The following is a 144,179-nucleotide window of genomic DNA, read 5'->3' on the forward strand; positions in this document are numbered from 1 at the left end:
GTGATTTCAAACCCAAATATTCCTTGCACTTTAATGTTAAAGTCTGTGATAAGCTTGGTAAATCAAACACACTTTCCACAGTGTTTCTCTGAACTATATAAATAGTTATTGTGCTATTCCTTTCCATCAAAAATAGCTACTTTTGATCTTGTGATGTAATTTTTTTTAAAGGGCACTAAAATCTAAAGTGTTGTAAGCAAAAATAGAAAGTTCTCTGCCTTTTATTTAATGCAACTCATACTTTTTAAAGTCAAAAGAAAAAGTCTCTAAAGTTGATACAGTGCTTATATTTCCTCAGATGAAAAAGTCTTAAAATTGAAAAGCTTCTAAAGGACTTCTATAACTGTGGCTGGTTAAGATTTTGTATGCTTTTCCTGAGTCATTAAAATATGGAAAAAAATTATTTCCCCTATATACTGCCTCTGAGCAGACTACAAGTAATAGGATTAGATTATTAATTCAATTTCTATGTAATACATTTGTACTTTTTGTAATGTTTTAAACTTTTTAGCCTAAGAGATAATATTTAATGAAATACACTAAGTAAAATTAGGGAATATTTTTCTTGATATGTTCTTGTGACATTTACTGGCTTCCTATTTTGAGTACAGGACTGGAAGGTAGGAGAGCTGAAGTGATATCCTAACCCTGCTTAAGTCAATCAAAATTTTATGATTAACTTCAGTAGAATCAGAAACTCAAGCTTAGATCTGCTTCACATGTCTGCCCACTGATCTGGGAAAGCCTATTTCCCTGTGGGTTTTTCTGACCCTGCTTGGTGCCAGTGTCTTCTGTGTGCACTGTAATTTCTAAGGCGGGCTTTCCTATGGGAATTTAAATATCTAGGACTCTGATCATCTGTGACTGGAATATCAAATCCTAGTTTGGAAAGAAATAAAACAGAAAAAACCAACCAACCAAACAAAAAAGGGATATTATTGCATTTTAGAGAATGACTTGCCCTGAAGAGACTACTGCTTAAAGATCTTATTTGGAATGTAGTAGATAGGGGTTTCGTTCTGTCTTAAGCACTAGGCAATGGTGTAAGCATCTTCCTCTCACTTATACTGTAAAACTGTAATTGAAAGCTGTCATTAAAAATGAACTGGATCATAGCAACGCAGGCTGAGGGTACAGCTTCACAAACAAGTTGCCACAGATAGATATACTGTAAACTTACAGCATCTGTTGGTTGATATACAGTAAGTTTACACACATGCTTTTTTCTGCAGCAAACATGAGATCATGTTTAGGTAGTTTAGCTGTCAACAAAAAGGGCTTGCTTGTTCATCTGCCCATACAAGGTCTATACGCTGCTGCTGAAGACAAGCAAAAACCTCCTTTGATAGGGTTTTGAGTCCAAATCCTTTGTATGGCAGGTGAGTGCAGAACAGACTAAATTACTGGTAGGTCTGAACTCTCCCACTGACCAAAAATTTAGTTTTGGACAAGGAAAAGATTTCCTTTTGTTGAAACTAATAAAGATGCCATAGAAGACTAGTTGAATTACAGTTTTCCAACTAGAAGAAGAAAAAGAAAAAAATTGTAATCTTGATCTCAGCAAATGCCTCACAGTGTTACTGTCAAAGAGTAAGAAAATATAGTTGAAAGAATATAGGAAGCTCTTTTGTGTGATTTTGACACAAATCAATAAAAGTCAGACAATTTTGTAGTATCTATCTATATACAGTTTAACCACCATTAAATTAAGCAAAATTAAAAATAGCATTAATAAAAATAGGAATTAGTTCCCAAAGAGTGAATGGCTCCCGTTGTGGTTTGAATTCAGATAAAAAGCTTCTTTCCCCACGTCCAAATCTATATAGCCTAGGTGGGTATCCTTCTGGGAGCTATTAGTAGAATGATGGTTCTCACTGGGAGGCTATTCACAGTTATTAAAATACAGTAGAACCTCACAAATCCACCATATAGCTTTTCAGAAAATCTCGTTCTAGTTCTCAAACATAGAAAATTCATGCAGTAATCTCTCATATTTTCACTACAATGTGTTTAGTAAATATATTACTATGCATGCAGTAATGAGTTATGAAGTGCTATAAATAAACGAAACTAAACCATAGCCTTTCAAATAAAGGAAAAAGTCATTTAATGTTCTATCTCCCTTGCTTTTATAACCATGATTACTCACTTGGAAAAAAAACAATTAACATACAAGCTCTACATTAATAGATTAAAGTAAGTATTATAATGTCTTTCAGATACTTTCTTAAACTTAATTTCTGCAGTAACAACTGAAGAGTAATCTGGTAGCTGGTGTGCTGACAACATGTCTTAACTACAATTAATCATGCTTTTCCCTGTCTTGTGTTTGCCTACTGCCTCTTAGTAGTATGCAGGACTTAAAATTTCAGGCAGACCAAGACAACATTGCTTCTGAATAAGTACCTTGGTGCTGTATTTTGTGCATGGGTCTGGGCTATGTGGAAACCTAAATTCAGCTTGCTGTGATTCCAGGTCTTTCAGCTCTAGAAGCTTGCCTAAAGCATAGAAGGACAAAACAGAAAGATTGATCTTGTTCTAAACTAACCTGGACTTTTTATGTCATGTTGAGTGAGTATGCAAGAACAGAGATGATCTGCCTGAGGCTGATCATACTTCCTATCTTGGGGAGGCCTAACAGAAACACCATAGGACCAATATAGGGCAGACAGTTTGGGGTCTTCCTGATGTCCCATGTAATAAGGGGCTCTGCTGAGATCACTGATCTGAGGCTATCTAAAAGCAGAACAGACTCAATGTAGCTGAGTTAAACCTAACAAACCTAACCCTAATCATAACCCCTAATCCCAACCCTAGCCCTAACATTAACCTGTAACCCCTACCTCTTAACACCTAACCCTAACACCCTAACCCTAAACTCTAATGACCATAACTCTAATCCTAATGCTCCTAACCCCTAACTTTAATCCTAAACCCTAACCCCAAACCTGACCTCTCACCCCAAACCTAAGCCACTTTGGACCAAGATTTCACTTCAGTCATGAGCAAGCACAAAAAATCAGAACTAACCCAATGCTAACATGTAGCCAAGATCTTTCTTCACCTCCCATTCTGCAATAGGGACAGCTCAATTAACATCATAAGAATGTGTTCATAGTCCTTTTAAACTCTTAGCAATTTCCCATGACTAAGAAGGAAAGTCTTGGCAGGGCTGGACAGTATCAAAGGTTTTCTTGATTAGCTCCCAGCAGTTTTACCTGGTAATACCACTAGGCCTAGGTTCAGAGTCTGAAGGAAAAGATGCCTTGTTGCCCTTATGAAGAGACAAGTTGTAGGTTTGGTGTAATCAGAAAGAGGAGTGTTTTCTGGAGTTGTAATTGTTTGTCTAGTTATGTTTTAATTGTGTTTGTAATTTACAGATTATTAAACTACAGGGATAGAAATACTCCCAGAAATTTTCTTGACTTTCTTTCATTTGACAAAAAATAAACTTTTAAGTAAATGCAGTCTCCTAGCTGAACCATGCTTTACATTCCAGAAAGATAAATTCTTCATTCAGACTCCAAAATAGAATGGTATGTGAACAGTGAAGAGAATTTAGGGCTTCAACACAAGCTCAGGCACATTTAAGCAAGGGAGAAAATGGTTTTGTTCTCACAGGAAGGACAAATCCAGAGCAAGGCAGCCACAACTGTACACATTTCTTACCTCAGCTTCTTCAGTAGTGTGGCAGGTGCATCCGCCCAATGAAAGCAGAGCTTCTTGGCTGCTGAAGTGCATCAGCTCCTGACTGCCTTTGTTCTCAGGGCTTTGCGGTAATTGGGGCCTTTGGCCAATGGGAGCCGCTATTGACTACAGGTCAGATTCGGCCTGGGTATACATGGAGGACCCTGGGGAGCCATTTTGAGCTTGTCTCCTGGAGCAGAAGCTGCGGTCGAGGACTCTCCCCTTAGGTCAGGATGCTGCCCAAGGAAACTTCTTGAGGGGCCCTGGGTCGGGACGCTGCCCTGAGCAGGTCCTCGAGGTTGAAAGCCCTCACTTGTCAGGTGAGTGATAAAGCGTTTTGGGTTCCCGTTAAACCCTAGGGAGTGGGGCTTTGTTCTGCATTTTGGGTTGCTGTTAAACCCCATAGAGTTATTTGTTATGCGTTTTGGGTTGCCGTTAAACCCTATAAAGTTGTTCTGTTCTCCTCTCACAGACATTTGAACCTGTAATTTATGGAGAGCTAGATAACTGTGTTAAGAATTAATTTTTTATTTTTGGTGGTTGGTTGCTCATTTGGGAGCCTCTGTAACAAGTAGGCCTGAGTTACTCATGCTACTCCATTCAAGGAGTTTCTTGTACCTTCTCTGAACTCTCAACTTTTTCTCCCATCTCTTTTATTGGACCAGATACAGCTGTTTCCCTCTCTGCTTGTTCCCAACCCCTTAATCCCCTCATCCCTATCCTTCTGTATCTGTGTCCTCTTCTCTATTTCTCTTCTGTTAAGTTTCCCAGTGTTGCCTAATCTTTATTTCTGTTTCCTCATTTTTTTCTGTTTATCCCAATTATAGAAAATAGAGGATGATTATTTTCCCTAAGGGCAGACTGTCTTGAGCCTCATTGAAAAAATATTGGAAGTAGTGCAGCTCATCATTATCAGATTTCACACATACAGCTTCCAGGAATGTGACAGCCATTTTGATTTAAAGCAGTGAGGTTTTAGCCTTCCTGAAAGGCGTATCAGCTGACTGCCATTTTGAATTAGCAGAAAATGTGCATACTTATAACCAATGTCAATGGAACATTGTAATATCCTGTGTCACAAAACTAAGGAGGAGATGATGACAACCAACAATGTCTTTTTTTAGGTGGCCAAGGAGCACTGTCCTTGAAATGTTAATATGGTTTATATTTTACTACTATATAAGTGTGCCTGGATCAAAGAAGTCTGCAACACAATAACCACAACAGTGTGTGCCCCTAAATTAAATGTCCTTCCTTGCTGTTACACTGCAACTTCATCTGGGGACCTCTGCTCTAGACAAACACACTACTGCACAAAAGAACGTAAAACAGAGAATATGACTTCATTGGGACTTAGTTCCAGTGCTTTCTAAGGAATTGTGGTAGCATTTCTTCTAGAAAAAAAGATGTTTTCTTCCTATCACACACACAAAGAAATGGCTGAGACATTCAGGTAAGCTTACTGCAACTGTTTCCACATTATTGATCATGTGGTTCCGCAAGGCAATTGCAAACACTAAGTCATCATTGCATGTTGGTCACAAAAACAAAAGGGGAGGGGAATCTGAATATGGATTCTGACCTGCTTTTTGTGTCTCCAAACATTAATAGAAATGTAAGCACCACCAACCCAAATCTTGAGTCCTGTACAGTGGAGTAACTATACAAAAATGCAGTTCACTGCATCATCTTGAATTCTGCCTATAGAAAAGCTGTTGCGTTATATAGCTGACATGTTTGAAATACTGCTATTTGCAATGCCAGTAATGCTAAAAATGTAACACAGGACTTCTACTACAATAGCAAGTAGATTATATTTAAAAAAGAAAGATATATTAATGAAAGTATGTATGGATGATGAGAAAGAGAAGCATAGACCATATTCAAATTTTGGTTGTAACAGTACTTCTCATGCAAAGTATTAGTGTTCTGTGCACATTAACATTAAGCAAACAATGGGGATGTCTGGTGTCTTTGCTTGAATGACTAATGAAAATATTGAAGGATATTGATGTCTGCATGAAAACAGATCTAAATATCAGCAGTACTTAAAAATTTCTCAAAGAATCATTAATTTTTTTAAGCTGATGTTTCTTTTTTACAACAAAATTTGAATAGTTAATACTATTAAACACATTGTATAGGTCTAAATCAGAGTTAAAAGTGTTAAGCAAATGCAAGAATGAAGCATCAGCCATGCCTATTCCTGAAACAGAAGCATCTACAAACACATGACCTTTCCACAATGTAGGAGTCTGGGCCACGCTGAGGGAAAGTTAGTGCAGGCAAAAGAATGCAAGGACGAAGACAAGGCCAGCAAAATAAGGCTGGCAAAAACACACAAGATAGCAGATAAGTGAGAAACACCTGTGGTCAGCAAAAGCACACAAGTCTGAGCAAAACGGTATGAGACAGGGGAGTTTTTGGCAAGTTTTGGGCTTTACGTGCTAATTGCAATTAACCAATGCAAATGCTTGTAGAGGCACATGAACAGCGCGTGTAGATGACCTGTAGCCTATTAGAAGATAGATGAGTGCGTGTACGGAACTTAGTAGGATATAAATGTAACTAGGACTGGAAAAAAAAAAAGATGGACGATCTGATCGTCACATTGGTGTTGTGTCGTTCCTGTTCCCGCACAGAGAAATAAGGACCCCGGCTAATGGTAACCCCGACACCACAATATTAAGTATTCTGTTAAAAGTTATTATACACGAATCTGAAGCTCTACTTGCTGTAAATTGAGCAGATTTACATTAAAATACTTAGAAGGGATTAAAATACTTAAAAGTTACCTCATCCATCCTTCTACCTTCAGTTAAGAATCCAGAGATTTGTGTAACTTGTTCCTAAAGACATCCAGTGATGCAAAATGGACTTTATATGGTAGTATGATTTAACAAATGTTAATGTTTCAAATTTCTAGATATTTTCTTCAGTATGAAATGCAGCTTTTCAAGAGCTCTTTGCCATAGGAACTAATTAGCACTCTGAAATCTGAAATGCTCAAATGCATGATTATTTGTATTATTCACATTTTTGTTCCTCCAGTAGTCCCCATGAACAAAATTGTTCTGTCATCACCAGCTGTCATGAAATAGGATTTGCTGAACATATTTCTGGGTTCACAGAGCTAAACCATCCCTTTAATTCATATAAACCAAACCATACTATTTGATATAAATTCTATTAATGATTTAAATATCATTAGATTGTGTGAGAAAGGAAATCATTTGAAGGCATAATTTCAATAGCTGGTTAGAATTATGAACTGTTATTGATACGTTAAAGAAAGGTAATTAAAGAAATTGGTGAATACTAGATATGAATGTTTAAATTCAAATACTCAGTACAGTAAACTCATTTTGTGTTATAATGAACTTTGTCATTGCAATTTAAATGTACCACCTGGCTCAATTACGTTATATATGCTATATACCTATATACTATATGCATCTGCCTATTACTTGAGTACATCAGAGAGCTAGGGAATAAGACTAATATTAAGAGGGAAACCTGGTTAGAACAGCTATGAGAGGGGTCTTCCTCGCTGTAGTGACAGCTATAAGGCTGTTTCTGAAATAGAGCTCAGGATTGATTTGGGAGAGCACTGAGCAAGTTGGGAACTTGCCCTGGACCAACCTTTAAGCAAGTCCTGTGATTCTGGGACCCTGTTACATAGATAACATCAGAGCTTAGAATAGCATGCACAGAAGGTGAAGACAGTGAATCACTGCAGGATCAGATCGATGTGAGACAGTTGGTGGTGGAGTTGCCACCTCAGAAGTCTTCAAGAACAGTTTAGATGATATAGGTCAGGTACATGAGTGATATCGCCCCTTGTGACAGGGCATGCACTGGTTACATCTCAGGATCCCATAGTCCTCTTCTGACCCAGAAGTATGTTTTCATGGTAGTAGAATGACAGGCATGGGAACAGCCTTAATTTTCAGCAAAATGGTCACAGATTATTAATGTGTGCTTTTGGACAAGTGTTTTTCTCCATATTTTACTCAAGTGTAAACTGACAGTTTAACATTTTAATAACTGAATATATGTTTTGGAGTCTTGATGGGATAAAGCTTGTTAGTTATAATATTAGATAGCTTCCTCGAGAATGCTGGGAACATCATAGAGCACATGCCGGTACTGCTGATGGTATTCAAAACCACACAGATGTAAAACCCCCTGAAGTGTCCACTTGCCTGAATGAGGCACCTGTGGCTACCTGTGCATAGAGTCAGTTTGGAGTCAACTTTTTTGACCTCTCCAGGTGGTAGAGGTCAGTTTCAGTCAGACTAGTTGCAACCAGCCTGAGCACACAGAAAAGTGGACAAGGCACCTCATGACACCCATCATGGTCAGTCCTCAAGTTTTTTGGATGCAAGCAGGGATTCCTTGTGTGGGGTGAGTATTAGTCCATATGAAGTAGCAGGGGTGCTGGGTTTTAAGCTTCAGAGGGAAGGAAGTGCAGCAGAAGGTGGGGAAGAAGAAGATGAAAGTTCACTACTTTCTTAATGTGCACATGACCTGGCATGAAACCAAGAGCTGCTGTGGCTAACTGGTATTGTATACTGCCATCAGTAGTTGTGGGTGAAACAAGTAAAACCACCACTGAAGGCGGGTGAATTTGGGATCCTCTGAATACATTTCCAGTATCTGTTGCTGATGAGACCATCTAACTATAAAAATAATCTAATATACAAAAATAATATAATGTATAAAAAAAGAGTATTACAAATGCTCAACAGGACTGACAAGACTGATGGAATCCTAACTTCTAAACTGAACAAGTGATGCCATTTTTACAATGGGATTAAGTAGGGTTTTACACTGAATTATCTTTTTTTCTAGAAGAAACTGACATGAATTATTCCAAGTGAAATTTGAAGTTCACGTTCACAGATAGAATGGGTTTTTCTCCTTTTGTTTCTGAGACCAGGTTATCAGAGTCACAGCAGAGAAAACACCGAAAACACAGCTTGATCTGGCTTGTGTGGAAGGAAATTGCAAAGTTTCCATTCCACTGAGGCTGAATTAAACCCTTCCTTTTAAACAACACTGATTTTTTAGAACATAACAACTATTAGCAACCCTGACATTCCCAAGGATTTCTATAACCTTTCTTCACTTTTAATACATGTGAAGGAATACTCTCTTGGGAAGGAAAAATCTGTGCTTATCTCTGAATTTGCTTGCATCTTGTTGTGAAATGTCTATTACCAAACAGTTCTGGAGACAGCATAACAGACCAAATAGACCCAGGGAAGGGTTCTGTCATCGCATGAGCTTCTGCTCTTAACCTAAGTTAAGAGGAGACGACTCATGCTAAATTTGTCACAAACCCTTCCTGGATCCCCGTTGGAGAAGAGTGATGTCGGTATTGAAGCCTGTTCCATAAATACAAATTCAAGGGCTGTGGGCAGACTCCTGTCACACAGAATAAGGACAGTCCAGGACAGCCCAGTCACTTTGAAGAGGGCAGAATAATACTAAGAAAAGTGGATATAGTTCATGATTTCTTTTTCATGTTGTGTTATGCATTTTAAAGGGGGTTTTTTGTTCTGTTTTGGGGTTCGAGGGCTTGGTGTTTTGGTGGGGTTTTTTTGTGCATTTCAGAGAAATCGTCCTTAGCAGAAGTACGAAACTAACGGCCATGTTGAGACAGTGTAGATGAAACAGGATGTGGGGGAGCGGGGGTTGGGCGGTGAATTTGGCCAGGCTCCGAGGCTAACCTCCCACCGGCTGTGTGCAGGAACCCTGCAGTTTCCTTTCCTCCGCCCCCGCCCCCCCCCCCCCGCCCCGCTCCTCAACCCTCCCCCTCCGGCTTCTCCCGCTGGTGTTGGGGCTGGGTTTGCTGCCGAGACGGTGCTTCGAGGCTCGGAAAAACCTCCAATGTTTCAATGTTTCAAGCTCCAACTGTCCATCGGGAGAAAAAGGGAAAAAAAAAAAATAGCAAAACCTTTATCCTTCTCAGAAAAGGAAGAGTGTCTTTCCTTTTTAGTGGCACTGCGCTGGAAGTCCTTTATTGAAACTTTCTGACACCCAACAGGCGACAAGGTACAACGTGCTTCAGCATAGAAAAGCACTCCCTCCCCACAGAAGGGATACAAAAGGGGAGCCTCCACCCTCAGCACAGCGGGTGCCGCAGCGTGAGCTCCCGCCCCGCGGCGTACACCTCCCGCTACCGTGGGCCCTCGCATCCCCCAGCCGGGAGTGCCCACTCCTAGCTGCCGCTACCCGCGGCCCGGCGCCGGGTGCCCGCCCCCGTGCGGCGCCCATTGGCCGTGCTCCGCCCGCCACCGCCCCGCCTTGGGGAGGGAGGTGCCAGCGCCGTCTCCGGCCCGTGGTCGCCGTGATCGGAACGGGGCTGCTGAGGAGCCGGAGCTAGAGCGGAGCAGCGACGGGAGGAGAGCGCCTTGGCCCGGTGGGCGCGCAGTGGCGGCACCACGGATTTGTCCCCCCAGCCGAGGAGAGCGAGCTGCTGCCTTCGAGCCTGGCTTCTGGGTAGGGGAGGACAGGGTGAAAGAAAGACAAACTAAACGCCAAACAACCCCCAGCGTCAGCGCCCGCCTGATTTTAATTTTTTTATTTAATTATTTTTAAAAAAGAAATCACTGTGGTTTTGGTAATTTGTGCCGCGTGTGGAGTTGTTTTCCGCACACCCCTGACAAACAAAGGAAAAGGGGGAGGGGGACCACGTTTCGCAGAAGACATGCGTTCAGTCAGGAAGAGGTGGACTGTGTGCACGATAAGTCTCCTCCTCATCTTTTATAAGACGAAAGAAATAGCGCGGACGGAAGAGCGCCGGGAGGCACCTCTCGCTGGGTAATTGTGGGGCGCCGCGCCGGGAGGGCTCCCTGAGAGGGCGGCGGGGCGATATCGCTGCCTGAGGTCCTCTCCGCGGCCCCACCGGGGTCACCCGGCCACCCCGGGCCGTGACCCGCTCACCCAGCGCAGCTTGGCGCTCTTGCTGCGGGGGGTGCCGGAGAGGGGGGCGGGGCGGGCGTACCGCTGCGGGACGGGTAACGAGCGGAGCTCAGCGGCTGGGGGCGAGGGGGATGGGGTCGATGCGTGGTGCTGGGGTTGCGGCTGATGCTGTTCCCCCCGCAGCCCCAGTGGTAGGGCGCGCCGGGGAAGTACACCTGGCCGCGACTGCTCCCCGAGGGTCGGGGTGGGTGGAGATGCTGGTGGCGGCCGCCGGAGCGCGTTGTGCCTCGTTTCCTGCTTTGGGAGCCCTTAAGAGGCGAGCGTGCCGAGGTGCGCGGCCGCGGGTAGCTCCAGGCGGTCTTTGCCTCCGTCCTTGAAGTTTGCCTGGGAGCTGTGCTTAACTCGGTGCTCCTTGGGGAATCTTACTCTGAGAGTCTGCGGGACATCCCCCTTAGCTCCTGAGGCTCCTCCTCTGGAAACTCCGGTCCCTTCGCTGAGACACTCTGTTGTGTATTTTCCTTCTCCTGCTTGTCTTCGGTTGAAAATAAAAGGCGAAATGTCGCTTGCCATTTTTCTGCTTGCACCTCAGCTTTCTCTTTGTCGTGCCTTGTGTTTTGTGTACATGCATGCCTATATTCCTCATTTTTCTCCCAACTTGGAGCTATCCTGTGAAGATGTTGGGTTTTCAGCCAAATCTGTTTCTTCTTGGAGGGGTATAATTTTTTCTTTTCATAGAGGGGATGCATAAATTCCGTGGTGACTGAGTGAAATCAGCAAAGGAGGGAAAGGGGCTCACACTTTCTGTTTGCTTGTGCAGATCGACTGGGGGAGAGATGCATTCACAGCAGATTTTCATTCTTTGGTGTAAACCCTTGCCTTGATTTGAGAAGGAGACATAAGGAGGTTGTGAGTGCCCATAGGGGCCTGGAGGAAGCTGGGGCAATTACAACCTTAGTCCCCCCTTCGCCCCTGCGGACCCCAGTGTTAAAGGCGGAAAGTGCATCCCTCTTCCCAGACCCTTGCCCAGGCACACTGGTGGGGAAGCAAGGCACAGGTACAGTAGGAAGGCAGTAGCCCCGGTACCTCCAGGGAGCAGGGGGTGGCCTCACCTCTGTGTGTGCCTGATTAATGATGTGATGTTTACTTCACTTGGTATTAGAGATTTTCAGAACTTGCTGGTAACTTTCAATCTTGTTCAGCTTGGGTGTAAGCCCAGTTTCTGTCACCATGCTATGGTATCTGCATACTTACGAGATACACAGAAGTTTAACATTTTTGGGTTTTAGGTGTGCACAAATACTTGTGAAAATGAATGTGTGAGGGAGAATCAGCATTAATGATACCCACATTTCTTAAATATATACTCCTTCCTTTCAGACTAGAGGTAGCTGCTAAAATGATTCAGAAATTAGTCACTAGGTAGAATCCATATGTGATTTCAAAAAAAGCCCCCTCCAGTTTATGATATGTTGTTTGACACTTTGGCTAAGTGTATTGGAATATAGTTTCTTTTTCCAGCCTGTCATCCCATCCATTACTATATGAAGCAGGAAAAAAAAAACCCCTAGGTGTCCTACTAGTACCTGCTGCTACTATTGATGTTACAGTTGTCTTTTTTTCTGAAGGAAGGACTTACGCTGTTTGGTTATTTTTGACTGGCCACATGGGCAAGCAAAGTCTTCCATTGGATGTTTTACTTCCAGAAGTAATGCAGAACTGTGAAAGCATGAGATGGCCCATTTTATGGTTATGTGACACTGCAGGTAAATCCCAGATGTTCCAAAATGGACTATGTGCAATTCCAAAGTATGTGATAAACCTTAAATCAGCTGTGTTCTCATAGCAGTTTGTTAGGACCATAATTGCAAAAGCATGCCCTTCTAAAGAAGGCATGTCCCTTTAAAGGTTAAGAAAGTAATGAAACATGCATAATATGTGGAATGCAGTGTTTCTTAAACAGTGTGGTCTTCTGCTGATATGGAAAATGTTTTCAGGAAGTTATTTACATTTCATGAACTGTCTTCGGGAGAAGAGATAGTTGTCTTCTATTGGTCTGATTGGTCACCAAGGCAAAGTAATTCAGAGTGAAGTTTGATACTGTCAGCCACAAAGTTGCTGTCACACTTTGGCAGCTGTTTCATTTACATCAGAGAGGATTTGCAGTGATTCTAGAACATAAAGTAGCCCAAATTTATTTCAGTTATTTACACAATGAAGAATTTTCTGGAGTAAATTTAGTTTTTTATGTGTTTGTTTATTTAATATTAGTGAAATTTAGTTTAATTTTGTGAAAATTAAACAAAGCAGTACTAATAGAAGGGAGAGGAGCTTTTAAGTGAACACCTTTGTGTTCATAGTAGAAGTTAACAGTGTCGAGGTCCTTTTAGCTCAGTGGAACATAATTTAACATTGTTTTACTGTACAATCTGTATAGCTCACTGCACATGTAAGCTGTGAATATGGAAGGCAACCACATTTCAAGTGCTACAGTGGTTTAGGTGTTGGCAACATACTTTGTTGCTGACTTTTCTCAACTGTGTCACTGTTAAAGTGTCTGCTGGATAATGTTTAACCCAGCATAAACTGGAGACATGCTTTTAGACTGAGTACCTGGATCTATTTTGGTAATTTTCCTTTAGATGCATACACTTTATGCATCTAGAAAATATATGAAGGAAAATATACCTAATAAATACATTTACAACCATTATGGAAAACTTTGGGGGAATAAAACATTTAAAAATAGCAAAAAGTATGAATTATATTCTAGTTATTGAGTTTAGGGACTTCTGCAGCGTCCTCCCATGCCCTCAAGTTAGAGTGATTTGGGTAATTTGCATACAGATCTTGTACCTACACGATTGCTTAAAGTTGTAGGTTTTTCAGTAGGTGGCAGTCTTACCTGTGAGTCAGTGCAGTATGAGTACTGCAGTGTGTTGGCATAGAGAGATGAGGGTGGGAGAGCATTGCTAATATTCTGGATTGTTTTTCATGAAGTGTATAATACTGGCTTATTAGTTACAGGGGCTTTTGCAATCACAGCACTTCTTGCAAATGACTGCACGTTACCAGTTTTGTTAATTTAGCTTAATTAATGTCCTGTTGCAGGTTAGTGTAATTTGCTATATAATTTACCAAATTTTAATGCTTTATATACTGCAGTAATGTTGCTGTAGCTCTTACTAAGTGCCAGGATCCAATCGTTTTAAGGACTCAAAGCTGTAGGAAAACAAGAGACAGCAATTCCCTAGAAAGCTTAGTCTCACATCTTTTCCATTTTGTTGGTTGAATGGTTGGTGGTCAAAAGTTCTGTTTGCAAGCTAAGTGAAGTTATGGTTATTGGCAGTATTTCAGAGCATGCTTAAACAGATAAAGAGATTTCTGTATATTACTGTTATATATACTCCTGAGATACAAGATATTTTACATGGTAGAATGTTATATCCAACAACCTTGATATATTTATGATTAACAGCTATGTTTGAACTCAGCTGAATGTTGCTCTGACACCTAAATGGAAACAGTATGGAAGATAATGGAAACATACGAAGATAAAAACAGATTTTAGGTGTAAGATGTTAAGTTGTGCTTGCAGTGTTTTAGCTTTTCTGTCACATATGTGTGACCCTTATGGCTAAATAATTGCAACTGGTAACATTATTGGACACTTTTAAGATTCAGCTGGACAGGATTCTGGGCCATCTTGTCTAGACCAGGTCCCTTCCAACCTGGTATACTATGATTATGATACCTCATCAGATGTTCAGAGGTCATCACCCACAGCTTTATTTTTTTATTTTTTAAGGTTTCTTTATCAGAGTTTATGAATATTATAAGATTGATAAAGAGAATAAGACAGCTGGGGTTGTTTGGATGTGTGCATACAAAAGTTTCAGGAAGTCTTGAGGAAATTTTGTGTTTTGTGTGCCATTAAACTCCAGAATTCAATGCATGAAAGTCTGTTGGTATCAATAGTCTATTAGGCCATTATTGTAGAACATGAGCAGTTGTTGGGCAAAGGCTTGAAAGTTAACACTTAATTCTTAGTTTAGTACTGAAAATTTGGAACATAGAAGTGCAGAATCTGCCTTACAAACATACTGAATTTTGGTCCAGGTTCACAGTTTTGAACTTATTGTAATTTTTGTTATTTCTATTTCATTACAATTATAAACATATTTAAGCTCTTAAGTTGCATATTCAAGTATTAGATATAGGTGTTTCACAGGTACAGTTTATTTGCTTTGGCAAGCAGAGAGATAATTGCTTCCTTTTGTTGTGAATGAGAGGTAGTATGTGATGTAAATTACTTAAAACTAGAGTTAGCCTTGATGTAATTGTGTCTTTTCTGTATTGCATTGCAGAGATGGCGAACTGAGTTTTAGTAGATCAATGATCAATAGCTCTGATAAGGTGATTCGAAAGGGTGGCTCCTCAATCTTTCAGCATGCCGTAGAAGGTTGGAAAATCAATAATTCTTTGGTACTGGAAATAAGGTGAGTGTCTTAAATAAAAAGCAGTGCATTTCATATTACCTATAATTCTTTTCATTTCATATTGCCTATAATTCTTCTGGAAAACAGTCTTTTGATTTACGGTTGTAGGTGGGTGTTTTATAACTGTACGTATGTAGTGTTCAGTGTTAAATGCAGCTAAATTACATTAGACTCCAAAGTCAAGTCATCCTTCACAAGAGTAAATAAAATGTTTTAATCTGTCTGTGTCAATCAGACCTGTGCAGTCAGTATCTACATTATACTTGTCCACATTTGAGCTGGTTGTCTAGAACTGTCTTGTCATCAGTGGTGAGAAACTGGCACTTCTAGGACTTGATTTCCTCTCATGCTAAAGGTCTGAAATAGAACAGATGGAAGTACCACTGAACATACCAATTTTTCTCCCTTAACTACAAAGGGAGCTTAGGCAGACAACTTAAATGTAGGAGTCAAGAGCTAGGACGTCAGGTGTCTGTGGCTGGACCATGTCACAAGGTCAGATGTTGACAGTACCCATATCTTATGCAGGTTTCTTTTTTTAAGTCAGAGGGGCCAAAAAGAGCCTTAGACTCATGCTGAGGAGGAAGGCACCATAGCAGAGTTAATAGTGAGTGATAGTTCTGATGTGTCTGCAGTAGTTACAGTGGGTCTACTCACCCTGGAGCCTTAGAGAAGAGAAGGCAGAAGCCTCTCCATATGTTGCACTGTCATTGTATCTTTCCTGTCTTAGTGAGGAAGGTGGCCAGTGAGAGAAGTGTATGGAGTATGGGTTGGGAGTGTGGAGAGGTAGGAGTGTCACATTCTTTGAAAAAAATATAGAAAATAACTGTTTTAAGCAGCAATCACATAGCAGAGTAGACTTGATTTTGTGAATATTAAGATTTTTGAATGGGAATTTGATCTAAATAAAATGTTGTTTCTATGTAATTTCCCTTTCTACCATTTTTTTTTTTTTTGAATTAAAGGACAGCTTACAAAACCTTTAAACTGGCAGTGTTCTCACATATGAAAGCATGGCTTGTCTGAATGAGGAACTTGTGGATTTTTTTTGATGACTGATGTTTTATGTCCCTACTTCTAAAACATGCGGAATATATGAGTAGCTCAGAAATGTATGAAGCTGTAGAAAAGGACTTATGTTCTAGAAGTCTTGAGCTATGATTGACATAGCACAGCTCTGCTGTGAAAGCCAAGGAACAGCATCAGGGATGGAAAGAGCGGCGGGATTTGGGTAGGCAGCAGATTAATACTCTGGAGCCTGTGACTGTGTCACAGCTGCCTGGCAGGGGCTCTGTGGAGCTCTGTGGAGTCCCCACTCCCAGACTGCCTAGACTAAGAGACCCTCAGACACTTGGCTGCTCTTAGGTATCTGAATTTCCTGGTGAGGACGTGGTGATTGCCCTAAAATGCAGCTGAGGTGCAGCTCAGGAATGGAGTTTCTTCCAGGGCTGTCCAGATGCAGCCTGTTTGACCAATGTATAGTTGTTCCATGAAGGCTAAGTTATGCTTCAAGGTAGTCTAGGAAAGATAAGCAGATATTCTATATCAATATTTAAAATTTATATGCATATAACTGACAATTTAAGTTGAAAAAATACTGAGAAACTTCAGAAGAATACTATTGGAATTTCAAATCATAGGTTATGGTTCTGGCAATTAGGAGAAAATAGCATGCTGTTTTACTTGTGAAGTAAACTGGTTTGGAAGCCATTGAGTGACTATAAGTAGAGGCAGATAACTATTTACAGTCATTTTGTTAAAAAATTCAGTGTCATGTTTCTGAACCATTTAAAACCAGTACACGTTGCTGCTCAAGCCAAACAACGGACAAGTAAAATTATTACAATAACTTCTTGATTAAAGTTAAGAGAGAAAGTGAAGCATAGGTTATACTCATTTTTTACCTGTTTCAAAAGCAAAATACATCATTCAGACAAAGAGGTAAAACAGTAGAGAATGCTTTATAGGGTTTTTTTAAGCCTGTTGCTACATGTGTATGATCTCAATCTACTAAAATCATGAGTTTTAAAATCAGTTTTTTCCTTACGGTTGACCGGCAGGGCAAAGTTCTCTCATTTTATAAATTACTGATGTGCTCTTAAAAAGCATCATGATGTGATTATGTAGTGATTTTTAAAAATTGTACAGTGAAAGATCTTTTTTGTCTCAGTAGTACTGTGAAGAAAAACATTTATCTTGTACACTGGTTTAAGCAGTAAAGGTTCCACTTTATCAGCCTAAAGGTTTTCTGTACAGTAGAGAGCATTAAGCTGAGGTTATTTAGATGTCTGCATTGCTAGTCTTGTTTTTCAATTAAATAGAACATTGAACATGAACAATGAACATGAACATGCCCAATCATGAACACTGGGGCAGAGAACAGGTGTTTTCACTGAACCAGTAAAAGATTTTATGTCAAATTTTGGCCCTAAGTCACATTAATGTAAACTATATGAAAGTGCTACCAGCCAGTCATATTCTTTCCAGAAATCCTCTTGCTAATGTGCATAACATATTCAATTATGGTACTCAGTGGTGAGGGAGGGAAAGTTCCCTGAGGAAGCCACATGCGGCCCCTTGTGATATGTATTGCACTCTGATGCTGACTAAACAATGTGCTTTATTCTTTCACTTTTACAGGAGGTTTGCTATACACCTTTCTTTTCTGTCACAGCAGTAAGAAGCATCTTAGTTGTAAATATTTTTACACTTACGGACTTATCAGGACTAATGTCAAATGTGTCTAGCAGTCTCCTAGAGTGTTCTCATGGTTAAAGTAACTGTTCAGCCCTCCAAAGTACATTACATGTGTTGTGTAGACTGTGAAGATGATTCATGCTCTAATACTGCAACTGTTAATGTGAACAGTGGTGGTCTTGTGTGAGGTTGACCGTAGCAAGTAACAGGAAGAGAGAAACAAAAAAAGTTAGCGCCTGTTGAATAATGTATAAAAAGTTGTCAGTTCTTACCAGTGGAGAAATGATTTGTGAAATCATTAATGTGCAGCATAAAAGACATTTCATAAAACTTGTAATCACCCACAAACAGCAGCTACTTTTGTGTCTTATGTCAGCTTGACACCCACATTAGCAATTTTAAAATGTAGAAGATATTCAGTAGTGAATTTTGCTTTGTGTGAGGACTGTTCAATGGTATGTCTGCAACTAGTTGGCTGGTAGCTGGAATATTATGCTTTGCTATTTGCTTTGCTGACCATGGGCACCTTCTCTGGCCATCTTATTTTTGCTCAGGTTAGTAACTAGTTGTCCTGGTTTAGCTAGGATAGGGTTAAGTTTCCCCAGCAGTGGGGGGAAGCTCTAGCCAGGTTATTCAATACCATGCTGACGTCACCTCCTGTCACCTCCTGGCACCCAAGCGCCGAGCGGGGGAGAATTGAGCGGGGGAGAATCGGAACGCGTGTTTCATGCAATCGGTCTCCACACTGCTGTATCGGTATATATCTTGCTCTGTTCATTGTTATTACTGTTATTGTTGTTGTTTGTTGTGTTGCTGTTGCACTGTTGTATTAAACCTCTGCTTATCTCAGCCCTGGGGCTTTGTATTTCACTGCCTTTGTGGGGGAGGGGCAGCAGCTGCATAGTCTCAGACCCTGGCAGGGACTAAACCACCACAAATTTTGGCGCCCAACGTGGGTCTCGAGAGGACTGAAATAAGGACAAAAGGAGAAGGTGTTTTAAGTGCAATTTTTCTGTTTTTATTTGTATTGTTTGATAAGGAACGTTTGCAATGCTGGCCAATTTGCTTGCGTGGTGGGGCTGGATTAATCCTCATATCTGCTGCGTGCTCCTAGTGCTGATGTTTGTTCTCGGTGGAAAATGTACCAAGGGTCTTGTTTTGCTGTACTAGCTACTGACTGCTTATAATGTGCTTGCATCACTGCATGTGGGGGTGAACCGGTACCTGTTTGCTGCCTGGGTTTTTGTTAAGGGTCTCACCCCCTCTATGGGTGAGCCAGGGGAAGAGATCCTCTCAGTTTTTGAGAGTTTCAGCTATCCCTGGAGCACCCAGGCCAGTGTGCTTGCGGCTCTGTGCTTTCTAAATGTCTGCCAAATCTTGTTTTGGGCCATGAGGTACTTCTCCAATAATGGCACCACCTGGAAACCTACCCCAAGGGCAGACAGTTATAAATGGCAAGGTGTGTGGGAGAAGATGGGCAAGTGCCTGAGTCAGTGGTCACCCCCAATGCTTTGGGATCTCACTGTCGAACAAGTGCAGAGTCCTGATAAACTGGTGGAGTGTTTGGAAAAGGTGTGTTGCCAATCTGACAAACCCCGGGAGACACAACTTGTTGCGATGTGCTGGGGGCTTGCCCATGCCTACCATGTCATCTTTAACACTGTTCACTGCCCTCAAGGGGGAGAAAGGGCTGGAGGATCTGAAAGTGAACTTACTGGTACAGCAGCTGGGCCAGGGGGACAGGCAGTGCCAGTATCAGTCGCCCCGATACGGAAAACCAAATATACCAAAAAATCCCCTCACAGTGTACAGGGTGATGATGAACCAGGCCCATCACGAGAACAGGAGGAAGAGCCGGAGGTAACCATCCGATCTCTATCCCTGAGTGAGTTGCGAGATATGTGGAAGGATTTCAGCCGCCTTCCAGGCGAGCAAATTTGCACCTGACTGCTCTGATGCTGGGATAGTGGAGCTGCTGGTTTGGAATTGGAGGGGAGAGAGGCGAAGCAGCTGGGATCTTTATCCAAGCAGGCTGGTATTGACAAGGCAATAGGGAAACAGGCTTAAACCCTCAGCCTCTGGAGGCGACTCCTGCTCGGTGTGAGGGAGAGGTACCCCTACAAGGATGATGCTCTATGTATGTCGGTTAGGCAAGTGGACCGACATGGAGAAAGGCATTCAAATCATCAGGGAATTGGCTGTGTTTGACATGGTCTATGGTGATCTGAATGATGAGTGGTCACCAATGGGTCCAGATCAGGCCCCTTGAACACAGTTGATGTGGCGGAAGTTCCTGCGAAGTGAACCAGAGGCACATTCCAAAGCATTAGCAGTAGCGTCCTGGTGGCGAGACACCCAGACTCAAACAGTGGATGAAGTGATTATCCAGCTCCGGCAATATGAGGGAAATCTCCCTTCCTCCCAACATGCTTTGGTTTCAGCTATAGAGGAACTGTCTCAGAGGCTCCAGAAAATGGAAGAGGACATGTCCTACATTCCACCTGCACGGGCAGATGTCTCAGCTATAAGAAGCAGGCGCTTCCCCACCCAAGAGAAGGGCAGTGGAAGGCACACACCACGGGGCACCCTGTGGTTCTTCCTCCGCGACCATGGGGAAAACATGAGGAGGTGGCATGGACAGCCCATTTCCGCCCTAGCTGCATGAGTACAGCAGGTGAAAGGGAAGACCACCATGAAAGGGGAATCTTCCAAGAGAGACGCAGCTCCACTGTCCAGTCGGAAATTCCCCAGACAGAATAGAATGGCCAACACTATGCTTGACCCTCTTGAGGGGACCAGGAAGTCATTCTTGCGGGAGTCACTCTTAGATCAAGTGAGTGATGCTGAGCAGGATTAGAGGGGCCCTGCCTCCAGCCAGGTGGAGGAAAAGGATAATCGGATTTACTGGAAGGTGTGGATCCGATGGCCTGGCACATCAGACCCACAAGAATATAAGGCCTTGGTAGATACTGGATACTGGCGCACAGTGCACCCTGATGCCATCAAGCCACAGTGGGGTTGAATCCATCTGCATCTCTGGAGTGACAGGGGGATCCCAACAGTTGACCCTATTAGAACTTGAAGTAAGCTTAACTGGGAAGGACTGGGATAAGCACCCCATTGTGACTGGCCCAGATGCCCCGTGCATCCTAGGTATAGATTACCTCAGGAGAGGGTACTTTAAAGACCCAAAAGGGTACCAGTGGGCCTTTGGTATAGCTGCCCTGGAGGAGGTTGAGCAATTGTCCACCTTACCCGGCCTCTCAGAGGATCCCTCGGTGGTGGGCTTGCTTAAGGTTGAAGAGCAGCGAGTGCCAATTGCCACCAAGACGGTGCACCGGCAGCAGTACCGCACTAACCAAGTTTCCCTGGTCCCCATCCATCAGCTGATCCGTCGACTAGAAAGCCAGAAGGTGATCAGCAAGACTCAGTCACCTTTCAACAGCCCTATATGGCCAGTGAAAAAGCCTAATGGCGAATGTAGACTAACCGTGGACTAACGTGGCCTGAATGAAGTTACGCCAGCGATGAGTGCTGCAGTGCCGGACATGCTAGAGCTCCAGTATGAGCTGGAGTTGAAGGCAGCCAAGTGGTACGCCACGATTGACATCGCTAACGCATTCTTCTCCATCCCAATAGCACCAGAGTGCAGGCCACAGTTTGCGTTCACTTGGAGGGGTATCCAGTACACCTGGAATCGATTGCCCCAGGGGTGGAAACACAGCTCCACCATTTGCCATAGACTGGTCCATATTGCACTGGAGAAAGGTGGGGCTCCGGAACACCTGCAGTTCATGGCCGATATCATTGTATGGGGGAACACAGCTGAGGAAGTCTTTGAGAAATGAAAGAAGATAATTGAAATCCTCCTGAAGGTTGGTTTTGCCATCAAGTGACAGAAAGTTAAGGGGCGGGAAGGGAGATTCAGTTCCTAGGAATAAAATGGCAAGATGGGCGTCACCACATCCCAATGGAGGTGATAAACAAGATAACAGCCATTGCCCCACCAACCACTAAAAAGGAGACTCAGTCTTTCCTGGGCACTATGGGGTTCTGGAGGATGCACATCCCAAACTACAGCCTGATTGTGAGCCCTCTCTACCACGTAACCCACAAGAAGAATGATTTTAAATGGGGCCCTGAGCAACAACAAGCCTTTGAACAAATTAAGCGGGAGATTACTCAGGCTGTGGCCCTTGGGCCAGTCCGGGCAGGGCAGGAGATTAAGAACGTGCTCTACACCGCAGGTGGGGAGAATGGCCCTACCTGCAGCCTCTGGCAGAGAGCAGATGGGGAATCCCGAGGCTGACCACTAGGTTTTTGGAGCCGGGGATACAAAGGCTCTGAAGCTAACTATACTCTGACTGAGAAGGAGATACTGGCAGCGTACGAAGGAGTTCGAGCTGCCTCAGAAGTGGTCGGCACTGAGACACAGCTCCTCCTGGCACCCCGACTGCCGGTGCTGGGATGGATGTTGAAAGGAAAGGCTCCCTCCACGCATCATGCAACAGATGCCACGTGGAGTAAATGGGTTGCGTTGATAACACAACGGGCTCGAATAGGGAACCTCCACCCCCCCAGGATTGGTGGAAGTTATCATAAACTGGCCAGAGAGCAAAGATTCTGGGATGTCACCAGAACAGGAGGTGAAACTTGCTGAGGAGGTCCCACCATATAACGAGCTGCCAGAGGAGGAGAAGCAATATGCCCTGTTCACTGATGGGTCTTGTTGCATTGTGGGAAAACATTAACAATGGAAGGCTGCGGTGTGGCATCCCACATGACGAACCTCTGAAACTGTTGAGGGACAAGGTGAATCGAGCCAGTTCGCAGAGGTGAAAGCCATCCAATTGGCTTTGGAGATTGCTGAGTGAGAAAAGTGGCCGAGGCTCTATCTCTACACTGACTCATGGGTGGTGGCAAGTGCCCTGTGGAAGCAATTGCAGCAATGGAAATAGAACAACTGGCAACGCAAGGGCAGACCCATCTGGGCCACTGAAGTATGGCAGGATATTGCAGCCCGGGTGGAGAACCTCATTGTGAAGGTGCGCCATGTGGACGCCCATATACCCAAGAGTCGGGCCACTGATGAACATCAACACAACCAGCAGGCGGACCAGGCTGCTAAGATCGAGGTGGCTCAGGTGGACTTGGACTGGCAGCGTAAAGGTGAACTGTTCATAGCCCGGTGGGCCCATGAGACCTCGGGCCACCAAGGCAGAGATGCAACATACAGGTGGGCTCGAGATCGAGGGGTGGACCTCACCATTGACACCATCCCAGAGATCATCCATGGATGTGAAACGTGTGCTGCAATCACACAAGCCAAACGGGTGAAGCCCCAGCGGAATGAAGATCAATGGATGAAATATAAATATGGAGAGGCCTGGCAGATTGACTATATCACACTGCCACAGACCCACCAAGGCAAGCGCCACGTGCTCACAGTGGTGGAAGCAACCACTGAATGGCTCGAAACTTATCCAGTGTCCCACGCCACCGCCTGGAACACCATCCTGGGCCTTGAAGAGCGAGTCCTGTGGCGACACGGCACCCCAGAGAGGATTGAGTCGGACAATGGGACTCACTTCTGAAATAACCTCATAGATGCCTGGGTAGAAGAACACGGCATTGAGTAGGTCTACCACATCCCCTACCACGCACCAGCCTGGGAAGATCGGGCGCTACAATGGACTGTTAAAAACTACATTGAGAGCAATGGGGGGTGGAACCTTCAAACATTGGGACACACATCTGACAAAGGCCACTTGGTTAGTCAACACAAGGGGATCTGCCAGTCGGGCTGTCCTGACTCAGTCAAAACTTCCACGTGTTGTAGATGGGGATAAAGTCCCTGTGGTGCGCGTGAGGGATGTGCTGGGAAAAATGGTCTGGGTTAGTCCTGCGCCGGGCAAAGACAAACCCATCCATGGTATTGTTTTTGCTCAAGGACCTGGGTGCACCTGGTGGGTGATGCAGGAGTATGGAGAGGTCCAATGCGTACCACAAGGGGACTTGATTTTGGGTGAAAACACACTGTGAATTATACTGTGCTTTTGTTAATTTTTCTTTGTTATTGCTAATTGCTAAATGGCAGCTGACGTGACGCACATGGTATAGAATGAAGGGGTGGATTATGTCCTGGTTTAGCCAGGACTGGGTTAAGTTTCCCCAGCAGTGGGGGGAAGCTCTAGCCAGGTTATTCATATATCATGCTGATGTCACATGCTGGTGCCCAAGCACAGGAGAGGGGGAGAATCGGAACACGTGTTTCCTACGATCGGTCTCCACACTGCTGTATCGGTATATATCTTGCTCTGTTCATTGTTATTACTGTTATTGTTATTGTTGTTGTTTGTTGTTTTGCCGTTGCACTGTTGTATTAAACCTCTCCTTATCTCAGCCCTGGGGCTTTGTATTTCACTCCCTTTGTGGGGGAGGGGCAGCAGCTGCATGGTCTCAGACCCCAGCAGGGAGTAAACCACCACACCAGTCTATCAACCTCAAAGGTCCCATGAATTCTTGTCAAGACCAGTCTCATATAGGAGTCAATGAGTGAAAAAGCTCCTTTATCAGGACCACATTGGAGGATGGAAAGCTTCAACTGGGTTACTGTGTCACAAGGTGCTCTCTGGGACTTTGCAGCCAGAAGAGACAATCTAGGGAGTGTAGCAGGACTTTTGGGAAGGCAGCAGCCCTTTGGAAATGTGAAGCAGGCATTGCAAGAAGGAGCTAGACTTTCTGTTACTGAGGTGGAAAGCATGGGTATTACTTACTTGAGACTGTAGCAGATTTGCAGCCTTGCCAATCACGACTGATCTAGTGGAAGAGGGATTTTTCCAGCTCATGTTACTTTCTGATTGCTGACAACTTCTTTGATGAATAATTGGTTATTCCTGTGCCAAAGGGAAGAAGACTTCTGTGTCCTTCTATGACAAAATGACCCAACTATTGGATGAGGGAAAAGCTGTGGATATTGTCTACCTGGATTTTCGAAAAGCATTCAATATAGTTCCCCATAGAATTCTCATAGAAAAACTGGCTGCCCATGACCTGGATGAGTGTACGGTCTGCTGGGTTAAGCACTGGCTGGATGGACGGTCCCAGAGAGTGGTGGTCAATGGACCTAAATCCACCTGGCGACCGGTCACAAGTGGTGTTCCTCAGGGTTCGGTGTTGGGACCATTTCTGTTCAACATCTTTATTGATGATCTTGATAAGGACATAGAGTGTATCATCAGTAAGATCGCAGATAACACCAAGTTAAGCGGGAGTGTCGATCTGCATGAGGATAGGGAGACTCTACAGAGAGACTTGGATAGATTGGATCGGTGGGCCAACGTTAACGGGATGAGCTTCAACAAGGCCAAGTGCCAGGTCCTGCACTTGGGCCACAACAACCCCATGCATCGCTACAGGCTTGGGGAGGTGTGGCTGGAGAGCTGTCTGGAAGAGAAGGATCTGGGGGATCTCATTGACAAGCAGCTGAACATGAGCCAGCCGTGTGCCCAGGTGGCCAAGAAAGCCAATGGCATCCTGGCTTGTATTAGAAATACAAGCAGAAGTAGGGAGGTGATAGTCCCCCTGTACTCTGCACTGGTGTGGCCACACTTCAAGTATTGTGTCCAGTTTTGGGCACCTCAATACAAGAGAGATATCGAGGTGCTGGTGTGAGTGCAGAGGAGGGCAACGAAGCTGGTGAAGGGCCTGGAGAACAAATCCTATGAGGATCAATTGAAGGAGCTGGGACTGTTTAGTTTGAGGAGGAGAAGACTAAGGGGAGACCTCATCACTCTCTACAACTACCTGAAAGGACATTGTAGAGAGGTTGGTGCTGGTCTCTTCTCACAGGTGATTAGTGACAGAACACGAGGGAATGGCTTTAAACTGCAATAGGGGAGGTTTAGACTGAACATTAGGAAAAAATTTTTCACAGAAAGAGTGGTCAGATGGTGGAATAGGCTGCCCAGGGAGGTGGTGGAGTCACCATCCCTGGATGTGTTTAAGGGTCGTTTAGATGAGATGTTGGGGGATATGGTGTAGGGGAGAACTTGTAGAGTAGGACTGATGGCTGGACTCAATGATCCCAAGGGTCTTTTCCAACCTGAATGATTCTGTGATTCTAAGACGGCTTGCTTGGCTCCCCTTCTGCCTGAATGATTTCAGTCATGACGAAGAGAGAGAATCCACCATCTTCAAACTCCTGTGTCTTAAGTCCTTTCTACTCTCTGTAGCAACGTGAAGGTTTTCCAGTTAAGGAAATTAGGAAATTTCAGTTGTATTGAAGATGATACTTTCAGAAAGGAGAGATGTGGATGAGATGGTACAAACCTATCCAGGGAAGCCTTCCACACAGGACTGATGCCAGCACATCTGTGACCTGTGTGAAATGAACTACAGTCTGACATCTCAATGTGTGACTTTCTTCTTCCACTTATTTTTGATTAAATGTGGGATTTTATGTTGGAAGGAGCAGATGAAGTTTTGCATTGCAGGAAGCCAAAGTGAAAAGAAGTGTGTCAAGAATGTATTTATCTCTTTACAATGTGTCAGAGAACTTGAGCAGAAATTTCCTGTCAGAAAAGTGTGAGAACTTGTAAGATGTTAACAACATCATAAAAAAAAAAAAATTACAACTTCCTCTTTAGAAAGGTTCAGATTATTATCATTGTTTATTTTTCAAGTTAATATGAAACAGCCATGATAAGTCCCTGAAGTGCAAGCGGTAAATTCTGAACTGTCGGTGGAGCAGTACGATTGTTCTGAAGGCTTTTGGAGCAACATTTTGGGGCCAGTTGCACTGTTTTCAGATCTTCTGTGTCTCCCAGACATGCAAACTGGGGCTCTCTAGTCTAATCTAGTGATAATAAACCTTAAGGGGGTTTTTGCCTCCTTAGACCCTTGCCTCCACTGAAAAGTCTGTTCACTGTCAATTGGGGAGATTAACTCCTTTGAATCCTTTCTTTTGACTAACTTGCTTAACTTCATGAAAGGCTGACATATGCTGGCCTTCATATGGTTAAGTAGTAGCTGAGTCATGCTCTATTTCATTTTGTATGCCTGCTGAAGATCTGTGCCCTATTAGTAGGTACTTCAGCTACTGAAGTGACCTTTCTGGTCAAGGGAGAGTGAGGTGTCCTGAAGGGCACAAAGTGGGACAGAGCCACACAGCAACTTCCCATAATATGACACTTATGTTTGTGTGGTCCTTCATGGGCTGGGGAATGCCAGGAACCTTTACATGGTTAGTTGCAGTTAGGCATGTTTTTAAAAAAATCCAAATTGGGGTTGGACTAGATGACGTTTAAAGTCCCCTTCCAACCCAAACTATTATATGATTCTAAATGCTGCTTTCCTTGAAGAGGTTTTCTTAAAGCTCCCTTTCAGTTAGACTAAAGCCAAACCCAGCTGCACCTGTGTTGGGGTCACAGTCCCCACTGCCTCAGGAAGCCAACAGGAGCTGTAGTTGTAGCCATGTACAAGGGCAGGCTGTGACTTTGTGTTACCACACAGTTGGTTCTTCTTTTGTTTCTTAATTAAACTAATTTAGCTGGCAAAAAGTATGCTTTACCTAGGTCAGAGTTCTTGGTGATTTCAAAGGCTGGGAGCCACCTTCTGCCTTCCAGCTGGGGAGTGCAAAGCAGCATCAGCACTGGCTAGGGTTAGAAAATCAAGTTGTTTAAAGACCTGTGTGAATCAGAGAAAGTCTGCAGGAGGGCAGCAAGAGGGATCAGAGACAACACATGACCTGTCCAATTAAAAAATAAAAGTTAAAAGTTGGATGGCTTCATAGCCTCAGGTAAATGCAGGCGCAGGCTATTGCCAAGAGTAAGGAATAGTCTGTCCTCCACAGTCAAGGTATAAGGAACGAGAAAAGGCTTCAGTTGCTGGGGGAAAGATCTGAGGTAGCATGAGGAATATTTTGCTGTTGGTGAGGCTACGAAAGCACTGACACAGATTGTGTGAGGAGTTTGCTGAGTCCCTACCACAGGAGGTGGTTAGGAATATATTAGATAAACATGGGCTGGGAGTGATGTAGATAAAGACACATCTTCAGTGGGGGCAGAGTGTGGACTAAGTAACCACTTAGTCCATCTCTGTTTCTATAATATGGTTGCTGGTGAGCTAGCCCAGATTCCTGGGTACTGATGATGCAGTTCAGGGGCCTCCCCTCACAGCTAGGGTCCAGACAAGTGCATATGTCCCAGCAGCGAGGATTTCTGGCACTGCCTTGCTCAAAAGGAATAATTTTTCCAGGAAAAGTGTTGGGGGTCATATTTCAGTGTTCTTGACAATATCTAAAAATATAAATTTATTTGTTATCTTTAAAGTCAGATGTTTAAGTGATTTATTTTCGTTCCTTAATCCAGACAATTTTGAGGCAGATGAGGAAGAGTTTGCCATTATATAATAGTTGTGTAATACAGAATCACAGAATTGTCTAGATTGGAAAAGACCTTGAAGATCATCCAGTCCAACCATCAACCCAACCTTAACAGTTCCCAACTACACAATATCCCTAAGCGCTATGTCAACCCTATTCTTAAACACCTCCAGGGATGGGGACTCTACCACCTCCCTGGGCAGCCCATTCCAGTGCCTAACAACCTGTTCTGGAAAGAAATGCTTCCTAATATCTAGTCTAAACCTTCCCTGGAGCAACTTGAGGCCATTACCTCTTGTTCTATTGCTTATTAGTTGGTTAAAGAGACTGATCCCCAGCTCTCTGCAACCTCCTTTCAGGTAGTTGTAGAGGGCGATGAGGTCTCCCCTCAGCCTCCTCTTCTCCAGACTAAACAACCCCAGTTCCCTCAGCCATTCCTCGTACGACATGTTCTCCAGACCCTTCACCAGCTTCGTTGCCCTTCTCTGGACATGCTCGAGTAATTCAATTGTTTTTGTAGTGAGGGGCCCAAAACTGAACACAGTAATCGAGGTGCGGTAGAGAATAAAACCAAAAAAATGTCACTATGTTGCCCCAGAGCAATACATATTTCTGTCATTTGGAAAGCTGTTCAGAGACAATGCTGCCTGTTACATATACTTTATCAGATAACCAGGAGTTGTCGTTAGTATTTAAACACTATGAACATCTGTTTCTGGTTATCAAAGGAAAAATGGAGGTCAACCACTGATGGTGACAACATATTTCTGTGAGTCATGTAAACATGTTGCAAACAGCTGCTTGGCTTCAGATAAGAATGAGTCACATCTGCCTCACCTGCCCACAAAGGTCTTAGGCCACACCCCAGATAGAATTTCATTCCTCAAAACAAAACTTGAAGACTTGCAATAAAAGTTTCTTTATACATTTTAGCTTAGGGTTGCAGAACACCTTTGCTTTCATGCTAGTTTTTTCCTTCATCTAATTGAGCTTACTTTGGAATTTTATATGCAGCTGGATGTGGTTTAGCACTTACTTTAAATTATTTTGTCATGTGTGTTTAATCAACATAACCTTGTTGTGCTATTTTCAGTGCTCTTTGTGGGACAGAACAGAGGTTTAAACAAGTTCTTATTATTAACCAGCATCAGGACTGACTGAGACACTCGTGTATGTGCTTTCAGTTTTTGTCATATGTCCCAGTAAATTTTTTTTCTCTCAGCACTTACGTGAAAATAGGAAGTACTACTATCCCCATGGTACAGATGAGTCAGTAGCACAGAGGAACTTAAAACAATAGCATGGACTTTTGCATTCTTAATCATTTTTTTCAGTATTAAAAGATATCTGGATACAGTCAGATGAATCCATTAAAATATTTTAATGTTGGCATTATTACACACCTTTTATATGGGGATTCTTATGTGTGCTGTAATACCTGTGCATACGTTGCATATGCTACTTACAACTTCAGATAAGAAAGTGTTTTTAAATATGTGAGAAGATAGTAAGATTCAGTGACTTTTGCCTATCTCAAAATTATATTGAAAAATAAATTCCTTAGACATTTTGGAAATTTAAAGCTGTGTTAAATAAGTGGTTGATTATCTAAATCTAATTCAGGTCCACTTGAAACCCTCTGGGGGACTTGTATGAGCACATATATATAGATATAGAAGCACATACATAGATAAATATGCTTTGACTGTACGTAACCAGATTAATAATGGAAGCCAAGGCAGTTTATTTTTTTGTCACTGTTTGGATAACTTCACTGCCTTCGTCTTATGTTTTAAAATAATACATGTTACTCTATTCTTGCACAAATGTTGCTACTTGTTTGCTAACAGAAACAGTATTAAGCCTGTTCACTCTAGGCATTGGGGATGGGTGCTCTAAATTTCTAAAGTGAATCTTTTGGTAATCATGTGTGACTTTTTTCAGTCAAAACCCTAGGTTTTGTACATTTCTTCTGCTTTTTGAGACTCATTTATGGTCCCCCCCTTCTCACATCAGAGCTTGTGTGAAGTTAGTCTCTGGATAGCTATTGGCTGATGCTATTGATAACTTTTGATGCATTCATCTTTTCCATTACAGTCACAGTTCTGGTAGCTCTGTTCTTAGGTAATGAAGAATTTCAGTCATTTTTAATACTGCTAGATTGGGCAATTCCTTCTTCCTTGCTCTTTTTAATTTCGTAGCAATTTATATTTCTGTTGCGTGGTACCCACAAAATGAAGCTTATCAAATCCATGGAGATTTTAAGTTCACTCAATTTACAGGCTGAACTGGAGTTTTCATCTTCATTTTACAGACATAACTGTCTGGCTTTACCAAAAGCTTTAGACACTCAGGATTTTAACATTGTCCTGCTCTGTTATTCAGAGTCCCTCATATGCCTCAGCACAAGCTGTCTTTGCTCTGATGCTACTTCATTCATACATGACAACTGTAACAGACGGCCCAAGACATTCTTGACATTACTTACTTTTTTTTTGTCCTAGTTTAAGAAATGAGAGGAAACACTTGAAAAATGTTTTAATCATGTTTCACTTCCCCTATGGCTTTTCAAGTCAGCTCCAGGGTGAGTATTTTGTGTCACTGGTTGGAAGTTTCAGACATATTCTTCCCTATTGAGGCAGTGACACAAGAGCTGGCTGGTTAGCATGGAGTTCCTACAGTTCATCCCTTTTCACTTGTGGGGGATTATTTCCCCTTTATGTCTCTGAGTGGGTGTTGCAACTGCTAGAGTGGCATCTCTAATGATCTTTTCCTGTTTTGATCTGCTGTAAGGAACTTCTGCTCTAAAAAGTTATTACATAAAATAGCATTTTCTTACTCAATGAAATGTCTATTCTGTTTTAAATTCCACATTACCTGCTGTCAGCAATGGAAAATATAAAGTTACTGATTTTCTTCTTGTCCTGTTAAAGTTGCAGAGGCAAAAGTTTGTATTGAAATTAACACGTAGTGAACACCCTGCTCCAGCTCAGCACTCCTGCTCTGTTCCCCAAGTGTATTGTACTTAAGTATTTGCTGAAGTTCAGATGTGATCCTTTTATGCCTCTTCACAACGTACATGCTTTGCAGAGCAGGAATGGACACAAGCTTGTAAGTCTTTGCTCATTTGCAGTCCTGAGCTACCAGTGGCTCCTGCAGCTCTAGCCTGGAGTACTTTGCAGCTTTTTATACCAAGGATAAGTGAGTATTGAAAACTGCTTGACACTGCCAGTGCAGGTATTTGTTGTTAGTAGCTGCAGTCATTAAAAGTGTCTTTTTTGAACTTAGGTACTGAAAGTGTGTCAGTTTTTTAGGCCCCTGCCCCCAACCTCGTAAGCAGGTACAATTACCATGGCTTAATTTCTTCAGCTGACATTTAAGCAGACATTCTTCACCTGTTACTTGCTGTGGACTGGGAGTATACAGCTGTTTAATTACCATAATTTACTTGACCTGTAGTAACTTGATAAACCCTCATATCTTGGTCATGTGTGTCTGAATCCAGCTAATAGTTTAGACAACTGCAGAGAAGCAAGGTAAAGGATTGGATTAACCTGATTTAAAGCGATGATAGGGTTCATAAGTGTTTCTGTGAGTTCAGCTGACAGCTTGACTAGACCCTGAGCTGCAGTAGCTTAATTTGCAGTACGTTTTTAAGCTGATTTCATTTAAGTTGATACAAAACACTGTGGGTGTTCTTATTTCAAGTTAATTAGGATAACTTTGGGTCAACTTCAGTTAATTAGGAGCAAGTTCATGATAAACTGAGTATGTTATTCTTATGATGAAATAGGAATCTATAAGAAAACATGGCCATTCCTGAACCAAGCTGATTTGCGAGATGAGATTGTAGTGAAGTGTTTATTTCCTAAATCATAAATACCTCATATATTTAACTATGGTTCTATGAAAACAAACATATGCATTTATTTCAAAGTTTGGTAAAATACTCAAAAATAGTATGCCTTCTAATTTCCAAAGTTAATGTTCCCTTGGTCTCTCAGTTCCTTTGTAGGAAGTGATTAAGCTCTATCACTGTAGTATTTACATGTTACATTGTAACCAGAATTTGAACCCTGTGCTGACAGCCTTGCTCTAACTCCATCCTGGAGCATGGGAAATGACCTCAGTCTGTCTGACATTATCTACCCTCTGCTTTACATTGTATGCTCTGTACTGTCTGTATTACTATTAAATGTGCTCCATGCGAGACATGAGTGTTGGGATTTATTTGTTCATTTTTCTGTCAACGCAGAAAGAACATTCTTCGATTCTTGGATGCTGAAAGAGATGTCTCAGTGGTCAAAAGCAGCTTCAAGCCAGGAGATGTAATCCATTATGTACTGGACAGACGTCGCACCCTAAACATTTCTCAGGATTTGCACAGACTTCTGCCTGAAGTTTCCCCGATGAAGAATCGCCGATTTAAAACCTGTGCAGTTGTTGGGAATTCTGGCATCCTTCTGGACAGTGGATGTGGAAAAGAGATTGATAGCCATGACTTTGTAATAAGGTGAGTTTTCATCTGCTGTTGAAGATACAGCCTCCTATGTTTCTTGGAGAAAAGCTGGGAGAAATGTTTTAATTTAAAATACAGATTTCTGACATTATCTGAAATTAATCTGAAACAGTATACTGTGTGATTCTCTGAATTTAAATCCATGCCCATACTGTTGACAAGAACATTATTTTTACAGTGAAAATAAAAGAAGGAGCAAAGGAGGGAGTTTTGTGCTACTTATTTTTGCTGTTTGTTTTTTTTATTCTAGACAGAATGAATATTCTATGGACACCTGGGTAGAATAAATACAAAATGTTTTCTCTTTCAAAAATATTCTTTCTTAGCTCTTGGCCAATAAAGATGGCCTGCTGTAAATTACTACATTACTTATGTGCAGCACAGGGTGAAATTTCAGTATGATGTATTGATGTTGAATCAGATGGCTGCCATTAAGATAAAGAGAAGTCACACATCTAAATCCCTTCACATTGCTCTAAAAATGTATCCCTGCAGTTTAGGCAATGATGTTGATATGCTTCACTTTTTATTCATTCTTTAAACAATAGAATACCTTTGGACTTCACATATCAATAGGAAACAAAGAGGAATAGCTGGCTTCATTTGGCAGCCTGGTGTTATATGGATATAGAGAAGGTTGGGCAAGAGATAGGTCCTTTTGCTTTTGAGGCAGAAGTTTCAATTGATTTGGTGTGAGAAGGGTGAAGGGGCAGAAGACAGAAGGGCAGTGGCAGAAAACAATATAGAAATAGTTGTCATTGCAAGTTACTTGTTTTTTCTTTTCTCACCTGGTGAGAAATATGGTGGCAAAAAAAATATCGAAAGGATATGAAAAGAAAAACTACAGTTTTTCTGTACATAAATGAAAACAGGATATAGACATGAAAGTTGTATTTTATTTGAAAGGTGTACTAGCAATACACACAACCATTTCATTTAGCTTATTTGTTTTGTTTGTACCACTAGTCTTTCAAATTAGCATCCTCGTTGCAGAAGGAATCGAAAAATAAATACCACATTTCTAAACCAGATTTAGCTTACGGCATGCTTGTTCACTCTCCCAGAGATGAAATGCGATTCAGGTCTACAGAAAAATTTAGATACTAGATTTTCTAGATGAAAATTTTCTGTCAGAAGGCAAGGTATATACTTAAATCATGTGCTGAATTTCTTTTAAGTCATCTCCATGCTCTTCCCCATGTTTTAACTACCGTGAAACTAGGCGATGATACCTGACTTTAACTAATTCAAACCATATGGAGTAAAGATAATATTCTTAAAGATCTGTGCATGAATAAATGAAGAATGGTGAAGCATCAGGAAGTTACTGTTGCTAATCAGTTATTTAGACTAGAGAAACATCTCTTGTAAGGGGTATGACTAGTAAAGCGATCAGTATAACAACTAGTTTGATGATATTGTGGATAGTAATCTTTATAAGGTTCTGGAAACACTTTGAAGTAAATAGCAATGAATTCATTTGTATTTTGAGTTAAAGAAAAATGCAAAGCATACTTCAGACTTAAAGTTTCCCACATTCCTCTTCTTCCATTTAAAAAAAGTTGCACTCAACATGATATGTAATCATGTGATGTAATGGTACTGGCATACTTGGTAACCACTCACCTCTATTGCTATTAGGATTCTGGTATTAATATGTACCATGACACTGTTACTCTCTTTGCTTTCAGCTGATTTCTCTGGAAGTAAAATGAACTCATTCTACTCACCACCTGATGGTGTTCTGAAAAGGTGTTACTGTATGTACATGTACTGTATGCAGCTAGGTGTATAGGCTGATGAACAACATTTTTGTAGAATCTCCCAATGCTGAGTGCAGTATACTTATCTGTTGGGACAAGTATGTCGTGCTATTCTGGTTAAATATATTATCCATTTGATTTTGATAGTACTGTATGTTCTTTTTGAGACCTGAAACAAAAGTGTGTGTTTTTGAGAGAGTTTTTTCTTAGAACAGCAGTTGTAATGTTAGATCTGACACCAACAATACCCTTAATTTAATGATAAAACTGATAGTGGTGATCTGTGAAAGTGAAGGGGACACAACAAACATCCAGCAGTATTTGCATTACAGAACTTAATATCCTGAATTTTAATGCTCCAGTAAAAGTGATATGAAGATGTTGGTAATAACTGTTAAAAACACTGAATATACGCTTTATTAAGGGTAAAGAAGAGTGTCAGTACCTAGCACATTAAGTAATTTGTTAGTATCTGTCAGTGTCTTTAAAAGTCATCCAAAGTTGCTAATAACTGTCTATCTTGTTTTGAGATATTCCAGCATATTCAGTGCCTTCTATATAACAGTGCCTCTCAAAGAACATTGATCCAACAGAGACACCAGTAATTAGAATACTTCTATTACGAAAAAAGTTTAGAAATAGACATCTAAACTGGAGTCAAATAATAGACATGCCTGCAAGCCAACATATAATTCTGTCAGCAAATTTTACAAGTAAACCAGTACAATTCTTCCTCTTCAGACATCTCTGAATGTGCATAAATAAGGGTAATTCTTGCAAGCAATGTAATATTTTGTCAGCATAAGTAGATTTATTATATTTACCAAACATTTTAAAGTGGCTTGGTTTTAATTAATCATACAAAGCCTTATTTTCTTCTCAGGGCATCAGAAATCAAAAGTCAAGGGACATATCTTCTGCTAGGATAAAATTGATTAGTTCCACAAGTTCAGTGAAATCATGCCTATATTGACAGTAGAAAATATGACCCATCTAGTTAAAATGGGAAGCAAGGAGACTCTTTGCTATTAAAAAAAAGTGTGCTGACTATTAACTATTTCCCATTTCCCATATGCCTTTCCTTTTTACCTCCTATTACTTTACACCCTCTTAAGTCAATATCGATCCTTGCACCTCTACTATTGGTGAGCTAAAGCATGCTGCATTTTGATACTATACCCAGAAAGGGTCTGAAGCATTCCAAAATCTCTGATTCCATAAAATAAATCAGAATGAGAATACGAGATAATGTACCAGATTGCATTTAAAATGTATAAATGGCACCGTGCTGTTGCAGGAGCTGTTTTTTTGCATGGTACTGTTGTCAGCTGTTTGTCTAACTGTTGGGTGAGATATATGGTGCGCACTCCCTGTGAGATTTAAATGCAATACATATTATTCCCCCATTGTCTACACTTTCTGATGCTGACATTCTCATGCCAGGGCTGTGTTAGCTGTTACATCTTAACAAACAGATGAACTTGTTAGACTAGGTGGTACATTTTGAAATGCAGTAGGTACATAGGACTTCCTAAAAAAGACAACTGTATTTTGGGTAAATGTAAAATAACAATACTAAACATTGCCAAGTAATAACTTTCAGATTCTTGGAATTACTTTTGGCAGCCAGGAAGTACCAAAAAGAATTCAGGTCAGCTTTGGGTTCAGAATTTGAACAATGCCGAAGCTTGGAAGAAATTTTTTTGTTTTGTTTTTAATTGATGGAATTCAGCATTCATGATGGGAACTATTGACAAGCAGAGGCCAGGTAGAGTTTTGGAGTTACTTGGTTAAAAAACAAACAAAAACCTCCAAACCTAATAGATAATCTTGTGGTTTTTCTTGTAGTGACACTTCTGGTAAAGTCCTTTTCATTTCAGTTGGACTATACAGAGAACAGGCCTCTTGAGTGAAGCTATTTGACTAGCTTAGGGCTGCTCTAAGAAGGAACAGCCATGAGAGTGTATTAATTGCTTCTTTCTTTGGACTGAAGTGCCTAGTTTATATGTTACAACTCTTCTTTCTCTCATTGGAGTGTTTTCCTGCTAAATCTGTCAGCATCTAGGAATCAAGCTGAGTATTTTTGCCATCATGGGTGCTAAAATTTTGCTGAGCAAATGCAGCTCTTATTTTTCCAGTGTGCTTTGTCCTTCATGTTTTAAGTTGGCAATTCTTGTGGTTAGAGAAGTTGCCATGGAAAAAACTGGTAGTCCTTTAATAAATTTGTTGTCTTATCCTATACAAAGAGGAGGATAATATGTTTGACTTCCTCCCTGATATCTTGGTTTTGTGGGCAAGCAATTGTGATGTGAGCAGAAGACAGCGTATCTATTCAGGAAGAAGAAAAGGACAGACCTTCTAACCATACCATGGAGGTGTGTTTTCTTATTTCAGGAGAACAATTTAAATTTCTCTGCTAATATTAATATGTAAGCAGAGAGTGGTAGTAGCTTCTTCTGTGTTGTTCCTTCAGCTAATAGGAAAAATGCAATCATAAATTTGTCAGAATTACGATATTAATGTACTTATATTCTGGGACTTCTTTTTTGTTTTCTAACTTGTATCAGCTTTTATGTCCAAATATTTATTTAACATACCTTGCTTGGAGCATAACCATTGTGCCTGTAGAGCTGGATGCTCAGAACCAGCAGATCTGTTGAAAGTGAAGTTGCCAATTTAACAGACTTATTGAAAAACATGATTCTTCCCTTAAAAATAACATCTGAATACATCATGACTAGCTCATTAGACGTTTTTCAGCTTTCGAATGTGGCAGCTCTATTTTTGCCCTCTGTCTCTTCCTACAAATTGTGACATACATTGAAACATTAAATGAAAGCAGAAGAAAGCCAGAAACCATAATGTTCAGATGTTCTTGCTCAGTGATTTGGGTGCCTGAGAAAGGGGGAGCACAAGTGTAGCTGTTCAGTGTTTTCAGTCAAGTTAGACATGACCTCCACCTCAGTAGAACCTTGGAGAAGGCCTGGCTTCTTCTGGCCACATTTTCCCTTTTTGACTTCACCTCACGATTTCTTCAGCTGCTGGAAGGGTTCTTGCATGTTTGCTACACCAGGCAGCCCATCATGAAGTGAGAGCTGGTACAGAAATGTCTTCTTATGAATCTGAATCTCTTCGTCAGTACGTAGCACCTGGTGCTGCCTATCCTTGGGGCCACAGTAGTGTATACCCTCCATAAGCATTTATAATTCCGACTTTGGTGCAACTTCCTATTTTAAAAAAAAAAACAAAGCTAATTCTTAAGTAGGTGATATGGGAGGACATATAAGGACGTAAGTTTAGAAGGCTAAGGAAACATCAGTAAGAAGTGACTTCTGTAAACCCATATACAAATGATCAAAGATTTGAAAGTAGTCACTTAAATTAATAGGTGTCCCATAAGCATCCAAATGTAGAGCACATGGGGTTAGCCTGACTCCTCCTATAATTATCCTGAGATAAAAGGATAAAATTCTTTTAAATTTGCTTACTCCTATTGTTGGTAATACAGAACTTTTAATTAGTAGTTTTCTGAATGGTGTTAAATGGAGGGAAGCTTCACGAATACATTTGTTCATTGACTGTTTTGATTAAGAGGTGTGACAATGCTCAGAACAGTCTTAGTCTAAACATTGCTGCTTTTTTTTTGCTGTTCTCCATTTTTGAGTGTTCAAACTATTCCTTTTTAATACATTCCAAACTCAGAACCCCAAAGTGCTTCTCCAAACAATGAAAATTATCATTTTGCCTGAATTTATTGCAAGGATAATAAAATTTTTTTAACCCCTTCTGTCCTCACATGAGTGCAGAACTGTTCCGAAGTTTTCTGCAGTAACACTTCTGTAGCCCTATAGAATATGCCCTTTATGGACAGTAATGTGTAAAGGTAAATAAAAAGGCAAAGATACAGGTATTCAGGAAACTACTAAGTTCCATTTCTCAGGTTTTCTTACATTAAAATATCATTCTCAGTATTTCACTACTGTAGTTTTTTTTCCATATGCGACAAACTTTCAGTGATTCCTTTATTTTGGTGTCAAAGTAATGGTATTGGAAAGAACAATAAAACTCTAATTCATGGGTATTGCTGCAACAGGGACTCACAATAAAGAGGTAAATAGTGTGTTTTGCCACTTTCTAAAACACCACTTAGACCTTTTCTTCACATCTGTGCTGTGTCAGTTGAGGATAACTTGCATTTCAATCACTGGTGTTAAGGAAGATGCTAAGAAGAAAGAACTTAATGATTATCAGTACAGGTTCTAGGCAATAAGAACCAATGAAGTTTATTAGCAGGTGATGTCACAAAAATGCATCTTCTAATGTGAAATCAGTTATAAATTCAGGATTCTTGTGGACTTGTGTTATAAAAGGGGTGTTGGGTCAACAATGGTATATTTTACATGGCGCATCTCAGAAGGCAGTTGTGATTCCTGTGTGAATAGAATTCATAATTATGCTGTATCTGAGCCTCTACACAGCTTGCAGCATCATGAGACATTCTCTATTGTGCCATGCAGAGGGTAAGGACTGGATGAAGTAGGTATGTTGGGGGATTCGCTGCTAATCCAGATCCATACAGTTAATTCGATGCAATTTTAGTTTTGACAGGTGCCAAACAAGTACACACAACATGTGAGAATCCATACATTTTACTTTGGCAGCAGGAGATGGGAGGTTTGTGTACATTTTTTTTTTTAAATCTCCCCTTTTTGGGTATATGTGTGTATGTGAAGGTGATTACAGTGCTGCTGCACACCTTTGAAGAACCAAATGAAATGGCTGCTACATACACACATGTGTTAGTGACATGCTTCCTGCAGGTAGACTGGGTAGAGAGTAATGTTAGGCTGTCTGCTGCCTTGAACTTAACTCTTTTATTTTCCTCCCATGTGCTTGAGCCTTGCATTTTACTTCCACATCCAAGTGTTTCTTAAAATGTCAAGAATCTTTGAATTCAAGATTGCAGTTTTCATTCTTACGGGAATCTGGGTATGAACCTGAATATAAAAGCCTGCAGTCTATTCAGGAAAGAGTCTATGTTATAGATATTATTTAGGTAATGCCTCATGTTTCAGAGAGGTTTAATATTATGTCTTCCAGCAACAATCTAATTTTCATTTTTTGGCTTCTCAGTGTATATGGTCAGTATTTTGTTATGGATATTTTTGGCTTTGCTCTACAAGGAGAAGATATTAATGAAACAAAGCATTTTTTTATAGCACTTTTGTGCAGCTTGGGCTTTAGAGTGGTTTCTAAATACTTCAACCTGTAAACCTCAAGTGCACGTTGTTAAAAGATTAACAAGTGTATAGATTCATGGCCAATTCTTGCATTATTACTGTATGAAGAATATTCTTGTAGTTCTCAATGTCAGATAAAATGGAAATAGTAATCACTTCTACTCAAGCAAATTTATATGGCTTTTATTTAAAATCAACTTGAAAACACCAATATATGGCCTATTAATATTATGTATTGGACATTTGTGTGTATATACATGAGCTGTATGTTTATTAGTGACCAAGCAAGTTCATCTGAATCTCTGTGGAATAACTGACTTCTCACTTCAGTGTATTTTTGTGAATACATTTTCATAATTTTCTTTGTTAAGCTCTGCTCTCTAAAAGAGTTAAGTATGTTACGGATGTGTTTGGGCCATAAAGGTGTCACAGCAAATGCAGGGTTAATTACTTACATCTAAGTGTGATAAAGCAGCACTTACTCCATTCTTCAGTCTTTTTTCATGGCATACAACTCCAGACATAGGCCATTTGGCTCTTTTTCACCACTCTTTTTTGTAATATATCCTACTGTAGCTAATATATTTAACAGACAGTTGTAGAAGAAACATGTTTTCAATCACTGAGACTTTTCTGTCTGTGTTTTTAGGACCTCAGTTATTGTACAGATACCCAAATAGCATGTGATACTTCAGACATGAACAAATTTTTTCTTTTTACCACAGTTCTCTTTCTAGTGATAGCATTGTAGTGCATGTTCCTGGTGAAAATCTGCTATCACACTGAAAGCTCGTGTTTGGGAACCCCTGCATTTTTATTATGAATATTTTCTATACATATATTTGCCTTTCAGTAGCATGATTATACATGGATGCTATGTAAATTAAGTGACCCTGTAAACTTACTGATTACTTAAATCATATAATTGATTCCTGATAGTATGTTTAGACTAACTACCCTGTTGAAATGGCTGTGCTGAGGTTTTGGATGTGGTCCAGACTGTTGTCATGGGAAGAACAGGGACTGCATCATTAATTAGAGGTATCTTGCATATTATGATACTACCAATCACAGATTATGAACATTTCCCACTTAGGTTTTACCTTCTCTCCCAAATGTTCCAATCTTTGTCTCATTAGACCAGTTTCTGAACACTTCTGCCATAGTTAGTTCTTAGAAATAAAGGAGCAGATAATGACTGAATATTTGCTAGTTCAGTGCAAGGGGAAAAAGAAGGACCTAGAGCTCCTGATTAAACAAAATTATATAGAAAAAAATAGCCATAAGCTTGTTAAAGAATGCACTTACAGTGAATTTTTTATGCCAAAACAAACCGAAAGAACTCCTGAAAACCATTGTTTTGCAAAATTGTTTTTGCTGGGACAAGCTGCTGAAGATAGTCGATATCTTCAGCTCAGGAGAAGAAGGTTTACAAACCTTTATATAACATGATATATATTCTCAGTGCTCATGTTTGCAGCTGTGTTCAAGTCAATGCTTCAGTGCTATGTGTGACTTCTAATTACAACCTGTTCTTGTATTCTCAGTGTTACAAACCTTGTACCAAGTTCGTCCTGCTCAGCTTTGACCTGCAGCCCACAGGTTGATTAACATGAAGGCAATACTGAAGTTTTTTTAGAATGAATGGAAGATGGTGGTATGCTGCATAAAATTGTGTTTTAGAGTCAAATTTTAATCAATCATATATTTGCAAGGTATCAATAATGCAGCATGTGAGAATAGGACACAGTATATTACAGTTTTCTATTTATTCTTCCTGCTGGATTTGATATGGAAATGACAACTTTAAAAAAAAAAAAAAAGTAGTAAGGTTTCATTTGTTGTGTACAAACTCCTAGGCACGTAATGGTGAAGCTTGAGGTGCAGAGTCCCCCTCACCTCCTCATCATTGTTGTTGATATATCCAACATTCTATGTCTTAAAATGAGCTAGAATTAAAGAATGTAACACAGCAAAGGTATTGCATTGCCTATTTCAGTTAATAGGCTACTTAGTTTCACTTAAAAGAAAATAAGAATATGTTTATATGTGTCTCTGAGTATGAAGTTTTCTTGAAAGAGTCCTGAGAATTTATGACACTGACATCCGCTAACAAAATAAGCTTAAAAATTCCTACAACTGTATGAAGTTGTGGCATATCATAAAGATGCATTAGAGGTTAAGAGAAAAGCTCTGAAATGGGTAGTAAAAGCTGTTTACATATACTCAGGTGTATATGCAAAAATGCAATAAGTAGTTTTATTAGCCCTGAAACATACAAGAAAGATGGGGACAAACTTTTTAGCAGGGACTGTTACAATAGGACAAGGGGTAATGGTTTTAAACTAAAAGAGAGTAGATTTAGACTAAATATAAAGAAGAAATTTTTTACAATGAGAATGGTGAAACATTGGAACAGGTTGCCCAGACAGGTGGTAGATGCCCAATCCCTGGAAACATTCAAGGTCAGGTTGGATGGGACTTTGAGCAACCTAATCTAGTTGAAGATGTCCCTGCTCATTGCAAATGGTTGAACTAGATGACCTTCAAAGTCCCTTCCAACCCAACTATTCTGTGATTCTATGATACCTTTCTATAAAATTGTCTTGAACTCATCTGGAATTATAAATTATCTAGTACTAGCAGTTTAGTGTAAGTGTTACAATTCATCACTAGCACATAAACTCATGAACTTGTATGGAAACACTTCTGATGTAACTGCTCCATTTAATCCCTGATGAAGAATGTGCTGATTTTAACTGATGTATTTTAGCAGGTGTTTTATATTTTCCACCTTTGTGGATAAACAAAAAATAAATACTGATTATTGACACTTCTAATTTAATTAGTATTATAATCCTCCTTTGAAGGAAGTAGCCTCTAAGAAAATGAGAAGTGACTTAATGAGGGTAATACTTCTATAACTTGATCAACTACAATTAATTTAGTAATGTTTATTTCCTTAGCAGAGACAGAAATTTGTGTAGAGCTTGTCTTACATTCATGTTCTAAAACAGCAATCTTAGCAGTGTACTGCTAACAGCATCTAGTTACTACTTTGGAAACAGAGCCTTTCAAAGTGCAGATGTACTTACCACATTATTTGAAACTTCACTGCTGCTAATCCGTATTTATATAACTGAATTTTTAAAAGATCAAAGGTTAAGAGATGCTCAGCACTTGGAAAGCAAAATGCCTTACCTTCCTCTAATACTGCAATCAGGTGTCTAATGTGAGACACTAAAAGTTGAAAAATATGACTAATATTCCATATAACTATTCATAAGTAATACCATTGTTACTGAGTGCATTTGGATTGCTCATTTCTTTCTGAAGTTATACATGAAAAATCTGAAAATGCAATATGTTAAGAATTTATACTGCTAATGCTGTATACCTTTCTAAAATACAGTATTTGATCTTAAGTATTCTGGTGAAACATTAATGACATGCAAGGTAAGTAGACCTTATATTTGTTATGCCTATGACAATTTTTTTTCAGGATTTAGGTGAGATTACATTTATATGCTGGTTTGAAACTACATATTCTTTTAAGATTTAGGCACTGATACCGTTGGCAGATCAGAAAGGAGCTGTCAAAAGACATGGAATCATGTTAGAACTATAAGGCCTATGTTACATGTGCACACTTTGCATATGGCGTAGAGCTTTTAAACAAGGTGGTGTTGCTATATAGGTGCTTCTCAGAGTTGGACACAGAGAGCAGGATTTGCAATGCCAGATTCTGTCTTATGTTTGTAATAGATGTCATCATGTGCATATAGGTATGACTACTGAAAAAAACCCTGCTGTACAAGAATCCTTCATTATGTTGTGCAGTCTGCCTTTAAAATAGGTATTTTCAAGAGCAGCAGTTATTCAGTGAATTTGATTGGTTTATCTTAAGTCTTTGGCTTGATTCTTTTTTTTTTTTTTTTTTTTTAATTTTGCAACACCAGACTTTTGACAATTCCAGACTACAGGTCTGGAATATTAAGATTTTTAGAAACAATTTTCAAAGCCAGTATTGAAATCAGTGTAAGTTTTTCTTGTGCCCTATCTACCAGTTTCTAAAAGATACTAGTCTTAACAGCCTGTATTATATGAAGATGGTTTGTGGAATAGATGTATAAAGATACTGAAGAATGTAAGTCTGTTTCCTAAGAAAGCTTACATCTGCCCACATGTCATCAGAAGCTTGGACAGCTTTATCTCCTGAGAATATATAGGCTAATTTATGGTCTTTAGAACATTTATTTCTAAAGAATATAGGACTACTTCTTTAGCTGATAATTACAGAATGAAAATTTATGTTCTGAGCAATTATCAGTCAGGACTAGGTCATCAGTTGGTGTTAATTGGTATTGCCTTGCTGACTTCAGTTATTGTTATATGACATTGGAGATGCAGACATTAGAAGATGCTGGGGGATAAGCTTATGTAAAAAGTTTACTGTACCAGAAAAGAATTGCAGAACTAATAGAATGCTATTTATGTTAGCAATATAATAACATGCAAATGTTTTGAAGGACCTAGTTCTGACATTGCTTCTTAGCATCCGTCATCTCAACAGAGCAGTTTAAGTTGTGAAAATGTTGTGTCAGGACACTTATTTGGGGCATACCAGCTACAGGCTAATTCACTGAGGATGTTGTGGAGGTGATTTGTTTCAGTTGAATCATACTGGTCACTGAAATCACAATTTCTGAATTGCATTTTGTCACCTGCATCCAGTGCTGCCCATGGAGAATGCTGCCTCTGTGTGGTTACATATATATGTATTTATATAACTGAGGGAAAAAAACACTGAACACAAAGGCCTGATGAGACCTTTCTCAAGCCTAGGAAAAAAAGCTACTGCAAAATTAAACAAGATTTGAAAATGAGACATCAAGGGAAAGAGTAATTAATACTTTTTTCCAAAAATTTCATTTCTAAATGAAATTAAAATACTAAATTTCAAAACTTCTGATCAGCTGCAGTAAGAATACCAAAAACCAAAATACCAAAAACTCATTTAACATGTGGTAAAGTTAATTTGTAAATCATACTTAAATACAGTATTTTAAAAAACCTACAATGACTAACCTGTGTAAATTATACTTAATTGGCTGACATGGCTTCCTTTAAGAGTGTGGACTGTTGATAACATGATGACAAATGAACACAAATGGAAGGTAATAGGTGTAGAAAGTATACTGTTTTGAATAAGTGGTACTCTAGTCATTGATGCATTTTAAAGCATGATGACATGGTTTTCAAATGTCCAAGGAACTTTTTTTTCTCACAGCATTATGTACATTTAGTATTTTTAAAAAATTTGTGAAATGAGTGTCCAAGCTGAGTAAAATGCTACATGTTATCAGACCTATTATCACTGGTACTTTTTTCTCACATTAAATTGAAATGGGCTGGCATATTCATTTTCAGCTTTCCCTTCATGCACACATCTTTCTGAGTTAATGTTTCATATATATTTTCATTTTTCCATGAATTTCTTCCTCTTCAGGTGCAATCTAGCTCCTGTGGTGGAGTTTGCTGCCGATGTGGGAACTAAATCTGATTTTATTACCATGAACCCATCAGTTGTACAAAGAGCATTTGGAGGCTTTCGGAATGAGAGTGACAGAGAAAAATTTGTGCGTAGACTATCCATGCTGAATGACAGTGTTCTTTGGATCCCTGCTTTCATGGTCAAAGGTGGAGAGAAGCATGTGGAGTGGGTTAATGCATTAATCCTTAAGAATAAATTGAAAGTGCGAACCGCCTATCCATCACTGAGACTTATTCATGCTGTCAGAGGGTAAGTGTCTGGAAAACACTGGTCTGTCTTTGGCATAATGAAGCTCATAACTAGAATTCCTAGCAGGCAGAAAAAAGCTCAAGTAAAATGTTAAAAGGAGTATGATATTTCCATTATTGTTATAATGGATTGCATTTATGATAAAATAAGTTTGGTAATAAATGTCGTTCACTCATTTAGCCTACTCTAATGGAAACAACTGAAATGCATTAGCACAACGACTTTTCACTTTCAATTTTATGTACAAAAATTATTTATAATCATTATTGTGATAAATTGATGAAAAAATAGTCTGAATTCAAATGATACCTGTGAGTCATCAGATAAGAGGACAATGAAAGTGCTACATGTCTTCTTTTGGGCAAGACTATGGAGATAAAAAATAGAAGTTAAATAGCATAGGGGTTGAGGTAACAACCATGTAAATAATGAAGTCTGGAAGATCTGAAAATAATGAGCTCCTTCCTAAAACATCTAGGACTTTGTAGCAATGTTTCCCATTTTGAATTTGGCCAGATGCTTGGGGAATTCAAAAACACTGATCAGAATCACTGTAAACATTAATGTAACCAGTCATTAAAAAAAAAATGCACCCATGCTTTGTGCAGAGACTTTTTTTTTTAACACCATGATTAAACAGGACTGTCAGATGAAGGCTTGAATGTCATTGTCACTACAAGTAAGAGTATATAGGGCTATGCATGAAAACTGTTCAGAAGAAGGTAGTGCAACATCTATTTGTGCACTGAATTATGACAGTATGATAATATTGAGTTGTTTGAACTGTGCTGTCTGTGGGGTTTTGGAAGATGCCTTAAAGTATTGGTATTGTCTTTTACACCAGTTACCAGTTATTTATCTGCCTACAAAGTTGTTACTGTTACAGCAGCAGGGATAAGATCAGAGGGGGTGTTTGAATTGTTACCCCAATTTAGTATGACAGTATGAGAATAAAGCTTAGAAATGTGTTGTTCTTCACAGTATTAGAACTTTTGAATATGCTTTTCTCCTTCTGCCGTGTGTCAAATAGATTAATTGCTATATTCTTCATGTCACTTCTGGCACTGGAAAAAAAAATTCAATCCCTTTGGAATTTGGAAAACCTTTGGAAATACTTTTTTTTACTGAGTTGCTCAGTTTCCATAGTTGTTTCATTATACAGTAACACTTTAGCTATTTATGGGCCTTGATTGTGTTGAATTTTCAAGTATTCAAAATGCCTTTAACACATGGATAGGTGTAGTGGGTTTTGTGTGTGTATATAAATTAAATAAGATTACTTCCAGTTTACAAACAGCTGTTCTCATTTCCATCTGCTAAATCTGAGCAAAACTAACAAATGTGAATGGTAATTCAGACTGTGCAGCCTTTTCAGTTGACCAGCTTGAGGGGACTGTGTCTTAAAAAAATAATTAGCACCTACACTGTCTCTGAAAGAAAGGCAAAAAAAGCTCTGCCATCAGAATTGGTGTTGAAAATTCAGACTATACTGTATTTCAGATTATACCTTGCAGTATCGTCTGATATGACTGCACAGATTTGTCAGGTTGTTGCATCTGTGTGCTAAACCTTAAGTCCTCCACTTCAAACGTTTAATCATCTCACTTTCCCTTTTTTGTTCTTGTGGGAAGTAATCAAATATCATCATGTGTTCTTTACTGTTCTTTTTTGTAATCTGAATTAGAACAAAACACAAAGTCAAATTTATCTTTGGTCTAAGTCTTGAGTTTATGAAGTGAGGTGCATGAGGTGAATATGTCTTAGTAACTCAAGTTTGGAAGTGATACTGTTAGCAGTAATACATGTGGAACAAGCATTCTTTAGATTTCTCAGACAGCTGTCTTAAAACACCAGCCCATAATAATAAGGTTTGTATTACAGCAAAGTTAAATCTAAGGAAAGAGTATCATCTTTTTAGAGGTTGAATTACATCTCTATGTTCTGTTAGGTTCACATGTCAAATGGTAGTATGAGAAATTAATAAGCAAAAACTGTTCTTAAATTAAAATGTGCCTGAGCTAAAAATTATTATTTTATAGAAATAAATAAAGTAACTTGAAAAATAAAGTAAAATTTAAAGCTCCATAACCTGATTATCAAATCAGTCACAGAATCACAGAATTGTCTAGGTTGGAAAAGACCATTTTGAGCAGTAAGACTTGTGAAAGTTAAGCAAGTTAGAACTCCTAACTTGAGTTTGAAACTGATGGACAGCTAAGTCTGCTGCCATTTGAAACAATGTGTGCAACTTATGTACTCACTTTTAAGGAAAATCTTCATAATACTGTATTCTATCTATTGTGTTTATGTTTATTTCAAATTCAACGTAAACTGATGATTTATGAGCCTCTGAAGAGACACTACCTAAAAGGAAGTCCTATAAAACACTCCTTGTTTTATGAATCTGAACTATTTTTTGTGTATTTATTTTGACATATTTGATGGTTTTGCAAGCTCTCTGCTTGCAAGTTTTAAGTCTTTGTGACCACGTTAATAGAGATGTACCCTAGTGGAGGCCTGTGGCGCTCTAAAACAGAAAGGATAAAATATGTGAAGATTGCTGTTAGATGTGGAGCAAAACCAGGAGATCTTCCCGTAAAACCTCCATGTTAAAACACACGGTAAGACCTGTGCAGAGCATCTAATCCCCTTCATAGGGTGCCTAAGCAGATGTGCAAGGCTGATGAAATGCAAGGCTTATGCTATGTCTTTTAGCCTCTTAAGCCGTAAGAGGGAGATGAAGTTCGATTTATTGATGAAAGTATGATGAGGGAAGCTGAACTGCAAGAAACAGTTTTTGTAGACTCTTAGGTTATGCAAGGAAATTACTTGCATCTGCAACCTTTCTTTCGTAGACTTTGAGCATTCTCAGATATTTGTAACATTGTGCTTGAATGTAGCTTGCTGATTTTCATTAAAGGCAACAAAAGTTCAGAGCAGACACATGGGAATGTAGCATTTGCAATCACTGTCCCATATCAATATTTTTAACATCCCCAAACTCCCCTTAACATCCATACAATAAGCATTCACTTCTTCTGTTTCCAGTTTCTTGTCTTGATAATTCCAAAGCGTTCTGGCTTTACATTTTATTTGAGTATGCACATTTTTAATTAAATAATAGCGTGAAGGTAGGTAGAGCTGTTTTAAATTAGACTTTAAGAGAATCAGTCAAGAATTCTCTTATTCTTAGGTTGTTTTTTCTATCTTGAAACCCTCCCACATTCATAACAACTTAAACACAGTGAGATTTTTGTTATACTATTCCAAAGACATGATACCAGGAGGGTATACTGAAGAACTGTCCTCAACTTGAAAGCATATTCTTATAGAGATGAATAAAAGGTGCAATTTTATGTTTTAATAAGCTAAAAGCTTATTAAACAGCTTATTCCATTAAGCTGTTTTGGAAGACTTAAGCATCCATGCTGTTTTTTCTGTACCACAGATACAGCTGTAGATGTGGTATATCACAGGGCTATACCATATCCATATCATTCAGCTGGTTGAAATGAGGCTTTTATTTGAAACTTTTATGTATTATATTGCAACTACATATCTTCATAATCTAAAAATATAAAACACTCTGCCACAGGCGTGAAAACTGCCTAAAAAGAGAAGATGTCTATCCTAAAAAGTTAGAATTATGAAGTCTCTTTTTTTTTTTTGAAGAACAAATAAATTCCCAGGTAAACTTAAATTGATATCAGGAGTTCTTTGATTTAATATGCCTAAAATCTTATTAAAAATATGTAAATGTAATGTATTATGGGCTAAATAATTTGGTAACTAAATCATGAATAAAATTCATAGTTCCAACCTGACATATTAAGTACTAATAGAGATGTTTAATGCTCAAAGGTGCAGGCTGATGGTTTGGAAAGTATTGTCTCTATTCTTCTTTTGTGTGTATGACACTGCCAAATTGTTCAGGCAAATTAGGTTTTTCCTTCATCAGTCTTTAAAGCATAAGGCATAGGCAGTTTATAAAGACAGAACATTAACTTTCTTAGACTTCTGTTCTAATGAAGCCAAATTCTGCATTCCTGTGTACTGTTTTACATAATAACAGGGCAGTTTTGCTGCAGTCACATACAGCACTGAAATTCTCTCCCCTATTTTTCCTTCTCTTTTAATAGAAGAAACTTTTTGAGCAGCACATGGTATTTGGGAGTTGCTCTTGATCAGATAGTAGAATAATGACTGCATTCTGAGATCATTGTGAAAAACTTTTATTTTTTTCCTGTCCATTTTGGTCATTAAAAAGGTAATGTGGTGTTGGAAAAAGAAATTACTTTTTTGCAGATTTGAAGCCTTATTAAACTTCTGTGAGTGATAGCCACTCCTCTAAAATATCAGAGAAATTCAAAGTTTTTAAAACAGATTATGTAAATACTAAGTCCAACGTGATAACTATTTTTTTAATCAGTAGCATATCTTAAATGGCTGTTGGATTCAGATTTTTTACTTCAGTAGATCTAGATCAAGTGGCTTCATGTGACCATTTATTTTCTTTATTTTGCTTTTGTACTTCTTGATCAACAAGTTTGTACTTCAAGTTAGAATATTGGATTTGGAAAGTGATTTGGGGGCAGTTGCATGATTTTTTCACAAAGTGTTTCTAAATGCTGTTTTATGGAACTTTAAAATGTAATTGTGCACGTATTATTGACAAAATGATTGAGGTAATCATTATGTAACAGTTCAAGATGGAACTAGAATCTATAAATCAAGAGCTTAACTAATTAAAAGGATTTATTTGCTCTCTAATGCCACTACCAGGAAGGTTAATTATTAAATACTTATAGTGAACAAATGACCAAACTTTTTTTTTTTAAATTGAATGTAACAACAAATTTCAAAAACTTTGATTTATTAATAGGCCTGAGATTGAATGATGAGCTCTTTAATTAAAATTACTTTTAATAATATTTTCCAAGTGAGGTGATACTCTTTGAAGTGTGGACAGTGTGTGTATGGGGTCTGTACTCAGTAGCAGAGCTCTAATGGAATATACATTCAACAGTATGCAAACAGGAACTGAGCCTGCTGGGATTAGAGTCCAGATTTTTTACTTCTGATGGTCCATTGTGGCAGTCAACCAAACATGAAAGTAGGATTAGCAGATGCTTTCTTCAATGGATACTGCCTTGCAGTTCCCCGGAGGGAGTAGAGAGGGCTCCTGAGACTAAGCATGTCATTGGCACATTAGGAGGCCAGAGTTAACTCCCAGAGCCTTGCACAGCTGTTCTGCTTCTGTTGGTGAATATCTGAAGGTGTCTGCTGAAGAGAGAGAGTACCACCCCCACACACACCCTGCCAAGCAATACAATCTTTTACAATACGGAAGTTTTCTGAGAAGCTTTTTCTTGTGTTTCCTTTCTCAACTCCATAAACAAAGTTCTCATGCTCATCTTCATGTGTGAGAATGTTTTCTTGGCTTTTCTTTCCTATTGGAGCCATTCCATAAACTATTAGTCACTCAGCAGCAATAGCGCTGAAATTGCTTCACATAAGATTCCTTCCCATCTTTTGGGTATGGAACAATCGTGTGGACATTCTGTGGGATTTGCCTGTGCTCAGCTTCTTTCTTCTTGATACTGCATGTGAAAGAGCAGTATTAGAGTTGATCCTGCATTAAACATGGGAGAATTGCCACTGAAATCTCTGGTTTGTGTGTGTAAAGACTATGCTGTGCCTGTTTATGGTCACTTTTCAGTGCAGAGTCTTTTTTCCTTTATAAGTGAAAGCAAACAGCTGTTGTTTGAATGTAGTGACCTTTTACACAACTTCACCATGGCTCCAGAGTCCTTTGCTGTGGGACTTACAGAGAAAATGAGAAACTCAGACATGCAGAAATCAAGTAGTTCTCCAGCATCCCTGTACTAATAAAGAAAAAATTGCTGGGAGTAATCTGTATTGTAAACACATCAGTTTCTTTTCTTACTGAAAACAGACTTTACTTTTTTCTTTACCACTAAAATATATTTCTTAAGAAGAGACATTTTTAAGTACGTGGATGAATAAATAAGAATTGCAAGAAAACAAGATTTAAAAAATGGCCATTAAGCTAAAAATACAATACTGTACTTAATATAAAATCACCATGTCTTTTGCATCATGTCATGTAAATATTCAAAATATTAGGAAAAAAATTCACACATTTCCCTACTTTTCAGTGGAGTACAACTGCGTTTCTCATATATGTGGATGTTAAAATAGGAGTTCTATATTACAGTACCCTTGCACCCTTGTGTAACATATCAGTAAAGCTGGCTTTGTTTTACATGTTATACAAACAAGTGGGATGCCAGTTAGTTTGGATTTTCAGAACTTAATCTATTGTGTGAAATCATTCTTTGGATCCCGGGATCCTGTCCTAATAGGAGAGCAGGAAGTGATGCTTCCATTCCTGGAGTGGAGACACTCTGGGGTTGGTCTTTCAGCCTAGCAGCTAATTACCAGGGTTGCAGGGCCCATGTACCTCATGAGGGTTTCTTCTCATCTGGTTCAAAGTTTCTCAGGATAAGCTTTTGTTTCCTTTGCACAGGATCTCGTATTTTATTGTGAAGGAAGATTTATCAAGATCTGTCAAGAGAAATGTCACTTTTTGAGAAAAAGGAGAACTTTTTCAATGGGGCAAAGAGTTGAAGTAGTGGAGAAGACAATGGGAAAACTGTGAATGTGCACTAAACTCTTTACTTTTTATACCTTTCATTGCCTGGTCCATTCTGCAAAGTAGACCATGAAAAGCCTGACTGTGATTGTAGGGAGAGAAACATTATTCTTATTTTTGTTTATCTTTTGATAATAAAATTCTGTGAGTTTTTGATTGGGGGTGAGGGTTTGTCTCTTTTGCTGTGGCAACTGCTTTGTTCCTGTTTATTGGCAATGTATATACTTAAGACTTGTAAAACTTACTCTTCTAAGGTTGAATGTCAGGTTTCACCTACAGGAGAGCAACAGAATAGGTCACAAGAAAAATAGTAATGAAATTGCCCATTTTCAAGTTTTTCTGCTTAGTTTATCTACGATGAGCAACAGCACCGTACCTAATGCTAATGACAGCCCATCTGAAGTGCATGTATACCAATGCATACAGCATGGGTAACAAACAGGAGGAGCTTGAAACCATGATCAAAACAGGAAAATTATGATGTACAGGCTATCACTGAAATGTGGTGGGATGTCTCCCATGACTAGTGCACCAGTTGATGGCTACAAGCTCTTTAGGAGGGATAGATAAGGAAGGAGAGGTGGTGGGGTGGCGCTGGATGTTAGGGACTGTTATGATTGCTTTGAGTACAAGTGTAGTGAAGATAGGGTAGAGTGTCTTTGTGTTAGAATCAGGGGGAAGGCCAGCAGAGCAGTTGTCGTAGAGGGAGTCTGCTATAGGCCACCCAACCAGAACAGAGGAGTGGATGAAATAGTCTGTAGGCACTTAGGAGAAATCTCACGATTGCTTGCCCTTGTTCTTGTGGGAGACTTTAACTTCCCAGACATCTGCTGGAAACACAACACAGCAGAGTGGGACCAGTCCCAGAGGTTCCTGGAATGTGTGGCAGATAACTTCCTGACACAGCTGGTGAGTGAACTCCAGAGAGGCTGCTGGATCTACTCTTTGTGAACAGAGAAGGACTGATGGATGATGTGGTGGTTGGAAGCTGACTAGGGCACAGTGATCATGAAATAATAGAGTTCCCTATTCTTAGAGAGGCCAGGAGAGGGGGAAGCAGAACTGCCATCCTGGACTTCCAAAGGGCTGACTTTGCCTTGTTTAGTCAAGTGCTTTGACAGAATCCCTTGGGAGATGGTCCTGAAGGGTATAAGGGTCCAGGAAGGCTGGGCACTCTTTAAGAAGGAAGTCTTAATGGCTCAGGAGCAGGTGGTCCCCAGGTGCTGGAAGAGAAGCTGGTGCCAGAGAAGACCACCCTGGCTAAACAGGGAGCTTTGGCTGCAACTCAGGGAGAAAAGGAGAGTTTTTGGCCTTTGGTAGAAGGGGCTAGGAACTCACAATGATGACAAAGATGCTGTGAGGCTATGCAGGGCAAAAATCAGGAGGTCTAAAGCCCAGCTAGAAATTAATCTGGCTTCAGCAGTTAAGGATAACAAGAAATGTTTCTATAAGTATGTCAACAGCAAAAGAAGGACCAGGGAGGGAGAGCCTCCATCCCCTGTTAGATGCAGGAGGAAACATGGCAACGAGTGATGATGAGAAAAAAGCTGAGGTCCTTAATGCCTTCTTTGCCTCAGTCCTTAATACCAAGACTAGTTGTACGGAGGGAATCCAGCCTCCTCAGCCAGAAGACACACACTGCAAGAACGACCCCCCCCACAATCCAGGAGGAGATAGTCAGTGACCCACTGCATCACATAGACATAAACAAGTCTATTGGACTGGATGGGATACACCCGAGGGTGCTGAAGGAGCTGGCTGGGGCGCGCGCCAAGCCACTCTCCATCATTTACCAGCAGTCCTGGCTGACCGGGGAGGTCCCGACAGATTAGAGATCGGCCAGTGTGACATCCATATATAAGAAGGGTCGGAAGGATGATCTGGGAAATTACAGGCCTGTCAGCTTGACTTTGGTGCCCAGGAAGCTGATAGAGCAGCTCATCCTGAGTAGCATCATACAACACATGCAGGACAACCAGGTATCAGGCCTAGTCAGCATGGGTTTATGAAAGGCAGGTCCTGCTTGACAGACCTGATCTCCTATGACAGAGCGACCTGCTTATTGGATGAGGGAAAGGCTGTGGATGTTGTCTACGTGGACTTTAGGAAGGCCTTTGACACTGTTTCCCACAGCATTCTGCTGGCGAAACTGGCTGCTCGTGGCTTGGATGGGCATACCCTTTGCTGGGTAAAGAATTGACTGGATGACCGGGCCCAAAGAGTTGTGGTTAGTGGAGTTAAATCCAATTGGCGGCCAGTCATGAGTGGTGTCCCCCAGGTCTCGGTTTTGGGGCCACTCCTGTTTAACATCTTTATTGATGATCTAGACGAGGGGATTCAGTGCACCCTCAGTAAGTTTGCAGACGACACCAAGTTGGGTGGGAGTGTTGGTCTGCTCAAGGGTAGGGAGGCTCTGCAGAGAGATCTGGACAGGCTGGAGCGATGGGCTAAGGCCAACTGTATGAGCTTCAATAAGGCCAAATGCCGGGTGCTGCACTTGGGCCACAACAACCCCCATCAGCGCTACAGGCTTGGGGAGGAGTGTCTGGAGAGCTGCCAGTCAGAGAGGGACCTGGGGGTGTTGATTGACAGCCGGCTGAACATGAGCCAGCAGTGTGCCCAGGTGGCCATGAAGGCCAGTGGTATCCTGGCTTGTATCAGAAATAGCTGGCCAGCAGGGACAGGGAAGTGACCTTACCTGTACTTACCTGTACTCGGCACTGGTGAAGCTGCACCTCGATTACTGTGTCCAGTTTCCAGCCCCTCACTACAAAAAGGACATTCAATTACTCAAGCGTGTCTAAAGAAGGGCACCGAAGCTGGTGAAGGGTCTGGAGCACATGTCTTATGAGGAGTGGCTGAGGGAACTGGGGTTGTTTAGTCTGGAGAAGAGGAGGCTGAGGGGAGACCTCATCACCCCCTACAACTACCTGAAAGGAGGTTTCAGAGAGCTGGGGATGAGTCTCTTTAACCAAGTGATAAACGATAGAACAAGAGGTGATGTCCTCAAGTTGCGCCAGGGAAGGTTTAGAGTAGATATTAGGAGTTACTTCTTTACAGAATGGGTTGTTAGGCGTTGGAATGGGCTGCCCAGGGAGGTGGTGGAGTCCCCATCCCTGGAGGTGTTTAAGAGTCGGGTTGACATAGTGCTTAGTGATATGGTGTAGTTGGAAACTGTCAGTGTTAGGTTAATGGTTGGACTGGATGATCTTGAAGGTCTTTTCCAACCTAGATGATTCTGTGATTCTGTGACTGTTAACAGGGAAGCAGGGAAGAAATAGTGTATGGTTTATTGTATTTGCAGATTTATATTTATTTTGAAAACTAATTTGCTACTCTATTATTAATGCTTTCAATTTAGTTTTATTTCATCTTACCTTGCATAAAAACTGTTAATTTCTGTGTTTCTGAAAACTATAAAAATGTGCGAAATTAATTAACTCTTTTGACCGTATTGTACCCTTGTAACAAAAATTGTAGCTCTGCAGCTGAGAAGCAAACCAGAAACAGTTTTTATAGTCTGTCTTTGAGGATCAAAGTAGAGAGGGCTGGAGTCCATAGAGAGGAGTCATGTTGGACAGATAGTGTTGGGCAGATGGAGAGTAGTTTCTCTCTTTTTCTTGATACGTGAGGTGAGCTATCTGTTGATTTTGTATGATATGTGTGCACATGAGGAAGTTCTGACAGGTTTCCTTACTTTTTTAAAACTGATGTTTCTAAGGTAGAACTTATAATAATAACAGTTCTGCTATTTTTTGTTTTGATTATAATATCTACCAGGAGTTTTTGAAGAAATGTGCATTTAGCTTTGATCTTACTTACCTTTTGTGATGAGGAGCAGTTGTATTGAGTATCCAGCCAGTAACAGATTTCTTCAAAGGCTTAGTTAATTACTGAGTTAACATGGAAATAAGAAAACAATGCTATATCTTTATATGCTGTATGGTATGGCATTTCCCTTTGGTCACTTCAGGTCAGCTGTCCTGCTGTGTCCCTTCCCAGCTTTTTGATCACTACCGTCTGGCTGAAAATGCCTTTGCATCTGAACTTTTCAGTAAAAGTGGAGAGTTGTTAGGATACCATGTTACCATATGATACATCTACTAGTTCTAAATATTTTTTCCAAATTGATCCCTTCACCTGGAAAAAAATAATAAAAAATAGTTTGTAAAAGAAATTTAAAAGACTAAGCCTCTTTTTCCTCTTTTCATCTTTGTTATAGGGGGGTTGGCAGGGGGCGCAGAAACATAACAGAAAGCCCAAACCAAACCAAAAGAGAGAAGATAGAAATAGATAAACATGCCTGTGATTTTTCCTTTTGTAATTCTTCTATATTACACTCCTAGCTGACACACTGCATTAGCAGAGCTAGATCAAGAACAAAGTATGGCTTTTCTTTCTGCACAGATGACCACGTTAGATGAAAGATAGTGCCACAAGGTACTTCAGTTACCTTATATTCCAATTCAAGTCATTGGGTTGTTTGTGAAAATGAATAAACAGTCCAGTCTTTCAGTGAAATAATATATTGGGACAATCCTCACAGTGGTGTCAGTATAGGAAGGAACTGTTTGGCTTAGTATCTTCTGTAGCCTCGCTTTTCAGTGCACATGAGTTTCTTCAAGACTCCTTTAATGGATTTGTTTGAAATCACTGGGTTCTTGTTTGTATATGGAGAAAGACTTAAGTGCTTCAAGTCAGAAACACTGAGTAGCATTTGGGCATTTTATGTCTGAAGTTACCAAATGCCAAGGCTAATGGCTACCTTCGCCTAAGCACAGCTTGTGGGGAAGCAGTTTTACACAAAGAGTCCAGGGTTTACAGTATTTCTCCATTGTGCAGGAGAAAAGCTCCTGTTCATTCCTCTTTCTGAGGTGTATTGGGTCTGACTGGGATGGAGTTAACTTTCTTCATGACAGCCCTGTGACATATACAGGTACTGTGTTTTGGCTTTGTGGGTGAAACTGTTGGTTACACACCAGTGTTTTGGCTGTTGCTGAACACTACTTGCACAGCCTCAAAGCCTTCTCCATGTCCCACTCTTCCCCCACTAGTAAGGTGTAGTGGGCAAAAAGCTGGGAAGGGACACAGCCAGGGCAGTGACCTGAATTGACTGGAGAGAAATGCCATACCATATAGCATCATGCTCAGCAAGAAATAAAACTGTGATAGTGGAAGAAGAAGTAGGGGGGGGTTGTCTTCCAGGGTGGCTGTTGCTGAGAGATGAGGTGGGTGGTGGTGAGCCTCCCCCCCCCCCCCCCCCGCCTTTCATTCACCTAGGAAGCTGTCTTTATCTTGATTCATGAGTTTTCTTGCTTTTGTGCTTCCTGTTCTCTCCCCTGACCCACCAAGGAGGGATCAGGGAGTGAGAGAGCAACTATGTGGGTGCTTGGCTGCTGGCCAGGGTCAGCCCACCACATGAGGGAAAGAATTTGTGTATTTGCTACATCAGCCAAGTACTGGATTTTCAGAGACTAAGAGAAGACTACTAGCCTGTTCCAGTTTGCATCAAAGAATTAAGAGACTGAGTTAGAAAGTGAGAAAAAGGGTGAACACTGCTGTATTTCAGACGTTTGGGACATAACAAGGCCAGGTGATTAAGTCAGTGCTGTCATACCTGGTGATGTTTAAGCATGGAACGTGTTTTGAAAGAAAATAACTGATTCATCAGGCAATGGGTCTGGCTTCTGCTACTTTGGTGTTAGAAGGTGCCCTAGTTTGTGTTAGGTGTTAGGTGCCTGTGTTTCAGACGGAATGGGATTTAAATCTCTCACCAGTCCTCATTTCCTTCCCAGGATAGACTGAAGTCTCTGCCCCTCTGCATTCTGTCGTAACACATTTCCTTCAGCAAAGGTTGTTGTTAGGTGTTCTGCTCATGTGTAGACATAAGGACATGTCTGTAAATGTATGGGAGGTTAACGTCATGTGTGGATTCACATTATGAGTTTAATATGTAAGGTTGCCATATTGAAGACCTTTTTTGAGATTTGTGCTGTCTTCAACAAGCGAATTAATGGGCCACAGGAAAACTTAAGAAAATAACTGCTATTTCTAAAATGTAAAAAAACATTACTTTTATTTCTAGCTTTTTAAAAAACAATATTTCTGTATAGAAATAATTGATATATCTTATGAGCTCTGTGGAGACAGCTTATTTACTATATTTATTTACTGTATTTATTCTGTATTTAGTGGGAGCAACAGTCATCATTTGCATTTTTTGAAGCATATATTTAGTGAAATAGCCAAAATTGACTTAGAGAAAGTTATTGCTAGAACTTGCTTTTTCATTTTAAACTTAGTTGTACTTTATTGGCTAGCAGTGGGATACAAGGGAATTTCCAACCAGAATGAGTAATCATTTTCTGTTACAATTTACAAGCAAAGACAATCTATAAAAGGATCTGAGATAAGACCTTACTGAGAACAACTGCAACTGCTGGTTTCAGAACATTTTGGAGACTCATGAGGGGTTTTTTATTTTTATCTTCTCATTTCAGTATAAATGTGGGCACACTCACCAGAAGTGTTGGCAGAGAGGAAGTAGTGGGTGTATCAGAGTCATACTGAAACGAACAGGTGGAACAGTTTATGTTCGTATCAAAATCTTTAGCATCAGATGAAACATAATATACAGAAGGGCTAAGAGGACAGTATTCTCCTGTTTGTTCGAGACTGCTCCTATAATGTAAAATCTATCTGTGGGCTTTGCAGACTGTTTGAAAGGTTCAAGTTTGGCATGAACTTTCCAAGTGAGGCCTTTCTTACCTTTAGTCTGTAAGGGACAGAATATAGAAAAAAATGCAACAGAGGGAAGGTAGACTACAGAACATATCCCTCAACGACAAGAAGCTTTTAGAAAATACTTTCAGTGTTTCTTTTTATTTTCACTTGCAGAGCTAGCAGTCATCTTAAAATCACTAAAGCGAAACCCTGAGGGCTGATAAAGACAGGATGGAGGAGGGAACCCCTCCCTTAATGCTGCAGTATGTTCTCCTCTCCAAACAGTGAGGTGCATATTTTTGTACAAGCTGGGAAGCTGCATGACTGCATGAAACCTCACAAGCTTATCTGTGAGCCATGCTGTGGAGACTGTCAGGGAGGTGGTGCAGTGTGGCTGGCTGTAGGGGACTGATGTGAGCTAGCACTGGAAACAAAATGCAGGGCTTGACCTGTAGACTACTGATGTCAATTGGGATTTCTGCTGCCTGCAAGGGGCTTGTTATGGATTTTCATAGAGGAATTGATTCGCTGTAGTTTGTGGGTTTCTCTGAGTCCTCAAGGACATTTCACAGTGGGAGCAGATCCATAGAGATGATGCTGGCTTGAAGTCAATTAGAAGGTGAACTGAATGAATTCTGAGGAGGGAGAAGGATGGATTTGAGAGGACATGGATAGGAGAAGATATGGCTCGTGCCTTTGGAAATCTCAACTGTCTGTTGTTAGTAGTGAACATCTGTCCTTTTCCTACTGAATCCATTTAGAGAACAGTAGTCTCCTTACCAACAGGGGGTAATGCAGAAAGGCTGTTGTAGAATGCAAAATTTGCCTGAGATCTCCTGGTTTTAACTCAAGAGATTGCTAAACCATTGTTGCTATTTTGGTATGGTGATCATCCTCTGAAACAGAGATGAAAGAGAAGAGGAAATCAGTCTTTCTCTTTTTGTTTTCAGTTTCTATAAACTTGTTTGTAATGTGCAAAACAAGTTCAGGGCATGAAATATCTGGGAAATGTGCCAATGTGTAAACACATTTAATTTCTATAACATTGATGATTTGAAGTTAAGTAATTTGAATTCAGACTGAAGATCTCACTTCAAATTACTGTTAATTACGTGGCTGATGGTAACTTAGTAAAGCCACTGGCAGTACACCATGACTTTTAGCATAATAGTAAGTAACAGTAAGACAGTCCAGTTTTTGCTTAAAGGCTTTAATCAAGAAAGTGACAAGTATTTCCTTTCCTTTTAAAAGAATTTAAAAAAATACATTTACACAGCCTTCTTTCTTTTTTTTTCCTTTTTTTTTTTTTTAATTGTAATCTTACAGTTCAGTGAATGGGGTAGCTGATTTGTTTCGAGATTGTCATAATTCCTTTTTTTATTGATTTATAACCGCAGTACTCCTACCTGCTGGATGTGTTTATTGATACATTTTAAAGTTCATGAAACCCACAGAAAGAAAGCAAAATAAATTATACAATGGAGAGGACACATCTTTAATTTTTTTAGCAAATACTAGCCAATCAAGTCAAAGTCTTTTTTCTTATTTCTCTATACTCCTTTCTGAAATATGTAGCAGAAAAGAGAAATTCATGGAGAAGGCTGTCATATCAGCAAGTCTTGGAGGAAAACAAGCTAAAGATGGGAAATCTTTCTGGAGGAAGAACATCCATTAATCCTACCTGAAAACGACAGGAATTTCTGTTGGGAACTTACTGCTTGTAAAATCAGTAATGGGATCTGCAGCCGATTTCAGATAGGTATCATATATTTGTTTCTGACCAAGTGTAGCAGTGACTGAAAATAGTTTTTTCTTGGTCTACTGCATGTCCTTGTGAAACCAGTTGGTGGGCTTAGCAGAACTCCAATCACATCTCATTGCTGTTAATTGGTGTTTTGATTGGTATTGTTCGAGGTGAAGAGCTTAATAGGATGTGAAAAGTGAGCCACAATCGTTCTCTAAAGGCACTGGTCCTTTGACATGGTAGGTGGGGGCTCCTGTGTATTGTTTAAACACACTTTTCATATTTAATGGACTTCATAAGGCAATCTCTCACTTTTGAGCTCTACATTAAGTTGTGACACAGCAAATTGTTTCTGTTCAGTCATGTTCTTCAACACATGCCTGCACATGCTTCAGTGAATGTTTTTTAACTGTTTAAAGGTTTTTGTGTAATCTTGATCCTAAGGGGTAACTTCTGCTTCCTTGTTTTACTGAAGTTTACTGAAATTTACTTTTGTTTGTATGAATCCTGGCTCTTATTGGTTAATTCAATGACAGCTGTGGGATTTATTACGGTAAAATCAATAGCTTTTATATCTGATTAATCTGCTCTGGTTCATTACATTGATCAAATTTAAAGGCCTGTAATGGATATTTTATATAATAATCTTTAACAGGGAGACTTCAGATTGTATTGATTAAATCAAAAGATTTTTTCAATGTAATTGAAGTTAGTCTAACAATTAACATAGCATTGAACATGTTCTTTTACTGTATCTATCTGGACCTGATGTTAGACATTATTGACTTCAGCCTTCAGGGGGGTTGAGTGCAAACTGGAACCAGTTTTAACGTGTCTATCAGTCCAGTGAACAAAGAGCATTCTAAACATGTTCTCAAATTCACAGGCTATGTTTTCAACATTATTTCTAGTATCAGTGCCATTATTGAAATGCTCCATGGTGCAAGGCATACTGCTCATCCTGGGATCATTATGAATTTCACCCTGTTGCAGGGACACAATATAATACTGCATATCAGGGAGCAGAATGTCCCATAATTGTGTCTTTTTGTGGTTTTTAGGGTAGATTTAACAGTTGATATATGGTATCAGAAAATGGTCTCTCAAGAATACATGGTCTCTCCTGTGGAATAGATGTTCTGGGTAACAAGTTATTCCAGGGTTTTCTGAAATGACAAAGATGGTATTTAACAATTGGAGTAGATCCTTCCATTATTGTGTTCCTAATTCCTTAATATACATACTGGACATACTGCATTTTATTCTTATTCCTCAGATATTTGTTTTTTTGGTTTGGTTTTTTTTTTTTTTTTTAATTTTCTGAATATAACAGCATTTACATTGTTTTGAAAAGAGAGAAAATTAGTTAGGATTTTTTCTGTTACAGAAATGTGTTTACCAGGCATTAGTGTAAGAACAGATATTCACATCAGTAACAAAGACTAGTGAAATTAGAACTAGAAATTAGAAACTACTAGAATTAGTGCAAGTTATTAACTTTAATTACAGCACTCCAGTAACATTCTGTTGCAATTTTCGTAGGAAAAATGCTATTCAATTGTAACTTGTAGTAATGCTTTCATAAGATATTAAGAATTTCATAGGGGTTTTGTGTTTTATAAATTTAAACCAAAGTTATCTGTGTGTTTCAAAGAACTTACCAATGTCCACTGGTCAGTCTGCTGCACACTGCTATTATTATAACTTTGCAGTAAGACTACATTGTTCTTTTTCCCTTACTGGCCTTTAGCTGTATTGTTATCTTTGCTCAAACAGAAGATTCTTCCCTGTACTTAATCGGCTGATGTGAGTGAAGAGTCTTATCCAATCAGTCCCACTCTTGTATTATTACAAACCAAATTCCTTTTCCACTCCATTTGCCCATATTTGGCATGGGAGACAGCTTTACATGTGGTAATTTTTAATGAACATTTTGTCATGCCCTCACCAATCCCTAGAAAGAGTCAGCACCATAGGGCACAGTTTGACAAAATAAACCATGTGGTTAGGTTGTATTATATGTTATTTCAATGACATGGGTAGGTATTAATTCAACTGAAACTAAAATTCAAAATTACTTAACTTCTCTCATAGCTGAAGTATAATCTGTGTAATTGCCATCATGTAATAGATATTTAATAGTCGCGCAATAGGAAGATTATCATTTTGCATTTATTAGAGTGTTCATCATTACTATGCAGGACGTGGGTCAAATTCATTTCTTGGCTGAGGTATCTTTGCTGACCCAAGCCATTACAAACGTTTCCTACCAAGGAACTGCTTCAGTAATCTTTCTGAGGTTTGAATAACTACTCGGAGACATACAAATAAAGGCTCTTTCAGGAAGGGAATATAGCTGGTAGAAAGCAGGCTGCTTATTTATCACTCTGCCCAATCTCTGCCTGTAAATTGCCCCTCTGGGCCAGGTGAAATCAGACACACTCTTAAGTTCTGATTTCTCAGTTTCAGCTGCAGCAACAGGACAGGTCCTAGTGTGGGCGTCTGACTCTGCCCTTCATCTGGAGGCTGACCTCTGGTATCAACCCTGCTGATGCCACAGACCAAACTTCTGCCTAGGAAGTTAGCCTGCCATCACAGTTGGTCTGGATCAACCTTTAGGTCCATGAAATGTGCCAGCAGCAGGGAGCAGTGGTACTGCCTCATGTGCCAACCCTGAATGGGAAGGGAGTCCCAGAAGGTGAGTGGAGATGAAAGGAAGGTTTTCCAGCAGTGATTACTGCTCAGGGCAGAACGTTTCCTTCAGTGGAGGAGGGAGTTCTGCTTCAAAAACAGACACAACATAATTGTGAGTCAAAATATAGAACTATAGAATTATAGAATCATTGAGTGGTTTGGGTTTGATGCGACCTTAAAGAACATCTAGTTTCAACCCCCTTGCCATGGGCAGGAACACCTTCCACTAGATAAGGTTGTGCAAAGCCCCATCCAGCCTGGCCTTGAACACTGTAAAGAAGGGGACAGCCACAGCTTCTCTGGACAACCTGTTTCAGTGTCTCACCACCCTCACAATAAAGAATTTCTTCCTAATCTAGATCTACCCACTTTCAGTTTAAAACCATTACCCCTTGGTCCTATCACTACACTCCCTGAGAAAGAGTCCCTCCCTATTTTTTCTGTAGGCCCTGTTTAAGTACTGGAAGGCCACTGTAATGTCTCCATGCAGCCTTCTCTTCTCTAGGCTGAACAACCCCAACTGTCTCAGCCTGTCCTTATAGGGGAGGTGCTCTCCAGCCCCCTGATCGTCTTCATGGCCCTCCTCTGGACCTGTTCAAGCAGGTTCGTGTCTTTATGTTGGGGGCCCCCAGAGCTGGGTGCAGTACTCCAGGTGGGGGTCTCACAAGAGTGGAGTAGAGGGGGAGAATCACCTCCCTCGACCTGCATGGCCCTGGCTTCTCTTGATGTGGCCCAGGTTATTGTTATCTTTCTGGGCTGCAAGTGCACATTGCTGGCTTATAGTCAGTTTTCCATCCATTAATATGCTCGAGTCCTTCTCTGCAGGGCTGCTCTCAATCCACTCATCACCCAGCCTGTATTTGTGGTTGGGATTGCCTCAACCCATGTGCAGGACCTTGCATGTGACCTTTTTGAACTTTACGAGGTTCACAGGGGCCCCTCTCTCAAGTCTGTCAAGGTCCCTCTGAATGGTATCCTTTCCCTCTAGCATGTCAACTGCATGACTCAGCTTGGTGTCATCAGCAAACTTGCTGAGGGTGCACTCAATCCCACTGTCCATGTCGCCAATAAAGATGTTAAACAGCACTGGTCCCAATACTGGCCCCTGAGGAACACCACTCATCACTGCTCTCCACTTGGACATCAAGCTGTTGTCTGCAACTCTTTGAGTGCGACCATCCAGCCAATTCTATATCCACTGAGTGCTCCATCCATCAATTCCATGTCTCATCAATTTAGAGACAAGGATGTCATGCAAGACAGTGTCAAAAGCTTTGCACAAGTCCAGATAGATGACATTAGTTGCTCTTCCCTTATCCACCAACACTGTAACCCCATCATAGAAGGGCATCAAACTTGTCAGGCACAGTTTGCCCTTAATGAAGCCATGTTAGCTGTCATCAACCACCTCCTTTCCATGTGCCCTAGCATATCTTCCAGGAGGATCCACTCTGTGATCTTGCCAGGCACAGAGGTGAGACTGAATGGCCTGTAGTTGCCGTGGTCTTTTTTACTTCCCTTTTTAAAAATTGGGGTTTTGTTTCCCCTTTTCCAGTCAGTGGGAACTTCACTGGACTGCCATGACTTCTCAAATATGGTGGATAGTGGCTTAGCCACTATCTGTAAGCTATATAAACTTAGGCTGTAAGTGTCCTAAAAATCTGAAAATCTCAGTGAAGTAAAATACCAGTATTCTGTGACTGCCTTCTCATTTTGCTGGTGGGAAAGGCTGTTTTTTCTATACACTACATACTTCCTTTTGTTTGTCACTTTTCCATACTTTCATTCTCTGTTTTGCCTTATTTCCCCCACCTCTACATGTTGTTTCTGTGGGTGAAAGATTTTGGGAAGTAGTCTTGTTTTACTGAATACAAAATTAGTTATCAAGGCAAAGGTAATTCCTTCTCTAAAACCAGTAAAATACTCATGTGCCATCTCCAATCTGATTATGATTTTTCTCTTCCTTCCTTCCATTCCTTTGCTTCATCACTTTTGTTTAACCCAAACTAATGCCAATACTCTTAGAGAAGGAAGTAATATTTACAGTATATGCGAGAGGAAAAAAAGCAATTGACTCCCTCTAAAACATACTTATATTTCTAGCCCCATTTACTTAAAATGCAATTGCTTTCTTTTGCTTACTTTTGTAACTGTTTTGTTAGGATTGGGCCCAGTGTGCTTTCGAGAATGGAAATCCAGCACTACTTTTCCTGCCTACGTTTTTCATTTGCACTGTCAGTATGCTTAACTTTTGTAAGTGTTATTTGCTTGTGTTGACTGGGGAATGGAGATGTAGTGGTGCTCCAATCTTTAGTCTTTAAAGATTTCTATAGGAGTCTGATTTGGTTAACCTGTTACAATGAGTTTAGAGGTGTTTACATATTGACTAATGTATGTTTAACCACAAAGGAAAACTGCACAGCACAGCACTACTTAAAGACATTGGTCTGAAGAAGTGCGTTCATCTGGAATAGTAGAGATGTGCTCTAATTGAAGCACATCAGCACAACTGCATAAGCAAAGCAGCACAGTGCTTTTCTCCCATTATGCTTATCATATTCAGTGGTCATGAGCATTACCGTTAACTCAGATTCTCTGAATGTATTGCTGTCTCCAGTCACGAGGACTGTTGCTATTATCACTAGCTATTATGGAGGTCTGTAAGACTGTATGATCAAAGTGTCCTTCCAGCCAACAAACTGTCACTTAAAAAAGCTTTGCTGGGTATTTTGCACCTTCCCCCTTGGTCATAAAAGACAGCCAGATAGTGAAAGCCTGGACTTTCACACAAACCTGCAGAACATAGAAAGGATTGAGCTGAACTGTCTTCTAGATGATATAGAGATTAATTGTTTATGACATTCCAACCTGGTATTTCTTTCTAATTGTGTTTTAGGAAATTGGGAGATACTTGTGTAACAGAGGGTATAACATTAATGAAAAGGTGTCATGAGGAAAGAATCCTGTTAGATTGTGTGGATGAAACCCAAGCCCTACTGAAACAAATCAGAATACACCTATGAACTTCCATATAACTGAGATTGCACCTTTTGCTCTATCTAACCTGGCATTTATAGGGTTAGCATTTGGAGCAGGAAGAAAATTCAGGAGACTAAAGAAAGAGGTTGTGGTTCATCGACAAGTCACAGAAAAGTTTTGAATGGGAAGATCCATCGGTCAGTTTGTAGCTGTGCTTTGTAGCTATAGACAGGAAAATAGTTTCTTTTCTGTGAACGCAGAAGGAATGAAACAATGGAAAAAGGAAGACTATCAAATTATGTCAAACAGTTGCTTGAGTTTGGTAATCAACTTGTCAGTTCTGTGTTTTTTCCTAGTTAATAAAATGCTTTTCTTTTGTGCTGTTTTCTCATCATTGCTACTGTACCTTGCTACAGACATTTGTTTATGTATTAGCTTAGATTTGACTGTTTATGAACCATCTAAACACATCACTCATCTTCCATTTCTAATCCTCATAAATTCACATACATGCTTTTTGATCACCATTTTTAGACCAAAGGGTCGCCCTGTTCAAGTGTTCTTCATTATTTTTAAGGTTTTATCTTAGCCCTTACTATTTCCACGTGTTTAAACAGTTCCATGGGGCAAGAGTAAAATATATGAAAAAATAGTCTTCTTAAATGTTGGAAGTGTAAGAAAAAAAACCCAGCCCATTAATGCCAGCAGCTTTTAACCAATGTATAATAAAGAATAATTTACTTCATGTAGGTTCTGTCTATATTAATCAAAAATAGATTGGTTTGAACTTCCAGACTGACACATTGACTTTTATCCTGTAAGTGTGAAGGTAGTTCATTCATTTATAATGGGAAGGGGAGTAAAACAAAAAGAAATTGATGAAATTTTATTATTTGTCACTGGTAGGTTCTAGTTTATGGCCACAAATTAAAAAAAAAAATAATAATTTTTTTGAACAGGTCAGAATTTGTTAGCCTAAAGGAAAACACTAACATATCTTCATTTCTTTGTGTACGAGGTAACAGTATACACATGCAGCCCAAGAAAGCCAGTCGCATCCTGGGCTCCATCAAGAGAAGGGTGGCCAGCAGATGGAGGGAGGTGATTCTCCCCCTCTACTCTGCTCAGTAGTCCAGACCCCACCTGGAGTAGTGTCCAACTCTGGAGTCCCTGGTATAAGAAAGACACAGACCTGTTGGAATGAGTCCAGAGGGGAGCCATGAAAATGGTCAGAGGGATGAAACACCTCTGCTACGAAGAAAGGCTGAGAGAGTTGGGATTGTTCAGCCTACAGAAGAAAAGGCTCTGGGGAGATCTTACTGCATCCTTTCAATACTTAAAGGGGGCAGATAAGAAAGACGGAGACAGATTTTTTTACCAAGGCCTGTAGTGAGAGGACAAGGGGCAATGGTTTTGAACTCAGAGAAGATAGGTTTAGATTAGATGGAAGAAATTTTTTACAGTGAGTGTGGTGAAACACTGGAATAAATTGCCTAGACAAGTGGTGGATGCCCCATCCCTGGATGTGTTCAATCAGGTTGGATGGGGCTTTGAGCAACCTGATCTAGTGGAAGGTGTTCCTGCCCACGTCAGGTGGAGTTGGACTAGATGATCTTTAAAGGTCTCTCCCAACCCAAACAATTATGTGATTCTTTAATTCATAGAATTTTGTATTTTACTCCATTATCTGTATTGCAGGAATATGTTATTGTCTAAGTATGTCACAGAAATAAGATATGCAACACCTCACTGAGAGGTCTGTCTCTTTCCACCAGACCTCAGGAAGGAGCTGATTTGCCAGAAAGGAAAACCTTTTCTCCAGAAGTTTATCTGTTAGCTTTCTTAGTCTGTAAAATGTACTCTAGGTCTGTTTTACTGCACCTTTGCTATGTACCTGTGTGCACATCTACTGCATTTGTGATCTCTAAATAATTTATAACTAACATCTTTTAAAATGAAGATATGTTTCACTCTTAAAAATGGTCACCAGAGGAACATACTGTGCTAGAATGAGTGTCAGCTGATGACTTCCATGACTCTGAAGCAAGGATAAGTGTTTAAATTGCTATGCCACAGAAGACTAACCAGGTTTACTGACAAAGATTCAGCACTCTTTTTGGTGTAAATGGATTCCTAAGGGCTTAAGTGGCTTTAAAAAATATATGTATGGATATTCTTTGCTATTTTCAGTAGCTACCTAAGTAGTCTCTACTCTCCACTTCTCCTGTGGCTTAAAAGTCAAGGTGAAAAGTGATTAAGTGTGTTCCCAGAAGCTTGAACACTTCGAGAAAAGAGGTGAAAAGGAGCTGTGAAAAGCCTTATTCAGGTTTTTCTGTAAGAATGCTGAGCAGTTAAGCGCAGCCTGAGGAGTAAGGTGTCCTATATATATCAGCAAAAGGTTTGCTCAGCAAACTTATTTTAAAAGTTGTCATGAATATGACTTGCACTGTGAGATAAACATGAAAGTAATGTCAGAGAAGATACATTTTCCCGCACCATTGAAAAAATACTGTGTGGCTAATTGTAGATGGCAGTGAATAAATGATCTGGAAGACCAATGATAAGCAAGAAAAAAAGCCCTTCTACTGAAAATAAATTAACAAAAGTGACCTTGGCTTCCTGAAACTGTTAAGGAAATGTTGAATGGACCAAAGTTTAGGACCTAAGGAATTCTAATACAGGATCTCAGATTCACAAAAGAACTTGTTAGGTAGGTCTTAAAAATAATATGTCAACATTAGAGGATATGCATGCATTCCAGCCTGGCCAGTAAGGCTATGAGAAGATGGTTATTGTGAAGTGGGTGGAGGAAACATGGACATAATGATCCTTCTACCAAGCCCAGTCTCTTAATAATAGCATTGGGTTAAAAACAGTTTCATTCTGCAAGCTTCTCTAGTGATCTTTATTTCCAATCTGGTTCTTCAGATAAGATAATATTTATCACAATACATTTAAAATGTTATTGTTCAATTGCTTTGATTTTCGTCTTCCTTGTCCTGAAAAATACGTAGCTGTTTCCTAGAGATTCTGCATCAAAACTGCTATTTCACTGTCTTACATACAAGCACACACATGCACTATTTATTGCTTCTTTGCCATCTTTTTCACTTTGTTCTTTATAATCACAATGAAAGCATGACAATGGCAAGTCAAGTCCTAGCTGTTGTGCTGTCATCAGATTTGCAGTCATTCTTATCTGATGACCGCTAAACCCAGCCTATGCTACCAGGCAAGTGTTGGCATCTTTCTCATGATCTCTGTTCTAGACAGATATGTAGTCTCTGATGAGAATCAAGGGTCATCGCTTTCAGTATTAAAGAAACAGTGCTGTTGCTTTTTCAAGTACAGTAAGGCAGTTTTAGTGAGAGACCTCAAAGAATTGCTTAAACATGCTAATTGCAGTCTTCAGGAAATATCTTGGAGACTGTATCTGTTACCTTTTAAGTCAATAGTTGTCACTGAATGTCTCTACATTAGTGTTCTCAGTTTGCATCAGAAGACATTTGTTAAGTAAATGTCCTGATCATTCTCTTTTACTGCTCTTTATGTCATGGGAGGGTCTTAAAGCACATGTTTTTCAGATTAAAATGGACTGGAGCATTACTGTAATGGGTATGGTATGGACACATTACTGAAAATCTTAACCAAGAAGACTCTCCAAACCAAATGATAGTTTAGAAAGCAGACATTGGTTTACTGCAGCACTGGATGCATCAGGGATTTCTTGTCCTAACATGCACATGGAGGAAAAAAGCACACTCATTATATACATTAAAAAACTGAATATTTATATAATTCCTAAGAAGTACCCACCTATTTCTAGGGAATCTAATGCATATGTTAAGTACCTGCCTATTTCCAGGAAATCTAATGCATGCATTATGAGACTGCCTCTGTGCACGCAGACTCACTTATCTTGTCTGTGCAAAGCATTCTGAATTGGGGAAGTGTCGCTCTTCAGCATGTAGGCTTGCTTATCTTGTCTGTACAAAGCTTATACAAAGGGGCCTGTTACTGGTATATTAACTAAATCGTTTAAGTCTTTGGTATCGATCCCTCCTTCAGAAGTAGTTAGATTTTCTTACTACTTCCATGTATTTTTCTCAATGGTTCTCTTAGTACAACCTATGCAGATTCCTGTAACAACTATAATTATAACTACACAAATTATTCCTTCCAACAACATGGCTCACCGTCCTTTTAGAGACCATCTGCCTAATCCTGGGAAGATTTTGTTGAGCCAAGTATTTTCTGCTGCATCCCTGATCACTCTGCTGTCTTCTGCTACTTTTCTCAATTTATTTAATGGTTCTAGCAGGTTATAGGTGATGTTTGTGATGTGGATACAGCACTGTTCTTTGTCTAACTTAAGATATCCACACACCCCTTGTTCTTCAACTAATAGCAAGTCTAAGGCTAGTCTATTTTGTAAAGTCATTTTAGTATTAGCTTAGACGTGTTTATTAATAATTTGGAATCCTTTTTCAGTGGCTCTTGACAAAGTTTCTACTTGCCAAGTCAAATTTTTTATCAGTATTCGATTTTCTAAAGCCATTGGTCCTGGTAATAAGAAACTTTGGAATCCCCAGTCAAATTGTACTGCTGTGGAATGCCCTGTCCAAGTATCAAGGTCTTTTTCTGTTTCAGTGTCTCTTAATTTCTCCCCAGTATTGGGCTTTGATTGGACTCTTTTTCTGTGTACAACATAGGGTCAATAATCCTAAAGTTATTTGTCTAGTTACTGTACTAAGTCACAGTCAGGTAGTCCAGTATCCATCCGACGTGACCCGTGTCTTGTAACCTGGAGGCGGAATTTCTTTTCTACAGTCTTAATTTAAAAAATTGTATTTCTTGCAGTATTCCGTCATTATCAAAGTAGAATTTAGGATCAAGAATTTACTATGATTTAAAACATTGGGGCACCTCCAGTTGGCTTTGCTTATATAAATTGGTTTCATGCCCCAATTAAAACACCAATCTACATTTCCTATATATTTGCAATCCCCTTCAGCTGGTCTGGTCCAGGGTTTGAGTTTCTTTTTAAGGTTTAAACATTCAGGGATAGTAGTCTCATTTGTGACACTCGGGGCAATGACATTCGTATCATAGTTCCAACATAATTTTTCTCCATTCAGGAGCAAAACTTCATTATGTTGACAGTCCCCAGTAGTCACATGCCAGCCTATGGTTTCCTTAGAGGGAGTCTGCAAGTCTTGCTGTTTGTGACACCTGCCCTTGGGATTTATATAGTGTCTAAGACCTGCCTTTTTAACTGTGTCAGTAATATTTTGCCATTCTTTCAGGGAGGACATATTGACTGGTAATGATGCCCCAGGTTATAGGTTGTCTAGCCGAATGAGGAATCGGGATGCATGCTGTAACATTAGTAAGATTACACATTCTACCAAATTCCAGTATTAAAGTTAGAATTAAGTTTTCATGTAGGTCTGCACTGGTCTCTCTGTCTTCACCAACTCTTAAACTTCTCAGCAGATCTGCAAGCAATACAACTCAGAACTTCATAATTCCTGAGTTAATTTTAAGCATAAAGGTCCTTATTGTTTGACAGCCCATTTTGGTGATGCAGCTGTCTTAATCCTGCTGTGATGTATCCATGGAGTGACTCCTTCGAGTTTGACAGCTGTGTAGGTGGTGAGTAAAATCTAGAAGGGTTCTTTCCACTTTTCCTTCAACAGTTTGGCTGACCACATCCTCAGATACACCCATTCTCTGGGCTGGTATGGATGCACAGGCATGTCCAGGGATAGCAGTGTGCTCACAGTGACATACCTGTGGAGAGAGGACAGAACCTTTCCTAGAGACATAACATACTCTTTCAGGTAATGTTTCCTTACAATTTCAGATTAACTCCTCTTTCTGTCACCTAATAAAGTTTACCATATATGATTTCAAATGGACTAACCTTTTCTTTCGTTCTATGCTAGATGCGTATTCGTAGCAAAGCTAAGCATAAAGCATCCAGCTGCTTTATCTGAGCCTCTTGGCAAATTTTACTTATCTGTCTTTTTAGGCTTTGATTCATTCTTTCTACTTTCCCACTTGATTGAGGTCTCTATGGGGTATGGAGATCCCATTTTACCCCTAATGCTTTAGCTAAACTTTAAACGGCTTCTGCTGTGATGTGTGAACCCCTATCCTATAGGTACCCCAAATCTCAGTATTATTTCCTTAAGTAACACTTTGCTACTTCTTTTGCCTTGTTGGTATGATAAGGGAAAGCTTCCAGCCAGCCTGAGAAAGTATCTGTCATTACCAAAAGATACTGGTATCCATTTTGCCATGGTAATTCGGAAAAGTCTATTTGTCAGTAGTCTCCTGGACTCTTTCCTCTCTTTGTCACCCCTGGTAAAGGTCTTCAGGGTAAGTGAGGATTGTTCTTCTAGCATAATTCGCATTTCTTCACTATGTTTTTGGCCATTCCAGTCATTTATACACTTAGCACTTGTGTTTTCAATGCCTCTACCATTGCCTTAATTCCCCAGTGAGTTTCTTGGTGTGGTCTATTAGCCAATTCATGCATAATTTCCTGTGTAACTTATTAGATGTGAAGGATTCACCCACCACACTTCTTGATTTTTATTTGACTTTAATAGATTAACCAATTGGCTGTCTTCTGGTGCATACTGCAGACTCTTAGGTCCCAGTTTCCGGCAAAACTAGCAATATTTGACTTCCTGCTGATTCTTTTGCAGCTTTATCTGCCATACAGTTTCCTATATGCACTGCTGGACTATTTCTGCATTGATGCGCCTTACAATGCCACTAGTCTAGGTAGATTAATTGCTTGTAATAATTGTTGGATCGTTGGCCTGTATTTGACTGGGGATCCTTGAGATGTTAAGAGTCCCCTTTCTTTCCAAACGGTCCCATGAGCATCGAGAAAGGCAAACTTTCAATCTGTCCATATATTAACAGTTTTGTCCTTTGACAGCTCTAATGCTCTTAGTAAGGCTATGAGCTCTGCTTTCTGGGCCAAAGTGTTAGATAAGAGAGCTTTGGCCTCAATTACTTCCTCCATGGTTACCACTATGTATCCTGCTTTCTGCATTCCTACCTGCATAAAGCTGCTACCATCTATAAACAGGTCCCAGTCTCCTTTTCCATTCGCATGTCTTTCAAGTCTTCTCTGCTGGAGTATATCAGCTCCATTGTTTGCAAACAACCGTGAGTTTATTCTCCACCAAGATCAGTGGTTAGAAAGGTCACTGGATTCAGGATTGTAGTTACTTTCAGCTCCACATCATCTTGCTTCAAAAAATGGCTTGATATTTCAGCATCTGGCTTGGTGACAACCAGTGTCCTTTTTGTTCCAGAACTGCTGTAACTGCATGAGCACAAATAAAATTAGCTTTTGCCCGAGTGTCAATTTTCAGGCCTCTTGGATCAGTAGTACTGTAGCCACCACTGCTCGGAGACATGCTGGCCATCCTTTGTTGATTTTGTCTAGTTGTTTTGAAAAGTACCCCATGGGTCTTTTCCACAATCCCAGTCTCTGGGCCAACACACCTAAGGCAATATGCAGACTCTCATGTATGAGTAGTTCAAATGTTTTTTCTAAATCAGGAGGCCTAGAGCCAGAGCACTCATTAAGGCCTGTTTCAATTTTGTAAACACATCCCTGCACTCCTGAGTCCAAACAAGGAGGTTTCCTTGCCCTTCTACAGCTTCATATAGGGGTTTGGCAGTGAGTCCAAAATTCATTATCCATAGATGACACCATCTGGCCATTCTGAGAAATGCTCTGAGCCCTTGTTTTGATTTAGGTTCTGGGATTTCACAGAAAGCCTCTTTCCTTTCAGTTCCAAGACTACGCTTGCCCTGGGAAATTGTGAACCCCAAATATGTTACTTACTGCTGGGCAATCTGTGCCTTTTTCCAGGACACCTTGAACCCCAGTAGTTCCAAAATGTTTAGAAGGTCTATTGTCATTTGTATGAATCCTCCTTTTGACTTGCTGCTAGTATCATGTCATCTATGTACTGCAGCAAGGTGATGTTTTCATGCATCTTTTGCCAGCCCTCTAATTCTTTGACTAATTGATTTCCAAAGGTTGTAGGTCTATTTTTAAATCCTCGTGGTAATACTGTCCAGCTCAGTTGAGTTTTTCTACCAGTTGTAAGGCTTTTCCATTCAAACCTGAACAGTTCCTGACTCTTCATCTGCCAGTGGAAGGCAAAAGAATGCATCTTTCAGATCCAATACAGTAAACCATTTATCTGTTTCCTTCAGGGTGGCCAAAAGAGTATACGGGTTTGCCACTACCAGGTGGACATCCTGCACAATTTGATTTGTAGCCCTTAAGTCCTGAACCAATCTATAGTCTTCTGAATGCAGCTTTTTAACTGGCAGTAACAGGGTGTTGTATTCTGACTGGTGTTCTCTTAATAATCCAAAATTCACTAATTGTCCTACAATACAATTAGAACCTAATGGTTCTAATCCTTTTCTTGCTTCTAGTTTAATTGGGTACTGCTTTTGTCTTACGGGTCTGGCATCTGGTTTCAACTGGATGATTACCAGTTCTGCTGCTCGGGATCATCCTAATATTCCTGAAGCCTGTACGAGAGATGTCACAGCGTTTTCAGTTTCTTCTGGTATCTCCTGTAACACAGCTTCCTTCTGTAACATGGAGACTTTGGCATCCAAAGCTTTATCTTCAGGAATGTGGTTTTGGATTTTTCCTTTTTCAAAAGTAATTTCTGCATTTAATTCAATTAATATATCCCGTCCTAATAGCGGCATAGGGCAATCTGATATATAAAGAAGTTGATGGGTTAACACCCTTTTCCTAATTCCAAACTTCAAAGGCTGGAAAAATGGCCAATTTTCTTTCTGCCCTGTGACACCAATAATTGACATTCTTTGATTACTGAAATTACCCTTGCATGTATTTAATACTGAATAAGTAGCCCCTGTATCTACTAAAAATTTTACTTTCTCATTTCCTAACCTTACTATAACCAGGGTTCTGCTGGGGAGGCTTCTGATTCTTCCCTCGGTCCTCCTCAGTCTGAATCTAATATCACCATGTTAACAGACTGCCTTGGCATTTCCTCAAGGCCCTGCTACCTTGATTATGGACATTCCCTTTTCCAGTGTTGTCTCTGCTTACAGAAAGCACACTGCTCCTTTTCTAATGGTATTCCGGCCCTTTGTGCTCCACCAGGAAGCCTTCTTCCCCTCAGGCCCTGATAGCCCTGTCCTCTGACCCTACCAGTTTGCTGTACTATGGCTGCTGCCATTATCTTACTGTCTTTAAGCTTCTCTTTTCTCTGTTTTTCTTTCTCCACCTTTTCCCTATTGTTATATACTTTCCAGACACTAGATTGTCCCATAAAAATGTGGACCAACAAGACACCATTCACCTCATTCTACGAATTCAAATCAATATATTTCCTTGTAGCCTCCATTAGTCTTCAAAGAAAGAATAGGGATCCTCATTCTTTCCTTGGATGACCTGATACAATTTAGACCAATTCTTTGACTTTGGAATAGCATTCCAAACACCATACAAAATTGTTGGTATTCGATTAATAATAACCTTTGAGCAGGGATGTTGGGATCCCAGCTAGGGTTGTTGGGAGAAAAATTATCCTCTATCCATCCTTCTTGTGCGACTTGAATATGCACTTGGTCCACCTCCTCTCTAACTTTGGCCATAATAATTATTCTTTCCTCATAAGACACTAAGTGTTTTAAGATAACTTGCAGATCTTTCCAATCCAGATCATGATTCTTGAACTAGTTTCCATAACTGTTGCCACCTGTTTGGGGTCCTCCCTATATATGCCTGCCATTTCCTTCCAAGCATTTAAATCTGATACTGAAAATGGCATCTTTACCCAAAGTGGTCTGTCTGTTCCTACCGCTTGCCTGAGAGGGGCTTGTATGTTCTGAGCATTTCCCTGCCTAGACCTACCTGCCATCGGACTGAAACCTTCCTCCTCATAGGAACTACCCAAATCTCTATTCCTTTGTTCCCTTTGTCTTTTGTTCGCTTGTTCCCTTTGTCTTTTGTTCTCACCCCTTTTGCCTTGTGGTGCAATTTCCTGCTTATTTGTCCTTGCCCCTCTGCCCTTTCTTGATCCGACCAACCTCTCAACGTTCTCTTCCTCTTCTCCCCATTTCTCTTCATATTTGTTGCATCACCTGCTGATGCTACATACCGAGCAACAGTGCTTAGGCGGTATATTATTTTCTGCTTCTAGTGCTAATAGACCACTTCCACTTGCAGTCAAGCCACACTCCTTACGTATATCATAATTAACCCATAATACAAAGAACAAATTCACATACAGCATTTTATCCCATTTTCCTTTGCATCTACAAAACATCATTAATTGTAACACTGTATTATAGTTTATACTTCCATTCTTAGAACGTTTCTTCTGATCATCTAAAGTATACAAGGCCACCAATGATTACAGTATTCTATTAACTTTTTCCAAGTGAGGGGGTTGCCCCCAAACTTGCTCCAGTGTTTTAATATACATTCCAAGGGAGAGCACTTAAGAATTTCCCCTTCAGTAGCCTATCCAGCTCCCATTTTACAATTTCAAAATTACCACGAATACCCAAACAAAATCCAGACTCTGGGCATCTCGGTAGTATGGATTACACAATTGCACGCTACAAGTTCCAATACCAATAGCTCAACAACGCATACATAATTCAGATATGACTTACTTGTGAGCAACTAATACTTGTGACCAATGTCGTTAATCTCCCAGATAGCTGTTGCAGAAACTCACCCAACCAGGGAATTGGAGGGCCTCCCCGAAAATACTCTGGTGCATGCTGGAGTTCTCACAATTCCTCTGGTCCGTCAAGGCACTGGAAAACTTGTCCCATCTGGGTCGCCAAATTCTGTTACTGAAAATCCTAACCAAGAAAACTGCAAACCTAACAATAGTTTAGAAAGCTGACACTGGTTTATTGCAGCGCTGGGTGCATCGGAGATTTCTCCTCCTAACATGCACATCAAGGAAAAAAGCACACTCATTATAAACATTTTAAAAAATGAATATTTATATAATTCCCGAGAAGTATCCACCTATTTTCAGGGAATTTAATGCATATGTTAAGTACCTGCCTATTTCCAGGAAATCTAATGCATGCATTGCGAGACTGGCTTTGCACACACATTCGTTTATCTTGTCTGTACAATGTGTACTGAATTGGGGAATGGTCACTCTTCGCCACGTAGGCTTGCTTATCTTGTCTGTATGAAGCTTATACAAAGGAGCCTGTTATTGGTATACAAAGGGTCCTGTTATTGGTATATTAACTAAATTGTTTAAGTCTTTGCTATCAGACATACTGTACTCAGCAGTGTGTAAATCAGTTTAGGCTCTTGAGAATTACTTGTACGAAGGGTTACGGGGGTGGACATTCACTAATATTGTCCCTTAAAAGAAATCAGTATGTATTTTCAAAAGGGCTATTGATGTACGTGCAAAATAGATTTAGAAGTGCAGTAAACAATTTTATATTTTGCTCTAAGAGTACCTGTAACTCAGCTAGTGTCAAAATAATGCTAATGATAGTATTGTTGTCCCAAAAATGGGGCTTCATCACCCAGTGTGCAGAGGCCCAATTCATACACAGAATGGAGGTATTTTCCTTTATTACGTGAATGTACTGCACACGTGCCTGTCCTGAGACAGTACACCATGGTCCCAAAACCTACGATTATTTATACACCCAATCTATACATATTCAGTACACTGATACATATCTACTAAGTGATTGGTCATAATCTTAATGCTTAGCATATAAATTAGCATGCATGCCTAGTTTTCCCTCTCCGCCACCTTCTTTTGAGTCTGGGGTGTAATTAGAGTTGGTGGTCCATGGGTCAGTGGTCGTGATCTCCCCCTGCCAGAATTACCTTTTACCTAGTTTCCTCATAGTTTGACAGACATAGGCAGGTCATAGCAGCTCCCTGTCTCTACTTCCCATTAATCCTTCCTAGGCTCCTGCTTTTTGACATGCATATACAATAGCAGATTGGTTTAAGGTTAATTATTTGTTTCTACCATCCTAGCAGCTAAGCATTTGGTTCTACAGCGTTCCTTGCAAAACTAACCTCTGATCTTTTAGCATTCCTTTTAATAATCCAACATTAGTATCTCTATGAATTGCCAGATAAATTATGTTGCCAGTTTGATCATTAGTATATTGCTCATGGAACAAAACCAAATAATTTTCAATTACACCTTGGTTGTCTTTTGAAAAAAAGACATCACTTTCTTACTTTGACATGTTCAGTGTTTTGGAAGCTGCATGAATCGCTTTTCACAGAAGCACGTGCAGACATTTCTTCTTAATCCTCTCTGTAACTTACTGTTGCAAAAGAAAAGATATACAGGCCTGGGCTAGTGTCTCTGCACTCCTATTGCTTTCACATAGCCTAAAGATTGAAATTTAATATAAGATATTACTTTACAGTCTTGTTCTTTATGGACCTTCTGGAAAACATTTTTACACTATTACTAGTAATTTACACTGATGGCAAGTATTCCTGTCAGTGAAATCTAAAGTGAACTAGCTGTTAAATCATTGTTTCCTGTCCCACATAGTCTTTTTCAGAGTAATTTCAATTGCTTTTAAAAAAAATACATAGTAAGTATTCCAGCTGTTTCTGTGTGTTAATTGCAGAATTATTTGGAACGTTGTTTTGAATAGAAATAAATGTATATTGTTCATTGCTTACAATTGGGTTCATTTTAATTTCTTTTTTATTTTGTGAGGTTTGCAACTCCTGTTGCTTGGAGACTCTTCTGCAGGGGTTTACTATCTGCTGCTGGAACAAACCAAGCGAGACTCAACTTCTTAAACAAGTAGAGTGTTTCTAACAGAAACCTTGACAAATCAAAAAATATGTGGGCAGTTTTGAAAGTTCTTTTTTTATGAAGGAAGAATCAAGATTGAAGAATCAATCAGCATGGGCATTTTATATTTTGAAACTAATGGTGGTTTCACATAAAAAGCTGTTGTCATTGGTTCATCGAGGATTGAAAGGGTCTGTTCCTTTGGGTGAATGCTTTTATCAAATGGTTAAAGAGGTTTATTCATCCTGTGATCTCCTTCTAAACCTAGGTGAATAATTTATTTTTTTAGATGAAAACTAAAGGAGTTTGTGTGTTTAAATAAATATAAGTATTCTGATTGCTTGGAAATGTTGCAGAAGTGGGATAGAGTTCAGACATGTTCCCAGTGTTAAATGTATCCTGGTAATTAGTCCTGAAGGCTTTCTCCTTCATATATAGGCCTTCCTACGCCATACTATGTAGGGCATGTGGAGAATTCCAGCTGTTACACCAAGATCTTTTTATGTATGAGAAAAGAGTTCATAGGCTTAACTGGTCTTAACTTTAGCAAGAGAATTAATTCACTGGCAAGAGAAGGGCAATGTTATGCTATATTTTGATTCTTCTTTATTCTTAGCAGACCCTTTTCCTATTGAGGTGATTTTTGAAAAGTTCATTAGAGCGGTTTCAGGAGCAGATCATGCTAGAGCAATGGTGCAAAGCAAAACAGTCTCCTACACCAGGGAAGCTGAACCATTTTATTTTAAGACAGGTAAAAGTGAGCTTCAATATATTATTTTGCCATAGCTAGTAGAGACTACGCTCACAGTGGTTAAAATTCTCTGCAATGGCAATGACATCGAATGGCCTCCTACTGGCCGTGTTCTCATTTATCTGTGGCAATGCAAGGTATGTAACATGACTGCATTCACCATTGATATCACTGGTCTTTTCTTTCTCTTTCTAAGGAATATTGCCAGGCAGAGTCCAATCTCTCAAGTGGTCCTTGGAATCTGCTTTATAAGCAAGAATTTGAATTTAATTGACAATATAAGAGGAGGGGGTAAAGGGAAAAAAAGCTCAAACAAAAACAACCCTTACTATTAAAGTAGTGAGTTAAGTTTGGTAAAAAGCAAATGACAATTCTGGGGGGTATTTCAGCTCTTCATAAAGTACATTATTCCTTTCAATGAAATGTTTTTTGTGTATGCTGTTTCAAAATAGTGTACATTTAAAACTGTAAAGTGATCTAACACACTCTGCAGTGTTTCCATGCTGGATGTCACACTCTCAGTATTATTGTTCACACTTCAATTCTTTAATGCTCTAGATTCCTTGTACAGCCTCCTGCCAAAGGCATATCTCAGTAAGACAAGGACAAATAATGCATTTTTAATTAACACATTCACATATATTGAGAGGGACAGTTGAAGGATTGTTCATATCTTGATGTGATTAATCCCACTGAAGACATGAAACCACAAGCAATTCATTCTGAGTTTGAGGAAGTTATTTTAGCTAACATCTTCTAGAGAAGGCAGACGCTGAGTCCAAGAACATAAAAGTGTCTGTTTAAGTAGATCCCTCTCTAGCCTGTGGTCTTACCAGTGCCAGGTGCCAACAGAGAGGCTTAGAAGAAAAGTTAGAAACAGAGGAAATTTCAAGCATTTACGCTGTTATATGTGCTTTCACGGCCAGCAGCTTAGCAAGCCCTTGAGAGGAGCTTCATCTGCACCACTGTGTTGTGAACTTTAACAATTTGTATCTTTTTAGTCAGTTGGCCACTGTCATCCAAAACATCCTGTGACAATGAATTCCACTGTTCAATGGTGTGTTGTATAAAAAAGTACTTTCATCTGTTTATTTTAGACCTACCGCTGAGTTAACTCCACCAGGTCCATAGTTTTTATGTTACAGCACTTGTTTTAAAGTAGTCCCCATTTGCCTTCTTTGCACACTACATAATTTTGGATCTTTCTGCCATATCCTCACTTAGTTGTCTCCTTTTCAAGCTACTCAGTTTACTCTCTCCTCATACAGAAGTCACTTTATTCTTCTGATAGCTTTTCTCTGTGTCTTGTCCTGTTCTACAGTATTTTTTGAGAGAGTGTAATCGAGGCAATATACATCCTCTATCTTCTACTGACACAGACACTCTTGAGTAACTCTTAAATGTTTTGTCTTATTTCTCACAATCTTTTTTCCCTATCTTCTTACTAATGCTAATATTTTAACTTTTCAAATACCATATAAGATTCCTCAGACAGCCCATTTAAAAATGCTCTCTCCATGTAATTACAGTCTGTAGAAGGAACAGAATTTCAGTGATGAGCAAGTGCCTATGAGTAGGTTTACTTGGAGATTAGCTTGCCACTCAATGAACAGAGCTTGGTATAAAATCCTTCAAGCTATTCAGGGTTATAACATTTATGTTTCCTTGGATTCAGTCTTGTCCAGAGAAAGGAGTTAAAAAATCCATTGAAATATACACTACCAGATTCTGGTCTCATTTATACTTAGAAATCCTATGGAATATGTAGATATGGCAAATAAAGATGTTAAGTAAGCTAAACTATCTGAGACGACACATATCATTTTGAGTACACCCTTGGGAAAGCACATCTCATGTTGTGGGAGGATATAGGACTTGCATAACTCTATGAGAGAAAACAGCAAAGCCGTTTATTTTTCCAATAGTACATACTTATGCTCTCGCCAAAGCTCTTACTTCATAATTAGCAAATCAGCAATTAGACAGTTTTCAACCTTTTCTCCTATCAGCATAAGACCACTCTAACACACGCTGTGCAGACCAATCAACTTCTTGTTCCCGCGCCGTTCACGTGGCGGTAACTTCTCACAGTTCAGTACTTTTCCACAGTTCAGTGTTGCAGCTATCTGTTGTTTTCCCCTGCCACCTTCGCACAACTCAGCAGTTTCTTATCTTTCTCCCAAGGCCTGTTTCTCATCAAAGCCTAGCTGTTGATTCAAAGGCTGTGCAAGGCTGACAGGCCGATGTCTCCCACAATCTCATGTTTTAATGTAGTCAGAAATCATCTATTTTGCAGTAGCAGAGTAAACAATTGTCATTTGAATTCCCCAGCATCCATTTAATGTAACAATGATTGGCATCAATTGTTGCATGTATTAGTCGTTGTAATACAGTCTTGTCAGAAAATCATATTAACATTAACTATTTTTAAAACAGATGTCTATATTTTTATGTGTTTATTTGAGTTTAATTTTGTCAACAGCTGCAAGAAGTCATCTGGTAGTAAATGCTATTCAACTAACATTTCTTCTGCAATTATACTGATAGTAGTACATTCCATTTTGATAAATGTAAAGGTATCTTGCTACATATGGTGAAAGTCTGGTGGTTTTCACTGTAGGTTAAACCATAGGTGATACTTTGACAGAAACAGATTCAGTATTTTTAAAGGCCAAAATATTGAGGTTCCATAAACACTAAGACAAATATAAGTGTCCAAGCAATCTTTTAACAGTGATTAGGCATGTAAAAAATTTATGTATCTGATATTCATCAGGGCAGATTTTCACATATTTAATTGCTTTTCTTACAGTTTTCAGGTGTATAAGGAGTTTTTCCACTCATACTTCTTTCCTTCATGGTTCCTTTCATTTTTGGAGATCATTACAAATCATATCAATTTACTGTTGACACAAGCCTTAAGACCAATGTACAGTACAGGTGATTTGTAACTTGTACTGCATTGTCCTGTTTCAGAGCCCAGTGGCGAAGAATAGGTTACAACTATTGAAGTGTTGTACCAGTGACTGGGGGCAATTATTTTGCCAGAAGGTTACTCCTGATCAGAGAAGGAATGTTTTATATTCTGCTCACACTCTATTTTTCATTTGGTCTCACTTTATTTCAGATTTCTTTCATGCAAGGTTGAGTTAAATAGTTTAAGGTCAGCTGAGGTTAAAAAGAGATGAATGTTTGTGAGGATTGAAAGACACAATAAAAAGTTAAAAAAAATAGAATGTACTCAAATGTATATTTAGAAGTCCAAAGCTCAAGGAGACTGAGAGTTTTTTGACACCAACAGAAGCAAATTCTTAAACTCTTACTTTCCAGTGTAATCCCATTGATTCTGGTGGAGATACAGCAAGTGCAGGGCTGAAGGTTCTTGGCAGAGAGTTTTCCAGTTTCTCCTTCTTTACTTGGAATGGAAAGCCTCCTTCAGCTCCTGGGATGGCAAGAATTGGCATCCAAATGTGCCAAATTATAAACATGTTATAATAAAGGTATCTGTAATTTGCCCTGTTGACTTGCACACTGTTTAGGACCACATCTAGCCTCCACACGCATCTCTGAAGAAGTAACACCTTAAGTCTTTGCCAGCCTTTGCAGGCAATTCTCTGCTTAACTTACATTTCCCATTCATTAAATTGTATCATATTTTTTCCTCAAATATGTAAGGTTTATTTTGTATTTTCACTCTTATCCTTTAGTTTCCACCCATGTTATGTGCAACTTTCTTTTGATGGAGAACTACTGATGGCTACTGATCATAGTTTTCAAATCAGCTTTTCTCCTAGATAGTAGGAAACTGTAGTATTTTACTACAAAGTCATGGTTTTTTTCTTGCTTATAGTAGTATGAAAATAAGCTTCCAAGAAAATAACACAACCTTTTCATTTCTAACAGTAGGATTTAGAATTTATTGTTTGTTGTCAGTGTAAGAACAGAACATGATTTTACCTGAGAAAGATAAGTCCCTTTTAAAAGGGACTTGCTTCATGAAGAGACACAGAGTTGTACATTTTTACTAAGTTTAGCTGGTGAAATAACTGAGCATTTTATGAACATCCTGTACTTTGTGTATGAGGGTAGAGCACTGGATGTCATATACCTCAGTGGTAGCAAGGCTTTCGGCACTGTCTCCCACAATATTCTTGCATCCAGGTTAAGATATTGTGGTCTGGTTGACTGGACAACCAGATGTGTGAAAGTCTAGATGGATGATTGGGCTGGATGCATAGACCCACAGGAGCCTTATGAAATTCAGCAAGGAAGCACCTAGGTTCCACACCTAGGAAGGGGTAAACCCTGCAGCAGTACAGGCTGGGGACTGACTGAGTGTCTGGGATCAGCTCTGCTGGAAGGAACCTGGGCATCTTGGCAGGCAGCAAGAGCACCAAGCCATCAGTATTCCTTGGCAGCAAAGGGCCAAAAACATCTGGGCTGTATTGACAGGAGCATTGATGGTCACATGAGGAAAGTGATTGTACCCCTCTACTCAACACTTGTTAGACCACATCTGGAGCCCTGTGCTGTATTTTGAGCCCTGCTAATACAGGAAAGATAGTGGCCAAATGCAGCAAGTTGAGCTTAGGCTACAGAGGTGGTTGGGCTGGAGGACAGGCCCCATCAGCAGTGGCTGAGGGGCCCTACTTTGAGAAGGAGGTTAGACTAGGGATCTGCTGACGTCCTTTCCAACCTGAATGATCCCATGATTCTGGTAAAAGTAATTACTGAGATGTTTAGTTTTTTTACCCATGTCTCAATTTAAAATCAAATTACTGTATCTAATAAGTCTTTCTCCTTTACCCTAGTTTTCGTTATTATGTTAGTAGAGGTAAAGAAGACTCTGTGCCAAAAATTACATTTTTACATACAGAATATTAAAACATGCAAGTCTTTTATTTATGGTGTGGAACTACATGTAAAGAACTCTGTTTTGATAAGAAAGTAGCATTAAAAAGGAAGGAAAAAACATTTTCTTTATGCCTAAAGCATGAGAAAGTATTAAAAAAATGCTGGCACAAATCCATTATTGACAATACTTATCTCCAGTCTTAACAGAAGTACTGAAAGATGTCTTTGATTATTTTCACTTTTATATGTAACATACACTGAAACACGCAGGAGATCACTGTTCAAAATTTAAAATCACGTGAAATCTCTTCGTAGCATGTATGCCCGTTAAAAAGAAAACATTGTAGAAAAGAGCTCCATATTGGACTGGATGAAAGAGAAGGTCTAAAGTGTGTGGCCATGACTTACTACATAATATGTCTAAGGCAGGTAAAAAAGTTTCGGAGGCAAAGATGCTTGGATTTGGGATGAAGAGCAGAGGTGAAAATAGACAAGATAATATCAGAACAAAGGAGTAGGAGAAGAAAGGCATCATTAGAAGAGCCATTACCTGGTTGACCATACCTTCTTTTCATGAGAGTTTTGCAGTCCCCTGCTGTGATCAGGGTGTCCTTTTAGTTTTTTGGTGTATTGTGCTATTTTTAGTTACCACTTGCAATTTTGATAATTGTTAAGTGTAATTTTATAAAAATCAAATACATGAACATTTCTAAATTAATTTAAGTACTGAACTGGCCTTCATTATTTCAGGTAGTTCAAGATACTCTACTCTTGCATGGGTTTTTTTTCATGTTTGGTGCTGTGTTTTTCCCTTACCACTGGAGGTTTATTTTTAACTTCTAAGTGTTAAGCTGAAAGTCATGATACATTGCCAGTGTCTTTACTAAGTTGCCATCAGCCATCTAATTAAAAGTAATTTGAAGTGAGATCTATTTCAATTCAAGCTACTCAACTTTAAGTCAAGAAATGAAGTGTGTTAACACGTTGGCACATTTCAGTAAATTCAGTAGCCTGCTTTAGAGCATGGCCCCACAAAAGAGTTGTTTTAGCATAGATATCAAGAGAACAAGTGACTGGAGCATTGTAGTGGTGCACTGTGTGGCTGCAGCCTTCCACTTAATAGTGGTGCTTGTTAGTGATGTTTAAATAGCAGACTCCATTTTCTAACATGGCAAAATGCACTTATTCCTTTGTCAATTAAATTTATTCCTATATCCAGCGTGAAAAACAGGAGTTGGTCATGGGTGAAGATCTAGAGATTAGTTACAAGAAACAAGAGATTCTTTCTCAGATCTGTGATAAGTTGCTTCCCTCACACTGTAACCTTAGTTATACAGAAAATGAGTGCATCACAGATAAATAGGTAAGAAGGGTATCTTTAGGCTTAAAACTAAAGTTATAACAAAACTCCAGAAACTGAAAGCAGGTACAGAAGTGCTTATTGGTTAAAGCATATATGACATCAATCAATCTCTAAACACCAGCCTTAACTAGGTTTCATATTAGAGTAGCTACCAGAAAACTTCAGCGAGGAGCACTGAATGAATCTAACTTTTCATTCATTGTATTACGTGGGTTTTTTTCATCTGAAGTAGAGTTGATCTCAAGTTGCAAAATTTTGATAGTAAGTACAGCAAGTACTATTTTTCATTTTTCATATTTTTAAAGAGAAACCAAACAGTTAAACTTCCCTTTTGTATGATATCTGAATATGACAAGCAGAAGAAAAGATTTACTTTTATATTCTAAAATTGTGAGAGGCTCTTTGTAACATCCTATTCCTTCATCACATTATTCCTGTACGGAAGCTGTTAAGTAAGATGTAGCATCCTTTCCAATTATTTAGATCCACCTGTTTACTATTAATTTCATTCTCTGCTGTGATCATCCTATTCCTGAAAGGGTGAAATTCAGCTGAGATGATAGCAGTTGTGTCCTGCAGTACATCAGGTTTGATTGCTGTTGGGCTAGAGACACTCACGTAGATGACTGACTGCGTGTGATTAGAGTGAGTACCAACTTTTGAAGAGACAAATACCCATTTCTACAAAAGTTAAATAATTAGCTTTCACTTTTAATCTGTTTTGCTTTATCTGTGATATGAAGTGCCAAAAGTGGTCAGCTTTTTTTCTTCAATAATTTTTCTATGAGCAAACATTTTTTAAAAAATCTTCTAGAATTGGAGTCTCTACTTTGACTTGTCTTGTTTTAAAATGTTGCGGTTTCTCAGAGTAGGAAATAAACTACTTAGCATCTTATCTCAGAAACCTCTATCTGAAAACTCAGGTTTATGAAAACAATGAAAAATGTATATGTAATTCATTTGTCATTTGTACATGTAACCATTCCCCATTGCATTTGCTTCTTAAATATGCTTTTTTCCATCCTGCTTTTTACAGCCAAACAAAATTCTGAGTCATTCCTTCTGTTGGCTTTGGAGAAGCAATCATTCAGCCTAGAACTGGCTTCTGCTTGCAGAGTCCTTCAGGTTTCAAAAAAGAAACTGAGCACAACACACACACAAAAAAAAAATATATTTCACATGCATATGTATCTGTGATTCAAAGACATCAGCCTTTAGGCCAAATGGTTTTGGCAAAAAGTGAAACTGAAAAGACCAGTTTCAATGGATGGTTATTTTTAATGTTGCACAACATCTGATGCTTTTAAGGCACTTTAAGCTTTGATTAAAGACATATTGTTACTATCCTATCTCATAGGTGGGGTGTTCATCCTGCTACACCACTAAATGCCTTTAAGGCAATCTGGTTGCATATTCAGAGTTCCAACCTTATTGTAACCCTGCTTTAACACAAGGCTAACTCTGGTCTGATAAGGCTTATCTCCCTTTGTCTGGGCTATGGTAGAAACAATTCACAGCCTATAACTAACAAAGAATATAGTGATACAGTGCAGTGTGTCAGGTTTGTGTGGTAACACTGTGTAAAGACTTGCTTACTTGCAGCCACTCATTCCCACAGTTTGACCAGTACAACTGTGTGTGTGGCTGCTGTTTATCTGAACCAGCAGAATGACGAGGTTTAAGTTTCTAAATACCCTTTTTCGTTTCTATAAAGTACTAACAAACTTTACATTGAATCAGGTTTGGGAGAAGTGTTTTACCAGTAACAGACTGGCACTATTTTACTGAACTTTTATTTTTAAAGGTTGGGAATGTGAAACAATGTTGGTGGCAGATTTTTAAGGTACTGCTGTGAGCTACATGCTGGAGTCCAGTTCAGTTCTCATATTCTTTCTGCACCTACTCACCATTTGCCTCTTTGAAATCTCTCTGCATCTTGTAAACCCACAACCAGACATGTTGTTACTGGCTCAGGGAAACTGTCCCATAGCTTCAGTCGGATCTGTGAACTGTTGAATACAAAACAAAACCTTTTTAAAATTATTAGTGTAAGGTTTTGCTTTTCTGGAGACTGCTGTTAACAGCCAAGCTTTATATACTTAATCACAAGCAAAGTAATTAAAGCTTCACTTCTGTTTACTTCTGAAAGTTAGATTCCTAATATGTTGTGTTTATTATTTCCATTTACTTTCTATTTAGACAAGCAATCTGTGAAGTAGTCACTAGGCCAATCAGATATTCAGTGTAGGGCTGACTTGATGAGGTGAATTGGATACTGCAGGAGGTCAAAGTTTATAGCAATAGACTGTTCCCTTGTCTGGCTGAGGAAGTTAACTGCAGTTTTCTAGTATTTGCAGGCATCATGACTTCTTGTTAGGGTTAAAGCCTGAACTAAGAACCTTAGCCAGCTTTTTTTCAGCACCGTGTTAACTAAGATCTCACTTTTCTTCTAGGTGGAATAAAGGTGTGACAAAACAGGGTCATCATTTATGATCTCAGTTTAGAAAGAAGAAGAAAACTTTCGCTTTTTTTATAGTGTAAAACGAATGCATAATAGATAAAATAAGTTTACAGGATTTATTCATACGAAGTTGTATGAGAGTTTCTTAAATTTACTTTTTCTATCTTTGCAGCTATTGGCTGACAAACAAGGTCCACATTAAACGACCCAGCACTGGTCTCCTCATGTATACTCTTGCCACCAGATTTTGTGATGAGATTCACCTGTATGGATTTTGGCCATTCCCAAAGGATGTACATGGAAAACCAGTCAAGTATCATTATTATGATGATCTGAAATACCGGTACTTTTCTAATGCCAGTCCTCATAGGATGCCATTAGAGTTTAAAACATTGTATGTATTACATAACAGAGGAGCACTTAAATTAACAACAGGGAAATGCGTACAGCAATAAAGCCCATGTAAAGTACAATAAGAAGTACAGAATACACACTTCATCATAAAGATGCTGTGGAATGACAGTGGGATCTCAGTGAGGATATATTTCAATACCCACTAAGCCATCAGAAAAAGGAATTTTATCAGAAGTACATAACCAGCTGTTATACCTGTAAAGTGCTATATAACTAAGCTATCTTGACTGCAAGGATTTAAGTAAGTGCCACTTTCACTAAGAACAAAGCTTGAATGTATACTCAGTAGTGTTTACAGGATCCAGTGACATATTCATCATTAATTAAAGGAGAAAAATATATCCTGCTTACTGCTGACTTGATGCTGTGGTCAGACAGCCCACAGAAGAAATCCCCGGTGGATAGAATATTTTCTTGAGCAAATCAACCAGGCTTTGGCAGAAAAGATCATGATGGAATTGAGTAGAAAAAGTGAAGTCCATAAGATCAAACAAATTAGTAAATGCCTTCAGTCAGAGGACTGGTTTTGATCTTGTATTATAACCTCAGCTTTTGTTTCTGTTTTTCTTACTGCTATTGGTTGGGTTTTGTTGCTTTTAAGTATTGGAGCCCTTAAGGGATTTTGAGGATGTTATGAATAATTAAAAGTATATCTCTTATGAAATTGTCTTAGGAAAAATATTTGTGAGAGTGGAGGGAAACATCAAATATTTTATCAATTGTTATTGTGCTGTATCCTGCTGTCACACAACTCTTGATGTCCCAATTATTTTTCTAGCTACTGCTGTCAGTACCTACTACATGGAACCACTCAGAGGTCATTCTGATCCATTTTTAAAGAGAAGTTTTTCTGTTGTGTTCGGATTTGAAGACATACAAGAAGGTGCCCTTATTTTTGGTACCAAAGATTACTCATACACATTTTTACCTTCCCATGAAGAAAAGGTCTAGATTTAGTATGATGTTTTCTTCCTACTGAAGGGAATGTATTCTTTATGTTATTTAAATTTTTGAATTCAGCATCTCAAAACAAAGCCTCTTTACTGACTTTGCATATAGAATTTCATTCTTCAGAAATATCTGCAGGAGTAAAGAAATTATTTCATGTATTCAAATATATATACGCACACAATTTTTATTTCTGATGGAAAGAAAAACACAACACAAAGTCTAAAGGAACTCAGGTGACATTGGAACACATCTAAAGGAAAAAAAAAAAAAAAGACCTAGCCAATTAAATGGAAAATAAAAGATCAAGCAGTTCTTTTAAAACTTAAATTTCTAATCATGCTGGATGATTATCGCTAATATACCCCTTTTGTATCAGCTTGATGTTCTGATGTGTAATTGACTGAAATAACACAGAGCTGCATTATCTCACAGTGATTTTTTTGAGTATCATTCTTGTTTATCCACAAATTACAGGAGGGTAGGAGAGGGTGGAGTGTCAGTGCAGCATACACTAAGATACAAAACCTGGCTGCATATGCTATGTTTTAGCACTAATGGAGCAGGTAAATGAAGAACACCATGGTTCCACCATTTTCATGTCAGGCTAGGCTAAGGAAGAGGCATGCAGATACAATGTATAGGTATTTTCTTGTTATGTTTTCAGCTCTACCTTAGGTCCTCATCTCCACATACACTATTTGGTGTATCTATTGAATTTTGAACTAGCTTGAGTAGTTTCATATGTAGCACAACACAAACATTTGCTAGCTAAAAGTGCCATTTATTACCCATTTTTCCTCTTAAGTTCACATGTGTTTCATCATGCATGACTAAAGTCCTGTGATTATGCAAATTTAGTAGCTAAATCACTGCCTTGCAGACAGTTTTGCCAAAAGTTGATGGCAAATAGAAATTCATTCTGCTATATCTAAGACACGGTAGCATCTTTCCTTATTCACCTCTGTCCTACCCAGGACAGTTTACTTTGGCTGTATGCTAAGGTATGGGATGTGGTCCTAACATGATCACCTCTGAAACCAAGGCATCATGAGGAACTAAACAGCAGTACAGATTGGAATGTGTTTTAATTTGTTGCTGATAAGCCAGAGGGTGTTATTTGTACACTGTGTAAACTTGCAGTGTAAAATAAGGTTATATCCTTGATGGAAGTTGGGCCTATTCCTGATCTGTTAGGGTTTTGCTGCTGTTGATCTTTCAAAATATATTTCATATACATTGACAGAATTTATATTGAGATAAAGAATTCATAGATGCCAGTCTTACAGAAGCTCAGAGCAGCATCTTGTTAGCTTTATCTTTTCTTCTAGGAACATCTTCTCTCTAGTGTCAGGCCATCAACAAAAAGGGAATTCAAGTAGACTAAAATATTAACCGACAGGTGATTTTTTTCACCTCAGGGAAGGTTTTAATAACCAGTTGATTATTTCTCTGAAAGCAAGGTAGATGGAGACACTAATTCTTATGGTAGTAAAAAAAAATAAAATTACTTGTGTAATTGCATAAGTGAAAACAATGAGATGTAAATAGGAAAACAGATGAACAAGTCTGCCTTTGGAAGTCAGTGGAAGAAGAAAAATTTGGCCTGAGCCTGTTTTGCAAACTTCACATTTGATTCTCTCTGAGTGAAGTTAACTTTAGTACATAAGCCATGGAGTCCTATCACTAAATTTGATAGAAGAGGGTGATACAGGGCAAGGTTTCTCCAACTTGGTTTGGCACAAGACATGACAGTAACACCTACTTCCAAGACAACAGAGTTTGCCCATACCTTCTTAAAACTGGGTCTTAACCTCGTCTCCTGCAGGCTTTCCACCTTCAGTACTGCACTCTTCTGTCACCATGAGCCATGGTCTTACAGGTCTCCACCATCATCCGCAGTCATCCTTCTCATAGCACCCACCCCTCAAACTGGCGCCCAGTTTGCCTCCCACACCAGGTGCCTCCCCACCAAAAGCATATGACTCCTCAATCTGCCCTAGCTTTATCCTGAGCTGAAGTGTAATGTAGTGAGTAGTAGGTTTCAAACCATCCTCTGAGACAAGTAGCAGTTGTAGTTTTTAACTGTGCAGGTTTTCACAGGACTAGGAGTCATTTTACTCTATTGGTCTTGTGTAAGATCTGTGTCCATGAGGAGCCCAAAACTTCAGGGGCTCCCTGATGTGTAGTTTGTTGTGATGCAAATTGTCTGGTTTGAGGAGGTTTGTGATCACCAGTTACTGGTTACTCTAGGATGACCTTAGGTGGGATATGCACAGAGCTTTTCCTGTTAGATTACATGACCTTGGTTGTTAGCCCTTTCATTCTTGGGAAGCTGTAGCAGTGGTCTCATTGCAAATTCCCTTTCTTACCTTTCCCTTATACTTCCTGGCTCTGTATTGTTCTGGGGCTCCTCACGCATTTCTGTTGAGGCATCCTAGGTCCTAAATGAAAAAAAAAAAAAAAAAAAGATTATTTCCACTGCATGACTCTTCTTCCCTAAAGGTGACCCAGGACGTAGTACCAAAGGCTTAGCTGCTGTATAAGGACTTTACAGTGGAACAAATTTCACCTCATGGTCCTTCCTTCACAGGGCAGCAGTCAACAGTTCAAGCTTCCATAGCTGCCTTGAATGATTCTGGTTGTTTATATACATTCAGACCTCCTCTGCTGCCTATAGCACAACTCAGATAAACAGGCTTTATTATTATTACAACACATCCAACACTATCTAATACAAAGTAGATAGGATAAAAAGAAGAAGGATCCCTAATATTGTTAGGATACCTGCCCTAGTGAGGAACAACTGAGGAATGCCCATCAGGTGAGTGTTCGTCAAATTTATCCTCACATCAGTCATACCAATTGCCAGCTATGGTTCCTAAATGTATGTTAAAAATAAGAACTGGGAACTACATCAAGACAGCAGTGAGTGTGTATTTTTCCAAATCTTGTGGCAGCTTTACATTGAACAACTTGATTTCATTCGGAGAAATTTATTGTAAACTGTTTATTAACGTACATGTTAATGTTCCTGTGGCAGAGGGTCTTTCATATTTCATAAAATTAATAAATAAATATATTTGATTGTTAAGTTTTCAGCTTTGGGACAGTTCTCTCTCCTACAGCTCTGAGCCACTCTCCAGATAAAAGATCTACTGAACTTTTCAAACCTTGGATAGTTTACACAGTCTGATGTGTAATAAGACTGTACCATTCTTTTGTTAAACAATATAAGCAACGTGCTTAAGGTCAGCACTTTTTCTCTAGTTGACGGCAATTTGAAGAAGACCGGGTGTGGGTTCAGTACCTTTTTTTAGTGTTTGATTTAGCAAAGTGCTGAGCACTCTTTACAGTGACTTTCCTGGGAGAGACATGTCCAGGATTTAGATGGGGATCTAGATTAGCGTATTTCAGGATATAACTCTGAAATTGCACATTATTTATTTTTAAGAGCACTGTTACTTTGTGTAGGGAAAAGCACAATTATTCTAAATGTAAATAAAATAAAGAAAAAGCGTTTACAGAGAGCTTCATTCCTGCACAGTACTATTGCTACTGAGCATATGTAATACACTGTCTGTGGTTTAAAGTATCGGTATGTATTCTGTCAAGATTGTTATGTTTGACACTGTTAATATTAGTTTAAGTACACCTATGGGGATTGTTTTTTATTTGTATAACTGTAAAATAAAGAATTCTTTTTCCTTTTTTTCTCCTATATTCAATTCCATATTCCTTTGTAACATAGTTGTAATAATATTTTTCAACTATGTGCTATGTAAGGATATGTGGAATGAAAGTGTCTGCTCCTTTAAGGTGTCTGGTCAAGGACTTTCTCAACACAATAGGGGATACTAAGAAAAGGAGGAAGCCATAAATAAGAACACAGAGACGCAGACCTGACCAACAAATTATAAGGGAGGCAGCAATGGGAACCAAACTGATCAGTTACTCTGTCTGGTAAGGATACATGAAGTGTAGGAATGTTTATTCCCGTAAGATTATCTGATCAAGACCCTCTTCAAATGGGATACTAAGGAAAGGCAGAAGCAATAAAGTATATGGAGACACAAAACTGGCAGGCAAATCATAATGGAGACAAAGACAAGAAGTCAACCTCATCAGTCACAATAACTGAACAGCTATCAAGAAACTGCAGGCAAACAGGACTTTCAGCTGATAAGGATGCAGACCTTAGGGTCCGGGATGTTGGAGAGGGCGTCGGTGGGACTGCACAAATTGATGAGGCAATGTGCAGGGGAGGAAGAAAAGAGGAATAGACAGAAAAGAGGCCAGTTGCATGTGAACCATGACCAGTCAGTATGCTTGTCTGGTTGGACCCTGTGCCTGATTGCCACAATCTGTCTGAATTTCCCATTAAATCTTTTCTTAGCTATCTCTCTGTGTAATCTCTCTCTACATCCCATGCGTGTGAGTGCTGCAAAGAGTCAGTGCCAGATGCTGGGGAGTGTTGTGAGAAGAGTTCGTGCCAGCTGCTGGAGTCAAATCAGGGGTCTGGGTGTCCTTGGCCTGTGGTGTTGGCTTCTGGGGTGAGTGGGGGGGTCTCAGTTGCTGTCTACAGCTACCTGAAAGGAGGTTGTAGTGAGGTGGGTGTTGGTCTCTTCTCCAAAGTAACAAGTGATAGGATGAGAGGACACAGCTTCAAGTTGTGCCAGGGGAGTTTTAGATTGGATATTAGGAAAAATTTCTTCACTGAAAGGGTTATCAAGCACTGGAACAGACTGTCCAAGAAAGTGATTGAGTCATCATCCCTGGAAGTATTTAAAAAATGTGTAGATGTGGCACTTAGGGACATGATTGAGCTGACATGACATGACTTGGCACTGTTAGGTTTACAGTTGGACTCTAATGTTAAAGGTCTTTTGCAACCTAAATGAGTCTATGATTCTATGATTCGGTGCTAGCAGCTGGAGCAAGTGGAGGTCTTTAATTTCCAGCCACAGGGCAGGAATGGTGTGTGTTCCCAAAACCACCTGCTGTGGGGTCATCAGCATGAATGAGGCAAATGAGGGGCTCAGCACTGGTGGCTGGAGCAGGACCACAGGTCACAGTCCATATGCCTGGTGCCAGCTGCTGGGGTTGAGTGTATGTATCCTCCCCAAACCCAGTGTGTGTGGGGTGTTTGTGTGTAATCACCACCAAACTTCAAACTGGTGAGTAGGAGACCCTGGGTCAGGGCAGGGGTCTCAGACAGGCAGAGGGTCTGTGCTGGTGTGACCAGGGGGACCTGCAAGTGTGGGGTAATGTGGACCAAGGGTGTGAGTTCTGTGCGTTTGCAGCAAGCACAGAGTTGGACCCACCAGCGAGTCAGGGATCTGTGGGGCAGACAAGGGGGCCCAGGATTGGGCCAGGGGTGCTGGACAGACAGAGGGGCTGTGCTGATACTCGAGGGATCTGCAAACATGTGTGTGCTCGTGAACCTGGAGAGTGTCCTGTGTGTGCTGCACTAGTGCCCTGCTGTCTCTGCCAGCTCAGGAGGAGGAGGGGGCTGAGCTGTCTGCCCTTGTGGTTGTGTGAGTCCTTTATGGGTGTGCTGTCCGAGGCAGAGTCTCCTGTGTGAGCGACCATCTGTGTCAGTGTCCTTGGTGTGTGTCACAGGGATATGTGCTCAGCTTCACTTCTGGTGGAGCCTGCAAATGGCAAAACATCACCCTCATCCCTCAGCCTGGGCAGACACCCCGAGTGCCCCAGGCATCAGGCTGGACTCCATCAGCCGGGCAGGAGAGGTCCTGGCCTGAAGAAGCTGGAGGAGCCAGCCATTCATAATGTCCCATTAATACAATCTATTATAAAATATTTGAAGTGGTTCATATGAGAGCAAAACTTACCTAGTGAGGGCCAGAATTAATCTCTGTATACACTTCAAAATTTAAGAGAATGAAAATATAGCTTGTATAAATCATATACAATAGTGCCAAAACCATACACAGTGCTTTAAAGTCTATCAAATCAATCAGTATCATGTTTAAATCAGTAACAGATCGATAACCTTTGCCAGGCATGCTGCAAAAGCAAATACACAACTACACCCTGGCTATAGAAACTAGAAAAAAACCCAGTATTTTCCATAATGAATTTGATAGTTTTTATTCTATAATTGCAGATTCAGCCTTCACACACTGTTAGAGCATCTATGTATTTGAAAATGCTATAAGTCAAAATTTTGCTGAGCTGTGTTCTTTTTCATAGCATGAGCGCAAGAGGCCATATTTTGCTGAATCAGGCTTACAGCTCTGTCATATTAATTAGATTACTTTAAATGACCGTTTTTATTGGGAAAGTGCTCTCTTTTGATTACTTACTACAGGAAAAATATAAGCATATAATTGATAATCAGTAACAGTGTCCATGAAAAATTCTTGCACTGTAATGAAGACCTGCTTACACTGGCAATATTCAGCTGTACTTACTCCTGCAGCCTTTAACAGTAGCCTTATGAGCCCCACCTTTCTGTATTCAGTTTATTTCTTCTTGTCTTCTGTTTGTCTTTTATGTCCCCAAAAAAATACATATATAAATCAAGGAGATGTTTTCACCATTTTATTACTGCAAAACTCTAGATATTTGATGTGATTCAGTTGCTGCTTCCAAGCCTTAAGAAACCTGATTAACAATATGAAAGACTGCTTCTCAAAGGAGTACTGCCAAAGGAAGTATAATTTCCACTTCCAGTTTAGTTTTTCCTTTATGGCACTCAGGTGACAACAGAGCTATCCAACTGCACAGGTAGCTAGTCAGCACAGTAGAGGCTGTGGTCTCAAAGGAAAGAATACTTCTTTCCTGGAGATTAAAATGTATTCCAAAGAAAGTAGAATGAGAAACATAAAATGACATTGATGGAATGAGAAGGTTCTGTTCTAAAGGAGACATCATTGCTTAAGTCTCAGTGTTGTTCGATTATTTTAGAACAAACAGGAAACACCTCTCCTTTAAAAAGTGTCTGTTGATTACAAGTCAGTGTCCTAGTCTCCTCACAGTCATTCCATGTTCTCTAGACTGTTGTATACATACTCTGGTTATTCTCACCTTTTTTCACTCATTTTACATTGCCATAATTTGAGTGGAAATAGTGGAGTTGATACTATTTAGTGCAGAGTATGTTTAAAATAAAATGGTCTTTGGTCTTTTGAAAGAGTGAGGAAAAACAGATCTACAGACACATATCACATATTACCTGTACATCAGAGACTCAGAGAATAAATACAGTCTTCACTCTGTTGCTTTTAAATCTACTGTCTAGAGTTAGATGGGAGGTTTTATCCCCTGTCTCCTCTACAGACTAGCATCTGTTGTGGTACACCAAGGAGCACCCTCTTCTGAAGAGCCAGGGGGCTTCTCATGAGTGTTCTTCATTCTGAGAGGCAATGTGAAGTCAAAATTTCTATCCCAGAGTGGAAAGTGCGGACACCCACCCAAAATACAACTCCTATAAAGACCAGGGAAACATTGCAAAACAAAACATTTCCAATCAGGAATGGCAGACTGCCGTGCTAGGACTCCAAATGCCAGAACTACACATATGGACATTTCCAAATACAATGTAAAAAATTTTCAGTCTCTCAGCTCTTTATTTGCTCCAGAGAAAAATAAATATCAGAATAATTATTTTGCCCAAGCGATAGCATTTTTGATTGTGTATCTGTGGATGAACTCAGATTTTTGTGTTTCATAAAACAATCCTTCTAGTTCTTCTAGACTAGCTTAAATGGTATTCCTCAGGACTAGACCATTTTGTGGGTGATTATTATTAATAAAGCTTTTTCTTCTGTTTACCGTGATTGAACAGCTTTGAGTGTTACTGTTATGTCAGTGTGCTGATAACACACAACTGAGTCCAACTCCTGCCTTTAAACTTACTCCCCTTCTAACAGACACTCAAAGGCATTCCTGGAAATCCCCCTGCAAAAAGAAAGCCTATTAACATACTGGGATTCTATCCTGGAGTTAAGACCCAGTGTGGCAGGTGCATCCGCCCAGTGAAAACAGAGCTTCCTGGCTGTTGAAACGTGGCAGCTTTTGGCTGTCTTTGTTTTCAAGGTCTCACGGTAGCTGAGACCTTTGACCAATGGGAGCCGCTATTAACTACAGGTCAGATTCGGTCTGGGTATAAACGGAGTCCCCTGGGGGAGCCATTTTGAGCTCGTCCCCTGGAGCTGTATGCTGCGGTCAGGACTCTCCCCTTGGGTCAGGACGCTGCCCAAGGAAACTCCTCGAGGTACTTTGGGTCGGGACGCTGCCCTGAGCAGGTCCTTGAGGTTGAGAGCCCTCACTTTCTAGGTGAGTGATAGAGCGTTTTGGGTTGTCGTTAAACCCTAGGTAGTGAAGCTTTGTTTTCGTTTGGGGTTGTCGTTAAACCCCTAGGCTGTGAAGCTTTGTTTTTCATTTTGGGTTCTCGTTAAACCCCAAGAAGTGAAGTTTTCGTTTGGGGTTGTCGTTAAACCCCCGGGGAGTGGGGCTTTGTAAAGTATTTCAGGTTATTGTTAAACCCCAGAAAGTTATTCTGTTCTCCTCTTGTGGACATCCGGATCTGTAATCTACGGAGAGCTGACTGGTGGTTTTATGAAAAAAATAAATCTATTTATTTTTTTAAATTGGTGGTGGGTTGCTTATTTGGAAGCCTCCGTAACACCCAGACCCATGTAAAACTGGAAAATTAATTAGTTCCAAGGTCAGAATGGGCATGGAGAGTCAGCGAAGGCCCTGACTGTCTGAAAATACGCTCTGTACATAGAAGGAATCCTTCCAAATAGTTGTCATCATCTTTAATCTCTTAACAAATGTTTAAAGCAGTTGTATGCTTTTTGTAGCTGGTCTTCTTGCCTCAAGTAATTAAAGCCTTAAGTAATCAATTTCTGAAATCCTGACAAAGGGAAATCACACTTACAAAGTGTTTTCCTAATACAGAAGGACTGGAATGGACTATTTCCCTGGATGGTAGCAGATAGGCAGATGCAAGCTCTGCATTTACTGATGCACACCTTTTTACAAATAGTACCTTAACAAAAAAAACTTCTTTGATGATCTAGCTGTGCTGTCCAGGTAGAGTTTCTAAGACTTATTTTCCTTCCTTAGTACCTCACGATTATTGTTCTCAATAACTTTTGTTCCTTTCAGAGATTGACAGCTGCTATTAAATCCAAGTAATCTGTCTGCTTTTGCTATCAGGTTTCTCTGACCCACCTTCATGACTCAGCAGCTGTTCTGAAGCCTTCAAATCCTTGTCTCCATCTATTGCTTTGTTGCACTAACAAAAAAGAGCTTCAGGTCTGGTAAGTTCAAGAACAGTGTCTGAGCAGCTAGTTCCCACATTGTTTTCCTATATAATCCTCTGAATTCAGGAAAGCAAGAGTCAAAGTAAAGGTTAATGACATGATAGTATGAAGATGTCTCATCCCACGCAGTGGGTTACAAGAGGGGTGAATCTTTTGAATTTCCCAAGAGTCTGTGTGCCAGTGGAAGAGCCATTCTCTGCTCGGCAGAGATGCAGGGTGGGCCAAGTCACCACAGTGACTCAGAGGAACAATTGTGCTGGTGACTTTATTAACTGACCACTTTAGTAAGTGAATGGAGACTGTTTGGCAAGCATCAACTGATAACTGCCCGGAGAACGAATAAAGGCACTTTGGTGATGAGACTATTTTCCTAATAACCCATCAATGATCAACCAATCGCAATTAAATTCGTACAAAAGTTATATACATGAATATATGTAAGAAAAAGAGAGAGAGCGGAAAGAGGAAAGAGAAAAGAGAAAAGAGAGGAGGAGGGGATAGGAAAAGGGGAATCGCCACCCTTGGATCCTGTGTTGTCGCAGAGTAGTCAGCTTGGTCTGTAGGTAGTCAGCCGACAAAGACACATGTGGGGTGTTGCCTTTACATAGTCTTTCTTATGCATGCGCAATCGGTTGTTCCATGAGGTTCTCATTTTCTCTGGCTTATACCTGCACAGTTAGGCAAGTTCTGTCTCTGGGCAAGCACAGGAGGGAGAGGGGAGAGAAATGGCGCACTGCTCCACCTCCGCAGAGCTCACGCGGCTTCTCCCCCACACGGCATCCCACTTGAGTTGTTTGAGACATCCTCTTTATGAATATTTTCTCGTTTACGATCAGTTTGTGATAGATAACAGAAAATAACAAGAAAAAAACCAGTAGCAAAATAAGAGCAGATGCTTTCAAGTGTTCCTCTCCTGAACCCCCAGCTGCATGGCATTCAAGCTTTCCTCTCCGGGATTGTCCATTTTCTCTTCAAGCTCTCTGTTCTTACTCCTGCTGAATCATTGGCAACTGCAAGCTGAATCCTAAATCTGTGTGTGAAGAGAGCCTATTTGAGGCCTGAAGCAGTATTAAGTAGCAATGCGCCAGCCTGGAAGAAGAATATCTATTGTAGTATGGTACTCCACATGTATGAATTGCTTCTTCTAGAAGGATGGAGTAGCTTGGGCAGTGCATCATGGTAATGCTCTCTGCTCTGCTTCTACAGCGCATAGAAGAGTGCTGTGTGATACACAAACATCATTCAGTGCTATAATAGCTTTAACTCTGTTCACCAAACAAGTCATCCTATGAGTAGTACCATGTGTAAAGCCTGATTTTACACAAATTTATGTCCTGAAGTAACCTCAGCTCCTTCCATATTAGCTGCTTTTCCACCTTCCACCTTTCCACTTCCAGTGTCTTCCAGAGTCCATTAAGCTGCTTCCTCTTCCAATAATCCCACATCACTCCAGTACCAACTATTGCAGCACGGGACAGAAGACCTGTTCTGCAAAGGCCAGAGAAGCTCACAAGCCAGGCAAGTAAATGTTCCTATGATGCCAGTTTGCGGCTATGCAAGGGCTAATATGCCCATGCTAATAAATCTGTATCCCATTTAGGAAGTGGGCTGTCACCGCTGAGGAAGTGCAGAGTTCTACTTGTCTTCCCTGCAGCAGCAATAGTGCTGTTCACTCTCCCTCTCCATGTAACTTATTTCCAAAAAAGTTTTAGGAATTTAAAATGTCTAAGACAACTACTCTTCTAGTAAATGTGGCTGAATTTGATCAAGGGATTAGAATCAGTACAGAATCACAGAATCACTTAGCTTGGAAGGGGCTTCTTGAGATCATGCAGTCCAAATCCTGCTGCTCAAGGTGGGTCAGCCAGAACAGTTTCTCCAGGACCATGCTGGGCTTCAAAAGCCTCCAATGATAGAAACTCCACAACCTCTCTTGGGCAGCCTGGTTCTGTATTTGAGCACCGTCACAGTGGAAAAAGGCATTTTCTTGTGTTCATATGGAATTTCTATTTTTTAATTTGTGCTCATTGTCTCTTGTCCTGTCAGTGTGTACTACTGAGAAGAGTCTGTCTCCTTCTTCTTCATTTCCAGCCATCAAGTATTTATACACATTGATGAGATTTCCCTGAGGCTTCTCCAGGCTGAACAGTCCCAGCTCTTTCAGCCTTTCCTCATATGAAAGATGCATTAGTCCCTTAATCTTAATCCTGGGCCTGTGCTTGTTTTGCTGATTAGGAATACCAAATAAACTCAGACACCAGAGTGAAAAGAGTAGGTGTATTTTACTGGGGATAACTAAATAATATAACAAAGTAATACAGAAAACATACAGTAAGAAAAGACAGAATAGTGCACTTAAACAAACAGGAAAATACAGGGTAATGCATCAAATCATTACTACCTGAGAGAGAGAATAGTGATTAAGAAAGATACATCACGACTTGCATATGCTACCATCATCCACATCCGCAGTCACTGGGGAGCCCTGGTTACAGCGAGGATTTGGAGAGCCTGTCCCGGCAAGTAGGAAATCCTACGCGGTGCGTCCACCCATAGGTGAGGCATCCAAAGTTGCTGTGAGCGGGTCCAGCCTTATATACCCCAAAATCAGCAAGCCAGAATAACTGGCACCTTTGGTTTAAGCGGAAATATCTGTTTTCAATCTCACATTAGATTCCCCCAGAGCCTGGCCAGGGCTCAAGGGAGAAGCTAAGGGAGCTTCTCTGCTTACCTAATTGGATTAGGTCTCACATCAGGCCACAGTGCCAGACAACTGTTTCCATGACCGTGTTATTTTATCCACACACAAAAAAAGATAAATATACATTCAAGATAGCTACATCTTCCATACATATTTCACTAATGATTACATACTGAGTTAGCAGCTTCAGCTCAAGGCCTGTTGTTCAGGCTTCAATACTTCCACTTTTTACATCAGAATAGGTGGTTTGTTATAACTTAGTATAATACCTGTTAGCACAATGGTTATCAGTTATAAAATATACAGGATTCATCTATAGGTCAACTCTGGTTTGGGCCTATTGTCCAAGCCTTAGCACTTCAGTGCTGGACTCATTGACTAAGTTATTAGAATGAACTGACAGACAAGCAATGGCATCATATAAGCCTTACTGCCTTAGCAAACCAGGCTGAAGTAAGCTGCAGGTAAAGAGAGAGCTATATGAATTTAGATAGGACAGAAAAATACCTGAAGAGAATGAAGGTATTTATTTTCTCAATAAAAGTAAACTCTCGTTCCCAGTCTCTACTACTGATAGTATTTGAAACCCTCTAACTGAGGATATCAGTTGTGACACAAAGACAGGTGAGTAGAAATCCAGTCCATATTTTCTCCCTTTCATTTTTAGTAGCTTCTTATCTGAAACATATGACAAAATTTGGAAAGATGATGCGGAATTTCTGCCAGGGAAAGTAACTTGCTTTTCAGGAACTGTATGAGAGTTACCATGCAGCCCAGGAGAATTCTGTTCCTGGATTCTTGTGTTTCACTAGATCAGATTATACTTGTATGGCTTCTTGTTTGAACAGATCTTTAGGTGACTGTGATGAAGCAAGTGACTCTAGACACCCTTGTGTATTGGTTACTTTCATGTTTTGGAAAGGGTGTCAATTAATGGAAAATCTATTAAAAACATATGGCTTTGTTTTGATCTTTTAGAGCTAAATAGACCAATATGTCTGGAAGCTGGCTTGCAGGCAAACACTTATGCTGAAAAAAGATGATGGTTTGTATTTTCTCCAATAAAGAACTTTTTGGCTTGAAAACTAGTAGTTCTCTAAAAGTAGGAAAGATTTTTCATCTCTGTATCCTGCTTAGTTGTGCGTTTATTTGAATAGCACATAGCACTAGAATATGTGTTTGTAATTATTTGGCATAGAAATAGTTTGTATAAAGTATATTTCTTAACTATAGATTTTTTTTTTTACTAGTATACCGCAACAAGTTGATAAATTTCAGTTTCAGTTCAGTTGCTGCCATAATGAAAGTCAACAGAAAGACAGAAAAAATGTAGCTGCGTTAAGATGAACATCCTTCTGCTTTTATATAGTACACATCTAAATGATGTCTTGGTCACTAAGCAGAGGATCTTATCTGCTATAGCGATACTCCTAGTTAATTAAAATTTATAATATAAAGTTCGAAGATGGTGCTCTGACTTCATTGTGGGTTTTCTTTTTTTGCTAAGATAACACTATTGCTTTAATGAAGGTGTTTTCCTCCTCAGAGTGTTCTCATTTGCTTGCTTCTTTGATAATTGTTACAGAACATGTAAGGTCTATACCTGCATATACCCACCAACGTCAAGAGGAAAATTAGCAGAACCCTTGAGAACTGGGAAAACACCCATGTGCACCCAATCTTTTGTCACAGGGCAATCACTCTGTCCTCATCAGGTCACCTGCCCAGGTCCTCAGCTCCACCTTGCTAGGCAGGAGAGCATAGCAACATGAAAATTCTGTAACCTGGGGGCAAGAAATCAGTAACTCTGAGCAACGAACCATTAGTTACCAGGCAGACGCAGTTTCCTACTTGCAGGTCAAAATCCTGGAAAGGAAGGTTAGACATGCAGGCAGTGTGAAAGAAGTAGTAGATCTATGGAAAATGACTTGGTTGTTATTTAGATCAGTCTCTGGACTTCACAGGCTGTGACAATACCCTCTGACAGACTACAGTATGGCAGGACTGTGGCTCTGAAAAAAATCTCTGGTTTGCAGTAGCACTATTCTGCTTAGCTGTTGAAGAGGAGCACACAGGTTCTAATTTAAGCCAATTCTTCTTGAGTTGCCTTGACAAAATAGTAAATATTTACAGAGAAGTACAGATAAAACATGCAGATATATATTTACTTAATTTATGAGGTATAGAAATATTGCTGACCATCCAAATTAGTTAAATGCATTTGAACCAATAAAGCTGATCAATAAAATTTTTAAGAAAAATTCTAATTTGCAAAAGAAAAACCTTTTATTTTTGAACACAGAAAGCATTGTAAACCAGGAGAGAGCCATTATACATGTGACTTCAGACTGAGCTCATTAATAAGGTATGTATCAGAACTATGGATTTTTCCCTTGCTTATGACTGATCTCACTATTGAAGTGACTGATGATGCAGCTGGCAAAGAACTTTCCTGAATACTTTTTCTTCTCTTATCATTGAGACACAATCTAAAGTGAAAAGGAGACCAGGTAGAAAATAGACGTGTATTATATTACACAGACAGCAGAGAAAATACTCATTGGGTAAGTGTGATTACTTTAGACTATCAGTTGACATATGAGGCCAGCTTACTTTCTGATAATGCTGTAGGGCAGGATTGCTGTCCTACAATTTCCTACTCTCAAGTAGTATGGAAGACACACTTCTGTTACTTGTCTTAGATTAAGTCCTCAGGGTCACCTGAGTCACTGTCTTGGCCTATACTACAGTACAACATATAAAATATGTGCAGAGAAGTGGTTTAGATTTTAGCTATTCGAAAATGCATTGTGTTTGATGAAACCACGTTTTTCTCAGCACTTAATCAAAGTAACAATTCTTTTGTAACAATTCTTTAGTAACAAAACACCCAAATATTTAGTGGATTAAAATGGATATTTAAATGGATAGCATTTAAATGGATATTTAAAAAGCATTTTGTTTTCAAATTTAATTTGGGCCAACAATATATTTACAGCTTCTCTCTGGTATTATATAGGATAGATTGAAATATTACCTTCCAGCAGAAATATATCAACTAGAGACAGTGAAATTAGAGCATGTTCACTGTTGTGGCTGCTTTGTTACAGCCAGCCTAGAGTGTGCATGGAAAGCAGACGGGAAGCAAGAGCAAGGTGTCTGGGTGGTGATGTTTGACATGTGTCATGAGTAGCTAATATTTGCATAATTTTCTTTTATTGCAGAATAGAGATTTTGTTGCCTTCAGAAAGGCATTCTGCAATAAAGACTGAAACCACTAGCAGAAATAAGTACATAAAACTTAGTCCAGAAGAATGATCAGCAATAATGAGGTAATGGACAAATTATGAGGACTGTAAACATAACAAGAGGGAGAGGCAGTGTGTGTTTAGAAAGCTGACCTTAATGGTGTGACACTGTTGCAGATGCCATGTAAGTAGGAGTGCAGTCAACTCTGCAAATGTCCCCTTCCAGTGACTGGGACAGCCCTGCTGCATGAGCCTCCTCAAAGCTGTGAGGCAAGGGTCAGCTGTTGGTGGTCAGTTTTGGTCTGAGGGGATCTGGGGGACAGAGTGGAGTGACAGAGAGGTGGCTTTTAAAATTGTTTCTAGCAAATATCATCTGAGTGAGTGTGTTTCAGAGTAGCGGCACAATAAAACCACTGCTCAGGCTGTTTGAATCTTAAGCTGTTTAAATGAGGTAACCAGTGCAGAAACTTCATAAACATTTCTGGTTTTACTTTCGGTATACTGGTCCTTGAACACTTAACCTAGTTACAACTCATAATGTTACACAGATGTTTTGAAATGAAAGCAAGAAAAACACTTTTTTTCTGTGCATCAGCTACCATTGACAAAGCACAATGGTGATTCTATTAATATATTACATATATTACCACATATTTGTCAGTCATTCCTTTTTTTTTTTTTTTTTTAACAAAACCTATCTTTTAGGCTTAAGCAACAGCTAGGACTAAAACTAATGAGTTGTGCAGTAGGCACCTCTGTCTTGCTGTTGATTGCTATCAGACTCTTGTCTTACCTTGAAAGCTTTCCTGAAGCAAGCGAGGAATTAGGATTTATAGGCAGCTGATGGCGAGATTTTTTTCTAATGCTGTGTGTGCTAAACAGCAAAAAAGCAAAGGATTATTTGTATTTTCTTCTACCAGTATGAAAACCCGGCAAGACGGAGAAATAATCAAGAGGCGCTAACATCTTGTTTATACAGACACATAGGAAAAGTGCCAGGAGCTAAGTATTGAAAAAGTTTTTGAAAGGAATCAGTGCCCAGAACTGAAGTCAAACAAATTCCCTCAGGAGAGAAGTGATTCCATTTTAGTAGGGAGGGTGGTTAAGTAGTCTGACATACACTAGGGATGGATAAATGTTTTAGATGGGAAGAGCAACACCTCTCTGGATCTAGTAGGGAGAAAAGAAAACATGAGGTCTAAAGGCCTGAAACAAGGCCTTTGCTTTTACTTTTTTCTACTTTCTATTTTACAAAATGCATTTACAAACTTCCTTATTTTAAAGAGGTAAAAAGTTTCTGGTTGGAGTGCTGTATGAACATGTGGGCATATTAAGGAATACCTTAGGTAGCTTTAGTCTGGGGAAGAAGTAGCTATGAAGTTGGAATGAACTTTGGAACTTCCTGTTTGCAAAAGAATCAGGTAAGCCTTCAGCACTGCATCCACTCTTGCTGGCACAGGCAGGACCTGTGTGGGAGCACCTGCAGACTGTGCCCAAGAGTAACAGCAGTTCAGTCAGCATTGCCTGACAGTTGCCCAGTGATGAGAAGGTGTTCCTGCAGGAAGAGTAAAAGTGTGCAGCCGAGACAGCTGGCGGCCACCTCAGCAAGAAAGAGGGGCCTAAAGGAAGTAAAAGTTTGCTTTAGGATCATAGAACTGTTGTTATATGAGAGTACCTCTTAGCCCCTTTATCTACCCTGAGTTGGTTTTTGTCTTGTATTAAGCCAATGGAAGTATGTTTACTTGGGGAAGGAGGGGGGAAATCAGCTTGTTCAGCACCAGTAATTTTAGTTCATTTTCCCATGATTCTGGACAAGGGTGTAAGCAAAATTGAAATTTAAGAAAGAAAAATTCCTTTAAGTGCCCTTGACTTTGCCCCTGTAAAGTTCTAGCAAAAGGCTTAGGTAAGACAGTGGTGGCTTCTCCCTTTCTTGTCGTCTTTTCTGAAATATGTTTTTTAAATAATGAAGCATTATTGACCTCAGGATAGAAATAACTCAGAAAAGTGGCAACCAAAAGCACTTCTAGTCTTACATGGTCTGCGAAACAGTTCACTGCCTATGGCACAAAGTTTCATTCACAGACTTGAAGCATAAGAGATGATGCTGAAGCTGGTTTACATTGCTGCAGTACTGCCAAAAGCTTTGAGGTGGAAAGGAGTTAAATGAATTTTTCTTCAGGACAATTTGGATGTCTGTAGCAGTTTGACAGGAAATAAATGTGATAGAAGATCAATCTTCCTTCTCTAGATACCTTTTTAACAGATCCTGGATATTATGAAGTACTGAGACTGGTAGGTTCAGTGACAAAAATCTTTTTCTTGATGGCATTTTTGGCTATAAGTGTTAGAAAAAAAAAAAAAAAAAAAAAAAAAGACTGAATCAGTTGGCTAGAGATTTGAACGTACTTCAAAAGGGAAGAGCATTTCCAAGCAGTTAACACTAAAGCTTGTTTCAGTCCACATTAACCTGCTTTAGATGTCAGCACATTAAATCTCCCATTTATCAGCCAGGCCACTTGCCAACGCTGTACAAAACGCCCTGAATTACATTGTGGTGACTGACCAGCTCTCTATTCTGCTTGTCTGTCTTCTAATCCCGCAGAAAAAAATATGCCTATTTCAGTGCTCAAAGTAACCTTATGATCACATCATGAGTGTGAGGAGAAAGAAAACCTATGTTAGTGCTCATAACTAGAATATATGATAGACATAATTTTGATTTATGAGCTCTAGGAAGGTTCCTTTTAGCATTAACTCAAATGTTTCTTGATAGGATAAAAAAAGAATAATACAGCATATATGGAAACAGGAAATTATGAAAAAATTAAGTCTTGGCAATGGTGGGGGCTTCCCACAAAAATTGTTTTGCCTTCGTTTGCCTGTGTAGTTCCCATTTCATCATTCTTACATTTTTAGTCTCCTGGGGACACTTTTACTGCTGGCTGAATTTCCTGAGTTTCCATCCAGCTGAGAAATGTGATGGCACAGTATCAGGCCAATGCTTTCAAAATCTTATTTATGGGTAAAGAGGAAACACACTTTGCATATAAATCCAAGAATCTATTGTTAGTATCAGTGAAATCTGGATAATATAATTCAAGAATCATTATTAATCTAGATTTATTACAGAAAAAGAATAATAATGCAGTTAGAATATGGGGGGGGAGGAGTTAGTAATAGTAACAATACAATTTAAATTTCAATACACACACTTAGTTTCTGGGTTTTTTTTCTTGTGCTATGCTCATCCTTCCTCTGCTCCTTTCTGTCTTAATGTCAGTGTGGTCATTCTCATGGTTCATGGTGAGTTTGGGGAGTTGTCTTCATCCAGTTTCCTTTGCCAGGAAGAATGTGATAATTCATATTGGTCGTTTCTTTCTCACTCTAGGATCCCCTTTGGGCCATTTTTATGTTTACTGATACATCTTTACATCTTGCTTTTTCTTCATTAGTCTGCAACTCTGTGTGACACCCAAATTTACTATATAGATGCCTTTGTGTATATTGCACACCATTTTTTGTTACCTAAAATCAGATTTTATTTCTAGCTACAAGTCTGCATTTTAACTGACTACTGGTGAATTGTTTATTTCTCTGGGGCCTCCAGGGCCAAGTCTGTACCTCATCTCAACCCACTACGCCGCACCCTGTGCCTCCACTTTACAAAACGTCTGCTGCTTCTCTGTAGGATATGTCAGAATATTAGCTCATGGCAGACAGGATGACAGCTGTTACGATCAATATAAAAAATGTTGCTGTGACATACAATGAAAAAGGTTAGAACAAATTAGCCATAGACAGCTTGTTAGTTAGAAGAATTTTTGTCACAGCTAAACCAGGCAAACCTGCAGGCAGGTTGGGAAAACTCAAAAACAAGCCTGTGACAAGCCTCAGTCCTGAAGCCTTGCAGACTCAGTACAAAATGTATGGTCTGTTACTAGCAACAGCAATAGATTTTTACGGGACTACATGGTTACACACAGAACTGGGAGTAAGCATGGCCATGAGTTTAACCACAGCCTATGGTATCCCATCTCTAAAGTACTGCTGACCTAACGTTTGTGGAGTGGTTTCTCTTCCTCATTGTTCCCTGAAACTTCATCTTAGAACTGTAAAAACAAATTGTGTGAATGCATTTCAAAGCTGTATTTGTTGAAATCAATGTGTGGTGGGTAGGGGAAGGAAGTACAGCATTTGAAGTTAGTGTCAAATTTCCGACAAATTTGTGTTAGGAAAACTTTCTGGAACAAAGATCTTATGATGTTGATGATTATTTTTCACATGTAATACAGCATTTCTTACGTTGCGTTAATCTTTGGTTAAGAGAGCACAGAATAAATGTTCTTGATTTTGTAAAACACTTGTAATCATGAAATATGCTATTTTTGATTGAACAACCCCTTTAAGATGACTATTGAAGCTAAAAGCCAGTCTGAAGATAAAGGTAAAAGAGAAAATGGAATCACAAATGAGCAGATGTAGCATTACTTGATTAGGGATATCACAACTCCTAGGATCACATACTAGTTTTTAAATCTGTTCCCACACAAAAAAAAAGTCTTGAGCATCATTATAGAGTGCTCAGGAAGCATACTTATTCCATTTGTTCTTAATTTTCATATGTGTATAGATAAGAGTAGAAAGGGATTTTGTTGTTGGAGTTTTTTTCAGCCAGAAGAAGAAGAAGAAGAAATGGGTAGGTGCCACAAAATATTCATAAACAAGAAACTGTTCATAAAGAGGATGTCTCAAACAACTCAAGTGGGATGCCGTGTGGGGGAGAAGCCGCGTGAGCTCTGCGGAGGTGGAGCAGTGCGCCATTTCTCTCCCCCCTCCCTCCTGTGCTTGCCCAGAGACAGAACTTGCCTAACTGTGCAGGTATAAGCCAGAGAAAATGAGAACCTCATGGAACAACCGATTGCGCATGCATAAGAAAGACTATGTAAAGGCAACACCCCACATGTGTCTTTGTCGGCTGACCACCTACAGACCAAGCTGACTACTCTGCGACAACACAGGATCCAAGGGTGGCGATTCCCCTTTTCCTATCCCCTCCTCCTCTCTTTTCTCTTTTCTCTTTCCTCTTTCCGCTCTCTCTCTTTTTCTTACATATATTCATGTATATAACTTTTGTACGAATTGAATTGCGATTGGTTGATCATTGATGGGTTATTAGGAAAATAGTCTCATCACCAAAGTGCCTTTATTCGTTCTCCGGGCAGTTATCAGTTGATGCTTGCCAAACAGTCTCCATTCACTTACTAAAGTGGTCAGTTAATAAAGTCACCAGCACAATTGTTCCTCTGAGTCATTGTTCTGTTGGAAGTGTGGGAAAAGCAAAACAATGAAAAATCTGCAAAACACACATTTCCTCGACACATGGTGCTCAGAACAAACACAGGGATGAAGATCCAGTGATTTGTGTTTGCTGTAGCGCCAAGGAGGAATGCAAAGCGAGGTGGAGGCCACATGGTCCCATTCTTTCACTTATCTCAAGGACAGATTTATCTCCTGCTCTTCCCCCTATCACAAGGACGGTTTTGCAGAAGTCTGCCACCTTGTCTCTCACTCTTCTTCTCCCACAAAAAACAGCACACCCCTCGCACCAAGGAATATGCTGTGTTTTTACTCAAGAGCTAATGGCTTGACCACAGTCCCACCCACTCACACATACATACTATGATAAATACTACCCCAAGTTTGTACCTAACTTGGGAGGACAATAATCTGACACGAATTTGGAGGGACAGATCAACCGGTTTGTGCTCCTCGCCACCCCCACCCACACCCCCCCCCCCCCCGCCCCGCCCCCAGTGGACACCTTTTGTTAAGATTTGAGCCCTCGGTTATGCCAAGTGATTACCCAGGAATTAAGTGTGTGTGATTGCAATTGTTTTTCTTTTGTGTGTAGTGCTATACAGCCAACCTGCAGTTGTGCGTTTATCATAGGCAATCCTAAAGAATCTGTAAATGTTACATAAGAATAAACCATACTATTCGTGAACCTGACTGCTTCTCTTGAATGCAACTGGACCTACAGCATTCGGGCTGTTTGTGCATCTGGGTCAGGCCTATAGTTACAGCCCTAATTGGCATACCTATTAAGAGATGTCCAGCGACCCCTAGCCCCTCTAATCTCTGAGGACCAGCTAGAACACAAGGGGATTCATCTCTTGCCAAATGAATTCAACACCTTAAACGCAACACCCACCGCATGCGATGAGACAGTAGGCAATTCTGTTATTTTTCAGTGGACAAGTTCTTGCCCTTTCTTTTAAAGTAATTGTCCAAAGTCCTCAAGTCTGTCCTTGTGAGCTTACATGGGTGTAAACTAGATTTACTAAAGAGCAGAGGATATTGCTTTGGCATTATTATTGTGCAGAAATTACTGAAAGTTAGGGACTAATGTTTTAATGCATTTGGTTACTGCTTCGGAACTTTGAAGTATCTTGCATTGCTTAACAAGACACTGTTTGGATGGGTGTCTGACCTGATCTGTAATGCAGTTCCAGATGTATGTACCCAATAATGGTTCAGCCAAGAGAGGTAAATCAGAGAAGGTGTAGGTAACTGCATCACTGAAAGAAGAGCCCTGGCAACATGAGGCAGGAGAAGCTCTACAAGTTTTCTCAACTATTAGCTCTAGTTAGTAAAGTACCATTATGAAATTTATCATGCTGCCTGAGAAATGACAGAACATCTCCTCAAAGGTAATATTTAATTCTCAAAGGTCAATAATCAGTCCTTTTGACTTTCCCAGCTATTAGTCAACTCATTTGCCCTAGTCCTTTACCCCTCTTCTTTTCCAATATTTGTGTTGTCCCTCAAGTGGGGTCATTTACCCAGTGTGCAATACACCAATATACACACAGTGGGGTGCTAGGTGGTAATTCTGTCATCGAAATCGGGAATAAAACTCCTTAATGCTGGGTTTTGCATTAACAAGCAAGCATTACTTTATTTAGCAGGGGACGAAGGAATCATTCCACTGAACATCTCCACCATATGTTGCCTCAGCCAGAACTTATATCACTCTGTTATATACTGTGGTGGTTTGACCTTGGCTAAATGCCAGGTACCCACCAAGTTGCTCTATCACTTCCACCCCTTCCCCTTTTTTTCTCAACAGGGCAAAGAGGGGAAAGAATATAAGATAGGAAAAAAACCCAACCCTTGTGGGTAAAACAACAGCAGTTTTAATATAAGCAAAGCGAAGCAAAGGTCCGCACGCGGAAGCAAAAAAAAAAAAACCAGATTTATTTTCTACTTCCCATGAACAGGCGATGTCGGGCCTTCTCAGGAAGCAGAGCTCCAATACGCGTAGTGGTTGCCTCGGAGGACCAAGGGTGACACCCCCCACCCGCTCTTTCCTCCTTTTTCCCAGCTTTATACTGAGCAGACGTCATATGGTATGGAATATCCCTTTGGTCAGTTCAGGTCAGTTGTCCTGGTTGTGATCCCTCCCAGGATCTTGCCCACCCCATCCCACTGGGGGGGGGAAATGTCAGAAAGAGCCTTGGTGTTGCGTAAGCACCACTCAGCAGTAGCCACAACGCCAGTGTGCTATCAACACCCTGCCAGCTCCCAACATAAAACACAACACCATGAGGGCTGCTATAGGGGAAAACCAATTCCATCTCAGCCAGACCCAGTACACATACACATGCATTAAATTACCCAGAACTAATTATCATATCTACATAGTCATTACATGTGCAGCTTGGGTCTCCGAGGGGCTTCCATGTGGTCTTTGGTGGTTGTTAGTGGTCGTTAACAGTCATTAGTTCAGTTTCTTACAGTTCTTGATTACTCATCTAGTTCTGAGCAGTTTTCTTAAGTACCTTCTAAGATAAGGTTGTTTTGCTGAAATGGCCCTTCCTTTTTAAATTAGTAACTATCTTACAACAATTTCTCCCTTCGAGACTTCCAAAGTAAGATCTCTTTGGGAGTCTTATTCTACATTTACTCATAATAGTATCATTTATCTTGTCTGTGACCCCTACTCTTCTTTGCTAAATATCAGGTAATAAGCAGAACGCATTGAATCATGATGCAACATAATATACACATCACTCCTATTCCCAGTATGGCTATAAATAGTTTCTTAAGCCATTGTAGATCTGGTAACTAAGAAGTGAGCCATTGCCACCTGGATTTCGCTTTTGTTTTTTCCCCTTCCTGTACTGCCTTTTCAATAGATTATATTCCTGACTGTTGGATTTTAAAACCATCTTCTATGTACATGCAACATTCTTTCCCAGTTATAGCACAAGTACCTCCTTTTCTTGATATGAGGTAGTCTAAGAACATCCTGTTTTTCAGGGCTACTGACCTGTAATAATTCAAATGAGGTGTTATTCAACACATTGATTGTAGTGTTGGCTAGCTGCTCCACCAAGATACTCAATTTGTTTATGTAAGTTCCATATTTTCGTGCAGCACGCACGGGGCACATTATCTATAAAAATCGGTCTCCCTCACTAATCACTGGGTGCTCTTTAGTGTCTATCATCCTTTTATTCCTGGGATGTCTCTTCAGCAATGTTTTTGAGACTTGAAAAGGTGGGGCTAATATCCCCATGTAACAGAAACCATACCATCCTGGTGGGAGCCATTTGTATGCATTATTTCCACAAATAAAGTAAGTTCAAGAGCAAGAAATATAGTATGTTTTTCCTTCTTTCCATCTTTTAGTCCAGCTGTAACTATTAGAGAATGTGTACCATGTCCTGCTGGAAACAGGATTTATAACAGACATGGTGACATTGGTGGTGGGTGTTAAATAGTGTGTACAGGTACTGTTGCCCACTTTCCAAGATTTTGACCAAGAGTTATCCTTCTCTATTTTATAACATATGAGCCTGATTTTCCCATGACCTTGTACAACTATTGGTTGAGATGTTTCAGACACAGGGTAGGTATTTTGCGCTACAGGTATCATCATGGCTTTATATTTTTTTTGGTACAATTTTTATACATAGTACTATAAGCATTGTACCTGGTTCCATTGTATTCTTCCCAATATCCTGCACACACTTCTGGCCCATACAGGAACTACTCTACAGGGAAATCCTGCCCCCCCTGTCATGATTTGTGAGCAAATCCAACAATCAGTCATATTCACTGCCTTTGCAAAGCTGTTTTTTAAGTTCTCATATGTGTAGTCATGACAAACTCCATCAATTATGGTATCTTTCCCCACTACACCCCATCCCCAGACACATAACATGAGAAATGTCCTCATCTCTTTGTTAATATTATCTGTAGATCCTCTGATGATTTCACTCTCCACTGAGGTTCATCCGGTGTCGAGGCTGGTTTCACTAGAGACATGCATCCATGAGCTGATCCCTTCCACTTTGACTGCTGTATGGGTGATCAGGAGGACTTGGAATGGTCTTTTCCACTTTTCTTTAAGAGGTTCATTGCCCCAGATCCAGATGTACACCAAGTCTCCTGGATGATAGGGATGTGATTGAGAATCTAGGGTCACTGGGGAAGCTAAACCAACAAATCTATGCAAAGATGGGAGTACCTTTCCCAGAGATATTACATATATCCCTTAAGCTATGGTTTCTCATTATATGACTGTCCCTTGGAAAAACAGTTATTTGGTAGGACCTTCTGTATAATATTCCATATGGGTTCACATTTTCTTTGGAGTTTGGTTGAATTCGTGTTCTTAATAAGGCTAAAGAAAGAGCCATCAGCCATTTAAGTGATGTTTCTTGGCAGACTTTACTCTTAGGCTCTGATTCATTATTTCCACCATCCCACTAGATTGTGGTTTCCATGGGGTATGTAGGTCCCTTTTGATTCCCATTATTTTAGACACATTCCTCACAACCTCTGCTATAAAATGGGGTCCTCTATCTGAGGGACTCCAAATCTGAGTATTATTTCTCTTAATAGGACTTTTTCTACCTCCCTAGCTTTGTTGGTGAGACAGGGAAAAGCTTCCTGAAAGGCCATCCTGAAAAGGTATCTACAACTAATTACATTTTGGTAACTCAGAAAAATCTATTTGCCAGTATTCCCCCAGGGCTTGGCCTACCTCAATTCTCTTTGAATTTTCAGATTGTTCATACAATTACATCAGCTATGTTTTCATTTTTAGTCCTATAGCATATCCTTTAACACTTGCAGCCAAAGCATCTGCTCCCATGAGATTCACTGTGCGTTTTTTTCTCTTCAATATTTCTCAATACTTGTCCATCTTTAGCTGCCCACCAACCTTCTTCTGATTTGGTATATTTTACATGTTTGGCAAGCTGATCCTCTTCTTTTGGAGTATTCTGGAGGTTCCCACTGAACTTTTCTCAAAGGAATCAATGCTCTGATCAATTATCCTGTTTCTGCAACTCTTAGTTTCCTCAGTCTTTCAATTTATTCTCATCACTTCTGTTTTTCCTTTCTGGTGGGCTTTGCAATGCACAATTGCAACTTCTGTTGGTTCTAGAACAGCTTGCAGCAATTTTAGAATCTTTGATCCATACTTAATAGGAGCTTCTTCGGAAAACAGTAGTCCATGCTCCTTCCAGGTGGCTCCATGCGCATGGACCACTCCAATCGCATACTTAGAGTCTGTGTAGTTGTTTACTCTTTTACCTTTAGACAGCTCCAAGGCTCAGGTTAGAGCTATAATGAGCAGAAGTGTTGTCAGCAATGCTCGTGCTTCAATTTCTTCTTGTAGTGTTACCATGGCATATGCAACCTTCTGTTCCCCTTTCATCACAAAACTATTTCCATCTTACCATTCTTCCAATTCTTTGTCAAGTACATTATGAAACAGGTTTGGGCTATTCTTGAATCCTTGCAGCAGCACAGTCCAGCAGAGTTTTACTTTCTTACTGGTAGTGGGACTCTTCCATTCAAGGGCGAAGATCTTCTGGCTTTCCTCCAAGGGTATTACAGCATCCAAAATTTCTTCTGAGATCCTAGTCTCTTCCTGTTTCTTTTCAGTCAATAGATGCATTTGAGCTTTCCACACTGTCTCCTCAGGCATGTGTAGCTGAATAGACTCATCAGAAAATGTTAGCTGTGCTCTCAGTTTACATAATAAGTCACGTCCCAGCAACGGGAGTGGGCACTCTGGCATGTATAGAGATTCACGAGTTAATGTAGTACTTCCAATTGTACATTCCATAGGTTTAAAAAATGGCATTAAAGATCACTTTCCCATGACCCCAACAACTGTCATATGTGTTTTACTTAAAGGTCCCTTACAAATGTTTACTACTGAATGGGTTGCCTCACTATCTACTAGAAAATCAATAGTTTGTTCCCCAGCTTGTCTGGAACCAGGGGATCAGCTGGGGAGATTTTTATATTCTCCCCTGGTCCCCATCATTCATTATCAGATGTTCCTGATAGTCAGGTTAACATCTGATTCTGGCCCCCCTTTTCCTGAGGATTTAACAAATAATTTTTTTCTCTGTGGTCATTCACGTTTCTTGTGCCCTTCTTTCCTGCAAAGATTATGACCCACAGGGATACAGTTCAAAGAGTTAACCCTGTGTCCTCATTCTCTGTTCCATTCACCTCTACTTCAGCCCCTTCCTCTGCCTCCATTTGGGCTCCCAGTAACTGTCCCTACCAACAGCAAAGCTTGTAATTCTATTCCTTTATGCTTCCCTTTGAGTCTTTCCTTCTTTTCTCTCTCATCTCCATTATTGTAAACTTTGTATGCTATTTCCATCAATTACAATACGACATTCCTATCACTTCTGCAATATGTGCAGTACATTGACTATGGTTAATCAGCATACAAGTTATTAGTTATTATATACACATTAAAGTACTCACTCCTGAGCTGGAAGTGGGCTGGTCTTCATCTTCACTGTCACTACTATCCTATTATTTCTTTTTTTCCATCTTTTTCAGTTAATTTTCTGCTAATACATACATTCCATTAGCATCATACATCAACAATCTACATTTTTTACAAGATTCATGATTATGTCTTAAACAAAAACAAATCAACTTATACAACTTCATCCCATTTTTCAGTTCTTTGACAAAACAACATTAATTGCAATATAGTATTATATTTTAAAGATCCATTTTCAGGCCATTTTTCACCATCCTTGAATTGATACTGCGGCCACCGCTGAATTCAATTTTTAGTCAGGGGATCCCCTCCAAATTTATTCCAGTTTCTCATGAGGCATCCTAGAGGAGAGCAGAAGGGTGTCTCTGGGGAAGTAGTAGTGCCTATTTTGGTACCAAAAAATAATTTTCTAACCCAACATTTCATACACCAAAATTCCAAATACAGAATGAGGGATGTCCTTCTTCATTATCAAAACAATGTGTAGAAACAAGACCATGCTGCTGCCATGTGTCTTTGTGATATGACTTATGCAGAGCTCCAAACAAAATAAATATTACCAAATGACACTTACTTCTTACCTTCCACCCCCCTTTTCCTCATACTTTAAAAATACCTCTTTTAGTAACAGTGCACCGTTGTGTCCCTTGCTGTCCAACTGTGGGAGAGGAGCCAAAGGAGTCCCTGATCAACAGGTCGGGGTGCACTGGAGTCCACTCCATTCTGTTCTCCCCATTGGGCAATCCTCATTGACAGATGATCTGGGCAAGGCTCTCAGTGCAGTTCCATCTCAGTCACCAAAACTGTTGTCCCTCAAGTGAGGTCATTTACTCAGTGTGCAATACACCAATATACACCCAAGCAGATGTATTTATTTATTCCATGTCTGCACAGAGTGGGATGCTAGGTGGTAATCACACTTCAGATTACATGAATACACATTTTCTGTAATGACACCCGCCCCCCCCCCCCCGCCGTCTTCTGGATCTTAAATTGAGTCAGCTGTCACAGTCTTGCCCCTACTGCCTTTATCTTTTCCCCAGTTACTGCTAATTTTCTTCTCAGACAATCATCTATCTTGTGGTGTCTCCTGGGGCAGGATGATCCCCTCCTATCAGCCTTTTTAACGTTAACCAGATATGTATAGTTTCTACAAAGTTGGAGTAACTGTCTCCTTTATCTCCAGGTTCCTTCTTTTGATCACAACACTTTTAAATCACTGACTTACCCTGTCATTGTTCTTTTTACAAGTTCAGAATGAGCAGAGTAGAAAATTTCCTAGGGACATAATTCGGATCTTTCTCTGACCCAGCTCCTACTCCCTGCAGACAAAAATGACCAAGCAGATTTCAATAAAAAGCTATCATTAACACATTTTCCCAGTGTGTGTTCAACTGCAGAACAAAACATCTCCAGAGCTGCCTAAGCAGTGTGTATGCTACTTGTTAGAGCAGTATGGGTCTGTACCCAGTGGGAAGGTAAGATACAATTCATTGGTTTTTGGCTGGACAGTGTTTTGATTTTTAGCTTAGACAATTAAATTCAAGTCCTACATTCCTGTCCACCTTCTGGGAGGCATGTAACAGAGACTTTGTCAGTAAAGATGCACATCAGCTTGCTGATAGAGAAGTGCTCATGGTTGAAATATTTAAATATTGTAATGGTTTAGACCCTGCCGGGGTCTGAGACCACGCGGCCGCTGCCCTTCCCCCACAAAGGGAGTGAAATACAAAGCCCCGGGGCTGAGATAAGGAGAGGTTTAATACAGCAGTGCAATAGCAACACAGCAAACAACAACAATAACAATAATAGTAATAACAATGAACAGGGCAAAATATCTACCAATACAGCAGTGAGAGAAAACCCAGTGGCGCGAACCCCACGTGATTACCGATTCTTCCCGCGCTCTGGCGCCTGGACATGACGTCAGCATGGCATATGAATAACCCGGCTAGAGCTTCCCCCCACTGCTGGGGAAACTTAACCCTATCCTGGTTAAACCAGGACAAATATCTTCACGTAGTTGAATGTAACACTCTTCCTCCTGTAGTACTTCATTCCTGGGGCAGTTACAGCTACCCCACTTCAGTATTGTAAACATACATTCTGGCCATTTATGCATATTTTACATAAAATCTATGTACTTTTTAAAGTATATACTTTTTTTCAGATTTTAGGACAGAACTGACTTTTAGCAAAACATATGTAAAAAAACAATTGACTAATACATTTAAATGTTTCAAATCCAATGGAAAAGGAGCTCCTCACTGAAGTGCTACTTAAAATAATCTTGGTTTTAAAGAACTGTAAAATATCAGCTTCTCTGACATGCTTCTAATTTGTCTGAGTATTTAAAGAACAAAGTAACAAACCAGTACTTAACTGAATACCAAAAAGAGGGGGGAGTTGGTGTGTGTTTGTGTGTGTTATTAAAATTGTTATTGTAAAACCTGACTTTATACATGAGTAGGAGAAGATGGGGTAGGGGGAAAGATGTACATGTTTGATTGTTTTTCAAGAAATAATACAAACCCACAAGCAAAATGCAAAAATATAATTTTTATGTTATATATATTTTTCACATCTGTCACTGAGTAAATTATAACTTCTCCTTTTATTCTGAAGATCTTAAAAAAAATAAAAAGTGACTTAATGGGTTTCTCATCTACAATGATATTTTGTCTCTGAAGTTCTACAAACTTAGTCCTTGAAGAGTAGATAACATTCATAACATTTTTCTAATTCATTGTCTTGTATCACTAAGTGAATGTGATCATAATTGGCCTGCATATATTTTTTTTCCCCAAAACTATTCAGCTATTTCATACCACTTTTCCATAAATGTGTTTTGTCACTTTTTCTATAAAATATGCATGGAATGTTTATGCAAATTTTCAGAAAACAATAACTTTCAAATATATATAATTTAAAGGGACAACTGCAGCTCTGGCATCTTTAGTTTACTTGATAAAAGAGACAAGCTGCAAAATTGGATTTGTCCATCTCTCTGTCCCATCGATCCATGGAGCGACGCCTCAGCAATATTAGAGTAGTCTTTGAGCTCAGTTGAGCTAAGCTGAAGTGGCCTTGAGAGACCTGTGGTCACTGAACTGTTCAAGAAAAGAAATCCTGTGATCTGTGGTCACTTTGTCTGCAGGAAACCACCTGGGAACCACTGTGAAAAACCCAACACTTGAATTTTTTTTCTGATATCAACCAAACATAAAAGACAGCTATAACTGAACTTTTTGTAGAGGTAGCTGCATGCAGAAATGTAAGCAAATCCTAGAAAAATCCTTGGTCCCTCTATGCACAGTGTGAATTACTTTAGACATGGTTGCACTTATAGGGACAGGGCTTGACACTAATAACTTGAGAGGACTAATATCTTCTGAAAAGTGCCTGGATGAGGATTGCAGGACTAAACAGTGATTGCATTATATACCCTCAAGCTAACATGGTGCTTGGCAATGAATGTGTAATAAGTTTAAACACCACAGACATTCATGTGGTGTGATTTTTAAATTAACTGTCTTTTCTAGTAAGAATCACAGGAATGCATCACAACTTGATGCTTCTTATTTTTAGAGTGAAAATAACTTAATTCTTAACAATGTTTTTCAAAAATTTACATTCCTCCTGACTGGAAATCTGGCTGAAATAATATATAGAAAAAAAGATGGAAGGTTAATACCATGTGGGGTTTATTTTGTTCTGGTCAGTATGTTGCAAGATCTGAGTGGTAGGACGCTGTCATAGACCCAATTGTAACACCACACCCTTTTCCTTTCCCCTGTCAATAACATAGAGAAGAGGAAGTTAAAGCAATGTTGAGCTGATAAGCTACAGCCAGCAAACTGAACTTTATTGCCTAAGCATCATGTGTCTCTTGCATCCTGGTCACTTCAGAGGATATTGTGATGAATTGACATGGAGAGCAGTAGCACAGTTGTATTTGGGAAGACCTCTGACAGTAGTGTGTGCACCAGCTTACAAAGATGAGGGAGGGAAAGAAGGTGATCATGAATATTGATATAGAAACTGTCCCATTTTCATTCTTTACTAACCATGTTCTGATATGGGAATGGATCAAACCAGAATATGACTCCTTTATCATTTTCAGGGTGTTTTGCATGTGTTTTTGCTTGCAGCCTAGTAAATATTTTAAGATGAGACCAGAGAAATCCTTTAGAAAAGAGTATACAGATCACATTAATGAAAATTATTCAATGGGCATTTAATTTAGAGTAACTTGCTGAGAGCTAGTGACAGCTGACCAGAAAGTGCTCAATAGCCCTTCACATCTTTGTTGGTCACCTGCAGGTTGTCCTGTTGTTCTGGCAGAGGCTCTTAATTCCATGTTGATCACATTTTTTGGGCCTCCATTCATATTATTTCATACTGTGTGCTGCAAGGACCACCAGGAATGAATTTGTTCTGCTTGTAGTTTGTAGTTAACATCCCAGAAAAATGGCTGTGATCAGCCAAATCAAACTCTTTCAAAGACAGCAGTCATAGCCCAGCTGAAATGCTGCAGCTGATGTCACCCTGTTAAAACACTGACTTCCTTTTAATCCGTGGCTAGAAGAGATTATTTTATTTAGTGCGCACAGTGCATATAATGAACTGTATCTGCAAACAGAATCTTTGGGAGGTGACAAATGGGGGTGGGCTGGGAGTTTGCCTGTGGTGATTTTTTTTTTCGCTTGTTTGCTTGTTCCTTTTTTCTGTACTCCAAATTATAGTAAAATTGTTGATTCTTCTCATTCCAGCTTAATAATGAATGATCCTCAGATATATTTATTTACAGAAATACTTCTTTTGTGCTTAATAGATCACAACGCCTGAAGAAGGAGAACCCAGATAGCCACTCACCATTTCACAGCAGAGAGATTAAGCTCCTTGTCTGTCGCACTTGGACTCACTGACCTATTTACTGATGGAAATGTGGTTTTGGAAATAGTCTGATATCAGTTTTGCAGTACTGTAGTCAGAATCTACTAGCCTCTGACAGGGCAGAGCAGTTGGTATAAGGGTTGTGATTATAGTTGGTTGGCACTGATGGTAAAAAGAGGAAAAGTTTTAGCGTTAGGAGAGTTTTCAAAAATGAAGATGAAATCCAATTTAGAAAAATAGGAAAACTTATAGCAGGAAAATAAAGTTTATTTTTCTTCATAAGTTACATTTACTTTTCATTAGATGTCAGAAATCATTCTCATTCATAACAAGATAGGTAAAGCAAAAATGAGTTGTTTCTTGTCCTCTCTCTTCCTCACACACGCTTTGTCTCTACTCACAACCAATCTTCCTTTTCTCTCTCCCTCTCTCCCTCTTTCTTCCCCCATTTCCTCTCTTTCATGTTGCCTCTGTCACTAGTTCTCACTCCCTTTCTCTCTCACAGACACTCTGCCTGTGACCCTATCTCCCTCATGCTCTGCCTCTCTCCCCACACCTGGTCACACTTCTTTCTCTCTGTCCCTCCCTGCCTTGGAAATAGATTTTCTTTGGATGCTTTTCTCTCCCTAGTTCCAAATTTTTGAACGTGGGGATCAACATCCTTCCCTTCCCTTTACCCCTCTGAACTTACAATAACAAAGCTTATTTTTTAAAAATCCTTCCTGTCTCCCAGGCCCTCAAAAACTTAATGTATGGATTTTGTTAGGGAAGTCATAAGCATGGTAAGCATACAGACTTAGCTGTGGTAAAACAAGCAAAACAAAAATCCTGGCATATTGAAAAGGAATACATTGCAATTTTAAAAAGTATGACACTCCAGTCTCTGATTTTCTACTCCACTGTTCATTATTCTTTTACTTGCCTATAAGTTTGTATTTGCCATCAAGTATGCTGCTTTGCAGCTGAGTGTCTCAACTGAAACTGGACTATATGAATAGTAGCTAATTTGGATGTTCAGTCCTTGATATCTGATGATCTGTTTTCTGCTTCTTGAAGTTTAGTCAACTAAGAAAGTAGAAAACTCTCTTGGACCTCCTTGCTGTGTCCCTAGGCTCATGACGTTGGTTAAATCTTATTTGGTAAGAGCTTTTAAGTTTATATGCATGAAATTTAAGAACAAAATCCTAATATTTACTTACAATACCTGTAAAAGTCTCTTTTATTTTAAAAATGACATTTGCATTTCTTGTGTCTTCAGATCAATCCCTTGTCAAAGCAAGATATTTTAAATAACTCGTGCAAAAGTAGTGAAATGGAAAATTCACCTAATAAAGCTGCTTTTTTACCCTTAGTTTACAGTAAATGGTATTTACAAAGTAAACAGTTTGGACTCAGCCTGCTTCTTTGTTAGAACAAATTAATTTTTTCTGTGGAATAATTGCCAAAAAGACTATATTTAGTGTGAGCTTTAAGAAATAAAACCAACCTCCGGATTCTTCTATAAAATGACAGTTCTTTGGCTTGTTATTATTGTTATCCAAAGAATGCTATGAACTGAAAAACAGTATTCTTCCAATATACATAGAAAGTTATTTTCTCATCTACAAGCTCTTTATTTGACTGATGACCTATTTAAATAAGCTATAACTGACTCTTGTTTAGGTAGACATGTAGGTGATATCATGCAAGAACAGTCTGTGATTATGTTTTTGTTTTTTAATTTCCTAATTGTTTATGTAAAATTCTTGTGCTTCTTTCCCTTACAAAGCTCTCTTCCTTCTTTCTTTCTTTCTTTCTTTCTTTCTTTCTTTCTTTCTTTCTTTCTTTCTTTCTTTCTTTCTTTCTTTCTTTCTTTCTTTCTTTCTTTCTTTCTTTCTTTCTTTCTTTCTTTCTTTCTTTCTTTCTTTCTTTCTTTCTTTCTTTCTTTCTTTCTTTCTTTCTTTCTTTCTTTCTTTCTTTCTTTCTTTTCCTTCCTTCCTTCCTTCCTTCCTTCCTTCCTTCCTTCCTTCCTTCCTTCCTTCCTTCCTTCCTTCCTTCCTTCCTTCCTTCCTTCCTTCCTTCCTTCCTTCCTTCCCTCCTTCCTTCCTTCCTTCCTTCCTTCCTTCCTTCCTTCCTTCCTTCCTTCCTTCCTTCCTTCCTTCCTTCCTTCCTTCCTTCCTTTCTTCCTTCCTTTTCTTCCTTTTCCTTTCTTTCCCTCTTTCTGTTACCCTATTTTAATTTTTACATGTTTGGTTTTTCTTCAAATTAAATAAAATTTCCTGGCAATTAATTATGGTTTAGAGGTGAAATGACAATGTTCAGGTTCTCTCTTCTTTCTTTACTAAAGAGTATATAAAAAAGAATAAATTATTCTTCAGCCCAATTTTACTCACTGGCTATAATAATAGAGAAGTAGTAACATAAAAATCTGAGTCTTGAACAGTCATCTCTAGAAGATGATGATATATTAAACTTCCAGTTGTGTCTGAAATGCAAATATACCATTATTCTCCTTTACTTGTTTACAACCAGTTTAGCTTTGCAACCAACTATATTGCTTTCTCAGCTGAGTATTCAGCTGAGATTTCTCTGCGGGAGTACCAGCTAATCTTGAAGTTTGTTTCTACTGATGATCTGATTTCAGCTGGTTTGCACAGATTTTACTTTTGAGGAAGCTGCAATGAACATCAGAATCTAAGTAACAAACTGAAGTATGATTAAAGGGAACAAGCTATTTGGGAAGAAAAGGGAACCTGTGTCTTACTACTACAGAGTCCAAAGGGAAGTTGGCCATAAATCAAAGTATTAGCCAAGTGGCTATCAGAAAACTGATAACAGAAATGGAAAGGGGCCCTTAAGAGCTGGCTTGAGAAACACTCTTCTTTCATCACAAATTATTTATGTCATCCAACTCACCACTGTAAAGAATAAAGCAAGTAGCAAGCATGCCTAGGTACATCAGACTGGACACCTCAATAACTAGCATATATTGATCCATGTTGCACTGCTATAATCTAGAACGGCGCGTAACTGGGATGATGTTGGGCATATATATGTAACCAGGAACACAGCAGCTATGTCACATACCTAAGAAATTGTTTTAAATGATCCCTGTCTAATTACAGGCTCCTACCATGGCTTCTCTGGAGACTGGTAATATGGAGTTCCAGGTACTTCAAAAATCTTTGCCTGTGGGAAATGTGTATTTATTGACTAAGACTGAACATGGTTGAGTATAATGTCAGAAGAAATGGAGTTTCTAGGAGGCCAAGGGAAGGTAAAAAGATACAGCAGGGGCAATATCACAGAAAAACAGATTGAAGAAGCAGCAATATATAATGGAAACTCCTCCTTTTCCTTCAGACTTACTGTGGATTTTGTGTGTGCATAAGCTGAAACAGATGGCAGGTGAAAGAAAGGACCTTCCTTCAGATGAATGGCAGCATTGCAAACTGCACATGTGAGAAAGGAAATATGTTCACCCTCACAGTGCTAAAAACCTTTTTACAGACACTCTCTGAAGTCTCCAAAGCCTTTTAAAGCATCTGCAGCAAAACAGAAAGAGGTCATCATCACCTTGACCTCACCTTGTATCAAAAAAGAATTAAACAAAACTTCAGAAACCTTTAACAAATAGCATACAATCCTTATTTGTTCACAAACTCTTGTATTTTATTCACACATGGATAGGCAGCAAATATGTTCAAAAACAGACAGTACAAACAAAAACTTAAAACCAGTAGCATTTACTTTTCACTTCAAGGATCCTTCTCTTTTCAGTGACAAGATATCCTTTTTATTCTTTATCAGCTCAGTTTTTGGTTGTACATGCATGAATTTCATACTGTAACAGATACTTGTACGAGGACCTGTAACCAAAGATGTTTAAAGTGAGACTATTCCATTTCTGCAAATTTACAGACCCTCAAAATCTAGAAATAACAGCATTTTAAATGTTGAATGTGATAAGGACAAACAGTTGTCTAGATAGGAAGTGTGTTATTCTACAATCCCCTGGAATGATTGCTTTGGCTTAGCTTTGGATATGGAGGGTACAGATACCTCCCAAAACAGAGTTAAGCTAGAATAGGATAAAACGTTACTTGACAGGCCTCTAAAGCGTTGATATCCCGAGGAGAAAGGGGAAGTTCTGGGGAACTGGAAGATGTCCACTTCCTGCAAGTGCAGGGTTTTATTTCTCGACCCTTACAATGGCTAATGATGATGGGACCAAGTGGAGTCTGTGTGCTTTGGTAGCCTACTGTTTCTTCATTCTTTTCATCCATGACTCCTTGACTGGATTTCTGAGGTCTGATTTTCTGCTTTTTCTCCTACTCATCTGCTAGGGAGTCACAAGGCTCCCTAACAGTACATACAGGATAACTAAGATATTAATGTTCTTTAACTTCAGGAAACTAACATACTAGGAAACTGTTGTCTTCCTGCTGATGTTAGTCTGTTTCAGATCAGGTTGTCTACAACACAGAAAAGTCTTTGAATAGTTTTCTGTTTTGATCCCAGAAGTTCTTCATTTTGTCAATTCCCAGCTGACATGGAATTACTTTCTTGCTTTACTAATTATGAATGTGCACTTGCACCTATTTTGTTTCATAGGTTTAGAACACATACATATATAGATATAATAGATACATATATATAAAACACTAAACTTTTGAAGCAAAATGTATATGTATTAAACATATATATATATAAAACCAAACTGAATTGCATATATTTCCTGCAAGATTTTTAGTTACTTACAAAGTGATGTCAATTTATTACTTTGGTTTATGTGTTATGTGTTCTCAGTTAATTAATGACATTTTTTTTCCTTGTAAGTTTTGTCTTCCTTTCTTTCTCAAGGAAGCCCCTGATGTATAGACTGAGATGAAAAAAGAAATCTTTTATTATATTGGCTGTTACACAGCAGATACTTCATTAGCTGTGGATTGTCTACAACACTATTAATCATTACCAGGGCAATTATTCTAATTTTAGCAATCCTGTCACTTGTTAGTTAAGTGGCCACTTCTCTCTAGAATTTTTACTCAGCACAGAGCAGTCTTTCAGCCTAGGTATGTTCCTCATCTGCAAGCTTTGATGAAAAAAATGGTGATTTACCACAGGTGAAGTTAATGTCTCCATGTGTACTCTCCTGCTGACACACTTCACATTTAATTTCTGTTCTGTTTGCTTCTCTTCCAACAGAAGAAAAATACATAATGAAAGCAAGAAGTCAACTGTTTCAGATCAGACTGCAAAAGACTTTCTACACTGATATATAGGAGATAGGAAAGTTTGGCTCCTTCTTTCACTTCCTGGATGAGCTCTTATCTGAATGATGTAGAAACAGCAGTGTGAGGGAAGAGTGGTTTCATGAAATGCAAGAGTTTACATTTGGAAACTTCATCTGATACTGAAAACACATCTTATCTTAGAATGAGATCACTGGGGATTTTTATCTCAAGCTTACGAAAATTGTCCTGATTTAAGTCTGTGGGGCTTGAGTGAAATTTTGGAATGTGTTGTGCTGTAGCAGCCAGAAGTAGAACTTCTGAAAAGTTCATATTAGCATGTGTAGAGATGCCTAAAGGTCCTGTAAATTTGGCTTTTCAGTAAGAGTTATCTTAAAACAAACTGTAAAATTGGTTAAAAAATTTTGGCTGAGAACCCTTCAGCATATTTAAAAAAATTAATTCCATAGGTTTTGATGTTTTCCCATAGAGCTTGACATTGCTTCCTAAATTTAGAAGGTAAAAATAAAAGACAAGTGACCTTACTTTGGAAAGAAGTTGAAATGTTATTTTAAAACAGCATATCTTTCAGGATAAAAACTTAATCAGATCAGTAACTGTAGGTCCAGCAAAGAAACCTCTGTCTCTCCTCATGAAATAAAAATATGTATTTTGTGCTGACTAAAGAATGATAAGAATGAAGAATTCCTACAGTTTATGATCTAATCTTGGCAGAGGTAGAATGCACACATTCTACACTTTGAAATATTGATTAAAACTATGACATAAAGCTGTTATTTGGATGAAAAGTGGTATAGAAGCACTATGACAAATAGTTAACAAAAAATCTAAAAATAGACTATTTTTATTTTCACATATACTAAGTGTTTCAAGATCAAACATATCTCATCAAAAGTAGATACTTTGGATCTTACTTTACAAGCTGTGTTACTATAGCTGTGCTGGCTTACAGGAGCAGGACTTTCTGTGTGTAAAATTAAGCCATGCAAACTGTTTCTTAAGTTATTGCATAACTGATACCTAAGAAATATATATTGAGTGAGACATGTTGCCAAGAATTTTTTTTATTTAATCAAATAAAGACAATTATTTCTGCTTCCTCAAAGTAACCAAGAAGGGTCATGATTACTTTTAAATTTGTTTGGGTAATGGAAATGTAAGTGAAAATAGGAGAAATTTAAGAGGGGTGGGGAAAAAAATTAGTCATTTGGTCACTGAACATACAAAGAACAGGAAAGGAAATCAGGCAGGTTAAGCATCAGGAGGAGGAAAGGGCTGATGACATTAATGCTGTGCCTGTGAGGACATCTTCTTTCCAGATGTTATTCATAACATCTTTGAAACAGTTTTTGATGCTAGAAAGAAGAGATAATCAGAACAAATAGTGGAAAGAAGTGATCTTGGGCTATGTCAAATTGAATTAAGATCAAGCTATTACCTTATTTATGTTATCAGAGCAAAACAACTGAATGTCTATTTTGTTCCGAAGAATTCTGTGGAAGTACCCATGGAGGAAAAATCCTGGTGTCTCATCTGTGAAGTTGGGTACTCATAAATACCAAAAAGAGGTGTATTCCTTTAGCATCCACATCATAATGGGAGCCTTTGCTCTCCTGTCAGTCTAAAAGGGAGAAAAAAGTGAGAAATTCTTCTTATTGTAACAACCCCAGAGCCAAGGCTCCAAAGGAAAACCATGGTTGGAGATACTAACTAAAAGTGATGGAACGTGGTATCTGATAGTTTTTGATCCCTGCTCTTTGCAGAGGCTGGAAGATTTTGTTTTCTCCTTATTGCTTTGAGGCAGAGTCTTTCAGCAACATGGTCTATTTTTTGTTCTGCTTTGAATGTCCTACTAGCTCTGACAAAGACTACTGCATCTACAATCTATTCTTATTCCTAAATGTATGCTAAAATACCATGAAAACTAAAGAATTAATCTTTCTTTATTATTTAAAACTTTCTGTTTACATATTACTACTGTCCATAACTTTATAGTATGATTGAAATTCTCTTAAATATTAGCATGTCCATTGATATATTTCTAGAAATTACTTAGTCACTGTTTACCATAATTTTTGAGCATATATGTAAAACTAGTTTACCATAGAAAAGAAGAGTGATAGTTGCAAGACACTCCATATCCCAGGAGAACAGTTAAGCTGAGTAAGAATTAGCTGTACCTGTTGCTTGAAAAACAGTTCCCTAAAATTGTGCAGCTGCAGCCTTATGTGTATGTCAAACCCTGTCCTTCTGATACCTGAGGTTACTGTTGCAGAGGGCTCATACTAAGGTAGTTAAACATTATACCTGTGGATTTCCAGGAGTTGAATTAGTTGATTCATTCCAGGTTGTTAGTCATATATTGCTGTATTGATTTGATTTCAAGATCAAGAGACAGTATTGTTCCGGTATAGTTACATTAGCTATTTCACTAAGTCTTCAAGCTGCATGCACAGAAATACATTTAGTCAATTTTCAGTAGAATAAACAAAAAATACATAGCTATATTTATTTACAGGCTGCAACAAAGATTTACAACTATTATGTGATTTGTTCCATTTGTAAGGCTCTTGATCTGTCTTCCAAATTCATGTTATTGTGGTTGTCAATTTACTATTATTTTCACCACATACTCTAATATTTTTAGGTCCCTTTCTACATTACTTTGCACCTTGACTGAGCAAGTTATTTTTAAAGTGTTCTTTTTGTTTTTATCTGAGATTTTAAATAACTTCCAGATTCATTTGCTTGTCATCTAAAAAAGTTTATAGAAAGATGAAGATTTGAAAGTTATCTATCCTGTGCCATATGTACCATTGACAGTTCATGTAACAGTGGAATTAAGCTCAGAGTCTTTGGTTCCAAAACTAAACAATTCTTTGTTTTGACCTTAAGCAGTCTCATTCATAGCTGTTCAAAACATGGAGGTTTATAGCTTCCAGAAGGCATGAAGATAGTGGATCTCATGAAAAAGACACACTTCTAGTAAATGTGGGTTTATTGAATGCTGTGGTCGATAAAACAAGTGTAAGATCCAGAATGATAAATTTAGATAAATTAAAAGATGATGCGTATTTGTAGTGCCTCTATTATCTGAATGAAGGTTGCTGAGTTGAAACCTTTAGGATGTCCAAGCTTAAGAAGATGTTAAATGAGACACCAGGTTTTTGAAAGATGCAGTACATACATAGATTGATGTGTTCTACTGTAATGTAAGTGGAGCAAGTCTCCAGCCAAGGAAAACTGACATTGTTTGAAGAGAGTATCTACAGCAGGAACTGGGAAGGTGGGAGGAAGGCACTGAGAAGTACCTGGTCAAGTAGTGCATGTCAGTTAGATAGCAGAAGTATAAAGATATCCCTAGAGGCTGGAGGGTTACTGTGATTGATCTGCAAGAGAGAAAACATGAAGAGAAGGAGACACATTATCAAAAATCCAGAATGAAACAAACCATCAAAGCCCCCAAAAATGCCAACCAAAAGATTTAAATAGCAACAGACACAAGACCAAAAAAATTGTCTCAGACTTATGTAGCCTAAATTCCTTCTAAGTCCTCCAGCCTAGTGTTTCCTGTTTCGTAGCCTGGGGCCTTCAGGGGCTTCTACCAACCTGCAATGTTAAAACCAGAGAATTTGGTCATCTGCATCTGGGTCATTCCTGTCATAAATGTAAAGAATTACAGAAGGACAGGGGATGAGGAAAGTGATTTATCTATTAGGCATTACTGATATTTTGGTATCCTCCAAAACAGTATGATGCAGACACTAAAAAGTTTACCAGTTGTGTCCTTGGAAGTGCAAAAGTAATCGTCTTTATGACATCATGTTGAGCTCAATCAAATATTGATAACTGGGGAAGAAGAACAAGAAGTAAAATATCCCCAAGAATATAACCATTACCATATTAGTTAACATTTATATTACTATAAAGCTCAGTTCTGAAACAACACTGTAGTCCACTGAGCTTGCAAAATCCACCATAAGCATACCTAATATGAAGAGCTTTGTGCTGCATAAAATTAAATAGTAGGAGGCAGTAATGCCAAGTGCTCTGAGCATTTTGATGTTTCTTTTGTATGTATCTTTATGTGTTTAGTAGTGAGCAAAATGATGACAACTCCTGAAATGTACTTCAGAGCTTGGTCTGCAACCCATAAAGGTACTACATTAAGATTAAGATCTAGTCAGTAAACTATTTTTCCTTATGGAAGGAAACGGAATAAAATCTTAAGATGGGGAAAAGAAAAAGTATCAGTCTTTCCTGTGTCTTAAAACTCTGCTGAAACTGACAGAGCCAGTCTCTTTGAAGTATTAAAGCAAGGTTGAACAAGTCCAAGCTATGGATTATAAGAAATGCCATTCACCCTGACTCACATTTCTGTTATAAATTTGGATACAACAATTTAACTGAGGACATTTACTGAGCTTTATTGCTGCTGCACTTGTATTCTATTGAGGATAAAATTACACTTACATTTAATCAATTAAACTGATCTAACATCCTTTCCAACATCAGCAATCTGTTAGATGAGCTCAGGTATTGTAATTTCCTCTTGCTATGTGTAATATTCTGGTGTGTATTTCTTGTTTCTTTATGCTGCAGAGAGCAAGTCGTTCTGATCTGTTGCTGGTAGACTGTAGAATAGCAACTGTCTGTCCTGGAAACACAGTGGGAGTTTAGGGAAGGCACCGGAAATTGTTGGTTTGGTTTTGCATTTTCTTTGCAAAATATGCAGTTTAACCCACAAAGTACAGTTTACCATAAGGTATGTGGCTGAGAGGGGCGACCAGTTAACCATCTTGGTTAAGTCTGCAAAGAAGAGACACCTGTTTACATGACGTAGTGAATGGAAAAGATGAATTACAGAAACAGCATTTGCTGTCTAAAACACAGAGTAACTTACAAAACCAGTAACCCTCCTTTCCCCATTTTAGAGGAAAATATCTTGGGTTTCCTTTATAATTTCCTAGGTTTTCCAAATATTGTAAATGCTTTTATCTTGTTTTGAACCTTTTTTTGAACCTTTGACCTTTCAGCAAATCAATATTTGTGAAAGAGCAGATTTCTTAGTGCAATTCTCTTTTTTTGCAACAAGATATGCATCCTGTTTTTCTTCAGCATGGGTGAATGCAGAAACAACTCCTGTGCTCACAGTCCCAGATCTCAGCTCTTGTGTAATCTGTCCATGAGATACTCTGTTCCATCCTCAGGAAAGTGAACCTCACATGTATGCCTTCGATCTCATGTAGTTGCTACTGTTAGGAGGAAAATATGTCATGCCAGATCTGACAGCCCAAGAGAGTTGAAGTTGCTGCAGCTCCATGTTTTAGTTGTACACACAGAGAAGGTAGGGCTGACTGCGTTATTCAGGTGCATGAGATGGCTAGACAAGTGTACTAACCAGCAAACAATTTACACAAAATGGATGCTTTTTATCACCTTATTCCTCTATTTTCCCACTCTTATTCCTCCCAAGTCACTTAAATCCATCCCTTTCCCTGCCTGTGGCTCCTGCCCTACACACCCCATCTTGTACCAAAATGCTCCTCATCTGCATGCCGTAATGTGTCCCGTTTCCCTTAGGCAGTGACCATTCAGTCTGAAAGGTGCTCTGGAGTTGACTCATCTTGAAGGGTCTCATGCCTGGACAATGCAGCTGGGGCTCTCCTGGGACAACCTGGGGAGGGGCCAAAACTTTGTGTCCCTTCTGAGTCCTTACCTTGGTTTTCCACTTGTGTTTGTACCTCTGGGCTCTTCTGGGCTTGTGAAGATGGGCGTTTGGTGGACTGATGAGTTCTGTGATGGGCCTGGACTAGGCAAGGCAGGGTTCTTTGGCTTCCACACCAGCTGTTGTTTCTCTGTGCTCCTCTGTGGGTGTGCAGATTAGCTTTTATCACATAACCTAACATTCCCACACTTAAAGGTATAGCTAAAGTGAACCACACCATCCTCTCTCCTTGCACAGCACTTCAAGACATGTTTCACCTCCTGGGAGAGATCTGCTCCCACAGCAGAAGACTTAGTGCTGCTGCCAGGTATCTTCTAAGGGAGCTTGCAGGTCTATGTGGCTACAGTGGGCTGAGTCTTACATCAAAGTAGGTGCAGAATTCAAGGTAACTACTCAGTTGGAGAAAAGAGTACCACTTGTGTATACTGTAGGGTCCCTTGGGCTCCATTCCCAACCCACCATTCCAGTCTTCTCACAGAAGGGGTTTCTGACCAGCTGTGTCTTGACAACAAAATCATAAAATTGGGAAGATTTCATGGCACTACTTGTCAGCCCAGGGTAACAGTATACCGGGTTGTTGCGTTTAAGGTGAGGCTAAATTTGGTAAGAGATTAATCACCTTGCGTTCTAGCCAATCCTCAGAGATTAGAGGGGTAGGGACAGCAGGACTTATCTCTTAATAGGTATGCCAGTTGGGGCAGTGTCTATAGCTCTGACACCAGATGCACGAACAGCCCGTAGCTGTAGGTCTGGTTGCATTCAATAGAAGCAGTCAGGTTCACGAATAGTACAGTTTATTTTTTATGCAACATTTACAGATTCTTTAAGATTGCCTGCGATAAATGCACAAACTGCAGGTTGGCGATACAGCACTACATACAAAAAGGAAAACGATTGCAATCACATACACGCTAAATTCCCAAGTAATCACTCGGAATAGCCGAGGGCTCAAATCTTACCAAAAGGCGTCCCTTTGGGGTAGGGGGAGGGTGGGGGTGGGGGAGGGGCAAGGAGCACAAACCCATCGATCTGTCCCTCCGATTTGGTGTCGGATTATCGTCCTCTCAAGTTAGGTACAAACTTGAGAAGTCCTAGGACAAGAGGTAATGGCCTCAAGTTGCGCCAGGGAAGGTTTAGACTAGATATTAGGAAGCATTTCTCTACAGAACCGGTAGTCAGGCATTGGAATAGGCTGCTCAGGGAGGTGGTGGAGTCGTCATCCCTGGAGGTATTTAAGAGTCGGGTTGACATAGCACTTAGGGATATGGTATAGTTGAGATCTGTCAATGTTAGGCTAATGGTTGGACTGGATGATCCTCAAGGTCTTTTCCAACCTAGACGATTCTGTGATTCTGTGAAACTTGGAGTAGTATTTATCATAGTATGTATGTGTGAGTGGGTGGGACTGTGGTCAAGACATTATCTCTCGAATAACGACACAGCACATTACTTGGTGCAAGGGGTGCACTGTTTTTTGTGGGAGAAGAGGAAGGGTGAGAGACAAGGTGGCAGACTACTGCAAAACAGTCCTTGAGAGGAGATAAGTGAAAGAATGGGACCGTGTGGCCTCCACCTCGCTTCGCATTCCTCCTTGGTGCCACAGCAAACACAAATCACTGGATCTTCATCCCGTCCTGTGTTTGTTCTGGGCACCATGTGTCGAGGAAATGTGTGTTTTGCAGATTTTTCATTGTTTTGCTTTTCCCACGCTTCCAACACCTAACACAGGTTTAAAGGAACTTTGCTGGAAGCCATATTCCTCTAGCATGCAGTCTCTCCACTTGTCACTAAGCCTGCTTGACTCCTTTCTTCCTCTACTAGATGATCTAGCAGGTAGAATCTCAAACATGAGTGAAGAAAGAAGTTGGAAAGTCCACACATCAATATATATATACATATCTATACCTATATATCTACAGTTATATATGTATATATGGGAAGGGAATTTTTCAGCTCAGAGAAAAACCAAGAATCCTGAAGGACTGACACTATAGTTGATACTTCTGGTTTCAAAATATAAAATGTTTTGTACACAATGAAACTCTGGAAGAAATGAAAAGACTTTTTTCACAAGCAATTCCAGATCATGTTATGATTGTTTGATAATTTGTTCTGATTTCTGCATTCTGTGTGTTATTATTTAGATGACAATATCTACAAAGTGACAGTAAGCAGAAGATTCAAAACAGAATAAGAAGTACCACTTTGGAAACAATGGCAGTTTCCACATTAGCAAAATTCTTCATCTTGTTTTTTAAGTTACAGTTTTTACTGAAGAACCATCCCTATTGTTGTCTGTTTACATTTCTCAATACACAAAAAATAAAGGCCTTACAGACAGCTTTATTCATCACAAGGAAAATCCAATTAAATGAAAAAGTTAACACACGTGTTCCTTGACAATCTGTTACATTTTGAGTTTAAGAAATGCAAAAGAAAAAAATAATATACAGGATTCATTCCTGGTAGTTCAGGCTGTTATTTCTATTATATGAATATGCACTTTCCAGAGAGCTGGGTTTTAAAAGCTTTCATCTAAGAGAAAGATAGTAAATAAGATTTAATGACTCCAAATAAATGAAGTTCTTTTTAAGGGTCTTTTAAAGCAAACTTCCCTTTGCTGTTGCTTGTCTGGATTATGGTTTTAAAACCAGATGTGTTTCTGACAGCAGTTATACCATCTTGTGATAATCAAGGAAGACTAACATAATCTTAGACCACATTTATTCTATTTGCATCTAGGAAAAAACATAATCAAGATGAAAAGTACTCTTTGGATGAATTGTTCTGTGTTTTATTCTGACCACATTGGAGAAATAACTGTTTAAACATGACAGTTTTTCACTGTTGCCACAGTAGCCAAGGACCTAAAATTTGTTGACTCAAAAACTATCTTGGCAAGGACTCTAGTATATTTGGTTAAATGTTGTACTTTACATTTCTGGAACATTATTTTGGTTTTGAGGCAGACAATGAAATAGTTCTGAACATGAAACTCAGGGATAGGGGTTTTCTTGAGATGTTGTTTGAATTAGAAAAAATAAAATCATGCACACTGTAAAATTAGAGGACAATGAAGTCAGTGGGACTTAGTGGAGAGTCTAATCAGTGGTCTTTGCACTCACAAATCAGTTCAGTTCTAATCCTGCTCTCTTCTGCTCTAAGGTATCACAGTGTTTCATTATTCAGGATGACAGCATTGCTTATAATGTTATCCATAAAACTACTGATTATACAGTAATAAATTATTTAGGGAAGTAAAATAGCATTATATGTCCTCTATTATTTATGCTATTATGCGTTTATTGTAATGACGGGGGTGGGAGCTACTGAAATCTCCCTGTCCAGCTAAAAGACTTTCACACAGGAGGTGAATGAAGATGGAAGAAAAAAATGCCAGACAAAATTAAAACAGACACTTGTATTTACCACTGCTGTGAAGCTATCCTAAAGAAAACCTAATGTATTTTTTCATACTACTTTAGTTCTTATTATTTCTGGGTTTTATGCAAAAACTTCCTAATATAGAACATGAGTCACAGAAGGAGGGACAGGAGCTACCTGGCTGCCTTTACCATAGGATTCAGTGTTTGCTCTTGTGAGTTTTTTCATTGGCCTGTAATATAGTCTATAATCAGCTCCAAATGTGTTTTTTGGATTTTAACTTCCACATCACTGGGAAATAGGGAAATCTGACTCCTATCAGGACAATTATTAAAGTCTCTTATTTGTTGGGTGAGACTCTTACTTCTGCATTAATAGGCAGAAGACAGGCAAGTCCTTCTTATGTATATGTGTTTTAAATCTTACCAGTTGGTACATAACAATGATCCTTTGTTATGCAGTGAAATGAAAACATATTAAGAATCAGACAGTACATCCAATGGGGAGGGACCTTCATTGCATATCAGGATAGGAAGGACATATTGCCTGTGAAACTCAAACAGTTTTACATGGGACAAAGGTCCTAGATACTTAACATGCTTGGGATTGCTCAAAACAGAGTTGTCAGCATCTATGTCACTTTTGGCATAAAAATTTGAATGGGTAGGTAAGCAGTAAGGACAGTTGGATGTCTTTTTGTAAGCCTAAGGACCTGACAGACATTTATGTTATTTTATTTTAATGCTTTTCTAGTTTAAGGTCTATATATGGTATGCATTGTGGCTCTATGTATGATATGTAAGTGGTTTTGATTTAGATTTTGCCAGATGTTTCGAAAAAAAATACAAAACAATAGCAAGAAAATTACCAGAAAATAACTTTGCTAAGGCAACTGTATTTTCACAAAGCTCCACCAACATTATGAGATCAAAATAATGTAACAAGCCCCACTCTGTTAAAGTGACTTTGTCAGCAAAAACAGGATAGAAGAGCTTATCAACACCAATGTGGTGGAGATAAGTAGACACTCCTTTATTAATGACCAGGTGCGTAGGGAAGTCGTCTCACCAACAATGCACGCCTAACTCGTGTGGCATGCTGCTTATATAGGATACAGTAATACATATCTAGATATGTAGATATCTAGATATAATACAAATCTAGAGAGCTTTAAACTAGATTTGAAGGGGGAAAGGAGCAAAACATCAGCCCATCTGAAGTGCATGTATACCAATGCACAGAGCATGGGTAACAAACAGGAGGAGCTTGAAGCCATGATGAAACAGGAAAATTATAATATTGTGGCGATTACAGAAACATGGTGGGATGTCTCCCATGACTGGAGTGTGCCAATTGATGGCTACAAGCTCTTTAGGAGGGATAGACAAGGGAGGAGAGGTGGTGGGGTGGTGCTGTATGTTAGGGACTGTTGTGATTGCTTTGAGTACAAGTGTAGTGAAGACAGGGTGGAGTGTCTTTGCGTTAGAATCAGGGGGAAGGCCAACAGGGCAGATGTTGCAGTAGGAGTCTACTCTAGGCCACCCACCCAGGACAGAGAGGTGGATGAAATATTCTATAGGCATTTAGGAGAAATTTCACGATTGCTTGCCCTTGTTCTTGTGGGAGACTTTAACTTCCCAGACATCTGCTGGAAATACAACACAGCAGAGCAGGACCAGTCCTGGAGATTCCTAGAAAGCGTGGCAGATAACTTCCTGACACAGCTAGTAAGTGAACCGACCAGCGAAGGTGCCCTACTGGACCTCCTCTTTGTGAACAGAGAAGGACTGGTGGAGGATGTGGTGGTTGGAGGCTGACTAGGGTACAGCAATCATCAAATAGTAGAGTTCTCTATTCTTAGGGCGGTCAGGAGAGGGGGCAGCAGAACTGCCATCCTGGACTTCCAAAGGGCTGACTTTGCCTTGTTTAGTCAAGTGCTTTGACAGAATCCCTTGGGAGATGGTCCTGAAGGGTATAAGGGTCCAGGAAGGCTGGGCACTCTTTATGAAGAAAGTCTTAATGGCTCAGGAGCAGGTGGTCCCCAGGTGCTGTAAGAGAAACCAGTGCCAGAGAAGATCACCCTGGCTAAACAGGGAGCTTTGGCTGCAACTCAGGGAGAAAAGGAGAGTTTACAGCCTTTGGAAGAAGGGACTAGGCACTCACAGTAATTACAAAGATGCTGTGAGGCTATGTAGGGCAGAAATCAAGAGGTCTAAAGCCCAGATGGAAATTAATCTGGCTTCAGGAATCAACGACAACAAGAAATGTTTCTGTAAGTATGTCAGCAGCAAAAGAAAGACCAGAGAGATCCTCCATCCCCTGCTAGACGCAGGTGGAAACATGGTAACAAGTGATGAGGAAAAGGCTGAGGTGCTTAATGCCTTCTTTGCCTCAGTCTTCAATAACAAGACTAGCTGTACTGAGGGAAACCAGCCTCCTCAGCCAGAAGACAGAGACTGGGAGAACGACCCCTCCAAATTCCAGGAGGAGATAGTCAGTGACCTACTGCATCACATAGACATACATAGACTATGGGACCAGATGAGATACACCCGAGGGTGCTGAAGGAGGTGGCTGGGGTGCTCACCAAACCGCTTTCCATCATTTACCAGCAGTCCTGGCTGACCGGGGAGGTCCCGAAAGATTGGAAATTGGCCAGTGTGACGCCCATATATAAGAAGGGTCGGAAGGATGATCCAGGAAATTACAGGCCTGTCAGCTTGACTGCCGTGCCCGGGAAGGTGATGGAGCATCATCCTGAGTAGCATCATACAACACATGCAGGACAACCAGATAATCAGGCCCAGTCAGCATGGGTTTATGAAAGGCAGGTCCTGCTTGACAAACCTGATCTCCTTCTATGACAGCGCGACCTGTTCATTGAATGAGGGAAAGGCTGTGGATGTTGTCTACCTTGATTTTAGGAAGGCTTTTGACACCGTTACCCACAGCATTCTGCTGGTGAAACTGGCTGCTCGAGGCTTGGATGGGCACACGCTTTGCTGGGTAAAAAACTGGCTGGATGTCCAGGCCCAAAGAGCTGTGGTGAACAGGGTTCAATTTGGTTGGCTGTCGGTCATGAGTGGTGTCCCCCAGGGCTCGGTTTTGGGGCCACTCCTGTTTAACATCTTTATTGATGATCTAGACGAGGGAATTCAGTGCACCCTCAGTAAATTTGCAGATGACACCAAGTTGGGTGGAAGTGTTGATCTGCTCGTGGGTAGGGAGGTTCTACAGAGAGATCTGGACAGGCTGGAGCGATGGGCTAAGGCCAACTGTATGAGCTTCAATAAGGCCAAATGCCAGGTGCTGCACTTCAGCCACAACAACCCCCAGCAGCTCTACAGGCTTGGGGAGGAGTAGCTGGTAACCTGCCAGTCAGAGAGGGACCTGGGGGTGTTGATTGATAGCTGGCTGAACATGAGCCAGCAGTGTGCCCAGGTGGCCAAGAAGGCTAATGGTATCCTGGTTTGTATCAGAAATAGCGTGGCCAGCAGGGACAGGGAAGTGATCTTGCCCCTGTACTCGGCACTGGTGAGGCTGCACGTCAATTACTGTGTTCAGTTTTGGGCCCCTCACTACAAAAAGGACACTGAATTACTCGAGCGTGTCCAAAGAAGGGCAGTGAAGCTGGTGAAGGGTCTGGAGCACAGGTCTTATGAGGAGTGGTTGAGGGAACTGGGGTTGTTTAATCTGGAGAAGAGGAGGCTAAGGGGAGACCTCATCATGCTCTACAACTACCTGAAAGGAGGTTGCAGAGAACTGGGGATGAGTCTCTTTAACCAGGTAATAAGGAATAGGACAAGAGGTAATGTCCTCAAGTTGCACCAGGGAAGGTTTAGACTAGATATTAGGAAACATTTCTTTCCAGAACGGGTTGTTAGGCGTTGGAATGGGCTGCCCAGGGAGGTGGTGGAGTCCCCATCCCTGGAGAGGTTTAAGAGTAGGGTCGACATAGCACTTAGGGATATGGTGTAGTTGGTAACTGTCAATGTTAGGTTAATGGTTGGACTAGATGATCTTCAAGTTCTTTTCCAATCTAGACAATTCTGTGATTCTGAGATCTGGGGATGAGTCTCTTTAACCAAGTAACAACCCATAGGACAAGAGATAATAGTCTCAAGTTGCACAAAGGAAAGTTTAGACTAGATATTAGAAAGTATTTCTTTACAGACAGATAGTTAGGCATTGGAATGGGCTGCCCAGGGAGGTGGTGGAGGCCCCATCCCTAGAGGTGCTTAAGAGTCTCATTGACATATCGCTTAGGGATATGGTGTACTTCAGAACTGTCAATGTTATGTTAATGTTTGGACTAGATGATCTTCAAGGTCTTTTCCAACCCAGATGATTCTGTGATTCTGTGATATTAATCAAGTTCTCGTACATAAACATGATAATTCCTGAAACTCATTTTCTTATTCCCACTTCTTTCCGGTCATGTACACTTGAGTCCTGAAATGAGTCAGGGGGCTGCTTTTGCAACCACCACAGACTACTGACTCAGAAGAAAGACCCTCCCATGTCCTTGACTCAAGGACTTTGGCTTACATTGCAATTTTAACATGCTTTGAGCCCCTTTTACAATACAACTTCTAAAACAGTCTACAGGGCTATCAATCATCCTTACACCAGTCTAATAATGGTACCTCAGGTACCAGTGTAACTGGTTGTATGGATACTTTAAACTAAATGCAACATCTCTATGACTACTTAAAACATTACACCACTATCTTTTATAAAAAATGATATTTCTGTGAGATTCCATTTAATTGATTAGTGTCCTGATTTAGCCAGGATAGGGTTAAGTTTCCCCAGCAGTGGGGGGAAGCTCTAGCCGGGTTTTTCATATATAATGCTGATGTCACATCCTGGCGCCAGCACGAGACAGTCAGTTAACACGTGTGTTATGCCATCGCTCTGTTCCCACTGCTGTATTGGTAGATATCTTGCTCTGTTCATTGTTATTACTGTTATTGTTATTGCTGTTGTTGGTTGTTTTGTTGCTGTTGCACTGTTGTATTAAACCTGTCCTTATCTCATCCCTGGGGCTTTGTATTTCACTCCCTTCATGGGGGAGAGGCAGCAGCCGCGTGGTCTCAGACCCCGGCACGGACTAAACCACCACAACTTTGGCGCCAAACATGGGGCACGACAAGGCTGAGATAAGGACAAAAGGAGAAGGTGTGTTAGAGCCATCTGTTAGGTGTAATTTTTTCTGTTTTTATTTGCATTTGTTTGATAAGAAACGTTTGCAATGCTGACCAATTTGCTTGCGTGGTGGGGCTGGATTAATCCTTATATCCACTGTGTGTTCCCGGTGCTGGTGTTTGTTGTCGGTGGAAAATGTACCAAGGGTCTTGTTCTGCTCTACTGGTTACTGTTGGCTTATAATGGGCTTGTATGGCTGCTTGTGGGGGTGAACTGGTACCTGTTTGCTGCCTGGGCTTTTGTTAGGGGTCTCACCCCCTCTATGGGTGAGCCAGGGGAAGAGATCCTCTCGGTTTTTGAGAGTTTCAGCTATCCCTGGAGCACGCAGGCCACTGTGTTCACAGCACAGTGCTTTCTAAATGTCTGCCTGATCTTGTTTTGGGCCATGCGGTACTTCTCCAATAATAGCGCCACCCGGAAACCTGCCATGAGGGCAGACAGTTATAAATGGCAAGGTGTGTGGGAGAAGATGGGCAAGTACCTGAGTCAGTGGTCACCCCCAACGTTCTAGGATTTCAATCCCGAACAAGTGCAGAGTCCTGATAAACTAGTGGAGTGTTTGGAAAAGGTGTGTTGCCAATCTGACAAACCCTGGGAGACACAACTCGCTGCGATGTGCTGGGGGCTTGTCCATGCTTACCGCATCACCGTTAACACTGATCACTGCCCTCAAGGGGGAGAAAGGGCTGCAGGGTCTGAAAGTGAACTTGCTGGTACAGCAGCTGGGCCAGGGGGACAGGCAGTGCCAGTATCAGTCACCTCCACCAGCACAGCAGCTGAGCCAGAGGGACAAGCAGTACCAATATCAGTTGCCCCGATACGGAAAACCAAATATACCAAAAAATCCCCTCGCAGTGCACAGGGTGATAATGAACCAGGCCCATCACGAGAGCAGGAGGAAGAGCTGGAGGTAACCATCGGATCTCTATCCCTGAGTGAGTTGCGAGATATGCGGAAGGATTTTAACCACCTTCCAGGCGAGCAAATTTGCACCTGGCTGCTCTGATGCTGGGATAGTGGAGCTGCTGGTTTTGAATTGGAGGGGAGAGAGGCGAAGCAGCTGGGATCTTTATCCAAGCAGGCTGGTATTGACAAGGCAATAGGGAAACAGGCTCAAACCCTCAGCCTCTGGAGGCGACTCCTGCTCGGTGTGAGGGAGAGGTACCCCTACAAGGATGATGCTCTATGTCGGTTAGGCAAGTGGACCAACATGGAGAAAGGCATTCAAATCATCAGGGAAATGGCTGTGTTTTACATGGTCTATCGTGATCTGAATGATAAGCAGTCACCAATGGATCCAGATCAGGCCCCTCGCACACAGCTGATGTGGCGGAAGCTCCTGCAAAGTGGACCAGAGGCACATTCCAAAGCATTAGCAGTAGCATCCTGGTGGTGAGACACCCAGACTCAAACAGTGGATGAAGTGATTATCCAGCTCTGGCAATATGAGGGAAGTCTCCCTTCCTCCCAACATGCTTTGGTTTCAGCTGTAGAGGAACTGTCTCAGAGGCTCCAGAAAGTGGAACAGGACCCACAGGTGTGGGATGTGTTTGTTTAAGAACCCTGTGTGACTTTGTACAAGTAGATGACCTTATAATAGATACAAGTAATCATTCGAACATCTGTATCTGCAATTTTGTTAGTCTTACAGGATGTGATTTCAATTATACTGCTCCTGTCACAACTTATCAATTGTTACGATCCAATTATAAATTAGTTCAAGATTGGCAGCCCACGCCTATTGGAATGGATCTGACCCTAGTAAGAAAACTTATGCATCATGAAAATTTAAAAAGATTGATGAAACAAGTCCAAGAAAGTGGACAAAAGACTTTAATTACTGTCCAGTATGATACAGAGAGAATACATCAAATCATGAAACGAGTGAAATCAGATGGAGAACACTATTGGTGGGATGTATTTACAGGCTATGCCCCATCAGCTACCAAAATCTTAAATATCCTGACTAATCCGATATTGCTATTACTAATAATTATGACAATATTAACAACAGTAAACCTTATCTTTTGGTGTAAATTGAAGAACCTAACAAAACAAATATGGACCTTACAGACAGTAATAAAATATAATTAAACCCTTTTGACTGTAAAAGAATTTGCTTAGGGAAAAGAAAAGGGGGAAATTGATACAGAGAAATGATTACTTGGTTTAAGACTTATTTACTTATAGAAAACTGCTTAGCAACTTATTTACTTACTTCTAGCAAGTTACAGTATTACTTATAGTATTTTTAAATATTGCTAAGACTCCTGCTTGCCCAGATTGCTCTGTGGAATTTTACCAAGGACTACTGTGTCCATCAAAACAAAGCAGTTTACTGTGAAAATCTACCAAGAACTGCAGTGTTCAGCAAAATGTCATGTTTTTGTCCTTGAGGAACAGGTGTGCTCTAACTAGTTGGACCTCGGTAATGAGTAAAGATAGCCATATATGGATTGTAGAAGTTTCATTGGTTCCCTTAAATAAGATAGGATGAGTAAACCGGCTGAAAAACATTTTTGTTGTTCAAGAAATTGGCTAAGAGAATCTGCGCATGCTCCGGGGGAAAAAACAAGGTGAGAAAGACTACGAGCCTTCCTCCCAAAGACCCCCGAAGACGACCACCACGAGGCAATGCGCAGGTGCAAAGATAACATAAACTGCTGACACC

The 144,179-nt window shown here is 39.8% G+C and overlaps 1 protein-coding gene and 1 long non-coding RNA gene across 8 annotated transcripts; one reads left to right on the top strand and one right to left on the bottom strand.

Moving 5' to 3' along the window:
• The first annotated feature begins 10,052 nt into the window (after positions 1-10,052).
• On the top strand, positions 10,053-93,704 carry ST8SIA4 (ST8 alpha-N-acetyl-neuraminide alpha-2,8-sialyltransferase 4). 7 transcript variants are annotated; one of them, XM_074856122.1, is made up of 5 exons: positions 10,053-10,515; positions 14,982-15,113; positions 32,450-32,707; positions 45,226-45,519; positions 88,794-93,704. In XM_074856122.1, the coding sequence occupies exons 1-5, from the start codon at positions 10,403-10,405 to the stop codon at positions 89,074-89,076; spliced, it is 1,080 nt and encodes a 359-aa protein (XP_074712223.1). In that variant the 5' UTR covers positions 10,053-10,402; the 3' UTR covers positions 89,077-93,704. The 7 variants fall into 7 exon arrangements, with proteins under 7 accessions (XP_074712223.1, XP_074712228.1, XP_074712229.1 ...); XM_074856127.1 differs by lacking the exon at positions 88,794-93,704 and adding an exon at positions 66,253-66,714; XM_074856128.1 differs by lacking the exon at positions 88,794-93,704 and adding an exon at positions 60,494-60,904.
• LOC141937865 (uncharacterized) lies at positions 69,227-77,349 on the bottom strand. Its single transcript, XR_012627103.1, has 2 exons — positions 77,111-77,349; positions 69,227-72,128 (listed from the first exon to the last, which is right to left on the bottom strand). It is a non-coding gene; the product is annotated as an uncharacterized LOC141937865 (long non-coding RNA).
• Positions 93,705-144,179: the final 50,475 nt, after the last annotated feature.

Source organism: Strix uralensis, chromosome Z (genome assembly GCF_047716275.1).
Source record: "Strix uralensis isolate ZFMK-TIS-50842 chromosome Z, bStrUra1, whole genome shotgun sequence".
In the NCBI taxonomy this organism is placed as follows: Eukaryota; Metazoa; Chordata; class Aves; order Strigiformes; family Strigidae; genus Strix; species Strix uralensis.

Excerpts from the sequence above, each read along its gene's own strand:
- ST8SIA4 (XM_074856122.1), top strand. The coding sequence starts at position 10,403 with ATGCGTTCAGTCAGGAAGAGGTGGACTGTGTGCACGATAAGTCTCCTC. Across the intron at positions 10,516-14,981 it reads CGGGAGGCACCTCTCGCTGG|AGATGGCGAACTGAGTTTTA; the intron begins GTAATTGTGGGG and ends ATTGCATTGCAG. Across the intron at positions 45,520-88,793 it reads CTTATTCATGCTGTCAGAGG|CTATTGGCTGACAAACAAGG; the intron begins GTAAGTGTCTGG and ends CTATCTTTGCAG.